Raw genomic sequence first — 138,378 nt, 5'->3', positions numbered from 1 at the left:
CTCTATAAAATCTGGCTGGAAGACATTTTTTAAATTAGTGATTGATGGGGGAGGGCCCAGCCCACTTTGAGTGGTACCTTCCCTGGGCTGATGGTCCTGGGTTCTATTAAGAAACAGGCTGAACAAGCATGGGAAGCAAGCCAGTAAGCAGCATCCCTCCATGTCCTCTGTATCAGCTCCTTCCTACAGGTCCCTTCCCTGTTTGACTTCCTGTTCTGACTTCCTGTGATGAGGAAGCATAAGCCAAATAAACCCTTTCTTCCTCAACGTGCTTGGTCATGGCGTTTTATCACAGCAATTGTAACCCTAACTAACACAGGGTCTTTCAGGAAAAGGAATCTGATCTGGCTGAGGTGGTGGCAACTGTAGACACACTAGCTGAGACTCTATTGGAAGTCAGGTGCACCGTAGAAAGAAGAAGAAAAGTAAAACTTGAAGTCAGGTGCAGGCAGAGATTTCCTGTCCCACAGATGCTCTTAAATAATCACTCAGATTCTTAATATTAATTATGAATTCTTGGCCAATAGCTCAGGCTTGTTACTAGCTAACTCTTTTTGTTTGTTTGTTTGTTTTTGTTTTTCAAGACAGGGTTTCTCTGTAGCTTTGGAGCCTGTCCTGGACTAGTTTTGTAGACCAGGCTGGCTTCGAACTCACAGAGATCTGCCTGCCTCTGCCTCCCGAGTGCTGGGATTACAGGCGTGCACCACCACCGCCCGGCACTAGCTAACTCTTATACTTAAATTAACCCATATTTCTATTTATGCTTTGCCAAGTGGCTCATGGCTTGTTACCTCATTTTCTATACATCCTACTTTCTTGGTGGCTGGCTAGCTGGCTGGCTGGTATCTCCCCTGACTCTGCCCTTATTCTTCCCAGCATCTTCTGTGTCTGGCTGTCTCGCCTATACTTCCTGCCTGGCTACTGGCCTGTCAGCTTTTTATTAACCAATGAGAGTAATACATATTCCCAGTGTACAGAAGCATTATTCCACAGCAGTCAGGCTCTGGAGAGAAACAGAGACTAAAAATGAAAAGAATCTACCAGAAAAATACAAGAAGATTAAAAAGAGTAGGCTTGTCACGTGGCTGTGGCACACACCTTTAATCTCAGCTCCTGGGAGGCAGAGGCAGGTGGATCTCTGAGTTTGAGGCCAGCCTGGTCTACAGAGCAAGTTCCAGGACAGCCAGGGTTACACAGGGAAACCCTAACTCAAATTTTAAAAAATGACTAGGCTTGCCACCACACCCACCAGGCCCCTGATTCTTCAGACCTACAGAGGTCCAGTACTGGCATCAAGATAGCCACAAGCATACTAGCTACAGAGTCACTTAGCAGAGACATGCCACCCAAAATGGAGGATGCTTACCAGCACAGAATGCCAGGAATGTAAAAATAGATCAAGGTTGAGGAGACACCTGGGCTGAAACCTGTGGTGACAGGAAAGAAGTGTTCCCCAAACACACAAATATTTAGGGACTTGCCTGAGGGCAGAAACTGCCTTGTTTATATTATCTGGGGTTTCTACCATTAGAGACCTTCAAAGGGAGGGCAAGGCCTTACTTACCTGGTTGATGTGCCTGGCTTTAAGGGCAGAAACACTTCCCTTGTCCTCCAAGGCTGTGGTGTAGTGTGTACCTATCTCCCTTTTCCTGTGAAACACGATCTCAAGACGACACTGATAGTGACTTCTTTGGAACAATTACTGTTTGAGAAAAATTGTTTCAGTGCTGAGATGGAACACAGGGCCTCCTGCGGAGTATACTCGGAGAGAGCTCAGCCCTGAGAATAACTATATTTTTTAAAAGATTTATTTCTACTATTATCTTTAGATTTATGTATTTACTTACTTACTTTTGTTTTGGAGACAGGGTTTGTGTGTGTGTGTGTGTGTGTGTGTGTGTGTGTGTGTGTGTGTGTGTGTGTAACAGCCCTGGCTGTCCTGGAACTTGCTTTGTAAACCAGGCTGGCCTTGAACTCACAGATTTCCACTTGCCTCTGCATCCCAAGTGCTGGAATTAAAGGCATGCACCACCACTGCCTGGTGGGTTTATTTTCACTTAATGTGTATGAGTGTTTTGCCTACATGTATGTATGTGTAACATGTGTGTGCCTAGCACCCAAAGAGGTCAGAAGGGGGCATTGGGCCTTATGGAACTGGAGTTATAGATTGTTGTGAGCTACCATATGGGTGCTGGAAACTAAACCCAGGTCCTCTGGAATAGCAGCAATGTAGATGTAACCGGCTTGTTAAATAAAAAAACACAGAACCAATTGAAGAGTTAAAAACCATGAGGTCAGAGCAAGAGCGGAAAACCTTACCCTTCACTGCTTCTGCTTGTTCTTCCTCTCCACAAAAGACCTACTTCTGTGTGTCCTGTCTATTTATACACTTTCTGTTCTGTTTTCTCATTGGTTGTAAACCCAGCCACATGACCTCCTAGTCACTGCCTGTTTGTACAGACCTCCAGGTCTTCTATGGTTGGTATTGAGATTAAAGGTGTGTGTCTGCCATGCTGGCTGTGTCCTTGAACACACAGAGATCTACCTAGCTCTGCCTCCCAAGAGCTGGGATTAAAGGCGTGCACCACTTCTGCTCTGGCTTGCTCTGACCTCAAAGAAACTTTATTAACATACAAATAAAATCACATTTCAATACAAATAAAATATCACTAGCTGAGATGTAGGCAAGTACCACCTAGCCACCCAAGCAACTAAACCAAGGCTGGTGCACACCTTTAGTCCCAGCACTTGGGAGGCAGAGGCAGGTGGATCTCAGTGAGTCTGAGGCCAGTGCCTGGTCTACAAAGCAAGTTCCAGGACAGCCAGGACTGTTACAAAGAGAAACCCTGTCTCAAAAACAAAAACAAAAAGGAAGGAAGGAAGGAAGGAAGGAAGGAAGGAAGGAAGGAAGGAAGGAAGGAAGGAAGAAAAAAAGAAAGAAAGAAAGAAAGAAAGAAAGAAAGAAAGAAAGAAAGAAAGAAAGAAAGAAAGAAGGAAAGAAGGAAAGAAAGAAAGAGAAAGAAACTAAACAAGGCTAGTAACCTACAAATTATAATGAAAAAGGTAAACATGAGGATGTAAAACTTCAACCACTTTGCTTTAAGATACTCACAGCTGAACATGGTGTCACACACCTGTAATCATTCAGGAAGCTGATCCAGAAAGATCAGTTGTTCAAGGCCTGCTAGTGCCTCACAGTGAGATCCAGGCCAGCATGGGTAACTTAGTGAGACTGTATCTCAAAAACAGAGATGCCTACAAAGCCAAATAACAAGCAATAGACTTTTAAAACTCATTTGGGCTGGAAAGATGGCTTCAAAGTTAAGAACCCATACTCTTCCAGAGGACCTAAGTTCAAATCCCCAGCCATGTCAGTGGTTCAACTACCTATAACTACACTCCAGAGAATCCAAAACTTTTGGACTCTGTGGGCTAACATTCATGTGCACATACCCACACAGTCTCATACACACACAAATTAAAATAGATATTAAAAAAGAACACATTTGTTACCATATAAGAGATAAGAGCTTAATGTCTATAATATAAAAAGAGTTCCTGGGGCTCAGAATATACATCAGTTAGTAGGAAAGGGGTAGGAAAGGACCCATCGTGAATGGTTTGCCCAGCATGCATGGAGTCCTGTGTTCCATTCCCAGCACCAAATCATAGAAGTGTGGTGGACACCCATAATCCCAGCATACAAGAAGACCAGAAGTCCAAGGTCATCCTCAGTTATATAGTGAGTTCTGGGACCCTGCCTCAAAACAAACAAAAATAATGGCTGCAAACTGATAACAGAAGAAAAACAAAAACAAACAAACAAATAAAAACTCCCCACTAAGAACATTTCCAGAATCAAATTGGAGGGTTAGGGATTTAGCTCAGTGGTAGAGCGATTGCTTAGCAAGTGCAAGGCCCTGGGTTCTATCCTCAGCTCAAAAAATAAAAATAAAAATAAAACAAACTGGAAACAGGCAAATGTACACACACCAGTGTAAATGGATTTTTCTTTGGGCCACCAGCTCACAAAACAAACAAACAAACAAACAAACAAACAAACATGACACAGAGACTTATTATTAACTATAAAAGCTCAGACAATAGTTTAGGCTTGTCCCACTAGCTCTTATAACTTACTTAAATTAACCCATATCTTTTAATCTATGACTTTTTATATGGCTCGGTTACCTTTACTCTGTATTGCCCATACTGCTTTCTCAACGCCTGGCTGGTGACTCCTCCTTTCTTCTTCCCAGAGCTTTCTCCATCCAGAGGTTCTGCTTATACCTCCTGCCTAGCTATTGACTGACTAGCTTTTTATGGAACCAATCATAGTGACACATCTTCACACAGTGTAAAGGCATATTCCACAACCTTCATGTGTGGGCTGTTAGTCACAATCAAATCAAACTCCGTGAGATTGGCATAGCATGAAAAGAGCCTCAACCCTTTGCTATTGGGTAAGAGCCAGAAGTAGTGCCTGAAGTTGCTGGTAGAAATGTGAATTGTGAAAGTCCCTGGGAAAAGTGATACATGGATCAGAAACATAATTACTTGTCCACCCACCTGTAATCTGCCTCCTTGTATTCAAGGAAGTGGTACTACATACAGAACACAGAGGTGATACATGCACTTTCCAGCACCATGTGTCTTTAAGGCAAATTGAGATTAGAGGCACAGTTGCAAGGCAATGTGGGATCCTTTGAGTCAGTGACAAAGACCCTGCATGCTCCTTAAGACTGAATGCATGCCAGTCAACTGTGAATGATGTGTGTGAAGAAGTGGCCAGAATCCAGGAAGTAATTTTAGGTGGTTGTGGGTAATGTTTAAATTCTATTTTGTTCACTTCCTTGTCCTATGAACCTGTATCACCTGGCCCCTACCATCCATGTCTCCTTGTTCTCTTGCTCTTTTTTTTCCTCCCAGATTTCTCCTATCAATTCTCTCTGCCTGCCAGCCCTGCCTATCCTTTCTTCCGTCTCACCATTGGCCATTCAGCTCTTTATTAGACCACCAGGTGTTTTAGACAGGCACAGTGACACAGCTTCACAGAGTTAAACAAATGCAACATAAAGGAATGTAACACATCTTTGCATCTTAAATAAACATTCCATAGCACAAACAAATATAATACACCTTAGAATAATATTCTACAACAATCACCCACACAATTAGAGCAGAAACAATACAATTTGGTTTGTTTTTCTTTTTTAAGACAGGGTTTTGCTATATGGTCCTGGATGGATACAAATCCTCTAGCCTCAGCCTCTTGAGAGCTAGGATTCCAAGCTTGAGTGCCACTATGCCCAGCCAAGAAAACGTTTCTTTCCACTAGGGAGAAAATATTCAGCAATAACACCTAAAAGCACTTTTCCAGGCAGAGATTGTTGGCCCCAATGGTAGACACCTGGCCTTTGGATAGTCTGATCTGTGTTTTTCAAGCCAAGTGGAAACACTCCAGTTTCAGTTTCTTATTCTGTGAAATAAGAAATTTTTGCAGATGTCTTCTGAGGTCTCTCCCTACTAGCTTAGGGACCTCTATACTGTTAGTTTAAAGATGGGAGAGGCTGTATCTGGCAACCAACCACTGGCTCCCCAGCTGTATAGGGGGCACACGGAACAGCAAGACTGAAATCAGTAGTCACAAGGACTCAGCAGCAGCCCCTTCCTACAGCAAAGATGAGCCTGGTGGAGATACTATGGATGGAGGGCTGAAGACAGACCAAGGGAGGCTTAGCCAGAAGCTCTCTTTCTCCAGCTCTTTGGGACCTACTGGTCCCAGGCCAGGGCTGACTGAGGCACTCTGAGGTCTCAGTTACAGGATGTGGAACAGGCCTACTGGCTTAGGAGGAATGAAGGAGGCATCAAGGCTAAAGCAGATCATACCTGGAAAAACTACAATCAAAATAGAGTGGGGATTCCAGGCCCTGGTCTACCAAAGCCCCTTCAGCCCTTCTGCTCAGTTTACATAGGCTATAGAGCTTATAGCTGTGTTTGAATTGGCTCACTATAGGGTTGTTAGCTTTAGCAAAAAGTAAAAATAAAAAAATACAGGAGAGCCCAGATGGGCACTGAAGAATTTTTCAATATGTTTCTTGTAATCCTTGAGATACATGATAAAATGTTACTCATCAACCCTATATATAACCTAGAAAACAGAGAGAGGAGAGGGGATGATTATCCCAAGACTTCTGACCTTTCCTCCTTTTGTGGCTATACACCCCTCAGGTTCCTAGAGTAGTTAAGGCCCCGTGTGGTTTCCATATGTGTATGTGTGTGTCTACCCAGTAGTTCTCTGTGAAACTGTATGCCTCGAGCCATCCAAATCTCAGCATGCCACCTGTTTCTGATGAGGACTCTGCCTGACACAGGAGCTAAATGAAAACTCAAAGGTGTGGAATGAATAAGGCCTCACAGTTCTCAGCAGACCCACCCCCTGACAGCTTCTGATTGGGGGCGTTCCTAGATCCTAGATGAAGAGCTTACTTAATTCACAAAGTCTTAGGTTCTCTTGCCCTGGGAACCTGTCTGTGAGCCACCAGGAAGGCACAACTTCACCTTCCCTAAGATCTGAGATGGGGTGATTTCCTGGGGGTGCCCACAAGCCTCCTTTTTCTAGGGCATGGCTTTTTTAAAACTGTGGGTCATGATTTCATATGGAGTTAATTAACTAAATGTGGAAGTCTCAAAAATTTGGCAACAGTAAAAGGTTTCTCAATATTATGTGACCAAGCACAGTGACATACATCCATAATCCCAGTACTTGGAAGGTGTGCTGTGGATATCACTCTGTATAAATAAAGTACTGATTGGCCAGTGGCCAGGCAGGAAGGATAGGATAGGCAGGACAAGGAGGAGGAGAAGGCTGGGAACAGGAAGGCTGGGAAGAGACACTGCCAGCCGCTGCCATGAGAAGCAACACGTAAAGACACAGGTAAGCCACAAGCCATGTGGTAAAGTATAGACTAACAGAAATGGGCTAAATATAAGAGTAAGAGCTAGACAATGGTAGGCCTGAGCTAATGGCCAAGCAGTTTAAATAATATAAGTGTCTGTATGATTGTTTTATACGTGGGTTGTGGGACCGCAGGGGCTTGGTGGATCCTGGAGAGAAGCTCTCCAACTACAAAAGTGGAAGAAGACGACCAGAAGTTTAATGTCATCCTCAGCTACATAGTACATTTGAGACCAGCCTGGGATACATGAGGCCCTGTCTCAAAAAATCAAAAGAAAAAGAAAGGAGGCTAGGGAGACAGCTCAGTCAGTAAAGTACTTACTGTGAGAGCATGAGGACCCGAGTAAAAGGCCAGGTGTGGTGCTGTGCACTTGTAATCCCAGAGCTGGGGAGGCAGAGACAGGAAGATTCCTCAATGGACAGCCAGCCTAGCCCAATCAGCTTGTCCCAGGCCAGTTTGAGACTCTGTCTCAAAAAACAAGGTAAGGGCTTGTGGGTAAATGAAATGAGAACATGACTGCTCCAAGATATGGTTGGGAGGGGGGTTGGGGGATGAGGATTGTTTGTTTTTTTTTTTTTTTAAAGATATGAGGGAAGAGTACAGCCAAAGATATCTGGAAGAGTCCAGAGCCAGGAGCGAAAGTAGCAGACTAAACATGATCAGTAGACTATAACATGAATCTTAATTGGTCTTAATAGTAAAACCCTGGAGCCAGATATCAGCGTAAACGCTGAAAGATCAGAGAAGCAGAGCAGCCAGACGCTAGTGAGACTTCTTCCCTCTAGGAATCCTCGGCCTGAAAGGGGGCTGAGCTCTGGTCTCTGCCAGCCTTATCACTTCCTTTTTCCTCCTCCCAAGTGCTGGGATTAAAGATGTGTGCCACCACTGCCTGACCTCTATGGCCAACTAGTGGCTTGCTCCATACTCTGATCTCCAGGCAAACTTTATTTGTTAGAGCACAAACAAAATATCACCACAATCATCTATGTGATTGGTTATGCATAATCTCTAACAACAAAGAGAATCACAACCGATGACACTTCCACTTTAACCAAGAGAAACAATTGGAGGAAGAGGAGTAAAACTCTCATCGATCTGGAATATTCTCTATGAATTCATGAATAAAACTTAGAAGTACGGCTGGGCAATGGTAGCGCACACCTTTAATCCCAGCACTCGGGAGGCAGAGGCAGGAAGATCTGTGAGTTTGAGGCCAGCCTGGTCTACAAAGCCAGTCCCAGGAAAGGTGCAAAGCTACAGAGAGAAACCCTGCCTCGAAAAACCAAAATAAAAAATAAATAAATAAAAATAAATAAAAAAAATTTAAAAAACAACTTAGAAGTAACCAATAGCAATAAAAATGCTGACACTTGCATACTCTAGGTCTCTCCAATGGTGACAGACTCATGACCCTTACATGACCTAAGCCTCTAAAGACATTAAACCACACCTGATGGTAGACCCACATGCAACTTTCCATTAAGAATATAACTTTTGAGCCTGGTGGTGGTGGTGCCTTTAATGCATCCCAAGTGCTGGGATTAAAGACATGTGCCACTACCACCCAGCAACGTGTTGCATTCTTTCATGCTGCATTTTTTAACTCTGTGTGTTACTTTGCCTATCTAAAACACCTGATAGTCTAATAAAGAACTGGGCAGATAAAGGATAGATGATAGACCAGGCAGAGCACTGACAAAGGTGGGTAAGGCCTACCAGGCCCAGGCAGCAGTCAAGGAGGGGGTCCAGAGTCTCTAGCAATGATACCACAGCAGCCTGTCTCTCCTGCCTGAAAGTAGTAGAACAAGATTCGTAAAGAGATTAGCAAGAGAAAGGTAGCAAAAGTGAACTCCCAGGCAAAAAGTTTGTAAGGAAAACAGGGAAGGAAACAATTGAGTTGGATGGGGTCATAAAAGCTGGACTTCTTGCTGGGCGTTGGTGGCACACACCTATAATCCCAGCACTTGGGAAGCAGAGGCAGGTGGATCTCTGTGAGTTCAAGGCCAGCCTAGTCTACAGAACTAGTCCAGAACATGCTCCAAAGCTACAGTGAAACCCTGTCTCAAAAAACCAAAAAAAAAAAAAAAAAAAAAAGCTGGACTTATTCAAATCTATCTTGTATTCTAGGTTTTCCTTTGGAACATCATCATCATCATCATCATTATTATTTTGGGTTTTTTTTGTTTGTTTTTTGAGACAGGGTTTCCCTGTATAGCTTTGTGCCATTCCTGGAACTCACTCGGTAGCCCAGGCTGGCCTCGAACTCACAGAGATCCACCTGGCTCTGCCTCCTGAATGCTGGGATTAAAGGTGTGCAGCACCACCACCCGGCTTTATTTTGGTTTTTTGAGACAGGATCTATAGAGCCCTGGATGGTGCTGTAACTTGCTACATAGACCTCGCTGGCCTCACACTCACAGAGATCCACTGTTGCACGAATTCTAAATGGTCTTATAATGAAAACCCGGAGCCAGATATCAGGGTGAAAGCTGAAAGATCAGAGAAGCAGAGCAAACCACAGCCACTTACCTCACCAACTCCTCAGCCTGAAAGTGCCATAGTTCCTGTCTCCTCCTACCTCATATTCCTTTCTCTGCCCAGCCATATCACTTCCTGTCTCAACCTTCCTAGTGCTGGGATTAAAATGGCTCTTTTCTCTTTTAGATTAGATTAATCTTGTGTAGCCCAATGTGGCCTTGAACTCGCAGAATTACAGACGGATCTCTGCCTCTGCCTCCTAAGTACTAGGATTAAAGGTGTGTGCTAGCACTGCCTGACTTCTATGGCTAACTCTGTGGTGAGCTCTGCCCTCTGATCTTCAGGTAAGTTTTATTACAAGCAATATATCACCACAGTCCTCCTGTCTCTGACTTCTGAGAGCTGGGATCAAAGGCATGAACCACCACACTCAGAAAAGGCATACTTTTTTAATTTAAAAAAATTAAATTTACATGTGTGTTTATATTATCAGGTATACACATACATTTAGAGCCAGAGAATCAACATACAAAAGTCAGTTTTCTCCTCCCATTGAGTGGGTCTCATAGAGCTATTTAATTCAGGTCATCAGGCTTGGTGGCAAGCGCTTGTTGTTAGTTTTTTTTTGGGGGGGGGTGTTGTTTTTGTTTTTTACTTTTTACACTTACTGTTTTGGCTCTTTGCTCTTTGATGGGGTGGGGGACTGCCTCCCAGCTCCCAAATAAACACATGGAGGCTTATGCTTTCTTATGAATGCCCTGCCTTGGCTTAGCTTATTTCTAGCCAGCTTTTCTTAAATTAAATCATCCCATCTATCTTTTGCCTTTGGGCTTTTATCTTTCTCTGTTCTATATTTCTTTCTTTCCTTCCTTCCTTCCTTCCTTCCTTCCTCCCTCCCTCCCTCCCTCCCTCCCTCCCTCCCTCCCTCCCTCCCTCCCTTCTTTCTTTCTTTCTTTCTTTCTTTCTTTCTTTCTTTCTTTCTTTCTTTCTTTCTCACTTTGTTGCTGACTCTGTAGCTGGGTGACTGGCCCCTAAGGTCCTCCTCTCCTCCCTTTCTTGTTCCTTAATCTTTTTTTCCTGATTTCTCCAACTATTTATTTTCTCTGCCTTCCAGCCCACCTATCCTTTCTCCTGCCTTGCTATTGGCTGTTCAGCCCTTTGTTAGACCAATCAGGTATTTTAGACAGGCAAAGTAACACAGCTTCACAGAGTTAAACAAAAGCAACATAAAGAAATGCAACATATCTTTGCATCATTAAACAAATGTTCCACAGCATAAACAAATGTAACATATCTTAAAATAATATTCTACAGCAAGCACTTTTACTTCCTAATCATAAATTATTTCATGAGTCATTTTATTTTATTTTATTTTATTTTTGCAACAAGATTTCACTGTGTATCCTTGATTGTCCTGAAACTAGCTATATAGACCAGACTGGCCTCAAAGTCACAGAAGTCTGCCTGCCTTTGCTTCAGAGAGCCAAGATTAAAGAGTTATACCATCACACCCTGTAGCAGGAATCTTTTTTTAAATGATGGCAAATATTTATTCTTTAAAAAAAAACAGACTTATTATATACTTATGTTGGTATTGAATCAAAAATATTGAATAATTTTGAACAAGCTTAAAATAGTGGTAAAATCTGATGACCACTGACTGATGAGTCCCTCATCCCATTTATCATCTAATGCACCAAATTACTTCTATTCTTTTTTTTCCTTTTTTAAAAATTTTATTATTATTATTGTATTTGTGTTTTAATTTTACACATCAGCCATGGGTTCCCCTGTCCTCCCCCCTCCCGTCCCTACCCTCTCCTTCCCCCCATCCCCTCCCCTCCATTCCCATCTCCTCCAGGGCCAAGACTCCCCTGGGGATTCATTTAAACCTGGTGGATTCAGTACAGGCAGGTCCAGTCCCCTCCTTCCAGGCTTAGCAAAGTGTCCCTGTGTAAGCCCCAGGTTCCAAACAGCCAGCTCATGCACTAAGGACAGCTCCCGGTCCCACAGCCTGGATGCCTCCCAAACAGTTCAAGCTATTCAATTGTCTCACTTATCCAGCAGGCCTGTTCCAACTGGGGGCTCCACAGCCTTTGGTTCATAATTCATGTGCTTCCATTTGTTTGCACTGTAGCAGGAATCTTAAATGGTCTTATTAATAAAATCAAACCTGAAGCCAGGTATTGGGGTGAATGCTGGAAGATCAGAGAGTCAGAACAAGCCACAGCTACCTCACCTCTCCAGTTCCTCAGCTGATCCTGTTTTCTCAGACTGGAAGCCTCTCAGTCCTTACCCAAATAAATCTCAGTTGAACTGCTGCTCTAAAGTCTAACAGCTTAACCAGCCAAACGCTGCTAGTTTCTGGTCCTCATGCCTTATATACCTTTCTGCTTTCTACCATCATTCCCTGGGATTAAAGGCGTGAGTCACCATGCCTGGCTGTTTCCAATGTGGCCTTGAGCTCACAGAGATCCAGAAGGATTTCTGCCTCTGGAATGCTAGGATTAAAGGCATGAGTGCCACCATTTTCTAGCCTCTGTATCTAGTGGCTGTTCTGTTCTCTGACCCCAGATAAGTTTATTACGGTACATAATATTTTGGGGAACACAATACCACCACAACACCCTGCTAGATCCTTGTTTGTAAACAGATGTTTCCTGTCCCGATTGTCTTGTCCCAAATTACCACAAAGAGGCTTAATATTACTTATAAATGCTTGGTAGATAGCTCAGGCTTGTTACTAGCTAAATCTTACACTTAAATTAACCCATATTTCTATTTATGCTTGCCACGTAGCTCGTGGCTTGTTACTACTTCTTCTTTTTTTTTTTTTTTTATACATCCTGCTTGCTCGGCACCTGACTGGCTGGCATCTCTCCTAACTCTGCCCTCCTTCTTCCCATCATTCTCAGTTTGGCTTTCCCACCTAACTTCCTGCCCAGCTACCTGCCTATCAGCTTTTTATTAACCAATGAGAGTAATATATATTCATAATGTAGAAAAGGATTGTTCCACAGCACTTGTTTTTTTTTAATCTTTTATTATTCTTTGATACTTTCAATACACATGTACAGTGTATCTCAATCAAATCCACAGGTCCTTGCTTTCTTTTGAGGGGGGCAGTAGGGGACAGTCTCACATTATAGCCCAGGCTGAGTTAATAAACTTACTCCTGCCTCTACCTGTCAAGTGTTGGGATTAGAGGCATGTCCCACCACTCCCAGGGAGAAATGTATTAGTTATCATTGAAGGGAGAATAGGCTCAGCTCAATGCTCTGAAATGACATACAGCCAATCACAGCCAACAGGTGGTAGAGATGAGGGAGAGAACACACGGAGAGCCCTCAAGCTCTCTGTACTCTAATGCCAACCTATGTGCCTCCCAGCCCTGGCTTTTTCTCAGCAGTGTGTGACCTTGGACCAGAACCAGTTTGCTTACCCATAAAATGTGGAAATTGGCAGGTCTTTCTTGAAGCCTGCACCCATGTCTCCCATGCATAGTATTCTCTTTTCCCCTTGAAATAGGGTTTCTCTCTGTAGTCCAGGCTGTTCTAGAACTCAATTTGTAATCCAGGCTGGCCTCAAGCAGGTGATAATCTGCCTGCTTCATCCTTGGGCCTCCTGAAATTACAGGCATAAGCCATCACACCCAGATATTTGATGTTTAAAAAAATTTATATTTAGCCGGCTGGGGGTAATGCACCCCTTTAATTCCAGCACTCAGGAGGCAGAGCCAGGCAGATCTCTGAGAGTTTGAGGACAGCCTTGTCTACTGAATGAGATCCAGGACAGGCACCAAAACTACACAGAGAAACCCTGTCTCTAAAACCCTTTATACTTATTTCCTTTGAGACAGAATCTCACTCCATAGCCCGGGTTGCTGGCTTCACATTTGCAGCAGTCCTCTCTCAGCTTCCTGAGTGCTGGAATACACTTATGCTCTACTCAGTTTAGTCCTGTCCTTTTCCTAACGGTTACAAGTGTAACTTCCTCTACCATGGCCCTCAACTCTACAATTTGGGGCTATCTCTTACCTATTTAACAAATTCTCAACTTAGGCTGGAGAGATACCTCAGCAGTTAAAGAGCACTGACTGCTCTTCCAGAGGACTGGAGTTTGAGTCTCAGCACCCACAAAGCAACTCACAACCAGCTATAACCGCAATGCCAGGGGATCCAATGCCCTCTTCTGGCCTGGCACTCCATGTATGCTATGCACAGGCATACATGCAGGTTCAACAGCCATACACATAAATTAAAAATACATATTTTAAAACAAACAAAAACTTTCAAAGAAAAAATGTTGTGAAATATTACTTTAACTATATAAAGATGTGTTCTATTTGTTAATGTTGTGGGATATTACTTTAACTGTGTAAAGGTATGTTGCATTTTTTTTTAACTATGTAGAGATGTGTTACATTTGTTTATGTTGTGGAATATTACTTTAAATATGTAAAGATCTGTTGCATTTGTTCAATTATGTAAAGATATGTTGCTGTTTTACCTTGCCTGCCTAAAGCATATTATTGGTCTAATAAAAAGCTGAATTGGCCCGGCGGTAGAGGCACACGCCTTTAATCCCAGCACTTGGGAGGCAGGGGCAGGTGGATCTCTGTGAGTTCAAGGCCAGCCTGGTCTACAAAGCGAGTTCCAGGACAGGCTCCAAAGCTTCAGAGAAACCCTGTCTCAAAAAACTAAAAAAAAAAAAAAAAAAAAAGCTGAATTGCCAATAGCTAGGCAGATGAGAGGCTAGGCAGAGCTGGTGGGCAGAGAGAATAAGTAAAAGGAGGACTATGGGGGAAGGGGGAAATGCCAGGGGCCAGCCATCCAGGCAGCCGCCAGACAGACACAGAGAAAATAGGAAAGTAGAACACACAGAATGAAAGAAAGGTAAAGGCCCGGAAGGCAAAACATAGATGAAGTGAAATGGCATAAATTAAAAAGCTGGCTAGAAACAAGCTAAGCTAAGGCTGAGCATTCATAACTAATAGTAAGTCTCCATGTCATGATTTGGGGGCTGGCAGTCTGAAAAAGCCTGCTACCAAAAAAAAAAAAAAAAAAAAAAGTGTGGCCTCATCTCTCATATCTGTAATCCTAGCTGATAGGGAGGCTGAGGCAGGAGGATTAAAAGTTTAAGGGAAGCCTGCTTAAATGAAACCCTGACTCAAAAAGTTAAAAATGTCTGAGGCTATAGCTTAGTAATAGGATACTTGCCTAGACTATATGAGGCCCTGGATAATATCCCCAGTGGTATAAAAATAAAAATAAACCATAAAACGTGGAAGCCACGGAATTATTTATATAGAACTGGTTCTGTTTCTGCTTCTTCTGCTGTTTTGGGTTTTTTGTTGTTGTTGTTGTTGTTTGTTTTTATTTGTTTTTTGTTTTTGTTTTTGTTTTGTACTACTGAGGATGGAACCCAGGGCCTTATGCATGCCTGCTAGGTAAGCAAGGGCTCTACAACAGAGCTTCACTTTCAGCCCAAGAATGGACTATTGTACACCAGACTACTTACCAACATTATATATTTTGTTGTTTATTTCTAAGACAGAATCTCCTACTGTAGTCCAGCCTGTCTTGTTTACCATTCCCATCCTCTTGCCTCAACCACCCAAGTCCTGGAATTACAGGCACCAGAAAGTATTGTTTAGTTTCAAGGCCAAATATCCATCTCCCTTCTTGAAGTTTAGTGTAGGGCGTCTACCCTCTCACCAGACCCATTTCCTCTTTGTCTTCTCAGATATGCCCTGGAGTTGCTGCTGGGCTTAATTTCCTTTTTTTTTTTTTTTTTTTTTTGGTTTTTCGAGACAGGATTTCTCTGTAGCATTGGAGTTTGTAGTCCTGGACTAGCTCTGTAGACCAGGCTGGCCTTGAACTCACAGAGATCCACCTGCCTCTGCCTCCTGAGAGCTGGATTACAATCGTGTGCCACCACTGCCCGCTGCTAGGCTTAATTATGAGACTTGCTTACCTTCAGTATCTGTTGCTAAGAAGGACCACCAGGTCTAGTATGTGAGTCCCACTGTTCTCCCAAACTCATTTGTCTCCATGTCTGGGGGCCACCTCTGCTCTGGGATTCTTACCTCCAAGCCAGGGTTAACATGGTCTGTATTCTAAGGCCCTGAATCTTCCTTAAGTATACTTGGATCTCATCATATTCCTTCTAGCCAACCTTTTAGCTGGACTCAAAGTGCTGTTCACATGTATCCCTGAAAAGGCTTCAGCTGGGACACAAGCTGAGGCCCTACCTGGTGTCTCTACATTCTCCCCTGTACCCATATGGAGCTCAATGACACCCATATTAGACTGACTCTTCTGTCTTCTAGCAAGCATAATGGTGAACTGGGGACATGAGTCAGATCCTATCAACTGAATAAAGGTCGACTGTTGTTTGGATCTTAAACAGTCTTATAATAAAAAACCCAGAGCCAGATATCAGGGTGAAAGCTGAAAGATCAGAGAAGCAGAACTGCCAGCCATTAGTTCTTACCTCTACAAAATCCTCAGTCTAAATAGAATGAGTCCCTGTTTCCTCACACCTTATATACCTTTAATTGCCCTATCATATTACTTCCTGGGATTAAAGGTGTGTGCCACCACTACCTGTCCTCTATGTCTAATGTAGTGGCTGGCTCCGTCCTCTGATCCTCAGGCAAATTGATTAGGTTACACAATATATCACCACAGTTGACATCCAGGAAAGGTATAGATAAAGCAACTTTTCCTGCAATGGGATCAAAGTCTACCTGGGTCCAATATGAAAGTCACATACAATGAAACCAATTGCCCAAGTTTTCCAGGAAAACCAAGCTGGTTACATTGTAGCTTAACTCCCCTGTACTCTTGAACTGCTATGACCCTTGTTCCCGGTTGAATAGATCTTCAGAGCTTCCCCCTAGCAACTGACAGGGAAGGCTCATAGCATTGGCTCTTAGGTCTTGGGTCTTTTGGAAACATCCTGCAAAGCATGACAATGTATTTTGCCTCTCCCTCCCTCTACTTTTCTACAGAACTAGCTATGTAGCAGGCATTGGTTTCATATTTCCACCACTATGTCCATCTAAGTGTAACAATTTCAGAGCTAAGGAGCTTCCTCCATAAAATTCGTGTTCTTACCCTTAAGGAGGAGGGGTGGGGGAGTGGGTGGGTGTGGTGATATATTGTGTACCCTAATAAAATTTGCCTGAAGATCAACGAAGCCAAGCAGGCCACAGCCACCACCTCTTACCTCACCAACTGCTCAGCCTGAAAATCCTCAGCCAATAGGCCTCTAGCTGAATGAGCTTCCTCAGCCAAAAATCCTTAGTTCCTGTCTCCTAACGCCTTATATACCTTTCTCCATCCAGACATCACTTCCTTCCTAGTGCTGGGATTAATGGAGCGTGTGCCTCCCAAATACTGGGATTAAAGGTATGAATCTCAAGTGATGGGATTAAAGGTGTGTTCCACCTCTGCCTGGCTCTGTTTCTCTCCTAGACTGAGTCAATCTCACGTAGTCCAGGATGGCTTTGAACTCACAGAGATACAGATGGATCTCTGCCTCCTGAGTGCTAGGATTAAAGGTGTGTGCCACCACTGCCTGACCTCTAAATTTAATCTAGTGGCTTGTTCTGTCCTTGATCTTCAGGCAAATTTTATTAGGGTAAGCAATATATCACCACAGGTTGGGGGCATGAGGGAACAGGAGGAGCGGTGAGAGGGCGATCTGTGGTTGGTATGTAAAATGAATTAAATTTTTTTAAATAAGAGAAAGAAAAAAACTTGTGTTCCTTACACTTGCTTTTTTCCTGTGGCTGTATGGATTTAAGCAGCAGCCACTGTCACCTCCAGACAGTGCAACAGAGGTAGTATTTTGGCCTGCAGCATTAATGAGAACATTCTGCTGGGCCCTTTCTGCAGATATGAACGCATAGCATGGGACACTTACCAAATATCTGAATGACCTTAGCTACTCATAAGCCCACAAACCCCAGAGAAACTAAATCGTTTCTGAATTTGAGAGCAAAACATGCTAAATTCTGTCAAGAACCTGTGAGACCAAGTCAGCTCCCTTATTTTACAGGGAGGGCCTGGGGCTATAAAAGAGATTGGTCAAGGTCACACGGCTATATACAGCCTTGTAAGCAGGGGCTCATCTCTGGCCTTTGCCAAATGAGTACTTGCAACTGAATAAACTAAAACCAAGAATTAATAAATAAATTTAATACATAAAAACAGGATTATTAGCCAGATGGTGGTGACACATGCCTTTAATCCCAGCACTCAGGAGGCAGAGCCAGGCAGAGCTCTGAGTTCAAGGCCAGCCTGGGCTACCAAGTGAGTTCCAGGAAAGGCACAAAGCTACAGAGAGAAACCCTGTCTCAAAAAACAAAACAAAAACAAAAACAAAAACAAAATAAGGAAAGAAAGAAAAAGAAAAAAACTGGATTATTACACACATTGTTCATAAAGTGACAAGGTAATTTGCATGCCTTATTGCTAACAAATTACAAGATCTGCTGGCAGGCTCAATACAGTAATATCAAAGTTAAAATTATTCATTGTGGTCATATGTTATGTCCTCCAATATATTGTGCATTCTAATACACTTATCTGGGGTCAGAGGACAGAACAGCCACTAGATAGACATAGAGGCCAGAAAATGGTGGCACACATGCCTTTAATCCTGTCACTTGGGAAGCAGAGATCCATCCAGATCTCCGTGAGTTCAAAGCCACACTGGAAATAGCCAGGCATGGTGACTCATGCCTTTAATCCCAGGAAGTGATGGCAGAAAGCAGAAAGGTATATGAGGCGTGAAAACCAGGAACTAGAGCCTGGTTAAGCTTTTAGGCTTCTAAGCAGCAGTTCAGCTGAGATCCATTTGGATGAGGACTCAGAAGCTTCCAGTCTGAGGAAACAGGATCAGCTGAGGAATTAGCAAAGTGAGCTGGCTGTGGCTTGTTCTGCCTCTCTGATCTTCCAGCATTCACCCCAGTACCTGGCTCCAGGTTTGTTTTTATTAATAAGACCCATTAAGATTCGTGCTACAATTCAGACTATCGGTATAGCTTGTAATTTAATTTTTAGATCAGTACAAAGCAGCTACAGGACCTGTAATGATCTGTACTTCTTTTGACGACAAAGTCACAGGTGTGTGATACTCTGTATTCTGCCTCCTATATTTGTAATTACTGGAAATGTCAAATTTCCACCAGAAGTTAGTTAAAATAAGGATGAGATGAGGAGAGATAACGTGGAGAAATGTGTTCTAGGTCTAGGCTCTGGGACATCAGCTTAGGACCATTGTGCTTGCCTATGATAATGATGACATTGCAATGCCTAACTGGCCTCCTGGGAGACTTAGAACGTAGAAATAAAGACGGTAACGCTCCCTTTTCAAAGTTGTTGTGTGAATTTACTATATTGGCGCGAAAAGTACAGCGCTCACATCCGGGTATTTTGCTTCTCTGGGTTTGCTAGGGAAAATTCAAATCTCGAAAAAGGGCGGATCCGTAAAGCTGCTATACGCTTGCGCAAGGGCGGGGTGAGGAGCCCTGGGAAGCAGGCGGGGCGGATGACGCGAGGTGACGCGAGTGGAGCGCTGCACCCGCGCCGGCTTGATTCCGGTGCTGGCTTGATTCCGGTGCTGTGCCGTTGGGCCGCTGTGGGAGGGTGGCCTGGCGCCTTGCGAATCGGACTGCACACCTTGGCTCGTTCCGCAGGCCCGGAGGAGGCGGCAACGCCCCGGGGTGGTGCTGGCGGGTCTGGGAGCGGGCAGTAGCTCCGCCCCTGTGCGCTCATGGCGTCACCTTCAGCTCTCGCCCCGCCTCCAGCTCCTCACCGTGGCGGGGCTCTGGCTGTCTGCTGAGTATTCGGGGCGGGAAAACAGCTGCTTCTCACCCAGGGGTTCCGATCGCAGTGTCTCCTCTCTACCACCCTTAACTACCATGTGCTCTATGCCCACAGTTAGTTTAAGGCTATTTCTCTGGTTTCAGTCCCTTCAGCGACCCGGGAGACCGTTTCCCAGGGGGGCGTGGCTAAGCGAATCTAGGGGAGTTACATTTTCATCCGGGCATTCCCACATGCTGCGGCCATCTTTGTTTTGTGCTGAAAGTCACTATTGACGCCTACAGACAGCCGGCGTGGGGAAGTGGCAAGATGGCGGCTCCCAGGGAGGAGGCGTGGAGGAGAGCTAAGGGGGGACGCAGGGCGGGGCGCTACTGCACCTGACCCGATTTCTGCTCTTTCTCTAGACTACTGTGCAGCAGCGCCAACTCGCCCACAACCAAGACAGCACATTGCACTTTTAAGATGCTCTAATTCTTTATGAGCCTTGGTCTTTTAAGAGGCTTGGGCCCAGAGATGAAGACGTGCGAGAGCGGTGGAGCGGTGACGTCTCCTGACTCCGCCCCCTCGCCCGACTGCCGCCATGTTTAGTTGTTACTTCTTCACACAAGATGGCGGCTCCCAGGGAGGAGGCATGAGCGCCCTGCCGTTACCGCTTCTTCTGCCGTACAGTTGTCACTTCAGGGCCTAACTCCTGCTCGAAAGCAGCTCCTGTGGGAAAGTCATAAGAAAGGAAGCGAGGACTGGACGCTGCCTTGCTTTTGGTTTGCTGTGGAAGAACTGTCCAGGAAGAAGAGAGTAGGGGGGAAGGGGAAGCTAGTCTCAAGATGGCGGCTCCCAGAGCGGCAGGCACAGCCTGAACAGCAGAGGCGGACTCAAGGGAGAGGTGCGAAACCTCACGAGCCGTACGGCGCGGGGCCCCCAACAGTTCGAGCCTGTTTTGCCAGCTTCTGACGCGCCTTTTTAAGGAACGTTGGGGTTGTCCTGAGATCGGCAGCTGTACTAAGTGCTGGGCGGTGAAGCTGGACAGTCTCAAGATGGCGGCTTCCACAATTGTGGTCTGACTGCCGACGGGGTTGAGACAACCGCGGCATTTGTGGCTCTTTTCCACCCGCCCCGGAAGCCAGCCAGTGCTGAGGACTGGGGGGTGTGGGAACCGGGCCGGGGCTCTGCCATTTCCGGCGGGGGAGGGCTACGACTGAGGAAGGGAGGAGAGAGAGGCGTCTCAAGATGGCGGCTCCCAGAGCCTCCTGCCCGAGGTTCTAAGCGGGAGCACCCGGGCAAATAGTTAGAGCGGCAGCGCTCAGTGGACTGCAGCTTCTCGGGAGTAAGTGCTCTACAGTTTTGAGAACCTTTAAAGGAGACGAGCCGAGTGAGAAGGGGGGAAGAGCCAAAGGGAAGGAGGATAGTTAAGATGGCGGCCTCCATGGAGTCGTCCACTGCTGTGTAAGGAGCCGCTTCTCAGTGAGAGCTGCCCTAGACGAAAGGGGGTGTGTGAAGAATTAAGGGTCTCCCTCCCGCTCAGTGACTTCTTCCCACTGCATCCTTAACCGGAACTATGGCTTCGGCTGTGTCCCCTGCCAACTTGCCGGCGGTGCTTCTGCAGCCCCGCTGGAAGCGAGTGGTGGGTTGGTCGGGTCCCGTGCCCCGACCCCGCCACGGCCACCGTGCCGTGGCTATCAAGGAGCTCATAGTGGTGTTTGGCGGCGGCAACGAAGGGATAGTGGACGAACTACACGTGTACAACACTGGTGAGTGTAAGCCCGCTGGGTTCTCAAAGCCTTCTCTTCATCTCCTCTCACTTTCCTTCACTCTTCACAATCTCCTCCCCTTTCCATCTCTCTCTCTTACTCCCCTGGTGTCCTTTCCTCTTTCCTTGCTCTGTTTGCCATCTTTGCTTTTTCCCTGGTTTTTCAACCCCCGTTCTACACCCCCGGACTCTCCTCTGTTTAAAGGTTGCATTTGGTACTTAGAGAAACCCTCTAGCCTGACTTGTGAGGGGGAGGGGATGTCGCCTGCGATGGTGACTTCAGACGTACACCGTTACCCGGCGGGCTGGGGCTGGCGCGGCAGCGGATGTGTTCTTTTGGCGCAGGCGGAATCATCCCCCATCCTGTGCTCATCCTCATCTCCAGCGCCCATGCCCGTTCAGGAGAAAAGACAATTTCTAGATCACAGATCCATTCTATGCACCCAGAAAGAAGAAAACACCCTTAAAGGGCAGACTTTTAACACTTTAATGCGACCCTGTGGCAAGTGCCGATGGCAGGATCTCTATGGTCTCTCCCCCTCACCCCCTCCCACACAGTTGGAGGTATTTACTTGTACGAGTTGTGGGTGTGTGTGTGTGTGTGTGTGTGTTCCTTCAAATTGTTTCTTTTTTTCAACACCCCCCCCTCCGCCATAGCAGGCCAGAGAGCTCAGTGCCTCTTTTCCTGTGAGGTTGAAGGGGTTAACCAGTCCCTTCTAGTGCCTCCCTCCCCAAAACCTTTGCAAATTGGGAGGAGCCTCTGTCTACAGGTATGGCTGATCTGCAGGCTGGCCTCTGCCCCCTCCCTTATGGAAGCCACATGTTGTTCCTTGCTTGGTTCCCTTGCTCTGCCTCTAGGGCAGAAAGCTTTGTCGAATCCTTCCCTTGTGGTAGCACTTTCTGCACATCTAGTACAGGGGATTGTCCTGAGTTGCCGGTTGACTGCCCAAAAGCCTCTAGGACCTTTGCCTTGCCTTAAGGGGGAGTACTGGGACTTGCTAAGGCCGGAAATATGTGCCAGTTGTGTCTAGGTGAGAGCCTGGAATACTAGTGTAGCCAGACAGCCAGCCCCCTTGCCTGTGGTAGACTGGAAGCCTCCCTCTTTTGCAGGAGGTGCAGCCTGCAATGCTTCCTCCCTTGTCAGACAGATCCTTAGCCTCTTCCATATACCTTCATCTTTTCTGGGCCCCTGCCATCCCAGGCACCTTCTCTTCATGTGAGGGTGGGACCAAGTGTGCAGCAAGGCCATTCTATTGACAACCCACCCCACCCCCTTGCCTCCTTGCCTGATAAGGTAGGAAGCAGGCAGGAGATCATGGTCTGGGGTAGTTCATGGAGTGGGGGTTGAAGCCAGACTCTTCTGGCAGCTCCCCAGCACCTCCCCCACCAGGCTGAGTGTGCAGGCCTGCCTCAGCACTCTGAATTATTCCCCCTTCCACGTTGATGGGTGGGTTGTGCATGATGTTCCTTGTCTCTCCACACCTGTTGCCTCTAGGGAGCAGGGCTTTTCTCAGGGCCCCCTCAGAAGGGGGGGATTGGTGATGCTTGTGCCAGCCCAGACAGCTGTGGTAGCAAGAATTAGCCCAGTAAGGTAAGGACAAGGGCAGAGATGCAACTTGTGGAGCTGTTTTTAGAGATGTCCTCTACAGGAGCAGCAGCACCTTCTCCCTACCCTGGAATGCCTTTCTTCTACTAAGGCCTGGAGCAGACTTTCTAGCAGGAAAATACAATTTTAGAAAGTAGGGCAGGGTCCTAATTACAGTCAGCACCAAAGTCCATTGTGGTCCTCTGTCATGGCTTCCTGGGATCTCTATGTATTCATTAGTTTATTGAAACCAATTGACTACTTTGGTATTAATTTGTTACCATTTTGTAAAGAGGTTGGGTGTTAGGAGGTAACTAGCCTTCTAAAAAGTCAGCTTACAGCAAAGGCCTGGAATCCTCCAAGAGTAACAGTTTTCAAATTGTCCTGATCATTTTTAGGTGACTTGAGAAAGCAACTAGTTAACTCCACTACCCTATTCACCTTAAAAGGTGTACCCCTTGTTTTGATGGGCTCTGGGTGTGTCATGTATTTGGCAAGCTCCCAAGTTCTAGCAGTCCTGATGCTTCCCTGGCTGCTCATCCTTCTCAACAGCTGCCTCTTGCCGTGGTTTTGTTTCCAAGGGGGTCTAAGTTCATAATGTGTTCATGCCTCTGCCTGTATCCCTTTGCTTTTGTGGGATTGGTCTTTACCCCTTTATAGAGTAGGCTGATCAGGAAACATTTCTCTTTTCCATGGTGTATGTATACTTAGCTGTCTTGTTCAACTCTTCAGTTTGCAGGGGATGGAGTATAATTGACCCAGGGGTTATCCAGTGGAATAATAGGGTTTGTGTGTTCTAGAGAGTGCACACATGCATGCGTTTCCCCATTTAGTGGCAGTCACCACAGGCTGAGAGACCCTTTACTGTCTTTTGATAGGTCTTATGGTTGCGATTGTCCATGGATGAATTTTATTTCCGTGAGGCAATTCAGATTACTCAAGAGGCCTCAAGCTCAAGGATCTAGAGTCTGGGGTGGATTGTGTTGTGCTGAAGCTGGGTGTGCATGATTGTTCCCTCTCCCAGGCTGCTCTTGCCTCAGTGGATATTGGGTGTCACCAACCTTCTCCCCAACCCCCAGGGTTGGGTGTGGAACATTGCCTTGAGCAAGTGCTATACCACTGAGCCACATCTCCAGTCCTACAATAGACTTAGAGTTGGTGGCAGAAAATATTTAAAGGGACTTCTACACATAAGGAAATTGGAATCCAAGAGGGGAAGTGACAAATCCAGGGGCACTGCACTAGCTAGCTAGTGGTAGAAGTGGGCCAGAGTGTGAACCTTTTTTAAGACAAGGTTTCTAGCTGTCCTGTGACTTGCTCTATAGACCAGGCTGGCCTGGAACTTACAGAGATAAAGCTGCTTCTGCCTCCTGAGTGCTGGGATTAAACATGTGCGCCACCACTACCCGGCTGTACCACTTATTTCTTAATTCAGTTCATAGGCTGAAAACCATCATCTTAGAAACACATCATCCCTTTTCCTCTGTCCCTATACCTAAATTTTACTAAGTCAGATGGGTATCATTTCTGTTCTCCCATCTTTTTCAGGCCCTCTTTACTTCTTAGCAGGCTCACTTCCTGATTGGCCTGTTATTTTTTCTGATTAGGAAATAGCCAGGGACATGCCAGGGCATATCAAGAATGAGGGACCCAGGGATTGGGTTACATGATACCCCACTGGGTGTTTGAGGGCAAGGGAGAACAGCTGTTAGATTTGTAAGGTGGAGAGAGGAATTCACATATTTGCACACTAAAACAGGGATCCATAGAAGAGATAAGGAGAGGCGATGTTAATCTTCATACCAGGAACTTTACTCCCTGACATACTCCTGGTGGGAATTGGGAAGGGCTTCTGCCTTGCCAGAAGAAACATTCTAGAACCAAATTAGTACCTCTTAGGTCTCATGGGAGAAGCTGGTGATCTGGGAGGCCAGGAACATCCTAGCTAACATCTGCCTGGCCAGCTGGGTCAGTGAATCAGCATGATGGGAAAGCTGTAGGTCAATCCTATTTGCCATTTAGCTTTCACCTAAGCCTTGTCTAATGCCTTACTACCTATATGCCTTTAACACAAGGGTTCTCAGCTAAATGAGAGACTGCCCATACATGAGACAGACACTGAATCAGATTCATGTCCCTGTTGAATTTTACTCTGACTTCAGGTGAGTTTCCTTTCCTGGGCTCCGGAGTCTTTTGTGTCTGTTTTTGTTTTGAAACAAGATCCCAGGCTAACCTGACTGATCCTTCTACTTCCATCTTTGAAGTGCTGGAATTACAGGCATGCTCTGGGCTCTTTTCTTTAACTGAGAACTGGATTGGTTCTTCCTCAGAGGTTCCTGTTGGCTTTACCTTTGTAACTTGGATGAAAAACTCCTTCCACGGATTGTTTAATACCATCTCACTCAACTTGTGTAAGGTTGATTTGCCTCGTTATTGAAAACTCCTACATTTCTTGGTTCGTGTTTGCACTAGGAATGAGAAATGAGGTCAAGAGCCAACATTTGGGTGTGTGGACACATGAATGCATGTGCCCAAGTGGTTCATCACTCCAGTAGGAAAATGGCAGAGAGAATGGGGGCTAGGCAACCTATTTCAGTGACTCATCTAAACCACTGAGGAGTCCAATATCTGTGCTGGGGACACCTGGGAAGACTTCCCTACCTAAGGCAAGGCAGGGTGCAGTTGTTGTTTATAGGGTCTTAGAATTGAGAAGACAGGAATTTATAAATGGGGGGTGGCTTTTTCCCAAATGCATCTGAATAAAGGTGGGGTGAGCAAAACAAGCATTTTCCCTTTTTTTCTCAGTACATTGGTCTCCAAATCAAACATCTATAGAGTATGCCTGCCTCCCTCTGTGAACAATATGGCTAAGAAGCAGATGAACAGCCTAGACTGGTCAACAAATGCCTCTTGTGTCACCTCTTCCAAAACATAACCTGGCCTCTCATCAGCTCTCAGGAGGGAGACTGGTCTTGACTCTTTGACTTCCCTATAGCAGCTACAGCCCTCTCAGATCTCACCTGACTGACATGTACATGTGGCATGTCTGCCTCTGGGCCCCAGTCTTGGAGATTTTTGAGAGAAAGTGGCTTATCCTTTAAATATATGAAATGGCAGAAAAACATACTTACTTGCCTGTAACATTCCCAGAACCCTTGCCACTGCTGATGTGAAGGACACAGGAGCCTAGGTGAAAGAGCAAACTGCCAGGCAAGCTAGGAAAGGCTCTGTCCCAGCTGAAGGTTTAACCATCATCTTGTATTGTCCTAAGGGAACAAGGAGGTGCCCTTTCTTGGTGACTTCCCCACCTCACCCCCTCTAGAAGTATGAGGGGCTCCTGAGAAGTTTCTGTCACAGAAGCTCTACAGCAGTTGCCACCTCAGGCTTGAGAATATTCTGGACTTATGTGGGCATGGGGGGTGGGGCACTGCCATGAAGCCTGTGGCCCATCACTTAGGAGACAAGCCAATAGGGAAGTCGAAGCAGAGATAGCTAGGCCTGGGAGGTCAGCAGAGACTGATTCTTGCCTCATGTTCTTCTGAGCCAGTAAGCTATGGCTTCTGTTCCCTATTAACTGCCTACATGGAGGGAAGGTATCAGCCCATAACATTTGATGTTTCTAGAACCACCTACAACTGCAGCTATGGGCTCCGAAGAGGAGAACATATACCCCTAGAGGGCATTTGGGGTATAGAAGTTTGTGATAATCATGTGAGCAGTAGGGTAAGGAAGTCAACGACTACTAGATTCCCAGAGGCTGATGAATTATCTTGGTTGGTGACTTAACTGTCTTCTCAGGTGACCTTGATGAGAAGCATACAGTGATGCAGCAGTTTGAAAGCCAGGGCTCTGCAGATGGCTTGGCTAGAGTAACTAGAGATTTGGGGTGATGGTGTTCTTAAGGGACAGTATTCCGGCTTAGCCTCTCCTCTTAGTTACATTTGAAGACTAGGAGTTGGAGAGTACAAGACTTAAAGAATAAGAAGAAGTGGGGAGGGGCTCAGGTTCTAGAAAGCTGGATGTTTTGACTACTGTTTTCTTTTGTTCTTCAGCGACCAACCAGTGGTTTATCCCAGCTGTGAGAGGGGATATCCCTCCAGGGTGTGCAGCCTATGGCTTTGTGTGTGATGGTACTCGCCTACTGGTGTTTGGTGGGATGGTAGAATATGGAAAATACAGCAACGACCTCTATGAACTCCAGGTAATAACATAGAGCCCCTTTGGGCCTGGGTTAATACACTGCCTCAGGCATCATGGGACTCTCCATAGTGTTCCTTATAGTGTTTGAGGGTTAAGAAAGGAGAGGCAGTAGAAGGGATCAGTTAAGAGTTTGCCAAACTGTTCTCATCTTGAACGGTATCAGGGGAGAGAACAGGACTAATTTCTTAGGACTTGCATGTTCCAGCAATATGTTCCCTCACTCAAGACCACCTTCTCCTTATGCCACAAATTGCCCTAGGCCCCCTACCAGTGGCCTTCTCATCTTGGGAGTCATTCTTTTTTGTTTGTTTGTTTATTTGTTTTTTCGAGACAGGGTTTCTCTGTAGCTTTGGAGGCTGTCCTGGGACTCGCTTTGTAGACCAGGCTGGCCTCGAACGCACAGAGAGATCCACCTGCCTCTGCCTCCCGGGTGATGGGATTATAGGCGTGTGCCACCACCGCCCGGCGGGAGTCATTCTCTTAAGTCTTGATTTTGCAGGCCAGTCGCTGGGAATGGAAGAGACTGAAAGCAAAGACGCCTAAAAATGGACCTCCTCCATGTCCTCGGCTTGGACACAGCTTCTCTCTTGTGGGCAACAAATGCTACCTATTTGGGGGTCTGGCCAATGATAGTGAGGACCCCAAGAACAACATTCCGAGGTGAGACTTTGTCCTTTTTCTGGAGAACACCACCAGGGTAGGTCTACAGGTACAGAGCCATGTTTCTCTCCTTTGCTGGGTTGTCAATGAGAGAATGCATTCAGTGCCCTTTCAAGAAGTTCCCAGCATTGAATCTGATGAACCCCTGGGTAGGTCTTGTAGGAGAAAGCTGGGCAAGAGGTAGAAGCCTGCTTTACCTTGGACTGGTCCTTCAGACCAAAATTAGACCTGGTTGCTTCCTTTGCAGCTTATGCTGCTTATACATTTCCTGTATGGACATTTTCTAAGGCTTTACTCTCTGGAGGTAGTTCAAAGCTTGACATCCTCTTGCTCTAGAGAGGCCCAGGTATAATATCTGACATTGTGTACATCCTGAAGGGACCTGCCACTGAGTCTGAATTTAAGGCTGCCATCATAGCTTCACACATACACCCCTTCCATTGCTCCAATTGTACTCACCTGGTAAGCTTCAGGCAGTCAGTCCCCTCTTTAGGAACAAAGGTTCTATGGTCTTTGCTCCATTTGTTTTGTTTTGTTTTTCAAGACAGGGTTTCTCTGTATAACAGCTCTGGCTGTTCTGGAACTTACTTTGTAAACCAGACTGGCCTCAAACTCAACAGAGTTCCACCTACCTCAGCCTCCCAAGTGTTGGGATTAAAGGCATGCACTACCACCATGCCTGGTCCTGGCCTTTGCTCTTACGTTCAAATGAATCTACTGCTTACTGAGATACCTGGTAGAGCCTGTGGTGCATATGCTCAAGGCTTGCTATAAATTATCTTCCTCAGGTACCTGAATGACTTATATATCCTCGAACTACGGCCAGGCTCTGGAGTGGTAGCTTGGGACATCCCCATCACTTACGGAGTTCTGCCTCCACCTCGGGAGTCACATACTGCTGTGGTCTACACTGAAAAAGATAACAAGAAATCCAAGCTGGTGATCTATGGAGGGATGAGTGGCTGCAGGCTAGGGGACCTTTGGACCCTAGACATCGGTAAAAAGCTGCTACTGTTCCAGTAGCTTCAGAACAAAGCTAGTTTTCTGGGTAGCTGGCCTTGAGTGATCAGGTGGGGCTTGTGGGGAGCTAGTGTCCTTCTTGACCTTGTCAGTGGATAGGAAACAGTAAGGCTCAGTTGGGCTTGTCTGGAGAATAGGGAGAGAATACAATCTTTTTAGAATAGAATTCTCTCAATTTGGGCAGAGTCCCTACTAACTCTTCAGTGGACGGTCTATTTGTAGATTGGTGTATTCTGATATGTCTAACACAGTAAAATTGGTTACCCATAGACCAATTAATTATACCTTTTACTTTGTCTATAAAGTGGGTGATGGATTGGGTGGGGGTAGATCTTGGTTATATTGCCCCATGGATCAGAGCACCCAAATATTTGAACATAAGCAAAACTTTAGTAGCAGTGTTTCCTAAAGTGTGGTCTATCTAGTGCTAAGATGGCATGGGAGGGTAAATGTGTTCTACAGGGAGTAGAAGTGTAAAAGAGAAGCTGGGGTGAGCTTGACAGCCCTGTGTCATCCCTGAGAGCTCTACTGCCTTATAGCAGGTGCCCAGTACATTTGGGAAGAAACCTTGTCCAGATCGTACAAATAGCTTTAGAAATGCTGAAACCTATCTGTTAGGGCAATAAATTGGAGGGCCTGCTGAGGGATTTAGGGCAACAGGAATGCAATTCTTACATTGGTTTAGGCTCCATTTGGCCCAAGTCCTGAACTATGGTGTTTGATCCAGCATAAGTAATCCCTTTCTCTCCATCTCTACAGAGACACTGACATGGAATAAACCGAGCCTTAGTGGGGTGGCACCCCTTCCTCGAAGCCTCCATTCTGCAACCACCATAGGAAACAAGTAAGTATCTGTTCTTTTCTTCCCTGACCTGAGCTGCCCCTGACTCCTGAAGAGTTCTCAAGTCAGTTTTGTCAACTGTCCCTCAATCCCAAGGAGACTTCTTTCTGGCAGACCTGGCATTCAGGTGCCCATACCCACCTTGTTATAACATAGAAAAGGCAGATTTAGGGTGGAAAGGACTGCATGTAACTCAACCTGAGACCCTTTCTTGGCCAGTAAGACTGCTGTACTTCCTCACACAAACAGCATTGTTTGTGAATGCCAAGGTCTAGGGTCCATAGAGATTCAGGTACACCTTAGATAAGCCAAACAATACTCTCCTGCCATATAAATGACAGTTCTTTGTAAGAGTTGAACCATCAAGTAGGAAGTGTAATATTAAACTGCTTCATGAATCTTCAGGGACTCCTGGGGCCTTCTAGAGAACTGAGCATATTCAGAACTTTCTGGGTAAAAGAGGTAGCCTCTAGCTTGGTACTTCCTCTTCAATCCTCTCTTGCTTTTCCTTCACCCTCCCAGAATGTATGTATTTGGTGGCTGGGTGCCTCTTGTCATGGATGATGTCAAAGTGGCCACACACGAGAAGGAGTGGAAGTGTACCAACACGCTGGCTTGTCTCAACCTGGGTATGGCCTCTGGCTTAGAGTAGCCAGGGGTGGTGTGGGGTGGTGTGGGAGTAGTCCTGGGAGATTTTTATGGTATACAGGAGCAAACCTGGGGTTCATGGATCTTTCTAGAATTCACCAGAAGTATCTGATAGGTAGAGAACTCTCAGGCAGCACTCCATTTAGTTTGGATAGGTTCTTCATATGTGCCTGGCATCCACAAGTGCAAAAGCACATACAGTAAAGAGGATATGTAATTCTTGTACCCCATTTCAGGGACTCTTCTATACAGGCAGTAGCTCTAGGACATTAGCCTGTCATGCACAGGGCCAAGTGGCCCTTTTCCCTTACTATATCTTGGAGATCATTTCATATCCCTGCACAATGAATATCACATTTTTTTTACTATGGCATAGGACTTTAATCCTAGCACTCATGAGGCAGAGGCAGGTGGATCTCTTGAGTTTGAGACTAGTCAGGTCTTCATAGTGAAACTCCCATATCAAAAACAAAAATTTTGAGTTGCTCTTATTTTGACTGAAGATGCATGCATTTTCTTAAGATCTTTACTTCATTGTTCCATATATTGTTTCTCTTAGGATTGTATTACTTTATGTGCAAGGAGTTAACTTTGGCTATATGTTCCAAATGCTTTCCAAGTTTATGGCTTAATTTTTTTCCTTCCTTCCTTTTTTTTTTTCTTCTCTCAATATAGGGTTTCTCTGTGTAGCCCTGGCTGTCTTGGGACTCACTCTGTAGACTAGGCTGGCCTTGAACTCAGAGATCCATCTGCCTCTGCCTCCTAATTTTCCCACCATAATTTTTATGTTGTTTTTGCCTTATTTTTGTTTACTTTTAATTTGGTACTCCAATAACTTTACCAACCCCAACAATGAAAGAATAGAGAAAAACTTGGGAATTAGGGTGGGGGCATTTGTATGGGGGTTTGGGGGGGTATTTGTTTGTTTGTTTTTGTCTTGTGTGACCTCCAACACTTGTGTACCTCTAGATACCATGGCCTGGGAAACCATCCTGATGGATACACTGGAAGACAACATTCCTCGAGCTCGAGCCGGTCACTGTGCTGTTGCCATCAATACTCGCTTGTATATTTGGAGTGGCCGTGATGGCTACCGCAAGGCCTGGAACAACCAGGTCTGCTGCAAGGACCTGTGGTATCTGGAGACAGGTAAGTGCTAGGCCACTGCTAGTCCCACATGCTGAAGCCTCTCCACTCCCTATCTTAACAGTTGTATTGTTGTATTACAGAAAAGCCACCACCCCCAGCCCGAGTACAACTAGTACGAGCCAACACCAATTCACTGGAGGTTAGCTGGGGTGCAGTGGCAACAGCCGACAGTTACCTTCTGCAGCTCCAGAAATATGACATTCCTGCCACGGCTGCTACGGCTACCTCCCCTACTCCCAATCCAGTCCCATCTGTGCCTGCCAACCCTCCCAAGAGCCCTGCGCCTGCAGCAGCTGCACCTGCTGTACAGCCACTGACCCAAGTAGGCATCACACTTGTGCCCCAGGCTGCCACTGCACCCCCAAGCACCACCACCATCCAGGTCTTGCCGACAGTGCCAGGCAGCTCCATTTCTGTGCCCACCGCAGCCAGGACTCAAGGTAAGCCACAATGGCTAAAGGCATTTGGAGTAGGGCCTAGTCACTGGAGACAAATCATTTCTTAAATCGTAGCTGCTGTTTTGCTGATTGGTAGATTTTTTTAGCTTCAGGCTTGTTGAGGATTAGAGGATAAGAGTGTGCTCTCTTGCTGGCAGAGACTGTGTTGAGGACATAGAAGAACCACACATAAAGAATAGGCAGGTCAAGGAGTAGCTCAAGTCTGTCTTAAACTTGGCAGCAGCGTGGCAGGATAACTGTGGAAGAGGAGGACCTCCTAATGATCAACCTTCTTTTCTTATCAGGTGTTCCTGCTGTTCTCAAAGTGACTGGTCCTCAGGCTACAACAGGAACCCCACTGGTCACCATGAGACCTGCCAGCCAGTCTGGAAAAGCCCCTGTCACTGTGACCTCCCTGCCTGCTAGTGTGCGAATGGTTGTACCCACACAGAGTGCCCAGGGGACGGTGAGGATCTGTTAGTGTGGTTTGTAGTAACCCAGTAGCATAAACAGGGTTCTTTTTTTTTTTTTTTCCCCAGAGCTGAGGACCGAACCCAGCTAGGCAAGTGCTCTACCACTGAGCTAATCCCCAACCCCTAAACAGAGTTCTTGTGTGATCTTTAAAAAATATATAACTGCTCTGGGATGTAACTTAGTTGAAAGAATGCATTGAAAATAATGCCTCAAGGGGGCCTAATGCTCCATGTATTCCTTGGGGTCATTTTCAGTGTGAACTTCCTGATTTGGAAGGCCAAGGGGAAAATCTGGTTAGCTGGGTTTGACCCAGGCCTATAAGAATGAACTGTATTGGCCAGGTGGTGGTGGCGCACGCTTGTAATCCCAGCACTCGGGAAGCAGAGGCAGGTGGATCTCTGTGAGTTCAAGGCCAGCCTGGCCTACAGAGCTAGTCCAGGACAGCCTCCAAAGCTACAGAGAAACCCTGTCTCGAAAAACCAAAAAGAAAAAAGAATGAGCTGTATCTAACTCAAGGGTTGTTTGTTTCATTTTTGGTTTTGACAGAGTAATTCTGTAGCCCAGGCTATCTACCACTTAGATTATCGTGCTTTAGCCTTCCAAGTGTTGGAGTTATAAGCATATGAACCATCACCCAGCAGCGGCAGTGGTAGTATTGATGGGTGTTGTATGTGAAACTCATTACTGCCTATGTGCTAAGCATGTGTTCTTATACTGAGATACATCTACAGTTTTGGCTGTGGTCTTTTTCTTTCAACGACTGACTACACTCTTATCTTTGAATCAGGGTCTCAAATTTTCTCTGGGGCTGTAAGGGTGTAGCTCAATTGGTGGAGTGCTTGCCTAGCATGCAGGAAGCTCTAGATTTAGTTCATCACACTGCATAAGCCAAGTGTGTGGTATTACATGTCAGTACTCCCAACATTTGAGAGGTGGAAGCAAGATCAGAAGTTGAAGGTCATCTTCATGAGTTTGAGAACAGTCTGAGCTACAATGAGACCCTTTCTCAAAAAAAAAGAAAGGCACTTGGTAAGCACCTGCCTACTTGTTTGTACTAGGAGAGAGGATCCAACATTAGGAAAAACCAAGGGATGCTACTGAGGCCCCTCTCCCCCACAGATTCTGAAAGGGTCATGGAGTTGAGAGGCAGGTAACAGATAAAACCATTGTAGCTCACATGCTTTGTGCCTACCACAGGTGATTGGCAGCAACCCACAGATGAGTGGAATGGCTGCATTGGCTGCTGCTGCCGCTGCCACACAGAAAATCCCTCCTTCCTCAGCACCCACAGTGCTGAGTGTCCCAGCAGGCACCACCATTGTCAAGACAGTGGCTGTGACACCTGGCACAACCACTCTTCCAGCCACTGTGAAGGTGGCCTCCTCCCCTGTCATGGTGAGCATTTATCTTCTGGGTCTGGTTCTGAGCCTGTAGCCTTGGGGCTGGTGACTTCTGGTCACTATGTTCGAACAAGCAGTGGCCATATGTTCCAGGCTTTGGACCAACCCTTCAGGCCGTTGGTTTATAATTGATACTGGCACGGGCTATGGAATATGCAGTTACTTTAATCGTGTACAGCTTTTGGTTAGACCTGTGGGGAGTTCAGGCTGCTCTTTTGCTGCTCAGCCAACCAAGTTAGGTGGACAGGTGGTCATTAGAGATATAGCCATTATGTTGCCACTATTCTCATCATTTATCTCTGCTTCTCCAGGTGAGCAACCCAGCCACTCGCATGCTAAAGACTGCAGCTGCCCAAGTGGGTACATCTGTGTCCTCTGCTGCCAACACGTCTACCCGCCCTATCATCACAGTACACAAATCAGGCACTGTGACAGTGGCCCAGCAAGCCCAGGTGGTGACCACAGTAGTAGGCGGAGTCACCAAAACCATCACCCTAGTGAAGAGCCCCATCTCTGTCCCAGGAGGCAGTGCTCTGGTGAGTGACAGGCACCATCTGGCTGTGTGTGACAGCTGCCAGGCTATGGTGAATGCTACTGGTGACTTACTGTCATGGGCTAAGTCCAGTAGAGTCCTAGCCTAGGCCATGCTCTTGTTTGGTTCCAGATCACTGCCTGCTCCATTCTTTCCTTTTTAGATTTCCAATCTGGGAAAAGTGATGTCAGTGGTCCAGACCAAACCAGTTCAGACTTCAGCAGTCACAGGCCAAGCCTCTACAGGCCCTGTGACTCAGATCATCCAGGTGAGCTCTCACTGTCTCCCCAGAAGTCCAGGGCCTACAGGGATGAATGGGCACTGAGAAATAAGGACAGAAGGTCCCATGAGCACAAGTAGCTCAAAGGCCTGCTGATACCATAGCACCCACAGTAATCAGAATATTCTGAGTTAGAGTAGCTACACTTACTGTTCCTTTTTGGCAGTAGTCCCTGTTCATTCACAGCTTTTCCCTTTCAGACCAAAGGGCCTCTGCCTGCGGGGACTATCCTGAAGCTGGTAACATCAGCAGATGGCAAGCCCACAACCATCATCACCACCACACAGGCTAGTGGAGCAGGGACCAAGCCTACGATCCTGGGCATCAGTAGTGTCTCTCCCAGCACCACCAAACCTGGCACGACTACCATTATCAAGACCATTCCCATGTCAGCCATTATCACCCAGGCAGGCGCCACAGGTAAACGTACAGCTTTCAAAAGGCCCATGCTGATGAGTGTAATTCAGGAAGAAGATTGGGTGCTTTCCACAGAGCTTATTTTCTCTGGACCCTCCCCCAATGCAGGTGTTACCAGCAGTCCTGGCATTAAGTCCCCCATCACAATTATCACCACCAAGGTGATGACTTCTGGAACAGGAGCACCTGCCAAAATCATCACTGCTGTCCCCAAGATTGCTACTGGCCACGGACAGCAAGGAGTGACCCAGGTGAGGCACAAGTGGCTCCTTTTCACCTCAGTCTAGTGCAGACCACATGCGTCCTCCTAACAGGCCTGAGAGGGGCATCATAGTCCAGTCAGCCTGAAAGTGACATTGGTGGCACTTTGCTCTGGTATTCCAGGTGGTGCTAAAGGGGGCCCCTGGACAGCCAGGCACCATCCTCCGCACTGTGCCCATGGGCGGCGTTCGCCTGGTCACCCCTGTCACCGTCTCCGCTGTCAAGCCAGCTGTCACCACATTGGTTGTGAAGGGCACCACAGGTGTGTAGCCCACAGGCCAGGTCCTTGGCAGTGACTGGGCTCTCCCTCTAGTCTTCTTCTGGACATAACCTCTAGTCTGGCTGGGGGAGGATGACAGGTGCTCTCTCCAGAGCCTTCTGTCTTTGGTGGCAAAGCTCCCATTCCCCAGCCCTTTCCAGAGACATGCTGCTATATAGAAAGTGGTAGCAATAAGCTTCATTCTACCTCTGCCTCTTCCTCCTGTTAGGTGTCACAACCCTAGGCACAGTGACAGGCACTGTCTCTACTAGCCTTGCAGGAGCTGGGGCCCATAGCACCAGTGCCTCCCTGGCCACACCTATTACCACCTTGGGCACCATTGCCACTCTCTCAAGCCAGGTGATCAACCCTACTGCCATCACAGTATCAGCTGCACAGACCACACTGACAGCTGCTGGTGGGCTTACTACACCCACAATCACAATGCAGGTAAGTGGGTTTCAAGGATGTACCACCATACAGCAGCACTCCCATATGAAAGTAGGGGGCATTTTGTCTTTTCACCCCTTTCCAGGTACTGTTCTGCAGCCCTGTGCAGCTGTGACAGTTTTTCCACATGTGGTGTGTGTGATCTCTGTTTTAGTCTTTTTAGTGACATATCTTATTTGAGCTATTTAGTTTGCAGACACTAGGATCTCATAATGTATTGTGTGTGCATATAGTATTTGTCCTCCTGACATTTTTTTTCTCTAAAACTAGACAAGAAGTGGTAAGAGATCTAATGCTGGCCTTTGTACCAGCAAATAGGCCAACCCCCCTCTCCTGTCCCAGCTCTGCCTCATAGCCCCTCCATCTTAGTCTCTGAATAAGTCATTGTTTTGAGATCATGGGGCAAGTGAGTCTTAGATTTGTCTGGGCTAGTTAGCAGAGTTGGTGGTCCCAGCCAGCAAGGACAAGCATAGACTAGTATGAGAGTCAAATGAGAAATCACAGAGTTCAGACACTAACTCCTCTGTTCTACTGTGTCCCCCAGCCTGTCTCCCAGCCTACCCAGGTTACTCTGATCACAGCACCCAGTGGGGTTGAGGCCCAGCCTGTACATGACCTTCCTGTGTCCATTTTGGCCTCACCTACTACAGAGCAGCCCACGGCAACAGTCACCATCGCTGACTCAGGCCAGGGTGATGTACAGCCTGGCACTGTGACACTGGTGTGCTCCAACCCACCCTGTGAAACCCATGAAACAGGCACCACCAACACGGCCACCACCACTGTTGTGGCTAACCTTGGGGGACATCCTCAGCCTACCCAGGTGCAGTTTGTTTGTGACAGACAGGAGGCAGCTGCTTCTCTTGTGTCCTCAGCTGTGGGACAACAGAATGGTAATGTGGTCCGTGTCTGTTCAAACCCCCCCTGTGAGACCCATGAGACAGGCACCACCAACACTGCCACAACAGCCACATCCAACATGGCTGGGCAGCATGGCTGCTCAAACCCTCCTTGTGAGACCCATGAGACAGGCACTACCAGCACTGCTACTACAGCCATGTCCAGCATAGGCACTGGGCAGCAGCGAGACACTCGCCATGCCTCTAGCACCCCCACTGTAGTGCGGATCACTGTGGCTCCTGGGGCATTGGAGAGAGCCCAGAGTACTATGAAGCCTCAGTGCCAAACGCAGCAGACCAACATGACCAGCACCACCATGACTGTGCAGGCCACCGGAGCTCCGTGCCCAGCTGGCCCACTGCTCAGACCAAGTGTGGCACTGGAGGCTGGGAGCCACAGCCCTGCCTTTGTGCAGCTAGCCCTTCCAAGTGTTAGAGTTGGGCTAAGTGGCCCTAGCAACAAGGACATGCCCACAGGGCACCAGCTGGAGACATATCATACTTATACAACCAATACCGCAACCACAGCCCTCTCTATCATGGGTGCTGAGGAGCTTGGTGCAGCTCAGGTGGTCCCCACATCTACATACGAGAGCTTCCAGGCAAGCTCTCCCAGCAGCACCATGACTATGACAGCCCTAGAGGCACTGTTGTGCCCTTCAGCTACCGTGAGCCAAGTCTGCTCCAACCCACCATGTGAGACCCATGAGACGGGCACCACCAACACTGCCACTACCTCCAATGCGGGCAGTGCCCAGCGGGTATGCTCCAACCCGCCTTGTGAGACTCATGAGACTGGAACCACACACACAGCCACTACTGCCACATCAAATGGAAGTGCAGGCCAGCCTGAGGGTGGACAACAGACTGCCGGCCGTCCCTGTGAGACACACCAGACCACTTCCACTGGCACCACTATGTCAGTCAGTGTGGATGCCCTGCTTCCTGATGCTACTCCTGCTCGTGAAACCCTGGAGTCTGGCTTAGAGGTGGTAGCAGTGCCCACTGTCACCTCCCAGGCTGGTACCACGTTGCTGGCTTCTTTCTCAACACAGAGGGTATGCTCCAACCCTCCTTGCGAGACCCATGAGACAGGCACCACACACACAGCTACCACTGTCACCTCTAACATGAGCTCAAACCAAGGTGAGTGAAAAGTGTACAATATAGTAGGGTACAGATAATCTGGCTATATTAGCTATAGTGGAGGGGGCAATTTCTAGGAAACCTGTGGTGGTAAAAGCAAGTGGAAGTCAACTGGTCCCCCCTTTGACACCCACAGACCCTCCACCAGCTGCCAGTGACCAGGGAGAGGTGGTGAGCACCCAAGGTGACAGTGCAAACATTACCAGTGCCAGTGGTATCACAACAGTGTCCTCCACACTGCCACGTGCAGTGACCACTGTGACACAGTCTACACCAGTCCCAGGTCCCTCTGTGCCGGTAAGCTTCCCAGAGAGTCCCTTCTGTGACTTTTTGCCCACTGTGCCTTTTATTTGTGCTGTTCCAGAGATGGACACCATATGTCGCTATTATACCAGACATGGCATTGCTCCTTGGTTCTTCCAGACCATAAAAGGGCAGTCTTGGTGTCTGGGTACTTTGTCTCTGATGCTGGTTTCCATCTTGGCTGTTTTCCATAATTTGTCTCTACAGTGAAGCCTCTCTAAGCATGAGTTGAAACTTGACATCCTTCATGCTGCTCTTTGACCTACCTTTCCCATCTACTTTTAGCATGGGGTTAAAGGTAGCCAACCTGTCATGGTTGATACCCTGTCATGGTTGATACCATAGGCCTACAGGAAAAAATAAAGGCCATCTTGTTTCTCATCCCACTGCCTAGTACTAGCCTCCGTCTCCTCCCCTCTCCCTCTGATGGGGGCTTCTCTCCCTTTCTAGAACATCTCATCACTGACTGAGACTACCCCAGGGGCTCTGACTTGCGAAGTCCCCATCCCAGCCACGATAACAGTGACCATAGCCAACACAGAAACTTCTGACATGCCCTTCTCTGCTGTTGACATCCTGCAGCCCCCAGAGGAACTCCAGGTCTCACCAGGGCCTCGCCAGCAGCTGCCACCACGGCAACTCCTTCAGACTGCCTCTACCCCTCTGATGGGGGAGTCCGCCGAGGTCCTGTCAGCCTCCCAGACCCCTGAGCTCCAGGCCGCCGTGGATCTGAGCAGCACTGGGGACCCATCTTCAGTCCAGGAGTCTGCCAGCTCTGCTGTCGTGGCCACTGTGGTGGTCCAGCCACCTCCACCTGCACAGTCTGAAGTAGACCAGTTATCACTTCCCCAAGAACTGATGGCTGAGGCCCAGGCAGGCACCACCACCCTTATGGTAACAGGGCTCACCCCAGAGGAGCTGGCTGTGACTGCTGCTGCTGAAGCAGCTGCCCAAGCTGCAGCCACTGAAGAAGCTCAAGCCTTGGCCATCCAGGCAGTGCTCCAGGCTGCACAGCAAGCTGTCATGGGTAAGTATCAACTGAGAGCTTTGAGGGATAGGCCCCTTGGGATGAGTGACAGCCTAATAGGGAGGGCTAAGGCACTATATAGGGACAACTTGAGATGAGAAGACATGCTTCCTATGAGGGTACATAGTGTGCCTCAAGGGAGGCCTGTGTAGGACAGGTGGTCCAAGAAAGGAGACACAGCCCAGTGGTGAGGGTATAGTAAGGTGTGAGCAGGATAAAAGCTAAGGAAAACAAGATCTCAGGAACACCATTGCTGCCTATTGGGCCAGGCACATTAGTATTCTTTTGAATAGTAGTTTTTTTTGGTCCTGGAGCAGGCACTGGGGAGCCCATGGATACATCTGAAGCAGCAGCAGCAGTGACACAAGCAGAGCTGGGTCACCTTTCAGCTGAGGGTCAAGAAGGTCAGGCCACCACCATACCCATTGTGCTGACACAGCAGGAGCTTGCAGCCCTGGTGCAGCAGCAGCAGCAGCTCCAGGAGGCTCAAGCTCAAGCCCAGCAGCAGCACCACCTCCCTACTGAGGCTCTGGCCCCGGCCGACAGTCTCAATGACCCATCCATCGAGAGCAACTGCCTCAACGAGCTAGCTAGTGCCGTCCCTAGCACTGTGGCCTTGCTACCCTCAACAGCCACTGAGAGTAAGCTGGGCTGCTTTTTGGCAGGGGTAAATTGTTGATAGAGTTGAACTGGTGGGAGATGGACACTGGCAAGGGTGGCATGGAGGTTCCAGGAGGTTCTGGCTCAACACAGATCTTCTCCCAACTGATACTTTGTTTCTTCCCAGGCCTGGCTCCATCCAACACATTTGTGGCTCCCCAGCCTGTTGTTGTAGCCAGCCCAGCAAAAATGCAGGCTGCAGCTACCCTAACTGAAGTGGCCAATGGCATCGAGTCCCTGGGTGTGGTGAGTCCAGTGCAGTGGGCCCCAGGGGATAGGAACAGCACTGCCTTTGGGCCCCAAGGACTTGATGTCATCTCATTTCTGTTCTTCAGAAACCAGACCTGCCACCCCCACCCAGCAAAGCCCCTGTGAAAAAGGAGAACCAGTGGTTTGATGTGGGGGTCATTAAGGGTACCAGTGTAATGGTGACACACTATTTTCTGCCACCAGATGATGCTGTTCAGTCAGATGTAAGTATACCCAGTAATTGGCACCTTTGGGTGGTGGGGTGGATCCTGCCCCGCCTGTGAGACAACTATCATAGAAATAAACTTAGCTTTACAACTTTGCAAGGGGGCTCACAGGAGAATCCCACCTTTGTGCCACTTTTGAACAATTAAGAAATGGGAGGACAGCCAGATGGAGACCTTCTTCCCAGAGAGTAAGAAAGTAAAAACTTGATTCTTTCCTGATAGCACCAAGCTAACCTCACCATGTCCCTAGGGCCTTGCTATAAGGACAACCATCACTGAACAGAAGTCTTGGTTCCATGGTCCCCCTAGGACATTGGCCATTCTAGACAAGCACTGTAACCCTGAACTGCCCCTAGTATCTATAGCATTCTTTTTGACTGCGGGCCTTGTGCCATTTTCTTCTTTCGTGGTATTCCACCTCTTGCCCTAGGATGACTCAGGCATGGTCCCAGACTATAACCAGCTGAAGAAGCAGGAGCTACAGCCAGGCACTGCCTATAAATTTCGTGTTGCTGGAATCAATGCTTGTGGCCGGGGGCCCTTTAGTGAGATCTCAGCCTTTAAGACCTGTTTGCCTGGTTTCCCAGGGGCTCCTTGTGCCATTAAAATCAGCAAGGTGAGTCTTTTCTATGGGCTGCCTTTCTATTCCCTATTGGTCTGCTATCTCTGCTCTAAGGAGGTACATATGAACAGAGCCAGGGGGTGGCTGGACCAAGAGTGTACCAGATGAGGGCAAAGTAGCCACACTCACCCTTAGTAGCCATAGGTCATGTGCCAGGCTCTTCAGTGATAAATCTTTTGTCTAATCCTGAAAATCCCAAGGAGGTCTGGGTTCTGTTAGTCCTATTCTCAAATGCAGAAACTGAAGCACCAAGAAGCTAAGTGACAAGCTATAGGTTACATGATGAGTTGGGGGTGTTAAAAGGCTCTTTTAAAGTCCTTTGAAATTTGATGTGAAATATCTGGATTGTTTTAGTTAATTTTTTATGTGTGTGTGTGTGTGTGTGTGTGTGTGTGTGTGTGTGTCTCATGTGAAGGTCAAAGGAGGTCATGTGGGTCGGGGAGATCAACTCAGTCATCAGGCTTGGCAGCAGGTACCTTTACCATACTGCTGAGCCATCTCACCCACTTCTGGATTATCTGTTGTGTTGGAGGAGATTGTTTATGCGGGTAATTAGCAGTTCTTAGAAACTTCTAGCCCTCTGGCTCTGGGCACAGGCAGGGTGGGCTGAATACACAGTGGCTGAAGAAGACAAGGCTTGACTTTATGTCCTGGATTCTAGAGCCCAGATGGTGCTCACCTCACCTGGGAGCCACCGTCTGTGACCTCCGGCAAGATCATCGAGTACTCTGTGTACCTGGCCATCCAGAGCTCACAGGCTGGTGGTGAGCCCAAGAGCTCCACCCCAGCCCAGCTAGCCTTCATGCGAGTGTACTGTGGGCCTAGCCCTTCCTGCCTCGTGCAGTCCTCCAGCCTCTCCAATGCCCACATTGACTACACCACCAAGCCTGCTATCATCTTCCGCATTGCTGCCCGCAATGAAAAGGGCTATGGCCCTGCTACACAAGTGAGGTGGTTGCAAGGTAAGTATTCATAAGCTTCTTGGGGCAATTTTTAGGGAAGGCATGGGAGAGCAGAGATACCTAACCTAGCTAGAGTAGGAGGGCTTCAGATTGGGATATAAGGGTATAGGATGCTATAGAGACAGGAGCCTCTCGTGCTCTTGGGTGCACAGAAGATACCCTGGGGTGTCTAAAAGTAAGAAAGGTTAGAGGGCTAGAGAAAGCAAAAGCTGTTAGGCCCAAGAACAGCATATCCCAGGGCCATTAAGATGGGTAGCCTAAGCTGAAGCCAACTTCTAGGAGGCATCTGTCTCAGGAAGGACATTTAGGGCAGGACCTGAGCCAAAAGGATTTCTGACTCCTGTCCTGCAAAGATCAGAGACCTGAAGGATGATATGGGCAATCAGGACCATGACAAGTAGGGTAAACCCAAGTGTTCCCTGCCTTTTGTTGGGTTGCTTACTATCTATCCCACTCCTTTCAGAAACCAGTAAAGACAACTCGGGCACCAAGCCGGCCAGCAAGAGGCCCATGTCGTCTCCAGAAATGTAAGCAGCAGGTCTCTTTCAGGAATCTTCTGGGGGGTACTTAGAGTAGAAATAGCCTTCACCTCTCATCAGCTGCTTGGAACTATATTTACATAGGGTCCTGAGTCAGTGCTTTTGTGATGCTCTTGGGACCCTCTATAACTGTTCCTCCTCTCTTTCTTACATAAGGAAATCTGCTCCAAAGAAGTCTAAGGCTGATGGTCAGTGAGGAAGCTGGCCAGCATCTGGATCCTCCAGACCCCTCTGCTTCAGGAACGCCCTATAGGGCCCACCCTCCCACCCTGCCTACCCAGCCTTTGCACTTCACCCTCACCAGCCACTGGCTACCATTCAGTCTCTCCCCTTTCCCTCTGTTTTTACAATAAAGAAAGCACACTTTACCGTTGCTGTTGGGAGGAAGCAGAAAGCAGATTGGAAAGAGCGGCTGGTAAACAAATGAGCACAAGTTGTGCTCCTTTCTTTTCCCCACCTGGTGACCTCCCTGAGCTGAGTACAACTGGACAGTTCAGAGATTTTGGGAAGAGAAATAAAAACTAAAAACAAAGGAGATAGCACCCATATTAAGCCTGCACTTGTTTGTAATTCATCACCCTTGGCCTGAGAGGCAGCCAAGGGCTGGAGCGGGGAGAGGTGTCCCCCAAGTTCCCACAGAGGCTTTCCCCAGCAGGTGCCCCAACCTGGGTGTCCGTCTGGTTCTATTTTTGTTTTGTTTTTCCAGCCACCTCCCATCCCTTCAGGCTTAGTAGGATCTGTCTTGTCCAGCAAACCCACCAGAAGCAGAACACATCTCAGAGGCCTTTGTGCTACCACTTAACACCTCTCCCTTCCTCTTTACAAAAAAGATAGGGAAAAGGAGCCTTGGGTGGTCTGAGCAGTGGCTGTGAAATCCTCCTATTGGGCACAGAGTGGCCCCCTAGTGATCCTGGCTTTGGCCCACCTTGCTTGAGCCTGGGGGACACATCATCAACTGCTGCGTTTGTTGTATTTTTTAAGTTGAAATTAATGAAGTATAACATTTTTATTGTAATTTTAGCCTTAGCGTGTGGGGGTTTATCCCTTTTTGTTAGCTGTGTACAGAATGTGTATCGTATTTTTTTTCTTCCATTTTCCCCCCTCTTGGCTAATCATTGGCAAGGATCTTTCTGGGGAAAAGCTGAGAGAGCAGCTAGGGCAGGAGAGAGAGTGTCCTGGGTAGGACCTGGTAGGCACTGCCTATCTCATTTCCTGTTGCTAGCCCCTGCCTGCTTTTGGAACAGTGTGAAACATTGAGCTTTATTCCCTGTGGGTTAGCACTTAACATGTAGAGGCTTGGCCTTCTACATCTTCATCAGCATCACTTGCAGAGGACTGACCCTGAACAACACAGCAGGGGCAGGGAACAGGTGGGACATGGACACCTTGAAGGCAGCCCCAAGTATGTGGGGTATGCCATGTATCCCACAGAGGCTGGGGTAGGTACATGACACAAACTGAGTAATTAATTTCATAGCATTGTTCCCAAGCTCTGGATTTTTCTCTCCGGGACCCAAGTTTTAGGCAGTAATACTTGCAAGAAAGTTACTGAAGGATTTAAAAATGGACAGCCAATGTGTTCAGCCACTCAGGCCCATACCCCCTGGAGCCTCTAGTGTATTGTATCATATTTCTCTGTGGAAAACCGTCATGTTTAGTCAAGTTGGAGCCCACTCTCCTGGTCCCTTTGTTTTCCCTATCCCTTCTCCCAAGCACCCTTTGATTTCTCTTCTGAGAACAGTACTACCCCGTTCATCTATTGTAGAGTAATCCTGTGACTCAATATTACCATAGTGCGATGTTGTTTTGTGCTATTTTGAACAATTAAAAGACTTTTTTTGAAATAACCATCTGGTGTCTACTCATGTCAAGAGTGTCTTGCGGGGCTGGAGAGATGGCTCAGAGGTTAAGAGCACTGACTGCTCTTCCAGAGGTCCTGAGTTCAATTCCCAGCAACCACATGGTGGCTCACAACCATCTGTAATAAGACCTGGTGCCCTCTTCTGGCCTGCAGTCATATATGCTGTATACATAATAAAAAAAAAAATCTTTAAAAAAAAAGAGTGTCTTGCAACCTTTGGAAAGGGGAAGCTGGGACCTGCCCAAGGTTCACTTGAGCCACTGGAGGCCCTTTGTTACCAGGAACCATAGGTGAGCAATTGTCAATTGCCCTTCTAAGAAGGCTTCAGAGCATGGTACACCCCTGGGGCCACTTGAGTACTTACTATTGGTTCTGCATTTGGAAGCCAGTTCTCCCACTAAGGAACAGACCAAAGTAAAAGCCTGGCTGGCCATTGGCAGACATGTGAGTAAACCACAGCCTCTATATTCTTCCCAACATAAGCTCAGGAGGCTCCAGGGTGTCAGCTTGAGCAGGACAGGTGTGTCTGATGTGATGGATACTCAATGTGGCAGGACCAAATCCTCTATATTTGTGCACAAGCCAAGCCTCCAAAGAGAGAGGCAGAATTACTGACCTTGGCAGTCTAACAGCCAGTTGAGTAGTACAGCTATGATTTGGTTGAGTAGTGCTATCTGGGCAGAAGGCTAAAGACAGCCTAGGTATAAGGCAGACCTGGTCTATAGCCAGAGCTCAGTGATGGCAGGTCTAGGTGCCAGCAGGCTGAGAGTAGCAAGCATATCACCTCCATACATCTCCAGGCCCCTGGTGCTTGAGCTAGAGAAAGAAGGGGTATGGGTATATGTTTCCTCAGCATCTCACTCCTTTCTGACATCTCTGCTGCTATTCCCTTTATTTAGATTTATTTTTTGAGATAGTCTCACTGTGTGTCTCTGGCACTCTGTAGACCAGGCAGGCCTCAAACTCAGAAATCTGCCTCTGTTTCCCAAGTGCTGGATTACAGGCTATCATACCCAACTTTTTATTTTTAATTATGTGGGGTGGGTGGGTGGGTGGATAAGTATGTGCAGGCTCCCTCAGACACCAAAGACATGGTCCTCTGGAGCTGGAGTTAAAGGCAGCTGTGAGCTGACCAACTTGGGTGCTGGGAATTGAACTTGGGTCATCTGTAAGAGCAGTATACACTCTTAACCACTGAGCGATCTCTCCAACTCCCTGTATTCCTCTCAGTCATTTTGGTACCAAAAGTGGCCTCCTATGAAGCCAGTGCTGATGTGCACCTAGATGTGTGCACTCAGTGCATGCTGATGCCTAAGTGCAGGCCCAGTGTAGAGGGCCTCTGAGAAGCCATTTTCTTGGTGCTCACACCACCATTCGGCTCCAAGCAGCACCTCCTAGCATGTGATATCCTTATGTCTTCCCACCCAGACTGTTCCCTGCCCCAGATGGAGCCCAGCCCAGGCCAGCTAAAGGATAACTTGGGACAGGGAGCACAGCCTCACAGGGTTCACAACCTCCAAGGCTTCTGGTTTGTTGAGGGTATCCTGTCACTAAAGAGAGCAAGTGAAAGTTCCACCAGCAGCTGGGCAATGGTGGCGCCCGTCTTTAATCCCAGCACTCAGGAGGCAGAAGCAGGCAGATCTCAGTGAGTTCAAGGCCAGCCTGGTCTACAAAGTGAGTTAATCCAGGGATAGGAAGACATGGATCAGCAGAGGTGAATTGTCCAGTGGAGAGGTCTGTGAAGATTTGTTAACATGTGGACACTTAGCCTGGCAGAAGTGCAAAGGTTTGATGGGTGGTGGTGGCACACGCCTTTAATCCCAGCACCCAGGGGGCAGAGCCAGGCGGTCTCTGTTAGTTTGAGGCCAGCCTGGTCTACAGAGCGAGATCCAGGAAAGGTGCAAAGCTACACAGAGAAACCCTGTCTTGAAAAAACAAAACAAAACAAACAAAAAAAGAAGTGCAAAGTTTCTTCCCACACTATTCTTATAGCCATTATGTTTGGGGGCTCCCCTCCTCCCCTGTGCTGAGCTTCTCATACCACTCTGGAACTCAACGAATATACAGGGCTAGAAAAATAGCTCAGTGGTTAAAAGTATACTGCTCTTAGAAAAGACCAGAGTTCAGTTTCTAGCATCTTTGTTGAGCAGACTTCCATGGTCACCTCACGCATACAGACAAACACATAATTAAAAATTAATCCTTAGCCGGGTGGTGGTGGTACACGCCTTTAATCCCAGCACTTGGGAGGCAGAGCCAGGTGGATCTCTGTGAGTTCGAGGCCAGCCTGGGCTACCAAGTGAGTTCCAGGAAAGGCGCAAAGCTATACAGAGAAACCTTGTCTTGAAAAACAAAAAACAAAAAAACAAAAACAAAAACAAAAAAAAAAACTTTTTTAAAGGATTTATACCAGAAGTGCTTTGACACGGATCTCAAAATATTGATCTTGAGCTGGATAGTGGTGGCTTGTGCCTTTAATCCCAGCGCTGGGGATGCAGAGGCAGGCAGATCTCTGTGAGTTCAAAGCCAGCCTGGTCTACAGAGTGAGTTCCAAGACAGTAAGGACTACACAGTGAAAACAAAAACAAACAAATACTGAGCTTGAAGCTGGGTGTAATGCAACACACCTGTAGTCGCAGTTCTTGAGAAGTGGAGGCAATAAGATCAGGAGTTCAAAACCATTCTTGGCTACTAGTGAGAGTACAAGGCTAGCCTGGGATACATAAGACCCTGTTGCAAACAAACAAGCAAACTGAGCTTGAGGGCAGAAAGAGGCATTACAGCCTTGCCTAACGCTCCTTCCATGAGATCCAGGGCCAGGGAATCACCTATAGTATCATACCAAGGCTTGTCCTTGGCTGAGCTTGAGGGAGATGGTATGTGTGCAAGGGAGTCAGGGGAGAAGATGGACATGGATAAATACAGTTTAAATAATGGCACACAAGCCTTCCTGGATACGGGTCCAGGGTTCTCTGGGTATGAGCTAAGCTGAGGGTAGATATGAACACAGAGCAGCTGCAGTAGACACCTACCTAACATACATGGGGACAAGGCTTACTCCAAGCACCACAAAGGTTAAGTGTTTCAGGCTAAAAGAACCGCTCCAACCTGCAGAGCTAGCCAGCAGCCATAGCCTGAAAGGTAGCAGTCATTGTGAAATCAAAGGTCAGAACACAGCTGGGGGATAGGGTGGCATAAGAACATCACCATGCCCAGGAACTGGATTCTTTTTACTAACCAACTCCCAGAGCAGCATTGATGAGGCAGAAGGTCTAGTTACTTTACACTCCTGGGTTGCCGTCTATCCTTAAGGACATGTTCAAAGAACTAGAGTGATGACTCAGCAGTTAAGCGCACTGTCTTTTCTTCCAGAGGGTGCAGGTTCAGTTTCCAGCACCCACATGGAGACTCACAACCATCTGTAACTCTAGCCCCAGAGGATCCCAGTGCCTTTTTCTGGCCTCTGAGGATACTAAATGGATGTGGTGTACAGACATACACAGAGGCAAAAAAACACCAATGCACATAAAACAAAATGGGGGAAAAGAAGATTCAGAACATATTCAAACTCCCCAAAGTACCTCAGAAATCCTGGCTGCAAATCTCCCTCCACAGAATTCTGCTGATCAATGAGGGTGCCCAGTGGGTAACAAGAATAGGGGGAACAGATCAACCAGCCTGTCCCAGAGCCAACCAATACTCGGTAGCTAGAAGGCAGGCCCAGAGATCTAGAGGATGCTCACTCTGCTTTGCATGGTTACCACCTGTTTTCCCAGAAGCAGCCTTGGGGTGAAGTATCCAGGAACTGGCAACCAAGGCCAATGGTTGTAAATTACTGGATACTGACAGCTTACAGAGCAAAGGACCAAATTGGCAGAGAAAACTTGCCCACTATATGGTCTCAGGATTCAGGCATTTCCAGGAGCACCCCAACCCCACACATCTGTTGGGATCACCAATCTCAGCTGCCAGGCACAATTCAGTCTCCTCCCTACTTCCCTTTCCATGGGACAAGACTGTCCTCACCCACTTCCCACCAGGAGAATCTAGAGCAAGAGTGCTCCCCCAGGGCCTTGATGGGCAGGAGGTGGGGTTTCAAACCCCGCCCTCTGTCCCGCCCCCACCTCCGGGCCCTTCAGAACTCTGAAGACGATCAGGTGGGTGGGGCACTACTCAGTCAGCTGAGTGACGGTCACGGGATTTGACCAACTCCGGTTTCCTGGAGGAGAGCTAATAAATGGACCGAGTGTTAAAAGTCAGTGGTCTCATTGGCAGGAGAGGTGCTGTTCTGGAGGGTTCCAGCAAATGGTGGGATCAGAAGCCCGTCGCAAAGGCAAGAGGGATCCTTGGATCAAGGCCCTATGGAGGTGGGGTGCGATCAAACAGCTCTGGGGCCCACTGGAGCTGGTTCAGGAAGTCCCTGCGAAGAGCTGTGCCTCCATGCATGCCCTGACCTGAATCACTTCACAGGACATGGAGAAGGAACGAGAGACACTGCAGGTCTGGAAGGAACGTGTGGGACAGGAGCTCGACAATGTGGTCGCTTTCTGGATGGAGCACTCCCATGACCAGGAACACGGGTTAGCTACCTCTCAATGATCCTCCCAGGGCTTTTGCCCCTCCCAAACCCCTACTTCACTCTGAGGCGACTCACAGATCTACTGGCTTCAGGAGAGTAGTGAAGCTATGGAGAAGGGTGCAAATCTCCTCTTTTTCTAACAATACAACATGTCTCACAGGGGCTTCCTCACATGCCTTGGCCGCAATGGGCAGGTCTATGATCACCTCAAATATGTCTGGCTGCAGGGGAGGCAGGTCAGTTTGCACACTTAAGGCTGTCACACAATTGGATATACTCCGGGATACTTAAGATTCCCCACCCCCACCCCAGCTGCTTCTCTTCAAACTCTTCCCTCACAGGTCTGGATGTATTGTCACTTGTACCGCAGTTTTGAGCGCTTCCGCCGTGCTGAACTTCTGGATGCAGCAAAAGCAGGTACCCTCTCCTACCCCCATCTCCTCAGGAGCTTCAGTAGGTCATTTATTCAGTGGATCTAAAGGGGTCTAGAAAAGAAAAGGGACTGGATATGTTCCAAGAGACAGTATATTCTGAGCCCTTACCTAAGATGTATACTCCCCAACCACCAGGTGGTGAGTTTTTGCTGCATCATGCCCGCGTGGCACTGCCTGCCAAGAAATGTGCCTTTGTGTTGACTCGGGATGGCCATCCAGTGAAGGTGCAGCGGACCATTTTCAGCGAATGTTTCTACGTCATGGCCATGAATGAGCTTTGGAAAGTAACAGGGGAAACACATTATCAGGTGTGTGGGAGGGATGGCCACAGGCTGTTGGGTATGAATTCACTCTGAAGAGAGACTAGAGAGCCTGCCACAACACCTATTCACTCCTGTCCTACCATTTTGTGACCACTTTCTCTCCTCAGCTCTCTCCCAATTCCTGTACCACCATAGGAACCCTGGGAAAACATGAATCTATCAGTCAGTGCCCTGTGTCCATGTAGAAGAGGTCCATTTTCCTCCCTGGGCCCTCCTGCCTGAATCCCAGAGCTTCCCCCTCACCCCATAAGCAATGTTGGGTGGATCCACTTGGCCTCTGGTACTTGGCTGTAGAGCTGGCCCTGGAGAGCTGCAGAAAGAGCAGGTATCCTTGGAGAACAAGCTGAATCCTAGGTCCTTCCTGGGGGAAAGAAATGGGACATGGCATGCAGCCTCTGCCTGGTCTCCCCACAGAATGAAGCTGTGGAGATGATGGATCAGATCGTCCACTGGGTACGGGTAGACTCATCTGAGCTAGGCCAGCCTAGGCTCTCAGGGACCCCTGCGGCAGAGGCCTTGGCAGTGCCCATGATGCTGCTCCACCTGGTAGAACAGCTTGGAGAGGAAGATGAGGCACTGACCAGCAAGTATGCAGAACTAGGGGACTGGTGTGCCCACAGGATTCTGCAGCACGTCCAGGTAGGCACAGAGAGAGGGACAGAGTGAACCCTATCCTCCCACTCTGCAAGGGCCCCTCTACCTGAAATATGTTCTTCAGCTTCTAGACAGGTAGATCTAAGGAAGCACATTCATTTGAAATATAGCCCAGGGCCCTCAGAAAGGTGGAGCCTGGCATGCTGGGACAGAGATGGGTGGGTCCTAAGGCAGAAAGAAGAGGCCAGAGCCCCAGGCACATCCTGAGACCTTCTCAGGCTCTGTGGACATCCTCCTCATTCAGTGTTTTATGCTCTCTGCTTGAGAGATCCAGATCTAAAGCAAGGATCAGAACCTATAGCCCCATGGAAGACAATCAGCCATTCCAAAAATGTCCTTCTATAATTCCAGAACTCCAGAGGTAGAAGCAGGAAAATCTAGAGTTCAAGGTCAGCCTTGCATGTATAGTAAATTTGAGACTAGCCTGGGCTACCCAAGACTGTTTCAAAACACACAACAATCAAAAATGCCCCCTTTGGGCCTACTGAGTAGGTGGATAGCTGGTACCAAGAGTGGAGGAAGGAATTTTTTTTTTTTAAGAAAGGGCTCTGTAACAGTCCAGGCTGTCCTGGAACTCACTATGTAGACCAGGCTGGCCTTGAACTCACAGAGATCTGCCTGCCTCTGCCTCCCTAGTACTGGGATTAAAGGAGTGGGCCACCAAGCCCCACAGGAGGGATTTTTGAAGTTAGATCTGATTGGATGAGAGGGGATGGAAACATCTGTCTTTTGTTTCTTTCCTGGCAGAGGGATGGGAAAACTGTGCTAGAGAATATATCAGAGGATGGCAAAGAACTTCCTGGTTGCCTTGGAAGACATCAGAACCCAGGTGTGCTGGGCCCATCAGGAAAAAGAACTCAGCTTTCAGTTTGGGGTCTCATATGGGAGGGCCTGCCCTCCTTCCTCCACCAAAGACCAGATAGAGAAAGAGGAAAGTCTGCCGAGGACTGGGCATTGGCTGAAGGATCTTAAGTGTCTGTTTGGGGGGCATTTTTTTTCAGGGAATGGAGTCCAGGCAGAAAGGCAGGGTATCCTGTGACAGAGTTCAAGCATCTTTCACCCTTGAGGAGGAAGGGAGGTTCCAGGAACTCAAGCCCTCAGATGCTTGGGAAGGGAATTGATTCCTGGCTTACTTTCTTTCAACCCTCACTAGGCCACACAATAGAAGCTGGCTGGTTCCTGCTCCAGTATGCCCGCAGGAAAGGTGACATCAAACTTCGAATGCACATCATTGACAAGTTTCTCTTGTTGCCTTTCTACTCTGGATGGGACCCTGAGCACAGAGGCCTCTTCTACTTCCAGGATGCTGATGGTTTCTGCCCCACCCAGGTGAGAATGCCCAGAGCAACTTGCTGGAAGCCTGGCATGTAATAGGGGAACTCAGAGCCAGGTGTAGTGGCACATGTCTTTCATCCCAGCACTTGGGGGCCATATCAGAAGGATCTCTGTGAGCTCAAGGCCAGCCTGGTCTATATAGTGAGGTTCAGGACAGCCAGGACAATGTAGAGAAATCCTGTCTCAAAATACAATAACAACAACAACATTTGAACCCAGAGTCCAGTTTCCCCATCATATATCCCATGAAAGCCAGTGGAGAAGAGAGTGTGCAAATGCTGATGCCAAGACACATGTCCCCTTCGTCTGGTGCCAGTGCCTTGAAGGGTTCTTGGGTGATTCTCACTTTCCCACTTGGTAGCAGACAGGAGGGGTTAGGGTTAGGGTTAGGGTATTGTTCTTCTGATCAGTTGTGTCCTGATCCTGCTGGAGATCTGCTGAGGGTACTCTACCAGCCATAGGGAGCAGCAGTGTCCAAGAGGCTTAAAGAGGTGACAAGACAGACAGCATTTCAACTTAAGGGACAAAGGGAATCTGCCCCAGTACTTGTCCTTTTAAGGAGCTGCTTGGGGGTACATTCAGATCAGAAAGCTAGCCCTACTCTTAAGGACTATTCAAACTCCGCCATGTCTCATGATTGAGAACCAAGAGTCATGAGTCAGACAGACTGAGTCCTAAGGTCAACAAGGACCTTAGCTGCCTCTCTCTGCTCTCTTCTCAGCTGGAGTGGGACATGAAGCTGTGGTGGCCACACTGTGAAGCCATGATTGCCTTCCTCATGGGTTACAGGGACAGTGGGGACCCTACCTTGCTAAAGATCTTCAATCAGGTGGCTGAGTACACCTTCTGCCATGTAAGTGCTGTCGACTTGTTTCCTGGAAGCACTGTTCAGGTTTGAAGGATATGACAGACAGCAGGAAAGGGAGAAATGGGCTATATAAGAGGGTCCAGTAGGCTTTCCCTCAGTCACTCCTGCCCATTCATCAGGTGTTACCCTCGGCTGCTCTGTGGGTACCAAGAATGCCTTTTGTTTGGTAAACCAAGAAGCCTTGCCACAAGGAATTCACCTTTCTAGGTGGTCAGATTCTAATCAAGTAAACAAGCAAATGTAGAGACCAATGAGCTGTGGGAAACAAAGCAGATGGCAAATGATACAGAAATTTCTTTTTTTCTCTTTGGTTTTTCAAGACAGGGTTTCTCTGTGTAAACAGTTCTGGCTGTCCTCTAACTCACTCTGTAGACCAGGTTGGCCTCAAACTCACAGAGATCCACCTGCCTCTGCCTCCCACGAGTGCTGGGATTAAAGGTGTGTGTCATCACACCCCCTCTCCCTGCATGAACTTTCTTATAGAGGGATCAGAGAAGACCTTGTGAGCAAGGATCCAAAGCAGTGGAGGGCAGGGTATGTCTGTTTGACAGAAGGGAAGCTAGGAGGGTCCAGCCAGGTGAGCTCCATGTAGCAGGAATAGCCTTAATCTGCCAGGTCCAGCAGCCTGAGCCTTGACAGGGAATCCAACAGCTAGTATGTCAGGCTGGTGAATCAGCAGTTGGAACCTCCCCCAAGTGTGTGTGTGTGTGTGTGTGTGTGTGTGTGTGTGTGTGTGTGTGTGTATGTATGAGAGAGAGAGAGTATAGGTAGGTCAGAGGACAACTTCAGGTGGTGTTTCTCAGGTACTACATACCTTTTGTTGAGACAGGGTCACTCACTAGCTATGTTAGCTAGCAGGCATACAATTGGGATCATCCTATCTCTGTTTCTCCAGTGGTGGGAATACAAGCATGCTATCCCTGTCTTTTTTTTCATATGGGTTCTGGGATGAAACTCAGGTTCTAATGTTTGCAAGGTACTTTTTGTTTGTTTGTTTTTCTTTTTTCTTTCTTTCTTTTTTTCTTTCTTTCTTTTTTTTTTTTTTTTTTGGTTTTTCAAGACAGGGTTTCTCTGTGTAGCTTTGTGCCTTTCCTGGATTTCTCTCTGTAGACCAGGCTGGCCTCGAACTCACAGAGATCCTCCTGGCTCTGTCTCCCGAGTGCTGGGATTAAAGGCGTGTGCCACCACCGCCCGGCTGTTTGCTTGTTTTTTCAAGACTGGGTTTCTCAGTGTAGCCATGGTTGGGCTGTCCTGAAACTCACTCTGTAGATAAGGCTGGCTTCCAACTCAGAGATAAGCCTGCCTCTGCCTCTCAAGAGCTGGGCTTAAAGGTGTTTATCACCACCACCAAACTAGTTTGTAAGGTATTTTACTGACTCTTGGCCCAGCAGATGAGTTTCTGAAGTTGGTTGTTTTCGCTCTTTGCTCTTTTGGGAGCCTGCCACCCAGCTCCTAAATAAATCACATAGACACTTATTTATTACACCTTTAATCCCAGCACTTGGGAAGCAGAGGGAAGTGAGTTCCAGGGCAGCCAAAGCTACACAGAGAAATCCTGTTTCAAAAAAAGAAAAAACTTAAAGAAAAAAAAGAACATGATCCAGCTTTGGTGCATGCCTTTAGTTCCAGCACTGGGAAGGCCGGAAGATTTCAATTGAGTTCCAAGCCAGCCTGAGCCACATAGCAAGTTCTAGGGCAGTCAGGAATACAAGGTGAGACTCCTTCTCAAATATAAATACATAATAAGGACAAGACAACTCAAAAGTTATAATGATTAGATACAGAACTGCTTATACCTCTCTTGAATACACCACCACCACTCTTTCTGAGACAGAATCTGGACTGGCTTTGAACTTGAGGCAATTCTCCTGCCTTAGCCTCCTGAGTGCTGGGATTACAGACATGAATCATTACACAGCTTAAAATTCACAACTCATATGTCACAATATTTTTTTGAGACAGGGTTTCTCAGTGTAGCCCTGGCTGTCCTAGAACTTGATATGTAGACCAGGCTGGCCTCGAACTCAGAGATCCACCTGTCTCTGCCTCCTGAGTGCTGGGATCAAAGGTGTGCACCACCATTGCCTGGCTTCATATGTCACAATTTAAAGGGAGCATTTTGATGGTAAACTTGAATGCCTTCTAAGAAGGGGTTCTACTTAACTATTTTATCATTGAGAACAAAATGGGAAGGGCCTTGGATAAGGACCTGGGCTACATTTTGGGGAACTGAAAAAGCCTCAGTAAGACAGGTATGGGATGGGGTGTACAAAGGGTCTATCCAGCAGCTCAGATGCTGTCCCCCATATCTAAAGCATCAGATCCACTGGACAGTGTCAGAACGCATGATGAAGGCAGGCAGAAGACCAGGTTGGCCTGAAACTTACAGAAATGTGTCAGCCTCTATATCCTAAGAGCTGGGGCTAAAAGCATGCCCCAGCACACAGGGTTAGAGGAAAGAGTGAGACCCTGTTATAAAAACTTCAGTATACAAGGACAGGAGTTATGTGTCTCTGCTTGACAATCCAAAGATCTTTTGGACCCAATGCCTGTGAAGTAGAGAACATGAACTCCAGGGAAGTCACTTGTTGCAAAGTTTGCTGACAAGATTTTCTTTCTTTCTTTCTTTCTTTCTTTCTCTTCCTTCCTTCCTTCCTTCCTTCCTTCCTTTCTTTCTGTCTTTCTTTCTTTCTTTCTTCCTTTTTTTTAACTTAAATGAGGTAAAATGTTTGTTTCTAAAGTATTCAGTTCAAAGTGTTAGATAACACACCCACAATCAAATATAGAGAGCCTGTTCTCTCAGCGTTTCAGCACACCACCTGCAGCCCCTTCCTCACTGGATTACAAGCTGAGAAGGCCTACCATCCTCAGCTTTCATCTTTTTCCAGGACGTAGTCTGTTAAAAGTACTGAAATCATGTCATTTGAACTCAGACCACTGGAAGCACTGCAAAGGCGAGCCCCTTCCTCAGCCGGTGACATTCGGGTGGGTCCTGCCAGATACTAGCTGTCATTGTCTCCTTATTCTAGTTTCGTGATCCTGAGTTCGGGGAATGGTTTGGCTATCTGAACCGAGAGGGAAAGGTGGCCCTCACCATCAAGGGAGGTCCTTTTAAAGGTGAGCGGGGAACGGGCGAGACTTGCAAGAGTGTGTGGCACCTGGCTCCCGGAACCCTCCCAACACCAGCATCCCTTCTCCTCACAGGCTGCTTCCATGTGCCGCGGTGCCTGGCCATGTGTGAGCAGATTCTGGAGGCCCTGCTCTGCCGCCTCGGGCCTGTCCCCGTCATGTGCTCGCCCTCTGTCCCCAGCCTCGGAGTCTCGAAATAAATCTGATCCTGCTCCACCTGCTTGTGTGTGCACTTCTGTGGGCCCTGTAGATGGGAATAGCTACTCTCCACGCTGCCCGGTTTGCGGGGCCTTCGTGGCGGCCTCGAAGGCACCACCTCACCACTGTTCCACCGCGCCCATTGGCTCTGGGAGAGCTCACTAACTGTGGTTTGGAGGCGGATCCTGTAGCCACGCACTTCCGCTGCGGACTAGTCGTAGCGGCTTGTCTCTTCCGCCACCACCTCCTGGGAGTTTGGCCCTTGTCCCAGCCCCTACCCCTAACGTCCGTGCGGTGCTTCTGAGTGGCCGCTGAGCGCGCGCGTTCACAACCTACGAGGACCCGCGAGCTCCGCCGCCGTGATGAACATCCGCAATGCTAGGGTGAGGTGATGGGGAGCCAGCCTGTCCGCATCGCGTGGGCTCCTTGCCAGGTGACCACGTGCACATGCTACCGAGGGACCTGGTGCTGTGGCCCCCGCACGTCTGCGGCCGCTGGACCTTAAGGTTGCTGCAACCTGCTTTAGACATTTTGGGATTATAGTATCCCGCGTTTGCCTGATGTCAGGGCTCCGCAACTTCCAGGCGCTGCTACTTGGTCCTGGAACTGGCGCATTTTGCACGGTGCATTGAAACCAGGCTTGTGCAAAGTCAGATAGTCACAACCCTGCCCTGCCTGGGGGAAGGGAAGGCCCAGAGAGAACAGAGAACAGGGGTCTTGCATGCGTGAGGCCCTCTTGGTCACTGAAGTCCTGAACTAACCGTGTCCCCACTGTCACGCAGCCCGAGGACCTGATGAACATGCAGCACTGCAACCTGCTCTGCCTGCCGGAAAACTACCAGATGAAGTACTACTTCTACCACGGCCTGTCGTGGCCCCAGGTAGGCAGCTTTTGTGTTTTGTAGGGCTATAAGGGACACGGCAGAGAAGCATGGATCTGAGTGGGCTAAAAGCAGTGGGCAGGGAGGTACAGTGCCTCGGGACAGTGAGGCCCTGGCTGATGGGGAAGCCTGGCAAATGAAAAGGTGTGTGTAGGGACTGTAAGCTACACACAGGTTGGAGATGGGATTCCCACCTGTGCCTGTACTCTTCCAAGAGGGAGCACAAGTGTGGAGAAACTGGGCCCCTTGCATTCCAGGTCACCAGTTGTCACAACTCAACAATTTTTGCAGCTTCCTACTATCTTACACAAAGCAGGAGGCTGGCAATGAGCTCTAGCCTGTTGCCTGCTCTGCCTGACTTCCTTTTCTTGTCTATTACCAGCTCTCTTACATTGCTGAGGATGAGAATGGGAAGATTGTGGGGTACGTCTTGGCCAAAATGTGAGTCACCAATTAGGAGCCTAATGCTAAGAGTGGGTGTTGAGGAGCTGGGGGAAAAGCTTTGGAGAAGGGAGTGGGAAACCGATACCTCCCATGTCTGATGAATACTGCTAAGGCCCAGATTGGCCTCAAATTTACAGCAGTCTTTGGGCTGAGCTTCCTGAATGCTGTGATTAATTATGCTCAGTTTGCTGTGGATATTTTTTTGTAAATAACAGGTTGTTTGTAGGGTAGCTCTAAGTTGACAGGAAAATTAAGCAGAAGGTACCGAGTATTTCCATACACCCCTCCTCCATGTTTGTTCTTTCACTATCAAATATGGTACACTTATTTGAAGTGAGAAACCAGCACAGATTTTGTTTAGATTCGTGTTTTCCTTGTTGTGCTTCTGTCTGTGTTGCACGCCCTCTGAGTCAGACAGTTGAAGAGTGTTTGTTCACCTTTAGGGTATTCCATACTTCCCACAACCTCCAACAACAAGGTCACTTTTTCAGAATGTTGGAGAGTTGGAATAGGAACTGAGCTCTTTCAAACTGGATCACTTCACTTAGTGCTTTGCATCATTCAGCACTACTCTTTGTGGCTTGGCAGCTGACTTTTTTTCTATTGGTCAATCATAGGGCAATGTTGTGTTGACACTGCACATATCTGGTGGGTGTAGCATGGAGCTTTGAGGAGGGTGTGATTGGTTATTCTGATTCAGAAGTTTCTAGTTCTCCTCTGCCTGGATTCGGGGTGCTATAGGGTCCACCACAAAGTCTACATAGTTGCTGTGCACAGGTGTCCCAGATAGACTGCACCTGTACCAGGTTCCTTTCTAGCTTTTTCCTTTAGGGAAGAGGATCCAGATGATGTACCCCATGGACATATCACCTCACTGGTGAGTAGAGCTACTGAGGGTTTGGCAGAGGTGAACTGGAGGTAATTGAAGGTAGCCTCCCAAGGTTCTACTCTACCCATTCTTTTTCTCTCAGGCTGTGAAACGTTCCCACCGGCGCCTTGGCCTTGCTCAGAAGCTGATGGACCAGGCCTCTCGAGCTATGATAGAGAACTTCAACGCCAAATATGTCTCCCTGCATGTCAGAAAGAGGTGGAAGCCAAGTTGGGGGAAAGGGCAATGCTGGGGAGTGGGGAGGAAGAGGTACCCTATTGATAGGGGCTCTGGGGTTTCCTACCTTCAGAAGAAGATGGGAAGTAGCATTAGTAGGAAAGGAGGACTGGGAAAGGTAGGACCTGGATATGGCCTGCCAACCTGTCTGGCCAAGTTTGTGAAGCTCAGAAGTGCCTTATTCCCCTGCAGTAACCGGGCTGCCCTGCATCTCTATTCCAACACTCTCAACTTTCAGTAAGTAGATCAAAATTTTTTTTAAGTGGCATGATCCATCCATTTGACTGAGGTGGGCTGAGAAAGGGGTGGAGGGACGCCAGACATTGCTAGGAGGCCTTCTGTGTATACTCAGTGGCTGTTCACTAGCAAGCTGACATGGAGAAGGCACCTGCTTTCTGTGTGTGTGGTAGAGCAGGGGCCCAACACATCTTACTGGGTGGAGGAAGGATGGCTTGGTACTAGTGAGGCTGGTGAAGAACACACAAGGCTTCTTAGTGCTGGTCTAGGAGTAAAGAAAGATAGGCTAGGGGGCATGAGCAAAGGTTGAGAAGTGACTAGCACCAGGAAGCATCAGGTGAGAGCAGAAGTAAGGGGATGGCAGAGGAAAGGAGCCTTGAATAAAAGCAATGAGGGACTTATAGCTCTGGATGTCCTGATGGCTGAGGGCAGGTCTACTCAAGACATGGGTGTCTCCATGAGACTAGCATTGAAGAGAGGACCTAGCAGTACCTACTGCCACATAAAAATGAACTGATTGGAGGATCCACTGAATCACACTAGGCTTTGAGGAGGTAAAGTGAATATGAGACCATTGGGACAGGGCAGTGGCTTTCAGGCTTTTCTGGATTCAATACCCAGATTCATGGAGGGATCTTTGACCTAGTTAAGGATGCCTCTAGTGGGAACTGCTTCATATGCTAAGTCAGCAATTCCCAACTAGGTGTGGTGGTATATGCCTCTCAGTCTTTGCACTCAGAAGATGTAGGACTGTGGTTTAGGAGCCTGGCATAAGGAGTTCTAGCTCAGTCTCAGCCACACAGCAAGACCCTGTCTCAAAAGGGGGGTGCCAAGGAGATAGCTTATTTGTGAGGACCTGAGTTTGATCCCTGGCACCCATGTATAAAAGTCACAGTGTCCTGCACCTGTTATCCTTATCCTAGTGCTGAGAAGGTTAAGACAAGAGAATCCCTGGGTACACTAACCAGCCAGCCCAGTTGAATGGGCAAGGTCCAGATTCAGTGAGAGATCGTATTTTGAAAAAAATAAGGTGGGAAGCAATTGAGGAAGATACCCATCATAAACCTCTGGCCTCCATATGCACACATGAGCATGTGTACACACACACCAATTCTCATCTTTAATGTCTTAGGCTGACAAAGACCTTTCTAGGCCATCAGATGGCTTCCCTTCAAGTGTCAAGGCTACTCGAGTGTGCACATACATCTTCCCTCAGCAGTAGCCAGGTTGCCTGTGATGGCCACCTACACACAGGTACCGTGTCCCTCTTTCCTAGCAGAGGAATTAGCTATATGTTCAGTAAATGACAGGGAGCAGGTCAGAGAGAGGAAGGAAGAAGAAGAATTAAGGGCTTCAATTCAAAAGACACAAGTCCTTGCTAGTCAGGCTACGGGCAGAGTGGTGGCAAGTCTAGGGACAGAAAGTATCCTGGATGCTACATGCTGCTTGGCTTCACTGGAGAGAGCAGAGAAAGCTGTCCTGGCTGTTGGAAGAGTCCACTCAAATGAAAAACAAAAAAGGAATCCATTCAGGCTGGCCTTTTGCCTCACCCCCTCCAGGGGGAGATGACACCCACCCCAATAGCCTAAGAACCTGGAGAATTTGCCCCCAGGCGTGTGTCTTCATCCTACCCCCAGGATCAGTGAAGTGGAGCCCAAATACTATGCAGATGGAGAAGATGCATATGCAATGAAGCGGGACCTTACACAGATGGCTGATGAGGTAAGAGTTCAGCCAGGTCAGGGCAGCAATTCCAGCAGTAGAGAGGATTCTTCATTTGGGAAAGGTGGCTACTTAAGAGCTACAAGTTGGGGCAGTGGTGGCTGGAAGCAAGACCAAGGTTGAATGTCAGCCCTTGTAGCTATAGAGCTAGGAGTCAGAGTCCCTCTTTCCCTCACTTCTAAGCTGACAAATATAGGCATGGCCTTGGTTGACTATAAAGGAGGCCATGGGATGTTCTCTGGGGAAGAAGCCTGGAGGTGAAATAGGAGAGACAGTAGGAAGAGATTTTTCTACAGAGGGATTGGGACTACTAGGGTTGAGGCAGTCATGGCCAGCCTGCTCTGATCTAGAACCAAACTGGGCTGGGGAGAAAGGGTTCCTGCCCAAGCTTCCTGGGGTAGGGCAATTTATGGGGCACTACTGTGTCTTTGGAGCTCCCCAGAAACCCATTTGAGTGCAGCAGGACCCTTGTCATTTTACAGATGAGGAAACAGGCTTAAGGGCAGAGCTAGGATTGAACTACATCTCTACCCAGTCCTATTTCCTGCCTTGGCCCTACCACTTCTCATTGTGTCCCTTCCCCCAGCCAGCCCCAGGGCCTGGCTCTTGTCTCCTGTCTGGAGACTTAGGCCCTGTCTCTTTCCACCCGCTTCCCTCTGGGCTCCCGGCGGCAGCTGAGACGGCACCTGGAGCTGAAGGAAAAGGGCAGGCACATGGTGCTGGCGGCCATGGAGAACAAGGCGGAGAGCAAAGGCAACAACATGCTTCTGAGCTCGGGAGAGGCCTGTCGTGAGAAGGGCCTGGCTGCTGAGGATAGTGGTGGGGACAGCAAGGACCTCAGCGAGGTCAGCGAGACCACAGAGAGCACAGATGTCAAAGACAGCTCAGAGGCCTCTGACTCTGCCTCCTAGACCCTGCCCTACCTGGTTCAAGCCTCACCCCATGTGCTTTTACAATAAATGTCACCCTGTGGCCTTGGGGAGTTTGTGAATGTGCATAGTGGGGATGTGCTTCTTTCCAGCTCCTTTATGGCAGGAATGTCATCTTCACAAACCAGAGCCTACTCAGCTCACAAGTCAAACAGATTTGGAGAATCTGGCCACCTTCAGCAACTGAGTTGGGGGCAGCAGATAAACTGACTTGGGTGCCCTATTCTGCTGTCACCTTCCTGGCCTGCAGGCCTCATTTACTTCCTTAATAATTTTCTAGGGCTGAACTAAATGATTTCTTGGTTCTAGTTAGCCTTGCATTTCAGAGGCAACTTTTCCATCATGATACTCTTTGCTGCACTGTTTCGCCCTCTTATGTCCCACTTTTAGCCCTTTTTCCTGGTCGTACTTGCTCTCATCTGCAGCAGCTCCAGTTCATACCTCCTGGACCCCAAATGCCTAAGTCCAACTTCTTATTTCACTTATCTGGAGATGTCTTAGCCAGATCATGGCCTATTTAGCTACCCAGTTGCTCAGGCTCTTCCTTCTTCATTATCCCTAATTCTTTCCTCCATACCATCCCAACAGTCATTGGGTCCTGTGGGTTCAATTACATTAATACATTTTTTTTAAAGCTAAGCTGGGTCTTTGTGCCACCACACTCAGTTCATACAGTGCTGGAGATCTAACTCGGGGCCTCTTGGATGTTAGACAAGCACTCTACCAACTGAACCACATTCCTAGCACTAATTGTTGGCCTCAAAGTCCTAATCCTCTAAGGTGTTCTTTGCATGCTGACATTCACCATTACCAGCTTCATTTCCTTTATTTTGTTTATTCATCTTTTAAGTCAGGATCTCCTTAGCCCAAACTGGCCTGGAACTTATTATGTAGCCCAGCTGGCCTCAAACTTGTGGTAATTCTCCTGCCTCGGGCTCCAAAGTACTGGGATTACAAGTGTGAGCCATCCCAGCCAGCTCCCCCATGAATATTCTGTATTTGTTGCTATGCTGAGACAGTTCTGGTAAGTGCATAAGACAGGGTTTCTCTGTGTAACAGTCTTTACTGTCCTAGAACTTGCTCTGTAGACCAGGCTGGCCTCGAACTCAGATCCCTGACTGTGCCTCCCCAGTGCTGGGATTAAAGGCATGCACCACTCTTCCCTTCTTTTACAGGGTCTCAAGTATTTCAGGGTGGTGTGAACTAATTTACTATGTAGCCAAGTCTGGCCGTGTTTTAGTCTTCCAAGTGCTGAGGTTTCAAGTGTGAGTCACCATTTCCAGCTTTTTTTTTTTTTGTTTTTAAAGCAAAAAAGGGGAAAATGAGTCCACCCCACTCTTGAACGCTTTGTCACAACCCCACCCTTACTTTAACATTCTCTCCTAAATGTGCTTTCTGGCTTCTAAACTATAATTGGTGACCCCAGAACATAGGTGAGCTGTCACTATGCTAACAACTTCCCTGCTCTTGCAAGTGACAGTGATCTGTCGCTAGGTTGAATAATTTGCCCTGGAGCTTAGTTCTTTAGTATAAATGATCCTTCAGAAACCGAGAAAGCTGGAGGGCAGAGCCAGGGAAGAAAAGTTGCGCTTGCGCATGGCTGTTCTCCACCCCCCTCCCCCCCCCCCTTCTCTAGTTAAAGCGAAACTGCGTTCTGATTGTACTTCCTTTGTACAGTCTGAGTCTGAGGCTGTTCCGCCTAGCGTGCTGGTGTCGCTCCCTTCCGGTTCATAAACCGGTGACGGTCTTAGTTCCCAGGCTCTAATTGGTTTTACAACGCTAAAATAAACGCCCCGTTGAAGAACTTGTAGACATGCGCACGGGCTCGGCGGCACCCCAGAGTTGGTGGGAGGGAGCGCGCGAATTTTCCTAAGGCCCTTGCGGAGGCCCACCCTCTTCCCTGGGTGTTATTGGCGGCCTGTTGAAGTTCTGCTGTCTGCTCCGCCCCTAGTCGGTTAGGTTTCCTGGGCGGAGGTAGGAGCGGTGGAGGGGGAAACCGCAGGCCTGCTAGGCCTTTGGGGGCCCCAGCACTTCCTTTGTTTCAGTGGCATCCTTTTCTAGGAAGCGCCGGCTTAGGTGCCTTTGTGAGCTGAGGCTGGAAGGCAGAGGGTAGGGTGGCTGGGATTGACTCTAAGTACTCTGCTCCAGAATATGCCCTCACTGCCTAATCATTTTTTTCTCTCCGGAGCCCCACTGTCCTTAGGGTTCGTGTCATCTCCCTCCGTCCGCAGTAGCCAAGCAGTCTGATTACATCAGCCCGTCGTGTGGTCACATCCCTCAGGACCAAGTGTACATTCTCCCACATATGTAAAAAGGTCTTTTTTGTTTTAAGGTCTTGCGGAGCTGGAGAGATGGCTCAGTGGTTAAGAACACTTGTTGCTCTTCTGAATGACCTAGGTGTGATTCCCAGCACCCACATAGCTCCTCACAACTGTCTGTAACTCCAGTTCCAGGGGATCTGACACTGTCAGTCAGTCACACAGACACATATATACAGGCAAAATATCAATGCACATAAGATTAAAACAAACAAGCAAACAAAACAAAACAAAAAACAGAAAGTCTCCCAGCACTCTGGGAGACAGAGGCAGGCAGCTCTGAGTTGTTTGTGTTTTGGGGTTTCTTTGTGATTTTGTTGTTTTGTTTTTTGAGGTAGAGTGACGTTCCTCCCCTCCCCCCCTTTCTCTCAGCTACCGCCTGGCAGCCCTGAGTATTTTATTTTTTCTATAGGTTCTGATAAGTGCATAAAATCAAATATGTTGACCATTACGGTTTCATGTTAAATATAAACAGTTGGATTTCTGACTGGCATGCATAGTGAGACCCTGCCAGAAATAATCCTGTAGATCTAGCTTTAAAAAAAAATACTTAAGAACTCTCTTTTTAAATATTTATTTTTATTTTTGTGGCCATATGTGTATTTGTGTGGGGGCTCCCTCGGAGTACAGAAGAGGGCATTAGATCCCCTAGAAGTGAAGTATTACATAGTTGTGAGCTGCCTTTGGAATCTAAGAACTCTGTCCTCTGGAAGTGTTCTTAACTACTCTGGAACCATCTCCATTGCCTATCTTTTTGGGTTTTATTTTTGTTTGTTTGTTTTGACAGAGTCTCCATATATAGCCCTGATCTCTGCCTCTAGGTGAGCATCACTTCACCCAGCTTATATGATTCTTCTTTTTTTTTTTTTTTTTTTTGGTTTTTTGAGACAGGGTTTCTCTGTATAACTTTATGCCTTTACTGGATCTCATCTCACTTTGGAGACCAGGCTGGCCTTGAACTCACAAAGAGGCTTGCAGCCACCACCGCCCAGCTAAACCCTATTTTTTTTTAAAGATTTTATTTATTTATGTATCTTATGCATATGAGTGTTCTATTTGCATGTATGTTTGCATGACAGTAGAGGGCACCAGATCTCATTACAGGTGGTTGTGAGCCACCATGTGGTTGCTGGGAATTGAACTCAGGACCTCTGGAAGAGCAGTCAGTGCTCTTAACCACTGAGCCATCTCTCCAGCTCCACTTATCTGATTTTTGAGATAGCGTCTCACTCTGTAGCTTATAAGGGTTGGTCTGGAAGTCACCCTGTAGCCCTGGCTTGCCTCTGAACCACCACTCACCCACTCTCACCCTGCCCTGCAGGTTTTGGATTCTTAAAACAGGAGCTAGCCAGGTGAGGTGGTGGTGCATGCCTTTAGTCTCAGCACTGGGAGGCAGAAGCAAGCAGATCTCTATGAATTCAAGGCCAGCCTGGTCTACATAGCAAGTTCCAGTCTGACCAGAGCTACTGAATGAGACCCTGTCTCAAAAAGCCAAAAAGAAGGGAGCTGAGGAGAAGGTTCAGTGGTTAAGAGCACTTGTTCTTTCAGAGGATCAATTCCCAGCACCCACTTGGAGATTCACAATCATCTGTAATTCTGGTATCTAGTATCTGAGACCTTCTGGTCTCCATGGGCACCAAGCACACACACACACACACACACACACACACACACACAAATTGCACATATAAAAGCAAAACATAAAATTAAGTGAATATAAATCTAATAAAAATTTTTAAAGCCAAAAAGGAATAGGCCAGGTGTGCTGGCACATGCCTTTAATCCCAGCACTCAGGAGCCAGAGGCAGGCTAATTCCTGTGAGTTCGAAGCCAGCCTCGTCTACATGGTGAGTTCCAGGACAGCCAGGACTACAGAGTGAGACCATGTCAAAAAAAAAAAGGAACATGAGCTAAAGATACAAAAAGCAGTTTCACTCATGGCTTCAGATGCCAAACAAGTTTTCTAAGAGCTAGGGCAATCAATCACTCAACTTTTCTGTTTTGCCTTTCATTCAGTTTCATGCCAAGGGACTGAATGGGGCACCATTCAGATTCCTGGAGTAAGGACTGAGAACATTTGAAGGCCAGTTCAGTGGCCATTTCTTGTGTGCCTAATTCTTGAATCCTGCCCTGGCTGGGCTCTGCTGGGTGGATGAAGGACTTCTGAGGATTAGTCAAAACTCACAGAATGGAAGGCAGGTAGGGTGGGTTGCTTTGACTGATAAGAGGACTTAGTGTGAGGCACTGTTGGGATGTGTCTTCTGACAAAGCAGCTCACATGGATGCATGCCCATTCATGTGTTGTGAAAAGACGTACAAGCTTGCTTGACTTGATGGAGGATTCCAACATTACTACTTCTAATATCAGCTTCTGGAAGTCCAGGACTTGGGCCTGTCAACTTCTAGCTAGCTTTCAGGCCTTTTCTTCAAGGCTCTGTGAGCACCTGGCAGCATCTTAGAGAAAGACTTCGGTACTAAGAGCAAGTAGAGACCAAGAACTAAGGGAGTAAGTATTCTTTCTGGCCAAGAAAGTTGATTGCACACAATTGAAGAGCCAGAATAGTCTCCCCCTACTGCCAGAACTCCAGGTCAGTGTCATATGTGTTCATATGCACTTTGATATCCATGTGTGCATGTACAGGTCTGGACTCCTTTTGTATTTTAGTACCTAAGTTCCTTGCCATTCTCTTACTATCTGTATACCCCAGGGCCTTCTCTCTATCAAACTGAAGACAGGTGGATTGTCATCTGCCTCCTGCCTTCCCAACTGAGTAGAAAAGCCTAGTGTGGCTGGGCAGTGGTGGCACATGCCTTTAATCCCAGCACTTGGGAGGCAGAGGCAGGCAGATCTCTGTGAGTTCGAGGCCACCCTAGTTTACAGAGTGATTTCCAGGACAGGCTCCAAAGCTACACAGAGAAACCCTGTCTGGGGGGGAAAAAAAAGCCTAGTGTGGTTATACATACCTGTAATTGTACTTGGCAGAGGCAGAAAGATTGCCTCAAGTTTGAAGCCAGCCTGGATTGTGTAAGGAATGAAGCCCTATGAATGAGACCCTATCTCAAAACTTGTAATACAAAACATCACAAATTGACCGATGAGAAGGTCTTGCCCTCTGGCTTAGAGTTGGTGGGGGTGGAGCAAATCCCCTTTATCCCTAGATAAAAGAGGCAATAGGAGTTGCTCCCAAGCTGTCTCAGAGTATAGGTCCCTACAGGTGCAAGATGCAAGGGAAAAGTGACAAAAAGAGTCTCTTCCGGCAGCAGGAAGTGGTAACTACCTATGGGGAAATGAGGCTAGTTCTTTCCTTTGGTGCTGAGTAGAAAGAGAACAGTAGCTGAACACCCTCCTCCCCCCTCGGGGCCCAGAAGGAACACAGGCCTGCAGTTCTCTGGGGGAACTTCCCATCAGCTGTTGAGGCTCCCTTAGGCCTCAGGGCTGTGACTCTGAGAAGGAGGGTGGCATCTGATGTCCAGGGAGGCTGGGGGGAGGGAGGCCGTCTAGGGGCAGTCTTGGGCCTGGAGCAGCTATGGCGCCAATGTCCACTAGTATTGAGGGCCAGTGGGCACAGGGGTGTGGTCTGACTTTGGGGACCACAGATAGCTTTCTGCAGATGGTGAGGAACAGCAGCAGGTGGTCCCAGGCATGTTGGGGCTCTCTTGCATTGGCTGCTTGATGCTGAATCTTAGGGTTCAAGGTGAGCTAAGTAGAGGAGCAGAACAAGACAGCCTGCCTCAAGAGCTGTGTGCTGGGAAGGGGCGCCGTAAGAGACCCACCCAAGCAGCAAGCAGCGCTTGGTCCTGGCCGCCCCGCCCCTCCGGGGGACCGTGCTGGGGGCGGGGCGAGGCGAGGCGGGGCAGGGCGGAGCTGTCGTACTGTGCTGGCCTTGGCGCCCCTGGTCCCTGTGCTCCGCGGTCTCGCCTTGGCCGCCGCGTGGGAGCATCGGGACTCGAAGGCGGGATCAGCCCTCGACCATGGCGGCGCACGGGAAGCTGCGGAGGGAGCGGGTTGAGTATGAGTCACAAGTCAAAGGTGAGAGGGCGCTTCAGGCCTGGTTTACTGAGTGTCCACTGCTGAACCTCTGATATCCCCGGAACGGGGTGGAGGAGGGAGCCCAGGCCCAGCTTCTTGGAGCCTTTTGGCCTCAACTGTCTGCCCATGCCCTCCCTCCAGCCTCTGTACTTAACTTGGCTTGCCTGCTGCTCACTCAGGCAGCAATGACTCTGGTAGCCTGAGGGAAGGGCAGACTGAGAGGGTGGCTTTCTAGCTGGATGTAATGGGCCACCTTGACTTTGCTGGTGGCCTGACACCTCACTCTTAACACCACTAGAATCCATGAAGCCTTAGCACCTTCGCCTCCCTTTGGCACTTAAATAGCTTGCGGATTAGGGTTGTTGGCCCTGGGTCAGGTTGAAAGACTGAATGTGGGTTAGAGAAATTCAACTGGACTGACTTTACAGCCTTAGGATATTAGACCTCTGGATTCTGGCAAACAGGTCAATGCAAATCACATGCAAATAAGCTGTGTAAGTTCTTAGCTGACAGCTTCATCTCTTCAGGGTGTGGTAGGTAACTCTTGCACAGGAAAGGAGCAGCAATCTAACTGCCCCTCCCCCAGTTTCTTGTTGCCTCCAGATTTCTTGACTCCCATTACCACTCTCACTGGCTCTATTTTTTTACCTATTGTGGATACAAGCTCAGAGAAGCAGTGTCACACAGCACAACAGCTCCCAAGAAGAGGAATAAAATGACCTTTGGAGTTTTCCGATCTGTAGATGAAATTCCAATGTTCTTATTTGGTGCAAGCAACTTATACCAAAGTGTGTCTTAGTCATGTGTTGCTGCTATAGTGGTGAGCATAGCTGCCTTTGAAAGTTTGACCCAGTCCTCATCTTGGTGTCCAGAGCCAATGTGAGTGACTGCAGAGGGTGAGCCAGCAGGTGGAGACAAAGATCCCATCCTACTTCCTCAAAATATTGAGAAGCAGCTGGGAGGTTATGGGGGCATGCCTTATAATCCCGGCACTCTGGGAGACAAAGGCAAGCAGATCTCTGAGTTCAGGGCTAGCCTGGTCTAAAGAGTGAGTTCCAGGACAGCCAGGGCTACAGAGAAACCCTGTATCACAAAAACAACAAACAGGGGGCTAGAGAGATGGCTCAGAGGTTAAACTTTTCCAGAGGTCCTGAGTTCAATTCCCAGCAACAACATGGTGAACCATCTGTAATGAGATCTGGCGCCCTCTTCTGTATACATAATAAATAAATAAATCTTTAAGTAAAAACAACAAACAATTGTTGTGAAGCCCAAGGACCTTAAAAAGTCTTCAATCACTTCAATCAGCAAACACAGGCCAGTTAGTTCTCACCAAGAAACTGGAGTTTGGCACAAGACTGTCTTTAAGATAGCCCTTGCTCATTCAGGGTGTCTAGCTTTTGTGGCTTTTATTTCTCATGGCCCTCCCTCAAAAAAAAGGTCTTCCGACTATGCTGGAACAGGGGCACTGTCTTCACACTTTAAATTCTGAAAGGTCAGCATAGTCGTGGTTTGGAGGCCATCTATTCTACTCCACTGGTCAGCAGAAGTGAGAGTGAATGCCTGGCTCACAGGAAGTGCTGGAGGGGCCTGGATCCCAGTTTTGCAATGCAAATATGCAGGATTTCTCACTCCTTTTTGTCAGAAGTTCTTTTGTTTGTTTGTTTGGGTAGGTGGGACTGGAGCTTGGTTTGTAGCTCAGGTTAGTCTTGAACTCATTATTTTACTCAAGCTGGTCTGTAACTTGCAGCATCCTCTGCCTCAACCTTCCAGGGCTGGGATGACAAGCCTGTGCCACCACACCCAGCTGCCAGATCTTTTTTTTTTAATACATCTGTTTTGCTCTGGGAATACTTTATTGTTTAAAAGAGAAGCAGTCCTTGGTGGTTCATAGGCCTGAGGAGAGAAAGATTGCACACAGTTGTTTTCATGTATGATGATAACTACTGCAAAGGACAGCCAAGGTGCCAAGAGCACATCGGGGCTAGACAAGGGCCAGAGCTAGTTTGGCAGAGATCTCTTTGAGCTAAGATCTGAAAGCTCTGCCATGGCACAACCTGGAGACTTGGGGCAGCAGTTTCCTGCCTTCTGTGGACCTCAGATGCAACTGGCATGCAATCTATAGCTTTGTGACACTGGCTGGTGTGCATGTTCAGACCAGAAATGCTATTGCTACTGGTGGAAAGCCCATACAATACTGTGGTCTGCTGGTGCACTTAGCATTGTGCAGCTATAATAGGTCCCTCCTTGGTAGCACATCCTTTTTGGAGGGCAGGGCAACCTACAAGGAAGGGCATGCTGGGGACTTTTGAGACCCTGCTTGGAATGATCTTAAATTGCCATTCTTCAAAACCTATTAGTCTCATTTAATGGAGACTCCCCTAATTGAAGTCAGCAGCATTAACAGTTATCCTAATGAGTGGCTGGCTGGCATACACCACTTCAGCCACAGGAGGCTGGTGACAGTGACACTTGGTATTGTGGGCTTTGCTTTGGCTTCAGTGTTGGGGTTTTGCGTGCGCACACGTGCACACACACACACACACACACACACACACACACACACGCGCACACACACGCGCGCGCGCGCTTCCTTCTGCCTGACTTGTCCCCATGGTGGAAATTTAGCAATTCCAGTGACCAGGTTAAGAAGCCCGCCCCAAGAGAGTCCAGTGTGTAGGGTAGAAGGCTGATGAGTAGGCTGTGCAGGCAGTTGAATCTGGAGTACCTGGACTCAGGAAAAGAAGTAAGTCCCACCATAGAGTGGAGTCTGAGAGCAGGCAGGGGACATACTGAGAAAGGAAATTAGAAGGGGAGATGGGGAGGTCTGGGTAGGAGATACCTAAGGAGGCCTTTTATCTCATAGCCCTAGGAAAGTCACTGTCAAGACAAAAGTCCACCCATTCTGATCTCTTCACAGTGGATTTCTATTGAACAGCTATCTCTGGAGCTTGCCTTTCAGACTGGCTCCCAGTACCCACTATCTTTTCCTTAGACAAGTGTAGTAGCTGCCCCTTGGGCTCTACACAGTAGCCAGGGGGACCCTGAAAATGAAATGAGTCCACAGGGCTCTACCCCCTGGCTTGCCTTTCCCTGGGCATTCAGTTTGAATCCTGGACCCCAAGCTTTTGGTCATCTGCTCCCCTCCCCTCCTTCCAGATTCCTCCCCCTTGCTTTCTGTTTGTTTGTTTGAGACAGGGTTTCTCTGTTGTAACAGCTCTGGCTGTCCTAGAACTAGCTCTGTAGATAAGGCTGGTCTCAAACTCATAAAGATCTGCCTGGCTCTGGCTCCCCCTTGCTTTTTGTATACTCTTTTAAGGCAGTGTCTCCTTTAGCCCAGGTAAGCCTCAAAGATGTAGCCAAAGATGATCTTGAATTTTGGATATTCTTGCTTGTACTTTTTGAGTATTGGTATTACAGATGTGCACCACCACACTTGGCCTGTGTATACGTCTTATAAGTACCAATCATTGCTCCTGATCATTCTACCATGGCTCTTTTCCCAATCTACCATGGCTCTTTTCCCATGCTATCTGTCCCCCACTATGGTTCCAGCTTCAGCAGAGCAGGCACTGTGTCTAGAATATGCCTAGAATGAAATAGATGCGAAGTCACCATTCTACTAAATGAAGAAATCAATTAATGTTCTGCTCTGAGGATATGGCTGAAGACCTATCTGTGGACATCCTGCTTTCTAGAAGCCAAGACAGTGTGTCTTTGTGCTTGATACATGGGTTGTGGTGCTCATCTGGGTCTTTGGTCTGGGGATGTGAGGCATAATGTTGCTAGCAGCTTGCAAGACAGGCAGCTTTTGCTTGAGATATGGGTGAGGGAAGAAGTATTGCTAAATCAAGCCAGAGATAAGATGTCAAAAGGCCTGTGGTGGTGTGGGGCCCTCAGCTATGACTCCCCTGTAGGATAGAGGGAAAAACTCTGGGGTGGGTAACTGCCAGTAGAACACAACAAATAGAAAACTTAGGCCAGCTCCTCTGTCCCTTCACATATCAAACTTGGCCATGACCCTTACTATGGGACCAGTTTAATCTGGCCTGAAGTCCTTAAAGGCTTGACAGAGTGCCACAGCAGTCCCACCCCTGAACAGCTTCTTGTGTCTGTTTAGAAGCCAGAGCACTGAGTTTTCTGCCTCAGGACCCTTCCCAAGTGCACAGGGGCTGCTGAGCCTGGGTACCTTGCTTCAGGACACACTTCTTCTGCACTTAGTTCCAGTTTTTAGCTCAGTCAGGTGTCAAGGAACCTTTGGTGTGGACAGGATGGTTGTCTGTCTGTCTGTATGTCTGTCTGTCTGTCTGTCTTTGCCTCCCTTACCTCTTACTGGCCTGGTTGGCTCAAGCCGTACATGTCGGCCAGACCTGAACCGAGGTCCCCTTACAGAGATGCGCTCACAGTTGAGTGAGCAGCTCCGTTGCCTGGAGCTTCAGGGAGAGCTGCGGCGAGATTTGCTGCAGGAGCTAGCTGAGTTCATGCGGCGCCGGGCAGAGGTGGAGCTGGAGTACTCTCGGGGCCTGGACAAGTTGGCTGAACGCTTTGCCAGCCGCAGTGGTCGCCTGGGGGGCAGCAGCCGGGAGCAGCAAAGCTTCCGGTAGGTATCACACTGGCAGCAGTGCCTTGCAGGGCCTAAGACCTAGGCTCCCTGGTCTGAGTATTCCTCTGCTACAGGAAGGAGCCGACTCTCCTGTCACCCTTGCACTGCTGGTCTGTGTTGCTGGAGCACACAAGGCAGCAGAGTCGAGAAAGTGCCGCCCTCAGCGAGGTGCTGGCTGGGCCCCTGGCTCAGCGCCTGAGTCATATTGCTGAGGATGTGGGACGCATAGTCAAAAAGGTAGGGTCACACAAGTTGTGGAGGGCCTCAGGATCTAACATAGCCCATGGGGATCTATCTGGAGGTACTATGGTTAAGAGGCATGGGGGACCAGGTGGAAGTTGCAGCTCAAGGTTGGCTTGTACCAATCTCAGGTGGGATGGGTTGTCACAGGATGGTGGGAGGCTATGGTCACACATACCTCTTCATCTCTAGAGTAAGGACCTGGTGCAGCAGCTGCAGGATGAGCTCCTGGAGGTGGTCTCAGAACTCCAGACAGTAAGCAGGACCCACTGTGTGCTAATCAGGGGGAAGCAGGAACAGTCCCATGCCATCACATCTCCCATTGAGGCTCAAGAGAATGGGTGCTCAGGGATGACCTGAGTCTGGGGTGGGGTGGGGGCAGGAACAGCAGGCATGAACCTCTATGCTCTGGGGACAGAGTGGTTAGATGACAACATACTTAGGTGAAATGGCCCAACACTAAGATCTAAATCCCAGGGGCACTGAGGGGTACTGTTCCTGGTCATGACCTTCAGCAGGGCTGCCTTTCCTGGACTTTCCTGCAGACCAAGAAGACATATCATGTGTACTACTTGGAGAGCATGAATGCTGAGACCAAACTCCGGGAAGCTGAGCGGCAGGAGGAGAAGCGGTCAGGCCGGAATGCCCTGCCCGCCAGCACTGCTGCCTCTGCCAGCACCACTGCTGTTACCACCACTGAGACAGGCCCCCTCCGAAAGAGCTCTCTCAAGAAAGGAGGGCGGCTAGTGGAGAAGGTGGGCCTAGAAAGCTATGGGCCCCCTCTCTGTCCAGCTCTGATGGCTCTGGCCTTTGTCCAGGGGGCATTTCTTTCTATAAGCTCTTGGCTGTCCCTGTGGCAAAAGTGTGGGGGAAGAACCATAGGCCTCAAGCAAGATTTTTTTTCTTCCTGGTCAGACCTGATAGCAGCTCTGGGATGTAGAAAGACAATGCTACAGAGATTTCAACAGACTTGAAAGATAGGGAAAGACACAGTGTCGTGAAAGATTGATTCTATCACATTATGCTCCGAGCATGTTGTCCCACAGCCGTGCTAGAGTGCAGAGCTGTAGTACGCTAAGCCTGGATGACTTTTTCCTAGCTAGCTTTTAGGAGTTTTTAGGAGCACAAGAACTCAGGATGAGTGAGACTGGATGCCATTTCGGAAGAAGCATTCGAGGGGACCCCATGGAAAGAATGGAGAGGCTCCAAGCTAAATGGGGCTGAGAGCAATGGCTTTTGTTTTGTGCCAACCCCATGTGGAGCCTAAGTGGCTTTCTCATAATTTTCCTAGTTCATACCTCTGTCACAGGGTCTGAATATGAATGCCTTTTATTTAGCCATCTGTTTCTATGTGACCTACTTCCACTTCTTTGGAGAATGACAGTGAGGCATGTTGGGGACTCAAACCAAGGCAAGGACGGGGTTAAGGGGGTCAGCCCTTGCTAAGAGATCAAAAGTATCCAGTTAAGAGCTAGGGAGTCAAGACAGGTTCTGGGAGCTGAGAGGAGACTCTGTTCACAGTAGCACTGAGCACTGAGGATGCACCAAGGGTTGGTGTGTGGCAGCATAAAGAAGTTCATGTCAAGTTAAGTATGAGGGACTGTGGCACATTGGCATGCTTGTTGGTAGAGGGAATGTGATCTCCACATGGGTGACCCTGGTGTGCTTTGGTGTCTTGAGCAGCGTCAGGCCAAGTTCTTGGAGCATAAACTTAAGTGCACTAAGGCCCGAAACGAGTACCTGCTCAGCCTGGCCAGTGTCAATGCTGCCGTCAGCAACTACTACTTGCATGATATCTTGGACCTCATGGATGTAAGTCCTGTGTGGGCAGGCAAGTGGACCATGGTATTGGAGCTTAAATGCTTGGAACCGTTGGCTTTAGCTCCAGACCCACAACAGTGTCTGCTTGCTTCTTCCCAGTGCTGTGACACAGGTTTCCACTTGGCCCTGGGACAGACCCTCCGGAGCTACACAGCTGCTGAGAACCGCACCCAAGCCTCCCAGATGCAGGGATTGGGCAGCCTGGAAGAGGCTCTGGAGGCCCTAGATCCTCCAGGGGACAAGGCCAAGGTGCTTGAGGTTCATGCCAGGGCCTTCTGTCCCGATATACACGATCTACACTTTGACTACCAGCCCCATGAAGGTGATGAGGTGAGGGTTAGTTTATTCCTGCTACCCTTAAAGCCCAAGCATGATTTCAAAGGGCTTCACATTCTATGGACTTCATGCTAATGTGGGTCAGTCACATAATTTACACTTTGCTAAAACAAAACAAACAAGAAATTCCAGGATGCTGAAGGTCCTTATTTCTCAGCTCTTTAATCCATGGCCTCTGGCCCATTAGAACAGTTTGCTGTGGCAGTTCACTTAGGGGGCTGCCTTCAAACACAGTGCAACCACAGTAGTCCAGATGGCTGTCCATACACTATACGTTGAAAACTCTTTGTAGCCATATATGGTAGTGCATGCCAGTCATCCTAGCACTGGGGAAATGAAGGCAAAAGGATTACCCTAAATTTAAGGCTAGCCTGGGCTACATAATGAAGCCCACAGCTTGGGCTTCAGTGTAAAAACCTGTCAACAAACAGACAACCAGACAACACCACCAACAGATTTCATAATAGCATGCAGAATAATTTCTTCTTTCCTTCCTTCGTTGTTTTTTTTAAAGATGTATTTATTTATTATGTATGCATGTTATATGTATACAGTGTTCTGTCTGTCAGTATGCCTTCAGGCCAGAGAGGGCACCAGATCTCATTACAGGTGGTTGTGAGCCACCATGTGGTTGCTGGGAATTGAACTCAGGACCTCTGGAAGAACAGTCAAGCGCTCTTAACCTCTGAGCTATCCCTCCAGCTCCCTGTTTTGTTTTGTTTTGTTTTGTTTTAAAGATTTATTTATTATGTATACAGTGTTCTTTCTGCAGGCCAGAAGAGGGCACCAGATCTCATTATAGATGGTTGTGAGCCACCATGTGGTTGCTGGGAATTGAACTCAGGACCTCAGGAAGAACAGACAGTGCTCTTAACTGCTGAGCCATCTCTCCAGCCCCCAAGACAGGGTTTCTTTATGTAACAGCCCTGGCTGTCCTGGAACTTGCTTTGTAGACCAGGCTGGCCTCGAACTCAAAGATCCGCCTGCCTCTGCTTCCCCAGCACTGGGGTTAAAGGCATGCACCACCACCACCTGGCATATGGCATCATTTCTTTCTTTCTTTCTTTCTTTCTTTCTTTCTTTCTTTCTTTCTTTCTTTCTTTCTTTCCCTTTCTTTCTTTCTTTCTTTCTTTCTTTCTTTCTTTCCCTTTCTTTCTTTCTTTCTTTCTTTCTTTCTTTCTTTCTTTCCCTTTCTTTCTTTCTTTCTTTCTTTCTTTCTTTCTTTCTTTCTTTCTCTTTCCTTCCTTCCTTCCTTCCTTCCTTCCCCCCCTCTCTTTCTCTCTCTCTTTCTTTCTTTCTGTTTTTGGTTTTTCAAGACAGGGTTTCTCTGTCTATCCCTGGCTGTCCTGGAACTTGCTCTGTAGACCAGGCTGGCCTTGAACTCGCAGAGATCTGCCTGCCTCTGCCTCCTGACTACTGAGATTAAAGGTGTGCGCCACCACATCAGGCATACAGCATCATTTCTAACTAGACATCTGTCCTCATCTCATAAACTTTCAAGGTAGTCTTTCTCTTCTGACATAAAATTCTATAATGCTCTGCTTTGAGGATCCATTTTCCTTCTTGGTATTAGACAATAAGTGTGCCTGTCTGCTTGAGTTTTTTGGATTCTTTGGATATTCTCTTCCTCCTCCTCCTCTCTTTCTCTATCCCTTCTTCTCTCCCCTCCTCCTGCCTTGTACTTGGATCTCACAAGTTGATCGATTCTCTAATTTCCTCTGTTTTCTCTTTCCTCTTTCCCATCTCAATTAAAAGAGATTTCTTTGGAATCTCTTCCATCTCTTTGCTGAATTAAAAACAAATTTACTGCCAGTGCAGTGGTGGCCCACGCCTTTAATCCCAGCACTGGGAGGCGGAGGCAGGCAGATCTTTGAGTGTGAGGCCAGCATAGTCTACTGAGTGAGTTCTAGAGCAGCCAGAGCTGTTACACAGAGAAACCCTGTCCTGAAGACCCAAAATAAATAAATAAATAAGCAAGTAAATAAATAAATAAATAGGTGTGTGTGTGTGTGTGTGTGTGTGTGTGTGTGTGTGTGTGTGTGTGCATCTGCATACAGGTACCTACAGAAGTCAGAAGAGAGCATTGGATCTCTTGGAGCTGGAGTTACAAGTGGTTATGAGCTGCCTGATATGTGTACTGGGAACCAAACTCTGTTCCTCTGCAAAAGGAATAAGCACTTTTAACCACTGAGCCATCTCTTCAGCTCCCACTATGTCTACTTTTAAATAGATAATTATTTTTTTAAAGATTTCTTTAATTATGTGTAAGTATGTGTGTGAATATATATACCACCTGTGTGTGGGTGCCTGTGGAGGCCAGAGAGAGTTTTGGATAACCTGAGCTAGAGTTACAGATGGTTGTGACCCACCTAACATGGGTGCTGGAACTCAGGTCCTTGGGGTGAACAGCAAGTGCTCTTAACTGCTGAGCCATCTTTCCAACCTAATAGATCACATTTTTTAATTGATAAAAGATAAAATTTATTATTTCTGATATTTTCAAGTTCAAAGTTCAGTGATGTTAAGTGCATTTACATTGCCATGTGACTATCACCCTATTTCTAGACTTCTTATTTTCTTACACAGAATTTGTCACCGTTAAATATTTAGGTCTCCATTGCTCTCCTTCCAGCTTCTAGAACCCACTATTCTGCTGTCTCTGTGAACTTGGCTACAGCACTGACACATAAAGGTCTCTCACAGTAGTATGCTTACATAGTATTTGTCTTGTAGAGACTGGTTCATTCCATTCCTCAAGATTTATCTATCTTGCAGCCTATGTCCTTTTTTTTATGTGACTTAAATTTTTTTTTTTTTCAAGACAAGAGTTTCTCTGTATAGCTTTCCTAGAACTCACTTCGTAGCCCAGACTGGCATCGAACTCACAGAGATCCGCCTACCTCTGCTTCCCGAGTGCTGGGATTAAAGGTGTGTGTCACTACCACCTGGTGTGACTTAAATTTTATGTGTTCCTTTGTATTGGTATTTGAAATTTACTGAAGATAAAAGTTATATCCTTAACTGAGATTGTAGCTCAGTTGGCAGAGTGCTTACCTAGCATGCATGAAAAAGCCCTTGGTTTTATCCCCAGCACCCCATAAACCTGGCATGGTGGTGAATGCCTGTCATCCTAGCACTCAGGAATTGGAGGCAAGCAACAGAGATGTACCATGTTTCCTCAGGCCTATCCTTAATGCCTCGTCTGAGTTCTGTGCCCTGGCCTAGTCCCTGGTACTACCCTCTGCAGGTGGCTGAGATCCAGGTTGAGATGGAACTTCGGAATGAGATTTTGCCCAGAGCCCAAAACATCCAGAGTCGCCTGGACCAAAAGACCATCGAGACAGAAGAGGCATGGATGGCCAAGCCTGGGGTGGGGACAGGCCTTGGAGCTTTCTTCAGCTTCAGCTGCCCAGACAGTTCCTTCCTAGTTGGCAGTAGCTTTCCTTTCCTCTTCCTAAAGATGTAGGCTTCTTTCCTCCCACACTGTCCTCTACTCACTGCCCTGGCACTGTCCCCTCAGGTGAATAAGACACTGAAGGCAACACTTCAGGCTCTTCTAGAGGTGGTGGCATCAGAGGATGGGGACATACTAGACTCTTTGCAGGCCAGCCCCTCCACTGAGTCCCTCAAATCCACAAACTCAGACCCGGGCACTCGACAGACAGGCCGAAGACGGAGCCAGCAGCAGGAGACAGAGACCTTCTACATTACGGTGGGGCTGGACAGGCGGGACAAGGCCATAAAGGGCAGCAGAGGGAAAGGAGGCTAAGTTGAGGTTCAAACTAGGGACTCTTCTCTGGATTTTCCAGAAGCTGCAGGAGTATCTGAGTGGCCGGAGCATTCTTGCTAAGCTGCAGGCCAAGCATGAAAAGCTGCAGGAGGCCATACAACGAGGTGGGTCCTGCTCCAGGTACACCCTCTCTAGGGCCCAAAGCTGCCCCTGTCCTCCTCCCTCTGATCTGACCCATGCCCTCCCTGACCAGAGAGGTTGTTTGGCATGCAGGGACTAACCCAGCGTAGGTACTGACTTCTCTTCTACCCCTTGATCCTTCTACTATCCTGAGCTTTCAGTCCAAGCCTCCTCTCTCTGGGGTTAATTGAAGATCCCTAGCCTGAGAGACAGATCAATATTTTCTCCTTTCCAGGTAACAAGGAAGAGCGAAAAACATCTTGGTGAGTCCTTGATGAGGTACTGGCATATTTTAAGGGTCCCCATCTCCCTATTCTTACTGCCTTGCTCTAGCTCTACTGCCAGCACCCTCTGGCCTGGCTGGCTTAGGGATGGGAAGGCTTCTCCATGGCTTGTTCTCCTAAGAGGAAGTTCCCATTCTTTTCAGGACTCAGTGCACAGAGAGAAAATTCCACAAGAGCCACCAACCCCAACCTAGCTCCCAGTGTAACCAGAGACTCTTTGGAGGTGACCTGGAGAAGTTTATCCGGGTATTTGCTTTGCCCTACACTCCAACTCATTGGAAGCCATCCATCCCTGTCCCTTTTGGTCTTTCTCCAGCTTTGGTGGTCCAAGCAACTGCCTAATCCCAGTGCTGTCTAGTCCCAACCTTCCTGGGTGGACCTCAACTGCCTCTTCCTATGCAGGCCATTTGCCAATGCCACTGAGGTCTCCCTGGGCTTCCCAGTGTCCTGTACACAATTAAAGGGAACTATTTTTTTTGTTACTGTTGTTTGCTTTTTGGTTTTTGAGACAAATTCTCACTCTGTAGACCAGGCTGGCCCCAAAGTCACAGAGACCTACCTGCCTCTGCCTCCCAAGTGCTGCGACTAAAGACATGTGCCACCACCACCCAGCTTTAAAGGGAACTCTTAAACTCAGAAAACCTGGGGCTCCAAGAGCTGGGTTCAATTCCCAGTTCTCACATGGCAGCTCATAACTGTCTGTACCTCCAGTTCCAGGGGATCCGACACCTTCACACAGCCATGAATGCAGACAAAACACCAATGCACATAAAATCTTTAAAAATTAAATATATACTTGAAGAGAAAAAAAAAGAAAACCTGGGGCTGCAACATTTTTAGGGATAAGGTGGTCAGAGTTCCCCCATGATTAGGATCAGCACAAGATGCTTATAGGCCATACTTCTAGCCTGTATGGCCTTGACAATTCTAAATAGCAAAAAAAGGAACGCAGTGGAGATCTGAAAGAGCCAGGTGTGGCAGTGCAGCCTGTAATCCTAGCACTTAATGGTTGGAGGCAGGAGGATCAGGAGATCAAGGCTAGCCTCAGCTACATAGCAAGTTTTAGGTCAACCTGGGATTAATGAGGTGCTGTCTCAGACAGAAGGGGGAAACTAAAAGTATCATTTGCGCTTGTGCCATTATGTACCGAGAGTATTCCTAAGAAGCAGATCGAAGTTTTGCAGTGTGTTGACTGGAAGTCAACATCTGGATTTTGATTGCCTTATTACAGTTGCAAATAAAAGGTAAAGTTATAGCACTAGCCAATAAGTTTCTTCATAGAGATTCCAATAAACTACACTATAACACTATTAGGAGAAAAATGATAGAATGACCAGAGGACTTGCTGTGTCCTAGTGAAATAAATGTGTTCTTTGTCCCCAGAGCTCAGGCCAACCTGTGCCCGCTGTGGTGAAGAGCTGTATCCATTTCATTAACCTCAATGGTAAGTGTAGCCTATTTTCTGCCACCTGGCACTGGGTATTTGTGAGAGAAGGGATTCTGCCTGTCAGCTCCTTGTCTTCCATAGGCCTGCAGCATGAAGGCATCTTCCGGGTATCAGGTGCCCAGGCCCGGATTTCTGAGATCCGAGATGCCTTTGAAAGAGGTGAGGATCAATGGATAAATGTGGCAGTGGCTTCAGTAGGCACAGGTAACCTCGTTTTACCATGTTACCCTCCACAGGGGAGGATCCTCTGGTGGAAGGTTGTACTGCTCATGACCTAGACTCTGTGGCTGGGGTACTGAAGCTGTACTTCCGGAGCCTGGAGCCCCCACTCTTCCCCTTGGACATGTTTAACGAGCTGCTGGCTTCAGCAGGTGAGGCCCAAGGCCAGCTGGGTAGGAGGACCACCCACTAATACTAGTGGCTACAACTTTACTCAGTCTGCTATCTTGGGCTGCCTTGACCACAGAACTGGAGGCTGTGGGTGAGCGGGTGGAGCCTGTGAGCCATCTGCTGTCCAGACTGCCCAGACCTGTGCTAGTAGTCCTGCGATATCTTTTCACCTTCCTCAACCAGTGAGTACTTCTGGGGAGCCAGTTGGCTGTTGGGGGTTGAGGGGTCACTAGTGCTGTAGCTCCCTGCCTATGACCTGCGTATTTCTCCAGCCTGACCCAGTACAGCGATGAGAACATGATGGACTCCTACAACCTGGCTGTATGCTTCGGGCCTACACTGTTGCCTGTGCCTGCTGGGCAGGATCCTGTAGCCTTGCAGGGCAGGGTGAACCAGCTGGTGCAGACTCTTATCCTTCAACCAGCTCGAGTTTTCCCTCCCCTGGCTATGTTGCCAGGCCCTGTCTATGAGAAGTGCATGGCACCACCTTCTGCCAGCTGCCTGGGGTATGCTTTGGGGGCTTCTTGGGGGAAAGGGAATTTAGTGGAGGAAAGCCTGCCTTACTCTACTTGAAACATCAGGGATGGCCAGTTGGAGAACCTTGTTGGGGAGCTGGAGTTGGAAGCTGGGACCACAGCTCAGGAGGATGGTGAGGAGGGATTAAGCAGGGAAGCTCTACCCCATCCTTTACCTGTGTACCTACTCTACCCTCAGCCTGACCCTCTTTTCCTGACAGACCAGGAAGGAGTTGTGGAGGCTGTGGCCTGCTTTGCCTATACTGGCCGGACAGCCCAGGAGCTGACATTCCAGCGAGGGGATGTGCTACGGCTGTATGCTCGGGCATCAAGTGACTGGTGGCGAGGGGAGCATGCTGGTGTGCAGGGACTCATTCCCCATAAGTACATCACACTGCCTGAGGGGTGAGTGAGCTGTAGCCCTGGGGAGGGTCCCATTGTATCTGCCTTGGATCTTCTGGCCTGTGATGTTCATGGTTGCTTTTTAGCCCATTCTGAGCATAAAGTCTCCAGGCCTTCTTTCTGGAAGTAGCCACTGTCATTCTGACATGCTTAAATAGGACTTGTTCTAACCAAGGTTGCTGCCCTCCCCAACCCTAAAACAGAGTCTGTAGGCCTGGGTTGTACCCAAGAACAACTATTCCCAACTCCTTTGATCGAGGAGGGGACATTGACCTCCAAGCTCCAGCCAGGAAGGAGTCCAAAGCAAACCAGTCTTTTCCCTTCCCAGGGATGAGAAGCAGACAACTGGTCTGCAGGCCACGGCAGAATCTGTGAGCCATCCAGAGGGCTTCCTGACCTTGGAGTTTACCAATCGGTGAGCTAGGAGAAGACAGGCCTTTGGAAAGACCCCTCAGCCCATGTGTGCTGTTAGAAATATCAAACACTATGGGTCAAGAGGCTACTTGCACTGTTAAGCTTGAGGATGTGGACTCAGGCTTTGGCCACATGTGATTGGGGGAGTTGTTGCATAAAGGACACTAAGTGTGGACAGAACAGAGTCATCCTTATTTGTGGCAGGGAGAGGTTCCAGAGGAATTTGGGGACCATGGAGGCTTACCTCTTTCCTTGGTCATACCTAAAAGATGGGCACTGCCAGCTTAGGTCAAAGATTTCCCAGGGCCATTGCCAATCTTCCTATCTATGCCTTGTAGGATGGAAATAGGCACCCCACCTGAGGCTGTGAGCCCCTCTGGGCACAGACGACACTGTTTGGTCCCCACCTCCCCTGAGCAACATGTGGAGATGGATAAGGTAAGAGCCAAGACTGACTATGGGACCAGGAAGGGGTGCCTCTTCTACATGGTCTCTGACCTCCCCAAGGTGAGGCTCATTATTATTGTCCTTGGTCCCCGTCCAGGGGCACCAGGTGCCAGCAAGTCAACTCACAATCTAGGGAGGGGCATAGGGACAAGGGGGAAGAGATGGGGTGGGTGGACAGGGATAGGAGCACAGAAGCAGAGATGAGCTAGAGAAAGGCCAGATTGTGTAGGTTGGTGTGGGCTCCAGGCTCCAGGATGGACTTCGCAGCTTAGTTGCTTAGCAAGCCAGGGAGAGGGAAAGGACAGATGGAAATGGAAGCGACAGCTGACGGGAAGCAAAATAGTCTCAGAACAAGACTCTGAGGAGTGCCATAACTTGGGGAGTCCCCTTTATACAGTGGATCCTTTGAGCCCCTATGAACTAAGCAGGGAATCCTTGAAGACAGTTGCTAAGTCTTAGGAAGAGTATCCCCGCTCCTAGGCCTAGGGAGCCTAGGAAAGGCTGGTAAACACACAGGAACTAAAGCCTGGCAGCTGGGAGACCCAGGGGAAGACACTGACCCAGGAATCCCCAGCATGTTGACAGCCCCAGAGACCATGGATGGAAGCTGTGATGTCAGCCAGAGAAAGAGTAGGGGTGAGAACAGGGGGGACCCAGGCTTCAGAGGGGACTCCTCTTCAGAGCCAGACCAAGAAGTTACTGTCTCACAAGGAACACTGAAAGTGATTGGAAGAAGATAGCTGGAATGGAGTCGGGGAGGTGGCCTGGAGGCTCAAGCAGTCTCTCCCATGTCCCCTGGAGAAGAGAGCCTGGCTGCGGCTGCAATGTGGTAACCAAGGCCTCAGTTTGGGGAAACTCACTGTGCCCTCCATTTTTCCTTTCTGCTAGGCTGTGGCCCAGAACATGGACTCTGTGTTTAAGGAGCTCCTGGGAAAAGCTGCTGTCCGCCAGGGACATGGGCTATTATCTACAGCCCCCCGCAGTCTAGGAACCCGAAATCTGAAGCCCCTGGCCTGCAGCAGCTTCGGCAAAAACAAAGTTTTCTCCCGGGGACCTGGGGCTCCAGTTTCCCCCTCAGTCTCCCATCCCCAGGGTCCAGACTCAACTCGCAAGCCACTCTGAGGCAGCTTACCTCCAGCAGTCACCAGACCACCATTCCTCCTAGGTCTGTTGTCTCTCCACAACCCTGCTCTAGGCCACTTTGAAGGCTAGAGATAAGCCCCTCTGTGTTTTGGCTGGGAAATCTTGGGCTGTGGCTGTGGAAGGTGGAAGTTGCAGCAATTCATAAAGACCCATGCACTAGTTGTTGTTGTAATAACCTACACTCTGCTTTGGGGGACTGAACAGGTCAGGTGCAGTACAGCTCTCAGAGCCTACATTGCTAGAGGCCAGATGCCAAGATAGAAGGTTGAACAGCTTTAGCAGCTTCTCTTGGGAAAGAGGGTCTTCTGACATGGAGCTGCCTGTTGTCATTTAGGGACCTGCTCACAAAAGTGCAATTTGGGTTGCTCATATCACAGGTTTCCGACCATGTGTATATCTATAGTTGTGGGGGTCCTTGTCTTTATTCCAGCCTCTGTACCCACTATTTACCTGGTCTGAGGAAACCTTTTCCATGTGGAAAGTGAAGTACAACTTTTATTAGGAAGATAGGCAGAAGGAAGGAATGACAGGAAGTTCTACTAGCCCCATCCTGGTCCTTCCTTCAGCTCCTTGGGACTCCTCTTCACCCGCAGGGTACTTGCCAGGGTAAGAAGCACAAGCACCTCTGTTACCTGTTCCCCTCCCAGATCTTGAGGCCTCTGCTCCAGTTGCTTCCCATGTCTGGCACAAAGGAGCCAACTTAAGGGTTTCCTTGCAGTCCTGGAACATTCCTTCTTGCATACCTGGGGACAATGAGACCTAGGGAGGACCAAGAATGGCCAAGGTACCGCTCTCTTGGTGCCCCCAGGGCCAACTCCAGACAGTCAGGTGAGCTACAGGGAGCCTTTGGATGGAAAGAGCCCAGTGGATGCTCAGAAGGGTGTATCCTTGGTCAGAGAGGAGCTGGCTGTGGCACAAGACTCATCTTGAGGTCCCAGGCTGGGTGTGATATGCCTCTGAGCACAGCAAAGCAGGCTACGTAGCTCTGAGGAGACGCTGCTACTGAAGGAAGCATAGATCCAGGGGTTGGTACAGCTGTTAAGGCTAGCCAGCAGCATGAGCAGCACAAAGGGAGGTCCTACAAAGGAGACAAGAGTCCAGGTTGGAGCTCAGGGTGTCCCTTGCTCACAATAGCAAGCCATGGGGGCACCACATGTGAACCCACTAGTAGGGTATAAAGGTAGCAAGTGGAGTACTTGAATGTGTATGGCCAAGCCCTTACCTCCCTCACCCCCAGCCTTAGCCACACCCACACCCACTTTCCAGTGGAGCCTCTGGGTCCCACGCTGCCCACAGCTGCACAAGGAAGAAGGGTGCCCAGCACAGCACGTAGACAATCACAATCACCAGTGTCATCCTCACAGTCTTGGCCATGGCTGCTGAAACATGGGCTCCCTCGGTGGGACTGCCTGTCCGGTGCCCTCTGCGGCGCCTCCCTGCTCTCTCAGATGGCCCTGGCACCAGACTGGCATGAATCTCTCGGAAGATAAGAACCTGGCAGGCAGCAATGCCCAGGGCAGGTGCTATAAACACCATCAAGGCAATCCAGGTGACATAGGCACGAAGGCCCCAGGGCTCTGCAAATCGGGCCCAGCAATCAAACACTCCACTGCCATTTCCCACATCTCGTTGAGCAAAAATGAAGAGCTGAGGCAGGCTGAGAAGGAGTGAGAAGGTCCAGGCCACCAGCACTGGCCGGTTCCAGCGAGCCCCACCTCCATGGCGATATGCCAGCATAGGGCGGCAGATGGCACGGTGGCGGTCTAGCGTCATGGCCAGGATCATATAAGAGGAGGCATACATGCCCACCATCTGCAGGTACTTGACAGCCCGACACAGGGCATCAGGACCATGGAAGCGGTCAGTGGCATCCCAGGCCAGCTGGGGCAGCACTTGAAACAGAGCCACAGCCAGGTCAGCTAGGCACAAATGACTGATGAAGACATGCATGGGTGCCCAGCGTCCACGCCGGCCCCGTCGTATTAGGGCTCCCAGCACCAAGCCATTGCTCAAGGCCACAGCCACAAAGACGGTAGAAAGGAGGGCCAGTTCAGCCCGGACTAGCAGTGGGTCTCGGTCATCCAGTAGCTCCTCCTGGCTGCTGTTGCTGGGAGAGCTAGGGGGCGAAAGAGGCCCAGGCACAGCTAGGCAAGGGTGAGAGGAACAAGGGACAAATTAGTGAGGTGCTGTGTATGCTCCCTAGAATGAGGAAGTTCCAATGCTAGGGATGGTGGCCTGTGCATCTGGTATCTTGAACCCCTTGTTGGTCTTACTGCCCATTTCCTGGCTCCCAGCAGAAGGGACTTCTAAGGAAGTGTGTGGTTTGGAAGGCAGGTAGTGCCTGCCCTTCAAACCCTCCTGACAGCCTACCCACTCACAAGAAGGGAAAGAGGTTTTAGAAAAAGGGCCTTCTTGGCTTCATCAGACCCACCTAGCCCACCTGGCTCATCCAAGCAAGGGGTAGCAGAAACCCAGTGGCTGTAACCTTACCAGATATGGTGGACACGAGGAGCATGGTGGGGTTGGCTGCACACCTGTCACAGGGGCCAACTCAGCCTCCACTCCAGGTGCCAGCCCCACTGTCCAGGGTCACTGTACAGGACAGAGGTGCCAGGAGGCAGGTACCTCTCTGAAGGTGCGTTCACAGGATGGAGGTCCAGGCTGTATTTAGGCCTGGGCAGGAAATATAAAGAACAGTCAGACAGAACAACACACAAAACCCAGGTTCCATCCAGGCAGTTCACAAGAGCCTGTGGTGATTAGGCATCAGAGGTAAACACTAAGATCCCCCTGCCCAAATAGCAGCTTGGGTAGAACCATCATTGGAGGGCTAAGGACTGGACAAGAGAAACCAAGTGTGCTTCTCAGAGCCCTTTTACAGCCCCCTTACCTGCTTCAGCTCCTGGGCTTCTGGGCAGCTGAGCAGCAGCGTGAAGGTGGCCCAGTGCTCAGACTGCTCTCCATTGTCGGCCCCGCCCCAACCCAGCCTCATGCAATGACCTGAACAGGAGACTTCCCCCTCCTCTCCCTCACCCGCCTCCCCTAGCCTCCCGCCTCCCCTGGCCTCCTTCCTCCATCTACCAGGAAGTAAGTTCCTGGCCTCCAATTTCCCTTTCTGCCCCAGGCTTCTTAGGTCAGTTCCCAGGACCACCCCTCTCAAGCCCAGTCCCCATCTTGGTTCAGCAGCAACCTCCATCCTGCCTGCCCCTACCCCACAGGTCCATCTTTCTAGAACATCTGGTATGGCAGTGCCGTGAGAAACTATTTAGTGCAGTACCTTATCTACTAAGTGGGAAACTGAGGCTGGAGATGGCTGGAGCTGACCCAGAATCACTACTTTTTCATGGCAAATCCTTCCCTTCCCTACCCAAGCCAGGTGCCGCCTTTTGTTTCATCTCCTGGTGCCTAAGGGCTAAAAGCCTGGGGATAGGAGAACCTCTAAGGATCGTTCAAGCCCTCCTCCTCAGCTGAGTTAGCTGCCCAGAGCTGAGGGACAGAAAAGGGTAAGCCAGGGCTAAATGTGCCCGTGTGTGATCCAGCTTCCTCCCCAGGGGCCTGAAGGAGCACCCATCCTCTTCCTCATGCCCCACCTGCAACCACCTGTCCCAGGAGGAAGGCCTTTCAGACTGATCTCCAGTATACTTACCCATTTCTCTCTCTCTTCATACACACACCCTCAAATACATGCTTCACACAGCATGAAGACTCATACATTTGCGCACAAACAGCAGGCTCAGGGATCCAAGTTCCCATGTCAAAGAACCCAAGGAGAGAACTTAGGGACACAGATGGTTAGGGACTTCTCTCACCCACATACCCGACACCTGTAACTCACCAGCTCCCCCTCCTTCTATGGCTTCCTGTCTGTTCAAGTTAGCTTGGTTTAGTCCCAGGCTGTTGCCTGCTCATCCACCCAAGGCCAAGCTTTTTTTTGCCTGTTTCTGGGTTTTCTTCCCTTGACCTACAAGGCTGGCAACCAAAACAGCACTAGCGTGAACCAGGTCCAGGCCCAGGGACCTTGCCAATGGTCAAGGTTTCCTCCAGTCTGGTGGGGCTCTAGCACCTCCTTGCCCCTTGAGGTAGAGGAGACATGGGGTGGATGCATTCCTAAGAGACAGAGATGCACACCCCACCCCCATTCCTTGTTCGTACATGCTATGCAGTTCAGACCTCCACATTCCACACATACTACACAGAGACACACATCATCCAATACACACATATATACACTATCACACACATATATATTGAATGTTTATCATGCTTTTGGGATCCTTTGGGTTTTGCTGTTTTGAGACAGGATCTTCTGGTAAGCCTGGAGTTCCCTAAGTAAATTAGGTGGGCCTGAAACTTGCATGGAGCCTCTGTCCTCTGATTCCTAGGTGCAGATTATAGACATACAGTACCATGCTTTGCTTGTTTGTTCCTTTGTTTTTTGAGACAGGGTTGCTCTAGGTAGATCAGGCTGTCCTGGAACTTACTATGTAGACCAGACTGACTTCAAACTCACAGAGATCCACCTGCCTCTGTCTCCCAAGTGCTGGGATTACAGGCATGTGCCACCATGCTTTACATATTTTTGTTGTTCATTTGTTTGCTTTTTATTTTTTGAGATAGAGTCTCTCTACATAGATCTGGCTGTCTTGAACTCAGAGATCCATCTGTGTTTGTCTTCTGAGTGTGGGAATTAAAGATGTGCACTACCATGCCATGCTTCACTGTAGATTTCTTTTAAAATTTATTTTATTACATTTATTTATGTGAGGGTGGGGGTGTATACCACAGTGTGTATAGGTCAGAGGAAAATTTGTGGGAGTCATTTTTCTCCTTCCACCATATGAGTCCTGGGAATCAAACTCAGGTTACAAGGTTTGGTGATAGGCATCTTTACCCACTAAGCCATCTTGCCAGCCCATCATTATTACTCTTTAATTCACGTTAATGTTAAATTAAGTTGAATTCTTTAATTCAACTTCACAGTGGAGAGATATCCACGTCCTTTGTGCTTTATTGGTGTTTGTTGATGTTGCTGAATTTTTCATTTGCACTAAAGAAAAGTGGTTTATCCTGCTTGGAGATGTAGTGCCCTCTAAATATCAGATTAATTTGCTTGGTAATACTGTTCAAATCTATATTCTAACATTTTTTCTTTCTTATTTGATCAGTTCCTGAAAAACACATGTTATAGTGTCAAACTGTGTTGGGAGATTTATTTCTAGAGCCCTTTAGAGGAACATTTTTTGCTTCATGTATTTGAGAGATTTGGTATTGCCTTATTATTTGTCCCTTTTCAGTGTCCCTTTTACTTCTGGTAACACTCTTTATGCTGAATTCTACTTTATCTGGTGTTTGCAAAGCCACACCAGCTTTCTTGTGCTCCATGCTTGCTTGGTATATCTTTTTCCATACTTTGACTTTCAGCATGTATTTATGCTTAAAAGTGCTTCTTGGAAATACCATATAGCTACTTTGTTTAAGGTTGACACTCTCTGCCTTTTAACTGGTGTGTGGCAGATTGTGGCTTTCCAAGGTAGCCCCAACAATATCTCCATCCCACATGTTCTCCTGGAGCCTTGCCACCTCCCATCAAGAGGTGAAATTTAACACTCCCCGTACAATCCAAGTAGGGTTGCATGTTGCATGTGATTAAGATAATCAGCTAAAAGTGCCCCTTGCTTTCTGAGGCTGGGTCAGAAAATTCGAGGCATGTGGCTTCTGCCTTATTAGCTGGTGTACTCACCCATCACAACCATGTTAGCTGCCTAACTTCCCTACCACCCCATGAGAAGACCTGAGCAGTCATCATGGAGAGAGTACAGAGAAGGGCTCACAGAGAGCATAAAGGAGACAGGCCCAGGCAGCTTTAGCTTGTTCCATCTGCAGCCCTGGTTGGACAGCAAGCTTGTGAAAAACCCAGAACTAGAATGACTTGGGTGAACCCCTCCCAAATTCTTTTTTAAAATATTATGGTTTGCTGGGCAATGGTGGCTCATGCCTTTATTCCCAGCATTTAGGAGGCAGAGGCAGGCAGATCTCTGTGAGTTCAAGGCCAGCCTAGTCTACAGAGTGAGATCCAGGACAGCCAGGGCTACAGAGAAACCCTGTCTTGAAAAACTAGAAAAAATTATGGTTTATCTATTTATTTAGCTGGTATTATGTGGGTAATTACAGATATAGTTTGACATTTCAACTATTTAAAATGTTCAGTTCTGCAGTATTAATTGTATTTTAATTGTATTTATAATGTCTTTGGCTTTGGTGTGTGTGTGTGTGTGTGTGTGTGTGTGTGTGTGTGTGTAAATGTTTTGCCTGCATGCCTGCTTTTGCAGCACATTCATATCTAGTTCCTACAGAAGTCAGAAGAGGGCATCTGATCCCCCTGAAACTGGAGGTACATATGGTTGTGAGCCACTGTGTGGGCGCTAGGAACTGAACCTGGGTCCTCTGCAAGAGAGTACTTTTAACTGCTGAACCATTTTTCTATCCTGCATTCATAGTGCTTACAGCCATCACTACTGTCATACTAGACAGAAGCTGATGACCCCAACTTCTAATCCTCCTGCCTCTACCTGAGATTATAGGAGTGCACTATCACACAGGGTTTGTGCAGTACTGTGAATGGAACTCAGGACTTTGTACATGGTAGGCAAGTACTCCACTAACTGAGCTCCATCCCCAGCTGGCATTTTTATAGCTGAGTACTATTTTGTTGGATTTATCTGCTTGGCTGCTGATAGCGGCTTAGTTGCTTCCACTTTTTGGCTGTTGCCATTTGCTCTCAGGTGAGCTCTACCCTAGCACCTGATGCTGACTGTATAGCAAGTTCCTCTGAATCGAAACATTCCTTCTGGAGGAGGGATGCTCATAAGACAAACTAAACTTAGGAGGTTTAGAGCTTAGACAGTGACAAGATTCACAAGACCCATCTCCAGAATAATGGAAACTGTAATCAAGTGATGGGGACATTTTTTTTTTCTTTTCTGAAGCTCCCTTGGAATGTGCAGGAAGCCTCAGGGTTGCAGCTTCCCTTAATCTCATCCATGTTGGAATGGGCTTTTCAGATGCCTTCAAGATACCCAAGGTCTCATAAATAAACAATTAAACTCATTGGTTCATCATGCTAGACTTGAATGAACTCATTGCTTTGGTTTGTCATTGGCACCCTATCTGTGGTGAATAAATGTTTGCTTACATCCCCCAGCAAAAGTCAAACAGTCTGATTTCTGTTTGCTCCATTTTTATTTCTCTTTTTATCCTTTTTTGGCTTCTGGGGGGACACTTTGAGTCTTTGAGTGTTTTCTGTTTATTGAATTTCTGTTTATTTATTCATTTATTTATCTTGCAGTGCTGAGGATTGAACCCAGGTCTTTATGCACAGTATGCTCTATCTCTGAGCAACAGCCTCAGCTCCTATTAACATTTTAGTTATTATTTGAATTTGTGTATGCTATGCAAATGTCCTATCACTAAGTCATAGTACTCCCCACCCAAGAACATTTTTTTCTTTTCTTTTCTTTTTGAAACAGTCTCATGTAGCACTGGTGTGGTGGTTTGAATAAGATTGGCTCCCATAGGCTCATATATTTGAATGCTTGGTCCCTAGTAGGTGGAATTGTTTGGGAAGGATTAGAAGGTGTGGCCTTGTTGGAAAGGGTATGTCACTGAAAGTAGGCTTTGAGGCTTCAAAAGCTGGTGCCATTTCCTAGTTAGCATCTCTCTCTGCCTCTCTTTCTCTGTCTTGTGCTTGTGGATCAGATGTAAGTTCTCAGATACTGCTTCAGGGCTATGCCTGTCTGTCTGCCTATTGCCATCCTCCCCGCCATGATGGCCATGAGCCCACCCTCTTAAACTGTAAGCCCCAATTAAACACTTTCTTCTATAAGTTGCCTTGGTCAAGCCACACTAGTGGAAGCCCATGAACTGTGGACTGGTGGCTGTGGAGCCCCCATAGGACTGGACTAGGCCCTCTGGATATGGAAGATGGTTGTTTGGATCGAACTGTTTGTGGGGCACCCAGGCAGGGGGATCAGGATCTGTCCCTGGTCTATGGGCAGGCTTCTGGAACCCGGTGCCTGTGGTGTGACACCTTGCTCAGCCTTGGTGCAGTGGGAAGGGGCTTGGACCTGCCTAGGCTCAGTGTGCTGGGCTCTGCTGACTCCCCATGGGAGACCTCAGTTTGGGGGATGTGGGGTTTGGGGTGGCTTGGGAAAGAGGGCTGGGGGATGGAGGAGGGGGGAATATGTGGATAGTAGTATGTGGAGTAGAAAATTTCTTAAGAGAAATGAAAATAGACTAACCTTAAACACCTTATCTGCTTGCCTTCATCTCTTACTTTTCTATTGCTGTGATAAAATGCTGTGACTATGGGAATTTTTAAAAGAAAGAGTATAATTGGGTTTATGGTTCCAGAGGGATAGAATTTATGATGTCAGAGCAAGGATACATAGGTATGTGGCTGGAGCAACAGCTAAGAGCTCACATCATGATCTGCAAGCAGGAGTCAGAGAGTATACTGGAAATCCCAGGAGTCTTTTGGAACCTCAAAGCCTGCCCCTCTTAATCTTCACAGACAGTCTCCAACTGGCAACCAAACATTCAAATCTATGAGCCTATGAAGGCCATTCTCATTCCAACCGCACACTTCAAATGCTAAGATTATAGACGTGCCACCACACTGGGACTCTTTTCCATGTTTTTGTTTTGTTTTGTGTTTGTTTGTTTTCGAGACAAGGTTTCTCTGTGTAGCTTTGGAGCCTGTCCTGGATCTTGCTCTGTAGCCCAGGCTGGCCTTGAACTCACAGAGATCCACCTGCCCCTGCCTCCCGAGTGCTGGGATTAAAGATGTGCACCACCACACCTGGTGAGAATTTTATTTAAAAGTGACATCTTAAACTGCAAGGATGTCCGTTAAACATCATAATCAAACATGCCAAAGGAGAAGCCATGTTGTCACAATGCCCTCTTACCAGATACCTCAACCCACCCTTGCTGACCTTCTATACCCCCCTTTTTTTCTTTTTCTTTTTCTTTTATTAAAGGAGAGAAAATAGACAGATACATGTTGGTAAATGCTAACTGACTGTATTTACATAGAGACACAGTGTAATCTCTGAGTCCAATATACAGAGAAAGGAAAAAAGCTAGAATTCTATGCATTACTACATTACTACATGGGGGTGGGGGGTTTCTTTTTTCCCCATAGAGCACAGTGGTGGGGTTGAACCCACAGTTTGAGACAACAAAGGATAAAAATGAATTTAGAACAGAATACTGGAGATTATTTTCCTGTTGTATTTTGTTCAAGGTATTTCCCCCAAAATAGGTTGAGAACCACGGTATTGAGAAGAGACCTCAGAAAACAGGGCTACTGAGCACAGGAGGGGGGGGGTGGGGGAGGGGAATGACTGCAACCTGCTCCCAGAGACTGGAGAAAATAAAATTTGTTTTGAAGCAGGGTTTCTCTGTGTAGCGCTGCCTGTCCTGGAACTCGCTTTTTAGACCAGGCTGGCCTCAAACTCACAGAGATCCACCTGCCTCTGCCTCCTGCCTCCCGAGTGCTGGGATTAAAGACATGCACCACCACTGCCCAGCTGTAGGGCATTTTTAAAATTAGTGATTGATGGGGGTGTAGAGGGAAACCAAGCATGTTAAACTCGAAGGCTTTTCTCTTTAATGGAAAGGATTTACACCTATTTTCTGCCTGGAAAACTTGGACTGGATGTAGTTAATAATCTGGTGATCTTTTGGATCTGTAGAGCCAGTCCTCATCCAAATCCCCCAGACTACTATGTTTATCCCAGACTCCTGAACATTGTTTCTCAGTCAATAGAACCTGTTCTTTTTTTTTTTTTTTTAAGATTTATTTATTTGTTATGTACACAGTATTCTGCCTGCATGTGTCCCTACAGGCCAGAAGAGGGCACCAGATCTCATTACAAGTGGTTGTGAGCCACCATGTGGGTGCTGGGAATTGAACTCAGGACCTCTGGAAGAGCAGCTAGTGCTCTTAACCTCTGAGTCATCTCTCCAGCCCTAGAACCTGTTCTTAAGAAAAAGATCCCATATACTTTCTACTATTATGCTTATTCCAGACTCTTCCTCTCTCTCTCTTTTTTTTTAAATTTATTTATTCTTATTTTATGTACATTGGAGTTTTTGTTATGGGTGTTGGGTTCCCTGGAACTGGAGTTACAGACAGTTGTGAGCTGCCATGTAGGTGCTGGTTCCAGGTCCTCTGGAACAGCAGTCAGTGTTCTTAACTACTGAGCCAACTCTCCAGCCCCCAGACCCTTCCTCTCTTGACCCCTTATCCTGAGCATTGCTTCTCAGTCAATAGAACCCATCCTTATGGAAGGTCACCAGTACTTTACAAAAGATAGGTACTTTGCAAAGAAGTTTCGATGTAGTCATTCATGCCTTAAGCTTTTTTGTGATAATTGTCACTAGAAAACTTTTTTCCAAACTTGTACTGTGTTTAAATATGTCAAAAATATACTGCTCAGGGTTAGACTCTAGATGTTTTTGTTTGTTTGTTTGTTTCAAGACAAGGTTTCTCTGTGTAACAGTCCTAGCTGTAGCATGAATCTTAAAGGTACTTGTTAATAAAATCAAACATGAGGCCAGTTATTGGGGTGAATGCTGGAAGATCAGAGCAGCAGAACAAGCCACAGCTACCTCACCTTGCTAGTTCCTCAGGTGATCCTGTTTCCTCAGGCTGGAAGCTTCTGAGTCCTCTTCCACATGAATCTCTGCTGAACTGTGTTGCTCCAAAGCCTGAACGCTTAACCAACCAAATGCTTAACTAACTACATGCTTTACTCACTTAGTTCCTGGTCCTCACGCCTTATATACCTTTCTCTTTCTGCCCCCACTCCCTGGGATTAAAGGTTGGGTTTCTGGGATTAAAGACGTGGGTCACCATGCTTAGCTGTTTCTAAAGTGGCCTTGAACTCAGAGATCCACCTGGCTCTGCCTCCCAAGTGCTGAGATTAAAGGTGTGCACCACCACTGCCCAACTTCTGTTATGGCTTACTCTTCCCATTTTCTAGCTACCATTTTTGGCTTTGTTCTAGTGGCTGTCTGTTCTCTGACCCCAGATATGTTTATTTCGGGGAACACACAATATTTCAGGGAACACAGTACTCACCACACCTAGCTGTCCTGGAACTCACTTGGTAGCCCAGGCTGGCCTTGAACTCACAGAGATCCGCCTGCTTCTGCCCCCCCAAAGTGCTGGGATTAAAGATGTGCACCACCAGACCAACCCAAATAACTAAGTCACATTGAACAAGATTTCCTTCTTGCCTCATGCAGATCATTCCTCTGCCTGCCATGGCATTTGCTGGGAGCCCTACAATGAGGGAAGGCACAGTCCAATTGGGTTGGGCCACCCCTAGGCTGGTGGTCCTGGATCTAATAACAAAGCAGGCTGAGCAAGCCAGTAAGTAGCACTTTCTATTGTCTCTGCATCAGCACCTGCTTCCAGGCTCTCTCAGATTTGAGTTTCTGTCTTGGTTTCTCTCAGTGAACTGTGACTCTGGATAAATAAGCCAAACAAACCCTTTCTTTTCTAAGTTGCTTTTGGTCATGGTATTTTATCACTACAATAGTAACCCTAACTAAGATGGAAATCAGAGTTTATGTTTTGTTTTCTTTTGGTTTGCTTGCTTTTGAGGATCTTGTTGTATGACTCTGGCTAGCCTGATATTCAATATATAATTGTGGTATGCAATCTATAAAATATAGGTGGCCTCAAATGGACAGTAATGCACCTGCCTGAGCTTCCAAGCAGCTAGGATTAGAGATGTGAGCTATCATGCTTGTCTCAGAAAAGAATATGTATCTTTATAATTGTATTTCTCTTCCATGCTGTCAGGATAGAGGCTTTCCTCAGAAGTCTGGTGATCTTTGGCTATTTTCTCATGCTAGCCATGGTAGCCCAGGCTTATTTACCTAGCTCCACAAGAGGCTGAGACAAAAAGATATTAAGTTCAAGGCCAACCTGGCAACTTAGTGAGAGAGCCCCTGTCTCAAAATAAAATAGTAAGAAGAGGCTGGGCATGATAGTGAATGGCTTTAATCCAAACACTCTGGAGGCAGGGGCAAGAGAATCTCTGGGAGTTTGGTTTTGTTTTGGTTTTTGGTTTCTCGAGACAGGGTTTCTGTGTGTAGTTTTGGTACTGTCCTGGGTCTCACTCTGTACACCATGCTGTCCTCGTCCGCAGAGATCCACCTAGCTCTGCCTCCCAAGTGCTGCGATTAAAGGCATGCGCCACCACTGCCCGGCTATAAAGGTTTTTGTTTTGTTTTTTTGTTTGTTTGTTTTTTTTCTTTTTTTTTTTTTTTTTGGTTTTTCTCTGGGAGTTTGGAACCAGCCTGGATAGCCAGGGTGACACAGGGAAACTCTGTCTCAAAAACAAAAACAAGCAGACAGACAGACAAAACCAAACACATAGTAAAAAACAGTGGGGCGAGTGCAGCAAGGGTCTAATGATCTGAGTTTGAGCCCCAGAACCCAGGTAAAGGTGGAAGGAGAGAACTGACTCCACGAAGTTGTCCTTTGACCTCTATAGGTATGCTATGGCATGTGTGCTGCCCTGAATCATGCACATATAATAAGTAAAAATGTTTTAGATGATGGCTGGGGATGTAGCTCAGTGGTAAAGCACTTGCCTAGAATGTGTTAGGCCTTGGGTTTAGTGCTGAGTACCAAAAATGAAAGAAAAGAAAACCAAAAAGAATCACTAAAGAGCTTTCTAGGAAGAAGGGGCTTGCAGAGCCTGAGCTGCACTGCAGCAGGACTGTTTCCTTGGAATTCTGTTGCTCAGCTTTCCATCATTGTAACAAATACTTGATATTGAATTTAGAAAAAACAAAAGGGTTATCTAGGTCCACTGTTTCAGAGCTTTTGATCCTTCATTGGTTGGCCCATTGCTTTGTGGCCTGTGGCAAGACAGCAGGAGCATGTGGTGGGACAAAACCAGCGACCATACAGTTGGTTGCAAAACAGAGGAGGGTCTGGGACTTCTTTCTCTCCCTTTTAAAAAGTAATTTTTAAAATTTAAAATGTATTTATTGTTTATTCATTTATTTATTTATAGTCATGTATATAGATGTTTTGCCTGCATGTATATCTGTGTGCTATGTGTATGCAAAGCCCATGAAGACCAGGTCCCTAGGACTGGAGTTAAAGATGGTTGTGAGCCACCATGTGGTCCCTTGGAATCAAACTCCAGTCCTCTGGAAGAACAGCTAGTGATCTTAACTCTGAGCCATCTCTCCAGCCACTCTCTCCCTTTTGAGTGTGTGCTTTCAATGTATGGAACACTTCTCACTGGGTACCACTATTTCCCAGAATCCCATGTTGGAAACTAATCTAAGCTTTTAATACAGGGACCTTTGCAGGAGTGATCTATAGCAACCTTCATCAGTGCTATCTTCAGGTCCTGTGTCCTGGGATTAGTCCCAAGGAAGATCTTTAGGCTAATGCCTGAGGCTGGTTGCTAGCACTCAAGGAACTAAATGGGCCAACACTCAGTAGAGCATCTGTTTAGCCCTTAGATTGTGCTTGAAGGACTGGTCTAGACTCAGGAGTAGAAGGAATGGAAAGGAACAGCATGAGGCTAAGGACAGAGGGTAAGCATTTGAGATGAGTCGGTTAGAGCAATTGAGGCAGAAGGAGGAGGAAGCTGAGGTGAGGTTAGCATAGTTTGGGGATGCTGGGCATGATGCCACATCTGTAATCCCTATACTTGTGAGGCTGAGTCAGAAGAATAATGAGTTCAAGGCTAGTCTGGGCTACACAAGACCCTGCCTTAAAACTAAACAACAACAAAGGAAAGATTGTGCCAGACAGACAGACAAGGGGAGTGGGGGAGCTAGGCACAAATCTCTGGGAGTTTGAGCTCAGCCTAGTCTACATAGTAAGTTTCAAGCTAGCCAGGGCTATGTAGTGAAACCCTGTCTCAAAAACAAAACAAAACAAAAGCCAAAGAAAGGGACTAGAGAAATTGCTTAGGGGTTAAGAGCATTGGCTGCTCTTGCAGAGGACCCAGGTTCAATTCTCAGCATCCACAACCATCCTAATTCCAGTTCTAGGGGATTTGATATCCTTTTCTGACTTCTTCAGGAACTGCACACTACCACCTGGCTTGACTTATTCTTACTTATGAATGCCTTGCCTTAGCTTGGCTTGTTTCTAGCTAGCTTTTCTAACTTAAATTATCCTGTTTCTCTTTAACTACATTTTGCCTCTGGACTTTTTACCTTTCCTTATTCTATATATCTTTCTTTCCTTACTCCATGGCTGGCTGTGTGGCTTGGTGGCTGGCCCCTGGATCCTCCCTCTCTTCCCTAGGTTTCTCCTCCTATTTATTCAGTCTGCCTGCCAGCCCAGCCTATCCTTTCTCCTGCCTTGCTATTGGCTGTTCAGCTCTTTATTAGACCATCAGGTGTTTTAGACAGGCACAGTAACACAGCTTCACAGAGTTTAACAAATGCAACATAAAGGAATGTAACACATCTTTGCATCATTAAACAAACATTCCACAACAATCCCTGGCCCTGGAGAAGTGTTCAGGATAGTGGCTTCAGGCTTCACTTGACATTCCAAGGAGAGGTTGGATTTGTCTGATGAACTTTGTGCAGAAGTTTGCAATGGTTGAAGCGGTAGTATTTAAGACCAAGGGCAGGAAAAGCTAGCACAGTGTGAAGGCAGGACACAGACTATGTGGAGGGCAATAACCAGGAACAGCTCTGAGGAGAGGTCAGGAAAGGGAGATTCTAAGATAGCAGAAGGGTTGACCAGCACTTTCTGACTGTGTAGCAAATTAGAAACCTAGAAAGCCTTCTTCACACATCTATACAAAACAAGTCTCTAGAGATGCATATTATGTATGTACACATGTACAAATGCATACATGCACACACATACACATTAATGCATGCACCTGCACACACACACACACACACACACACACACACACACACACACACACACCTCTTTCTTTGGTCTCTTTTGTCTTTTGAAAGAGTCTCATATCCAGTTGGCCTTGAACTTAACCTAGAACTTCTGATCCTTTCGTCTTCATACCCTGAGTTCTAGGATTATAAGCATGCCCCCACAATACCAGGTTCATGAAGTACTGGGGCTTGAACCTAGGGCTTTGTGTAGAATAGGCAAGCACTCTACTAACTAAGCCACATCACCACTTCTCTTTGTTTTTCCAGACAGAGTCTCCTTATGCAGCCTAGGCTGGCCTCAAATTTGTAATTGATCTGTCCCAGCCTACAGAGTGCTGGATTTACAGGCATATGCTGCCACACTTGAGGTGCCACCTTGTGAGAGAAAAGTAACAGGGAATTTGTAGACCTACATTATAACCACCAGAGCTGAGATATTGATTAACTTTACACTTTGTTAAGAGTGCATGCTACAGGCTGGAGAGCTGGCTCAGCAGTTTAGAGCACTGGCTGCTCTTCCAAAGCACCCAGATTCTACCCCCAGGACCCACATGACAGCTCACAACTGTCTGTAACTCCAAGATCTGACACCTTCACACAGACATACATGCACGCAAAACACCAATGCACATAAAATAAAAATAAATAAATAAATAAGACTGCATATTTGTAACAAGTCTTTCTCTGTCCCACCAGCCAGCTCCCAAATAATGACACAGAGACTTATTATTATTAATTATGGAAGCTCAGCCTCAGCTTAGGCTTGTCTCACTCACTTTTATAACTTAAATTAACCCATATTTTTATTAATCTATGTTCTTTTTTTTTTTTTTTTGGTTTTTTGAGACAGGGTTTCTCTGTGTAGCTTTGCACCTTTCCTGGAACTCACTCTGTAGCCCAGGCTGGCCTTCAATTCACAGAGATCCGCCTGGCTCTGCCTCCCAAGTGCTGGGATTAAAGGCATGCGCCACCACCGCCCGGCTTAATCTATGTTCTACCACGTGGTTTTTAGCTCTTTCCCATTCTGTTTGTCCAACTTGTTCTGTGTCTCCATGGCATCTCATGCACCTAGATTTATCTCCTACTTCCTCTCTCTGTGTCTGAAAATCCCACTGATATCTCCTGCATAGCTGTTGGCCATTCAGCTCTTTATTAAACCAAGCACAGCAATATATCTTCACACAGTGTTCAAATATCTCATAATATATGTTATAAGCTGGGTGTTGGTGGTGCATACCTCTAATGTTAGCACTTGGGAGCCAGAGGTATGTGGATCTCTGTGAGTTCAAGGTCAGCACATAATTAAAAATATTAAAAATAGCTGGTGTTGGTTATACACACTGTTGTGGAATGTTCCTTTACACTGTGTAAAGATGTGTCACTGTGATTGGTTCAATAAAAAGCTAAATGGCCAATAGCTAGGCAGGGGATATAGCAGGGACTTCTGGACAGAGAGAGCTCTAGGAAGAAGAAAGGCAGAGTCACAAGCCTTTTATGCAAGGGAAGAGGTAAAAGCCACAAGTCACAATGGCAATACACAGATGAATAGAAATGGGCTAATTTAAGTTATAAAAGCTAGTGAGACAAGCCTAAGCTATCGGCTGAGCTTTCATAGTTAATAATAAGCTTCCATGTCATTTTTATGAGCTGGTGGCCCAAAGAAAAATCTGTTTACAGCACACCTTTAATCTCAGCACTTAGGAGGCAGGCAGATCTCCTTGTTTTAGAAGCCAACCTGGTCTACAAAGCAAGTTCCAGGACAGCCAGAACTGTTACACAGACAAACCCTGTCTTGAAAAACCATGAATAAACAAACAAACAAATAAATAAAAAGAGTGCATGGTACTAACTTCAGTAATAACTATAAAATTCATACAGTGCTTCAAAGCAAGGAGATAACAAATTTAATCCAAGACGACCAAGAAGGTGTACTTGGGTCTACTCTTGGTCTTCATTCTCACCTCTTTATTTACTTATTTATTTAAAGATTTTATTTAAAATTTTAATTACATGTGTGTGTGTGTGTGTGTGTGTGTGTGTGTGTGTGTGTGTGTGTATGATGTCAGTGCACATGTCAGCAGAGAGCAGAAGAAGTTATATGGTCTCTTAGAGCTGATGTTACAGGCAGTTGTAAGCTGCCTGATGTGTGGTTCACAAAACTGAACTCAGGTCCTCTGCAAGAGCAGTAAGTGCTCTTAACTGCTGAGCCATCCCTCTCTCATCTTTGGCTTTAGACAAGGTCTCATGTAGGCCAGGCTGGGCTCAATCATTTTATGTACCTGAGATTGCCCTTGAATTCCTGAGTGCTGAGATTAAAGGTTAAAAATCTTTTGTAAAAGGTTAAAAATCCCACGTGCTGGGATTAAAGGTTAAACTTTTTAAAAAAAGAAATCAGAAAACAAACAATCCCTCAAAAAAAAAGCCAGTCATGGTGGCGAATGCCTTTAAACCCAGCACTTAGGAAGCAGAGGTAAGCAGGTATCTGTGAGTTCAAGAACAGCTAAAGCTGTTATACAAAGAAACCCTGTCTCAGACAAAACAAAACAAAACAAGCTGGGCAGTGGTGGCACATGCCTTTAATCCCAGCACTCGGGAGGCAGAGGCAGGTGAATCTCTGTGAGTTTGAGGCCAGCCTGGTCTACAAAGCGAGTTCCAGGAAAGGTGCAAAGCTACACAGAGAAACCCTGTCTCAAAAAACCAAAAAAAAAAAAAAAAAGTCGTGTGTCACCACCAACCAGCTAGATTTTTAGTTTTTAATTGAGTATTTTTTGAGATAGGCTCTCACCATATAAACCCATAAGATATCTGCCTGCGTCTGCCTCCCAAGTGCTGATATTTAAATGACAAAGAGTTTTTGAGAGGTGAAACAAAACCTGTGTCTAGGTTTTGCATGCAACACTGGGTGTGGTGAACCACCATCTGTAATCCCAGCAGGCTGAGGCAGGGGGATGTAGGTTTAAAATGAACCTGGACTATAGAGTGAGCTCCAGGACAGCATCAACCCTAGATTAGGTTGAGCTGGGGCTTGGGTGCAGGCTGGTAGTAGGGCAGAGGAGGAAGCAGCTGGAGAGGAGAGGCCAATTTTGTGGCCTATCGCTCTTATATCAGTGTAGTCAGGAAGCTGATCTCAGCTCAGTGCCTCATGGAAAATACCCTTCTCTGCCCAGCTCAAGAGGCCTCTGGCTTCCTGACCCAGGCAGGCTCAGACTCTTCTGCTGTCTCCTGAAGACTTGAACCAAACCATTAGTATTTCGTGAGTACACTGGCAGCTTCCTTGTGAATCTGTCTGAGCCAAGTGGCAGGCCTGTAGAAGGGGTGGTGCCCTCTGCCTAGGCATCCACCTTCACTCAGCTGCTTCTTCCTAAAGACTCCATCGAACATGGCAACCAGACCTTCACAGAGGGCTGGTGGGCACCCCCAAGTTTTTCTTTCATGAGAAAGGAAGCTGACAGGAGGTGGTCCTATGAAGAGGGAGACCAGGCCAGAGTGCCAAAAGTGATTTCAGGGGAACAGGGCACTGCACCACTAGGGAAGTGTTGGCAGGCTGAGCAGAGGACCTACGGAATGCTTCACTGAGTAACAGGCATGCCCATAAAAATACCATAGCTACCAGGGCTGCTGCAATCTGCCATCTGGGCCGTAGGCCTTCCTTGCCCTGAGGCTTCAGCTAGCTGGACTTAGTTTGGAATTCCAGCCCCCTCCACTTCGTCTCGTCTCGCTTGGGAGGTCACAGCCGTGAGCCTGGGAGGGGGCACCACTGGCAAGAGCTCCTTCTTTCCAGAAGCTTTCCCCAAAGGGTTGTAAGTGGGAGTGGGGAGGGCAGGAAAGGTCAGGAAACGGCTAATCCCGAGGACAAAGAAATTAGGCACTGATCAGGCTGGAAGTGGGAGTAGGGGATTGCAGGTCTAAGAATGCCCTCTCTGCGACCTTTTGCTTCTGAGCTAGGTTGGGTAGCGACTGTGGGGTGTGCAGGAGCCCATGTCCCGCCACACCTCCTTCACCGGCTGGGGACTCAGGTTCATGCGCACATCTTTGAAGGACCCTGGCCTAGCGTCCTGGATGGGCAGAGGTTCAAAGAGAAGCCCGAGGATATGGAGGGGGTTCTTCCCTGAGGGCATGGATACGTTCAAATACATGATAATGGCGCAGTACGGACCTAATTGTGTATGAGTACCCATCACTGGCCAGCGCCCTCGAAGGCCAAGTGGAGGTGGGGCAATCTGGTTCACAGCCTGGATCCTTTCCCCACTGCCCAGCCGCGGGATCCTAAGAATACTCCTGCCAACAATTCCCAATCCAAGTCTTCAAGGCGGCGGGGATTCCCGATGTTGAGGCTGGGGTCACTCTGGACTTGGGGGTTCCAGGACTGCAGAGCTCCTGGAGAGGGCTTCCCGGAGGGGTCCCTATCATGCGCAGGGCTCTGCGGCTGGGTTCCAATGAAACAAGGAGAGAGGGTGTGGCGAGGCGGGGCCTGCTGCGGGGGAGGTGATCTCACTCCCTCTCCTCCTCCCCCCCCCCCACGCGCTCCTCTTTTCCAACCCTCCCCTCCACGCACGCCGCCCCGCCCGCCGCTGTCTCCGCAGCAGCAGCGGCAGCAGCAGCGGCAGCAGCAGCAATCCGCAGCGGCATCACGGAGGCACTGGGTGTCGGGTCCGAGGCCGGCGTACCTAGAGGCTAGGCTGGCAACCTGAGCGGCTAAGGTAAGGCGAGCTGGTTTGTCCCCTTGGCCAAAGCAGCGACCATTCTGTGTTCCAGACCCAGCCCTGCCTGCAGAGGGATGAGCAGCAGCTTTCGTGCTGGCCTCGGTAGAGGGCAGGGAGACTGGAGCCCCACCCATACTAGGCACTTGACTCTGAGCACTGCTGTCTGGAGTAGGATATAGGGGAAAGTGGTTAGGTCCTAGAGACCGACAGGTGAGGGGTAACTGGGCGGCACCCGAAAAGCACACTTAGGGAGGGGCACAGGGGTGGTCAGACAGGTTCTGTGTGGGCAGGTGGGGCTGAAGTTGGCATATCCCTGTGTGTGTGTGTGTGTGTGTGTGTGTGTGTGTGTGTGTGTGTGTGTGTGTGTGAGAGAGAGAGAGAGAGAGAGAGAGAGAGAGAGAGAGAGAGAAGAAATGTGAACCCAGAAGAATGTCCCTCTAACCTAGTCGACCATCGTGGGGTGTGGCTCTGGGCGTGGCTGCTCCTCATCCCCATTCTAAGGTCCTAGTTGCTGGAAAAACCCAGTATCTAGAATGGTGTGGGAGAGATTGAGCAAAGCTCCTCCTGCAGTGGGGGAAGGATAGGGAACAGGGCTAGGCGCTGCCTGCCCCTCTGCCCCAAAGTGGGGAGGGGGCTTTGTTCTTCACCTCCTCCTTTCCAAATTCCTGCCAGGAATCCTCTCAAACGATCTGCAAAGCCAGTCTCCTCTCAGGCGCAGCAGGAAACCTCTTCCCTTAGGTTCTTTGGCCAATAAAGACTAGGAGAGACATGCCTCTGGGTACACATGGGTGTTGACCATGGGTCCATCAGGTAGGAATAAGGGAAGAAGGGCTTCATTGGCTCAGGATCAGGGACTTCTAGAAGCAAGGTGCCTGGGACCCTTTCTGTAGAGACTGCAGCAATTTTGGCCGTTGCCATATCTTACAGTCTCTGTTAAATTATAGAAGGGGAAGGCTTTCCATACCCTATTCTTTTCTGTCTGGTTCAGAGTTTTAGGGTATCCGTTGACAGGGATTGCAAAGAACAGTAAGTATAACCCACTACCCCTGACTATGTAGAACCCCTGCCCATCACTGGTCTGTCTCAGGGAAGCAGGACCACCATCTGTCTGAGGGCCTGACACCCCTTTAAGGTAAATGCCTTGAGCCTTGATCCTGGTTAGTGTAACTTCAGTGGTATGGTTTGCTGGCAGCCCAATGTTATCTCTGCTGACTCACATGGCCCTTATGGTGAATAAGATCCAACAGCCTTTCTTCCCTCCTTTATGGTCCTTTAGTAGGGTGGCTAGGGTGGGGCCTGCCCAGGGCCTCTCACCTCTGGTGGGTTCCTTGCTGCAGGTGGTGGGACTTGCCTTTCACCTGGCTCACCATCTATGCAGCACAGCACTGTATACATGCTTACTGTCAGGCACCGAGCCTTCAGTCACCCTCAAGTATCTGTCACCTAGCACATGGCGAGTTGATGCTAAGGCTGCAACTGGGAACTCCTCACCTCTCTGCTTCCTTGCCATATCTCAATGTCTCCCATTCTCTATTTATTTGTTTGTGTATATGATCCTCAAAGCAATACATCTTGTTACAGTATATTTGAAATATACAGGAACAACTTATTGAAATACATTTGAAATAGACAGAAGAACAAAAGAAATTAGACTTGCTGGTGATCTGAGGAGAGGGAAACATTCAGTATTCAGCACAACTCAGCCCTCCTGGATTGCTACCACCTACTCCCAGATGCTCCTCCTCCAGTGCCCAGCCCCTGCCCTTCTGCAGAGTACGATGGCACAAGGTAGCCAGGCATGGGATTTATTTACAGAATGACTGCCCAGGAACTGAGCAACCATGGGTGGGTAGCCATTTGCTAGACAGATTCTCACTGCTGGGTGCCTGCTTGGGCTAGACTGAACATGTAAGTAACCAGCTACCAATACCGTCCTGGTCCCTATGAAATACAGATTGACTTTCTTTGCTTTCCTTCTCTTCTATTTTCTTTTCTTTTCTTTTTGTTCCATGATAATTTGAAGAGAAAAAGGAAGACAATGTGAAGGAAGGCTAGCAGACAGGGGAGCCCTGCTATGCTCCCCATTTGGCCTCCCCCAAGTCTGTACTCTTTCTATCACTTTCCATGAAAAGCACTTGACCATGATTGGCTAGGAATGGTGACGGGGACAGATGAGTGTGCCATGTTGACTGTTGCCCAGATCAACAACTTGAGACAATCAGGCCTTACCTATTTTGAGCTTCAGCCCTCACCCCTTTCATTCTTTTAAATTGTTATTTGTGTTTTGGGTTTTTGTTTGTTTGTTTTGATTTGGTTTTTTGTTTTTTGAGACAGGGTTTCTCTGTATAGCCCTGGCTGTCCTGAAACTCTCTCTGTAGCCAAGGCTGGCCTCGAACTCAGAGATCTTCTTGCCACTGTCACCTGATTTCTTTCTGATTTTTGAGACAGAATTTCACTCTGTAATTCTGGCTGATCTAGTACTCAGTATGTAGCTAAGGCTGATCTCAAGATCAAAGCAATCCTCCTACCTCAGCCTTCCTGAATGCTGGGATTATAGGCCTGTGCTACCACACTGAACTTGAGCTTCAGCTTTGCTGGCTATCACATGGAGGTGGTGGTTTACTGATATATTCAAGGTCTCTTTCAAGGCAAATGGTCCCTAGTACCACCCAAAATGGCAACAACTAGGTGTTCCTCTGGACTGTGAGGATGGCATGACCTTGCAAAATGACCTAGTCTAATGATCCTATCACTGCCAGTCATTCCAAGACCACATGTGTCCAGGCTGTGAAGTAGAATTGAGGTCCCATGCAGAGATCTGCCAGGCCTCCCTTTGTGGACAAGGTGTGAGGGGGTACCCTGTAGTTCGGACACTGGGAGTGGGTCTGAATTCCAGGACATGTCCCAAGCTGGCAGCATCTTTGCCCTGTCACCTGCTCTCATGATGGGGGAAGGCAGGGCTTGGGTCCCTGTGTGAGGTCAACTAGAATAGGCCCTCAGTGGCCCATCCCTTAGATCCTATAACCTTTCCATCTGTCACTTGCTCTAACCTGGTCTTTTCTGCTCTCCCAGGCTCCTTGCTGCCGCCTTGTCATCCTCTCACTAGGCCATTCTCTTTCATCCTCGTTTGCCCATGGAGGGTGGAGATGCAGTCCTCTCCTCCCCTCTACTCTGTCTTCCTTCCTCCCTGCTTCTGCCTGCCCACTTCCTCTTCCAGTTGCTTCCCCTTGTTCTATCTGATTGCCATTTTACTGATCTTGTATTTCTTTGCTTCACCTCCTACTTCCCCTAAAGTGTTGCCCTCTCTCAGGAGCTCCTGATAGCTGTGAGCTTGGCTTGGAGTTGCCAGTCCCAGTATTAGGGGTGACCCTTAGTGTGCCTTAACTGTCTCCATGCCCCCGAATTGGGCCTAGACACCCCCATATGACCTTGTCTGAACCGGAGGGTAGAGAGGAGCATCTGGTGGCCACCCTGCCTGCTTCCCGAATATCAACAGGGTCTTTGTGGCTTCCTAAAGACTGTGGTTGGAGGGAGAAGGAGGAGTCAGAGGAGGGCGGGGGAGTTCTTTCACCAGGAGAAGGATCTGCTCTGCTGGCCTTTCTGGAAGCTTTTCTTTGTCCACTACCCCCCATCTAAGACCCCAGGAGCTTGCCACAGCTTTTCCAGATTGAAAAGCTGCAAGGCTACTCAGTCTCCATTCAGCAGCTTGTGCTAGTCCCTGGCCCCTAAACCCAGCAGGGGCAGCTGCGTAAGCTAGGAATTGGGTGGGGCAGGAAGGCAGCAGAATATACACTTGTCCATAGGGAACTTTGGAGCCTGTCCATCTCAATTTTGGTCTGAAGATGGGGTTTGAAGGATAAGGACTGTCTCTTTAGCAGCCCCCTCCCTCTTCAGAACTCCAGTCTAAAGCATCCAGTGCCAGACAGAAATGGGATGGAGGAAGGGTAGCCCTAGTGTGGAGGTTTGCATGGGAGAGTTTGGTTGCTGGGAAGCTTTGGGCCTGTGTGTACGTGTTCTAGTATTTTTATTTGCATGTGTGAAACTCATGTATCTGGTAACATGTGTGTATTTCTTGTTTGCCTACATTGGGCTCCTATTTGGCTGTCTGTGCACATTTGTTTATTTGTATGTATGCTCTTCAGAGATAGTGTGCACACATACACATCCTCCTGTGTCTACGTGGGCCCCTTCAGTGTCCCTAACAAGGCCTACACTGGGAGGGTGAAATGGGGTGGTGGCTGACAGATGCAACACTGGTTCTTGTTTGGGGGCAAAGCCTCTGTCCAGGCCAGGCTTTGGTCTCAGTGGAAGGGGCTATTCCCTTGGGACCTTCCCCAGATGGCTTTGTTCATGCCTTAGGAATGCTCAGGCAATAGGGAGCACAGAAGCACCATTGTCCACTCTCAGGCTTCCTGTGCCTCTTCTGCCCTTTAACCCTTTGGGAATAGAAGCCCCAAGGGTCTGCTGGGGCCTGGCAATGTCTGAGCCATTTCCAGGAGTCATTTTGGAACTGGAGATAAGTCAGCTGTTGCTCTGTTCACATTTACTCACAACCTCCTCTACCTCACATGGATTGCCTACTTCTTTGGTGGCCCCTCACCCAAGGAATGGATCCATATTGTTTCCTCTGGCCTAGCCCCTGAAGCCCCTCAGTGTGTCTCATCCTATCTGACCCATGAAACCCAGGGTCAGGAGAGCCTTGATACCCCCTGTTGCTTCATAGCTCTGCCTTCAGTGCTCTGGAAGGCTGGATCTTGGTCTTTATCACCCCTCAGTACAGAAACAGAGCCATTGCTATCTCTGAGCTCTGACTGGAGAGAGGGACCTTTGTGAGCCTTTGGTTGCAAGACATGTAACAACAGGCTGAGATTCTGGAAATTTGGGAGAGGATAAGGAAACCCAGCCTGCCCTTGAGTCCAACAAGAAAAGCAGTTGGTCTTCTCTTAAATGGAGTACTTGGATGAAGAGTATCATATGAGTTCTATGGGGCTTCAGGCTGAGGGGAACCCAAGTAGAGGGACAGGTAGGTTGTTTGGGGGTCAGGCCTGCTCTATGAAGACATACTGTTGCTTTCATGGCACTTCCTCATGTTCACCCTCCCAAGACTCCACTCTCCACCTCTTACATTTGCCTAGCAAATAGGCCCTTCCCCATGAGACAGAATGTCTGGGAGGCCATCCTTGACTAGGTCTCTGGTTCTCTAGGATTCAAGCATAAATAAATTAGGATGCTAGAAGAGCTTTTGACATCTTCAGGAGCCCCTACACTGTTTAAAACTCCACCCTTCCTGAGTACCTATGGCAGTTCTGCACACAGTTCAGCTCTGGGTCTGTTTTGTTGCATGTCAAATGGAGCTAATGAGGATGAAATAAGTCTGTAGAAAAGTGCTTAGAAGAATCCCTGACAGGTGGTAAGTGTTATGAGTTTACTTCAAATGGAGCTGATAGAGATCATGGTTGAGGGAATGTAGAGTGGGACCAGTCAATGATGATGACCCTCCCTCCCTTCCTCACAAAGGGTTAACCTCCATCTGCTCCCTTCCCATCATTTAAGGAGAATGGTCTTAACAGGTGAGCCTTAGTTGCCTTGGAGACAGGAGCCTCAGGCAGGATGAGGGGGCTGGGATTAGGGAGGCTGAAGCTGGATGGGATGTACTCTCTCCAGTATCCCCCTAGGGAGGATATAGGGAAGAGTCTAAGACTTCTGGGCTTCTAGGTACCTGTGGGGGCTCCCTCAAGCAGCCCTCTTTATGTATTATCTAAATAACCCAAAAGGCTACAACAAGGCTTCCCCCATCTTTGCTGTCAGGCTCCATCACCATAGAAACCCACAGCCACAGCCTACAGGGTGGGGGAACTTAAAGGGGCATAGTGCATAGGGTTTAGGTGACACCTATACCCTCATGTCCATATTGACGAGGTACCAAAAGTCTTCTACTTCTTTCTAGGACTGAGGGACAGGGACTTGCCACCCATTCTGACTGTCATAATACCCAGAGCACTGAGCCCCCAGTACTGCTCCCATTCTGGCTTGCTGCTATTCCTCTAGAAACTCAATAGGAAGCTTGGAGATTATTTGCTCCACCTTTGAAGGATCCTCTTATTTCTTCTCCTGTGGGAAAGACTGGCAATGGCAGTCCAAGAGTGGTTAGGCATGTATTTCAAGTGCATTGCAGGGCATCCTTGGTGTGTGTGTGTGGGGGGGACGGACATCCTTGGAGTGTGTGTGTGTGTGTGTGTGTGTGTGTGTGTGTGTGTGTGTGTGTGTTCAGGATTGAAGCAATGACCCCAGGTTTCAGCCAGGTTCCATGACCTCACAGGTCCCTCCCTGGCAACTGGCTTTGCCAGCAATACAATACTGATAATAATGACATGGTGTGATGTAGACAAGTGGACTCCCCAGGGAACTCAGGGCACAGAGTGGCCAAGGTGAGGTTCCTCAGGAGCTGTGACTGGGCCCTGCCCTGTACACCTGTGGTCTTGACTCTCACCTCCTGGGCTTGCCTCTCCCAATGCTTGCCACACCCTTTCTCCTCCTTGCTCATATGAGATTTGCCACAAGGTGGATAGGATGATTCAGGGCTGGATTCACTTAGGAGCATACTCACCTTTGTCTTACACTCCACAACATGGTGATAAGTATACACGGTGTTAGATATATATGATTGGTACACACACATACACACACACACACACACACACACACACACACACACACACACACACACTGTTGTGCCTATGATTTTATGTGCACCTTTCCCAGCCAGGTGGCTACCTATTCTGAACTAGTGTGCACCCAGCGGCAATCTTGGAAAAATCTGCTGAGCTCCTCTAGGGGCTTCTCATACCCCTCCTCCCTGTTGGAACCTCCACCTGTTCTCCGGCACATGTGCATTAGCTAACAGTGACTCATTTATCTTGTCTTACAACTGTCCTCCTGCCCCAGTGCCACAAGTGGGCAGGAGCTTACCATTGTCACTGTGGTGCTTTATTGTTTCTCTGGCCTCAGTGCTCAGCATCTCTACTCTCCCAGCCCTCCTCCTACATTCAGCTTGACCTCTAAGCAGAGAAGACCCCCTCCACTGACCCAGACTCATTGTCATTCCTTCCCTGGCCCTTGACTGCCCCCCCCCCCGCCAGGGACTGGGACTGCTGTAGGGGGGGCAGCAGTGGCTTGCACACACCTATCCCTCTCCTCTCTCTGCCATTTCTCAGCAGTGATTTTTGCACCTGTCTGATACCCTTTGTATTCCTTTTTCCTCTTTTTTTCCTGTCCTCACTGCCCAGATCTGTTTCTACATTTCTCCATCTTCGTGTATCTTTTGGCTATCTAATCTTCTAACAGCTGTCTTTGTCATCTGTTCCCAGCCCCCTAACCCTGTTTCTCAGACTCTCCTGCTCCCTCCTGCCTCTTTCTCACTCTGTCTGTCACCCTTGGAAGACTGGGCCTTAGCTCCATCTGTGGAACACTTACCATTCCCTTTGCCCTCCATTGTGCTGATGGGGGATCAGGGCCTGCTGAACTAACAACCTTAGCTCTCTGTAATTGCCTGAGAAATGGTGAGAGATCAGAGAGCCAGCAGTAGTAGGAAGCGAGACAGGAGAGCCCCCTCCCATCTGTCAAGGGTTTCTCAACCTTCTGGCCTGTCTCTGAGTGCTCAGCACAGTGGCAAGAGAGATGGCAAATGCTAGGAGACGTAAAATAAATCGAATGTGCGGTTATTAAGATGAATCCAGGACGAGACACATCAAGGGTAACACAACATTCCCACCCCTGCTTCTCACTTTGCATGTATACCAAACCCCATTCTAGGATTGTAGGTTTGGAAGAAAAATGAGGAAATGGCTTGGTAGAAACCACCAGTTCAACACACAGAGCATCAAAGCATCCTCCCAGACAGGACAATCCTTCTTTGAGCTTCCCTTGCTCCAGTCCCCATGCCCCCCTCCCCAGACCAAGGCTTATAGCTTCCAAAGATGTTGTTTGATCCCTTGCTCTCTGATCTGAGTCTCCTACTGCTTCCTACAGGCCTTGAAGTAAACACTAAGGCTGCCTGGGGCTGCCTATTTCTGCTAGCACTGGCTTTGTTGGGGGAGGTGTTGGTAAAACAAAACCACTGTTCTCTTCCATTCTGGGCCCCAGCTCAGCTCTTGTAGGTTGGACTGATAATCCATTTTCCACTTCCTAGTATTTAAGTCATTCCCTTGGCCTCCATGACAGTCATGTTAACCCACTCTGGTGCTCTGCCACCCTCACTAGCTTTGGAGAGCAAAAGCTACATAAGCTGACTGCTACTCTCAGATCACCCCCTTGTGTGAAATTGATTTGTGACTACTGCCTGTCCTGATGTTGTTCAGATGCCTTAACATGGCATTCCAGAACTCTTGACCTATCTTCTGGGTGTTCTAAATTTTCTTTTATGTTTATTAATTTATGTGTGTTTATGCCATGATGCTTACTTGAAAATCAGAAAACAGTTTGTTGGAATCAATTCTCTCCTTCCACTATATGGGTTCTAGGGATCAAACTGATGTTATCAGGCTTTACCTGACAAGCATCTTTACTCACAGAACCATCTTAGCAGCCCCACTTACTTGCTTTTTATATTTGGGTGTTCTAGATGAGGCCCTCTACTTTGATAAGATCCTGGTAAGATGGATTTATTGAAGGCATCCAGATTGGGGTTCAGGGCCTCTAGCTCAGTCACCCAACACCAGCTCTTCCTTTGTCTGAATGTTCATTTTTTCAACACCCTTGCCTCTTTCATGCCTTTTATTATGTCAGTCAAAGTGGCCTGTTTTCTTGGAAGTTTATTTCCTCTCCTGATCCTTGTCTTGGACTCCCAGTCTCTGGGTCCCACTGCATCTAGGGAAACACACTTGGAATGACTATCTTGAAGTGGATGTGGCTAGCAGTTGAACTCTGAAGACTCAAAAAAAAAAAAAAACCAAACCACCAACAACAAAACAAACAAACAAACCAAAAGAACCAGATGCTGAGACTACCAGACATGAGAGATGTCAGAAACACTGTCTTAGAAATGTCCCAAAGCTTTCCATGACCCTGCCTTGACCCTAGCCTGGAACATGTAGCAGTAGGGAGGCCATAGTTGCCATTATTGCCCTTTGGGGCTGAAGAGTTGCAAGGTAGTGTTTTCTTCTCTTTCTCCAAGTTTTTGAAAGCGGGCTTCATCCCTCATTCTCTCTTCTTTTTTTTTGAGCCTGTTCTATGAAATACAGCTATCTTGGGCCCATTTTCTGTTCTCCAAGCCTCCAGCTTGTAGGTGCAAATAGCTCTTAGGGGTCAGTCAGCTCTTTTGTTTTTCTATTAAATGACACCAATAGGATAATGTATGCACATCATCCTTTATAATGTTTTTTACCCTGAGGAGTTGACTTTATTATTATTTTGTTTGTTTTGGTTCATTGGTTGGTTTTTCGAGACAGGGTTTCTCTGTGTAGCCCTGGCTGTCCTGGAACGCACTTTGTAGACCAGGCTGGCCTCAAACTCACAGAGATCCACCTGCCTCTGCCTCCCAAGGGCTGGAATTAAAGGTATGTGCTACCATTGGCCAGCTTAGTCAGCTCTTGGAAAGATAATGAAACTACAAGCAAAGTTCTTTATACACATGTGTGTGAGCTAGGTAGTCATAGGGATTCATCCTCCAAAGGCACTTTCAGACACACAAAAAGCTAGTAGCTACACATGGATTCATCCAGACACACACCAACAATATATGCTTGTGTATGCATATGCATAGCCACATAAATACTCCCCACATGCAGATCTGCATCCACACACATGCCCTTGGACACCTGTTCACAAGTATATTAAGACACACATGGCTGTGGTACCCACAGGGGAGTTAATTGGGGCAACAAGTTGGTGCTGGAGAGGCAGCTGGCAGGAAAGCACAGACCAAGAGAAAGAATGAGAGGGAATCTGGAGTCCCAACCGAGGTGGTTTCTTACAGGTTTTTCCTTCCAAGGTGGAATTGCTTGTGTAAAGAGGGGAGAGGAGGAAAAGTGGGGGAAGGTTGCCAGCTGGGGGCAGAACTGAGGATGGGGCCAAAATCTGGGCCTTGCCTAGATGTTAGTCACTAATGGTTGTTCCATGCACTCTCTTCCTCTCTCCTCTCCCTCCTTCCCTCCTCCCTTCTCTCACTGCCCCCCACTGTCAGCAGCTATCGCTGTAAGCCAACTACTAGCCCCTTTCCCTCCAGCGGGAGGGTGAGTGGAATCCGACCAGTTGTGCCGCACTGAGCCATTGCCCTACCAGGAAGATGGTCGTGGTGCTGCGGTATGTGTGGCCTCTCCTCTTCTGCAGCCCCTGCCTGCTCATACAGATTCCTGACGAATGTGAGTAGCTGGAGGGAATTTCAGCACCTCCTACCACTGCTGTGCTGAGCCCTTCTTTATCTTCTGCCTGTTCACTTTCTCTCCATTTTTATCCTTCACTCCTTTAGCACAAGGTGCTTTAGAATGACCAGGAAGAAAGCATGGGGCGTGTCAGTACCGTGGACAGGGATGTGCATGCTTCTAGCACCACGGACAGCAGACAGTGCAAAAGACCTCTTTCTATAACTTTAACCCTGCTGTCCTCTACCATGCACACCCCTTCCTAGCCTACTCTCTTCTCTCCTTCCGTTCTCTCCAAACACACCCCAGGGATGTGGCAGCCAAGAGAATGGGAGGTCCTAAGATCTCATCTCTTTTCCATCTTGAGCCCTGGGTAACCTTATCTCTTAACTGAGACAAGAAAAGACACCTTGAAAACACCAGGTCCCAACTCAACTGCCTTCTGGATTCTTTTTGGTGTGTAATTGTTTGGAGGCAATGGGCAAGGGCTGGAACATGTGTCTGTGATGCTTGGGGTACATCACAGGTAAGTGTGTGGCTGTTATGGAGTGTAACTGTAGAGTGGGGCTAAGCTTTGGAATTGGGTTGTGCATTTGTGTGTGTATAATGGGTGTATTTTGACTGACTAGATGACTGTTACTGAATATGATTTTAATTTCCCATTTGAGTCAATTTGTGAGTCACTCTAACTTATTTAGACATCAAGTTTGTGGAAATGTGAAGCTATTTGCCTATAACATTTCATTGTAGTGGGCTGGATATACGGGTGTATGGGTGAGTAGAATATGTTTGCATATGAGGAGTATTTGCATATGTGATGGGATTTCCTCTAAAGTTTCAGCAAGAGTTGGGGGCACACTGCTCTAAGTGGTTGTCATCCTGTAGGAAAGAACATTTCAGAGAGTACCATATATGGTGGTGTTTATACATATTGAGTTGCCAGGCTTTGATCCCTTCCACTTTGCCATCTTTGTCTCTGAGTCTGGACATAGAGACAAGCTCCGGAGCAGGGGTAGAGAAGCCTGTGCCAAGAATGGGATAGGAGCGAAGAGAGGTGAGCTTTGGAGGAAATGAGAGACTGGTGACACAGAGATTGAGGCTACTCCCTTAGACACTCACCTAGAGGTCCTTACACTCATTCCTTATCCACCAGAGTTGCTTAAGGACTTACAAGTGTAGTTGGAAATATGAGCGAGACACTTGTTCCAACTAGGTACAGAGATGTGAATGGAATGGGACACACCAACAAAGACACACACACAGGTAAAGATTTACATTTAAGGGAGCAGTTATCTACACAGACATAAAGGAACAGTCATGTACACAGACATGGGGGCTATATACACAACACTATGAACTGAGATGTAAGCACACCAGACAAGTCTGCAAGTGTGCTCTGTTAAGGCCTTAATACATACACCAGCAGACACTGGACATGCACATTCCAGAGCACCCATATATGTGCCAGACCCTAACTTCTGCACATTCACATACATGTAGTGGTCCTTCTTCCCTCTTTGCCTTTCACTTGCTTTTCAAGGTCTGCCTCCTAATCTGAAATGCCAAGTCTTTATGCTGGATATCAACCTTCCCTGCTGCCAGATGGGCTGGTCCTTCTTGCCTGGGTGTGTCTCTGTGTGGTGGGGGCAGGGAGAATTTAGAAAAAAAGGGAGGCAGCGAGGACAGATAACTAGGCTAGAGACCACAGCAGCTCTAGGCTGTCCTGGGCAGTGACAAGCCCTTGGCACTAACTCTGATATGACACGGCAGGCAGCCATATTGCCTCCCTATTGAGACCTGACCTCCATCTCTCCTTCCCCAGCCTCTTCAGCCCCTTTGTCTCTCTTTTTGTTTCTTCCACTTAGTTGATTCCCCTCATCCTGTCACTGCTGTCATTCTCTTCCTCTCAAATTGGCTCCTCCCCAGCTCATAGACCTCTGTGGTGTTCCTAGGGAGATCCTTTTTCTCTTCTGGGAGCCTTACGCTAAAGCTGAAGTCTTTTGCAGAGACAAAGCTTTCAGAGACAACCCAGCGTTCCTATTCCCTCCTCTCCTCTCCCACCATCACTCTTGTGCTTGGTTGAATCCTGGGGTTGGGGAAGTTCCTCTGCCCCAGGGAGCTTGGTGGCCTCTTGGGAGGAAGGAAGGAGAGAAAGAGAATTGGCACAGGTCCTGTGGGCTATGGAGACTCAGATGCTGGCAGGGCCTTTGGGGAGGGCTTGAGGAGGAGGGGCGTCATGTTCTAAAGGCTGGGCCTTCCTAATTGAAAATACCCAGCTGCACTAATTGGATTAGGAGGGAAGTGGGCTGGAGTTGGGGAGGGTGCTAGTTGCCAGGCCGTCTGCCTCCAAACCTTCCAAGGCATCTTGGGAGAAGAGGTTAGTTGTGTGGGTCTTACCCAACCTTGCCACAGACTATAATATCACTCTTGTTTGTTTGTTTGGTTGGTTGGTTGGTGAGTGGGTGGGTGGATTTTTTGAGACAGGGTTTGTCTGTGTAACAGTCCTGGCTGTCCTGGAACTCATTCTGTAGACCAGGCTGGCCTCAAACTCACAGAGATCCGCCTGGCTCTGCCTCCCAAGTGCCAGGATTAAAGGCGTGTGCCACCACTGCCTGAGCACTCTTTACTAAAAGCAAAAGTTCTATATTTCTGGACCTACAAATACTGGGGCTCTATCCAGTGGACTTTTTCTTCTTAGACATTGTGTCATTCAGAGATTCTGTCCAGTGCCCCCTGAGTTTGAGCTGCCATTGCTCAGTCCAGCATGTGCCCTCTTATTACCACCACCAACCATGTGACTGTTGCACTTCTCTCTCCATGGGAGTCTGCTCCAGCTTGCTTCTCCTCCTGCTAGCAGGCCCTATTGGGACTGCTCTCAGCATTTCTCTCTTCTCTCCCTTGCTGTCTGGATTTTCAGATAAAGGACACCATGGTAAGTTGGAGGAGTGGGAACATATGCTTGAAGGCCACAAACAGGGAGGAGGAGGGGCCTTGGGCTGAGCCAGCATACCTCTGTTCTACATATTGGAGGACACTTAGCTTTCTTTTAGTGCTGTAAGTGGGTGTGGTTGGGGGCTTTTTCTACCTTGCCCCTTAACTCAATCCAGAGGCTCCTCTTGGCTTCTTCTCTCACCTGAGTTTAGCATCTTTGCTCTGTCTCTGCTTTTGCTGGAATATCTGCCATTCTCACACTGCTTCTGTTTATTGCTATCTCTCTGGTGCCATGTCTTCCAACTAGGAATTGCTGTTTTTGTTTGTTTGTTTGTTGTGTGTGTGTGTGTGTGTGTGTGTGTGTGTTGGGAAGGTTAAAGACAGGGTTTCTCTGTGTAGCTTTGGCTGTCCTGGAATTCTCTCTGTAGCCCAGGCTGGCCTCAAACTCAGTGATCTGCCTGCCTCTGCCTCCCGAGTGCTGGGGTTATTTGCACCACTACAGCTGGACTGGAGTTGTCCTTAGTTGCTTGTTTGCTTTCTCTCTCCCTCTCTCTCTCTCCCTCCCCCCTCCCTTCCCCTCCTCTCCCTCCCCCCTCTCCCTCCATCCCTCTCTCCCTCCCTCCCTTCCTCCCTTAACTTTTTGTTCTGTCTCTCTCATCTAAGTACTAACCAGGCCTACTTAGCTTCCGAGAGCAGATGCATTTAGGGTGACATGGTCATAGACTATTCTCTCTGTCTCTTTTTGTCTTTGTGTCTTTGTGTCTGTCTGTCTGTCTTTGTCTCTTAGTCTCTTCTTTCGCCTTTCTCTAACTTCTATTGCTATCTGTTCTCTGTCCCTCATGTGTGTATTTCTGACTCCTTGTATCTCTTAGCTTCTCATTATCCCCATATCCTCACTGGTCATGGGGTTTTTAAGGGACCTGCTATCCTCAGAATGAGACAGATTGAGTCCATAGTACCAACCAGACATAAATTTCCCCATTTTTCTTATTTTGTTTCCAGTGATGGAGCCACCTGTCATCACAGAACAGTCTCCACGGCGCCTGGTTGTCTTCCCAACAGATGACATAAGCCTCAAATGTGAGGCCAGAGGCAGACCCCAAGTGGAGTAAGTGACCCTCACCCTCTGAGCCTCTGTTGCTGACTGCTGACATCAGCCTCTAGCCCACAGGCCTCCCTAACTTCCAAGTCTAGAAGCCTCAGATTTGGATTGTAACCCTGAGTCCCTACCCACTCTGACCCCACCCCCTGGGGCTCCCTGGCTTCATGAACCTTCAGCCCTATCCCATTGCAGCATGTTGTGGGTGCCAGGACCTCTCATCCATGCTCTGCCCACAGGTTCCGCTGGACGAAAGATGGCATCCACTTCAAACCCAAGGAAGAACTGGGTGTGGTGGTGCATGAGGCACCCTATTCTGGCTCATTCACCATCGAAGGAAACAACAGCTTTGCCCAGAGGTTTCAGGGCATCTATCGCTGCTATGCCAGCAATAAGCTAGGAACTGCCATGTCCCATGAGATCCAGCTCGTGGCTGAGGGTGCGAGGCACTGCAGGGCCAGGGAGGGCTTGGGGTACCTGAGAGGAAGGCCCTTAGATCCTGGAGGCTGGGTGGGGGCCTAGCTGGCAACCACTGTCATCTCAGCTGGTTGTGTGGTGATTAAAGTTCCTGGTACCCTGATAGCCCTCATCCCACCCCAGCTGTCCCTATTGCCCCTTCCTCTTTTCTCTAGTAGTCTACTCCATCTTCTCACCCTCTCTTTTTCCACGGAACTTTTGGTCACCTCACTGCCCCTCCCTTCTCTCAGTCTTTCTCAGTGCCTACCTTGTGATTGATGCTGGTGAGTTGGGGGCTGTGGACTAGTTGAATGGGTGTGTGGCTGCCTCAGGGTCTAGTTTGACCTTCCGTCTGCCCACCTGTCTCTGTCTGAGTCACTCCTTGGCTTGGGTTTTGTGGCTGTTGTTTCTGCCTAGGTTTCCCTTCCACTTCTTAGCTCATCTCTCTTCATCTCTGCCATTCATCTTCCCTTGGCTTTCCCACTTTGGTCTCTGCTGCCATCCACTCCTTCTCTTCCATTGCATCTCTGACTCGGCTTCTCCATCCCTCTCGTTCCTGATTCCTGCTCTAGGGCTCTGTCTTTATCTGTGTTGCCCTTTCCCTGGGGTTTTCCCTCTACATTTCAACCTCCTTGAGCTTTCTGCCTCCTGAGCACTTTCCTCTCCCTTCCCTGCCCCTTCAGTTACCTTGGGAACCGTTGCCATGGTTTCCCGTGTCAAGATGATGGAAGGGTCTGTGACTCCCGCATCCCTTCACAGCTCCCCTCCCCCACTGCTGCACCTCAGCCTTTCCTACCATTCTTGTCCTTTCTCAGGATGGGTGAGAGAGCTGAGAATTGTGGATTAACCCTTCTTGGCCACTTGGCCTCCTGCTCACCATCTCTTTGCTATGGGGTTCCTATCTCCACTGTGAGCCTCGGGGCATTCAGAATTTTTGCTTCCCTTTATGTGAACTTCAACCTGGCCTGTTTACACCCTATGAATCACCAAGACAGTTCTCCCTCCTTATTCCTGTCTTCAACTGTTTTAACAAGGATGAGAGTGCCAGCCTCTGTCCTTTCTAGGTGCCCCCAAGTGGCCGAAGGAGACTGTAAAACCTGTGGAAGTGGAGGAAGGGGAGTCAGTAGTTCTGCCTTGCAACCCTCCACCCAGTGCAGCCCCACTTAGGATCTACTGGATGAACAGCAGTGCGTGCCAGAAGGAGCTGCTACCTGGGACATGGGGGCTGGGGGCTGGGGAGTCTTCTCTGACAGATTCTCACCTCTATGTCCTTATACCTTCTTCTGCAGAGATTTTGCACATCAAACAAGATGAGCGGGTGTCCATGGGCCAGAACGGAGACCTATATTTTGCCAATGTGCTTACCTCAGACAATCACTCAGACTACATCTGCAATGCCCACTTCCCTGGGACCCGGACCATCATTCAGAAGGAACCTATTGACCTCCGGGTCAAGCCCAGTGAGTCCCAGAAGCTTTGACAACCCTACCCCACTCTTTTCTTGACTTCCAGCCTGGCCCCAAGAAAAGGGTCACTCAACCCCAAATATCATCAAAGACAGCATGGCTCTCAACTTTATGTAGTGAGACTCCCCTTCCTAGGTGGTGAAGGCAGGGATGGACATGCTAGCCTGGAACTTGCTATGTAGATCAGAATGGCCTCATGGAAACCTGCCTGTTTCTGCTTCCCAGGTGCTGGGATTGCAGTCATGTGTTACCATATGCTGCTAAGACACACTTTAAAAAAAAAAATAGTTTCACTCTATAGCCAAAGCTGGCCTTCAACTCATGATTCCTCTGCCTCAAATTCATGAATGATGTTGGTATTACAGGTATGGCAACCACATGCATTGGGCATCACCCTTTTTTTTCCTGGAACCTAGGGCCTCTTGAACATTAGGCAAACCTTTTTACCACTGAGCCATATTGCAGCCATTCTCTTTAACATAGGAGCAAGCAATGGCCTAGGGGCCCATTGAGATGTCCGAGTTCTCCAAGTCTGGTGACTCACTCCCTTTCTCCTATTAGCCAACAGCATGATTGACCGGAAGCCACGCCTGCTATTCCCCACAAACTCCAGCAGCCACCTAGTAGCCTTGCAGGGGCAATCATTGATCCTGGAGTGCATTGCTGAGGGATTGTGAGTGTGGGCTTCTAGGGTGGAGGTCTGGGGCTGGGTGGCCCCAGCAGGCCTAGGCCTCAGGACTGAGTGGCTTTGTTGTCTTTCCTTTCTCTTCTCCTTTGGTGTTGTGACCCTGGGCAGCCCTACACCCACCATCAAGTGGCTGCACCCTAGTGACCCTATGCCAATACATCGTGTTATCTACCAAAACCACAACAAGACCCTACAGCTACTCAATGTGGGTGAGGAGGATGATGGCGAGTATACCTGCCTTGCTGAGAACTCACTTGGCAGTGCACGACATGCCTACTATGTCACTGTGGAAGGTACGGGCCTGGTATACCCTTTCCCAGCCACCACAGGCTCCTCAGCATGGCTTTCAGATGGCCTGCAATGTCCATTGTCACAGGAGAGGGCAGAGCCTTCACTTAGAGCCAGAGCAGGCTTCAGGCTCAGGCGGCTCTCTCCTTTCACTCAGCTGCCCCATACTGGCTGCAGAAGCCCCAGAGCCATTTGTATGGGCCAGGAGAGACTGCCCGCCTAGACTGCCAAGTCCAGGGCAGGCCCCAGCCAGAGGTCACCTGGAGTATCAACGGAATGTCTATGGAGAGTAAGCAGGGTCTCAGCAGTGGTTGGGTGTGTGGGGAGTACAGGAAAACATCAAGGGGAGGAAGAGGAGGGTGACAAGGGGGTCTCAGCACAGCTCAATGTTCTGACCTGGGCCTGTGGGCCCTGCCTGTTGCATATAGAGGTGAACAAGGACCAGAAGTACCGGATTGAGCAGGGGTCCCTGATCCTGAGTAACGTGCAACCAAGTGACACAATGGTGACCCAGTGTGAGGCCCGCAACCAGCACGGGCTCCTGCTAGCCAATGCCTACATCTATGTTGTCCGTGAGTGCAGTGCCAAGAGGCTGTATAACCTGTCTTCTGCCTGCCTTTCCTCCCTCTGTCCCTTCTTCCCTCCCACCCACCTATCTTTGTCTCATAGCTCCCAGTCTGTCCCTTCAGTCCACCAAAACTACTCAGCTAGCAGCTGGTGGGGGCATCACTTCTTGGGGCTGCCTTGTTCCTTGATAACTTTTCCTCCATCCTCACAATAGTTGGGAGTGGGAGTTGTAGTATGGACAGGGTCTTGTCATCATGTCTGAGCAGAGATGTACCCTGGACAAGATGTAACCCAGGATAGTCTGATGACTTCTGTCACAGAGACTCAGAGAGATTGTGGGCTGATTAGGGACGCTTTGGACAAGACACTGACTTCTTTATAAGCCTCTAATCATTGGTAGAATACTAGTGGCAGGAGTGCATGCAAGGATAAAGAGACCATGTACCCAAGGCTAAGAAGGACAGCCTGGAATGGGGAAGCCAATGAGCATGGTTCCCAAGGGTCTGGGTGTGCCATCTGGGGAGTCACTGGCTTCTCCAATACTTGGGACCTCTAGACCTACCCTGACTCCTGAGACTATTCTTCTCCTAGAGCTGCCAGCCAGGATCCTCACGAAAGACAATCAGACATACATGGCAGTTGAGGGCAGCACTGCTTACTTGTTGTGCAAGGCCTTTGGAGCCCCTGTCCCCAGTGTCCAATGGTGAGTACCTATCCTATGGAGGCTTCTAAGCTATCTTCTCATCTAAGGATCCCAGGAGGCCATGGAGGCCAGGCTGGCTAGTTCAAGACAGGCCCTCTGCTTGTTCTAGGCTGGATGAGGAAGGAACCACAGTGCTTCAGGACGAACGGTTTTTCCCCTATGCCAATGGAACCCTGGGTATCAGAGACCTCCAGGCCAATGACACTGGACGCTATTTCTGCCAGGCTGCCAATGACCAGAACAATGTGACCATTTTAGCTAACCTTCAGGTTAAAGGTTAGATGATGCCCACACATGACTGTTAGACCTTCTGAGAGGTAAGGTCAAAACAAAGTCTGTGGAGAACATCAAAGTGACCTCCCCTCACTTTTGTTCCCCTCAGAAGCAACCCAGATCACACAGGGGCCCAGGAGTGCAATTGAGAAGAAAGGTGCAAGGGTGACGTTCACGTGTCAGGCCTCCTTTGACCCCTCTTTGCAGGCCAGCATCACTTGGCGTGGAGATGGGAGAGACCTCCAGGAACGTGGGGACAGTGACAAGTGAGGGCCCCAGCCCCAAACTGGGCTAGGTAGAAGGGAGCAGAGTGAGAAAAACTGGGAGTCGGACCTCCTGGCCTTGTCCAGGCAGGAGGCACTCCTGCTCAGAGGGAGAACGTGGTGGGACATGGTGGGACAGGAAAAGGGTCAGGAATAACAGGAAAAGTGGTGCATCTGCCACTAGCCAAGGGGCATGTGTGCCCCCTCTGCAGGTATTTCATAGAAGATGGGCAACTGGTCATCCAGAGCCTGGACTACAGTGACCAGGGAAACTATAGCTGTGTGGTCAGCACCGAACTGGACGAGGTAGAGAGCAGGGCACAGCTCTTAGTGGTGGGTAAGTCCTAATATAGTGTTAGGTACAAAGGGTACCTACCTTCTGTCCTACCATAGCCAGGCTCCTGTTGCTGGACATTCTGAGTTGGGGGTGGGGGCATGTGGATGGTTCTTGAGGAGGCCAGAGAATCCACCCTCCATGAAAATCCACCTTGTGTGGCCCTCAGGGAGCCCTGGGCCAGTGCCTCACCTGGAGCTGTCTGAGCGCCACCTGCTGAAGCAGAGTCAGGTGCACTTGTCTTGGAGCCCTGCTGAAGACCACAACTCTCCCATTGAGAGTAAGAGACCTGAGTGTGGCATCCCCTGAACTGTCCCTGACAACTCTCCCTCTTCCTGGGACCCTCCTCTCTTCTAGAACCATAGCCACAGGATGGCCTGCCTCACTGAGGCATATGCTTGTTTTCCAGGGGGTTTGTGTTCCTTTACAGCACCTACCTCCCTATTCCCCTCCTCACTAAGCTACATTATATGCTCATTACTCCACTGTGGATTTGTTTCTTGGCAGAGTATGACATTGAATTTGAGGACAAGGAAATGGCTCCTGAGAAATGGTACAGTCTGGGCAAAGTGCCAGGAAATCAAACCTCTACCATCCTCAAGCTGTCACCCTATGTCCACTATACCTTTCGGGTCACTGCCATCAACAAATACGGCCCCGGAGAACCCAGCCCTGTCTCTGAGACCGTGGTCACACCTGAAGCAGGTAAGCAAGGAAGCACCCTCTTCCAGATCACCTGGAAGGGGTACCAGTCACTGGGCTTCAGGTTCTGTGGTGGAAGGCCTAGAGAGGTGCTGTGCCCATGCCCTCTTCTCCCAGAGTTTCAGGGGCAACAGGGAGGGCTGTGCTGCACTCTTGGGGTTGCTGTCTTGAAGCTTATTGCTTCAGGGGCCACAGTGGACCATTTGTTTCTTGTTCTTACTGCAGCACTGATAGGTTAACACATTACTTTCCAGCCCCAGAGAAGAACCCTGTGGATGTGAAAGGGGAAGGGAATGAGACCAACAATATGGTCATCACATGGAAGGTGAGGGTCCCTACCCTGATTTACATTATGGACATGAAGCCAGGACCCAGCTCTTTGCTGCCCCTTGACTATGCTAAAGAGGAAGCCAATGCCTGGGGAATATCTGGCCTGGAGGACAAGGCACAGAAGTTGGGAGCTCTTGGCCAATGGACTTCTTTTCTGCTGGCCTTCTCCAGCCCCTCTGGTGGATGGATTGGAATGCTCCCCAGATTCAGTACCGTGTGCAGTGGCGCCCACAGGGCAAGCAGGAGACCTGGAAGGAACAGACTGTGAGCGACCCCTTCCTGGTGGTGTCTAACACTTCCACCTTTGTGCCTTATGAGATCAAAGTCCAGGCAGTGAACAACCAGGGCAAGGGCCCTGAGCCCCAGGTCACCATTGGCTACTCAGGGGAAGACTGTGAGTACTAGAGTGGGCCTGGCCCCCATTCTGGTGGCCAGAATCCTCATGCATGTCAGCCTGTGCACATGTGTGTTTCACTCCCCGCTTGCCATTGCCAGCCCCCACCTCTCAGTGCTTCAGTGTACAATTCCTACCAGCAAGGGCATACATTCCCAAAGCCATTGCAATGTTATAAAATTCTGCACAGCTCACATTGTTGCATTTATGCCATTAGCAGAAATAGCAGCCACTATTCCAGCTAAGTGAACCAGCACTGTCTTTGATAGCACATCCTCTCTCTGGTCCAGGGAGTATTTGGTATAAGCTGAGTATCCCTCATCAGAAAATTCCAACTCTGAGATTAGAGCTGAAATATGGCACCCTAAGTAGGAAATTCCACACTTGACTTTTTGTGTTGGATCAGTGAGAACACAGGCTTGCTAAAAAATAGTGTAGTATATATACAGCTGGGATACAGTTCATTTGGTAGAGTGCTTGCCTAGCTTACATGAAGGCTGGATTAGATCCCCAACACCATATAAAACAAGCATAGAGGTGCACACCTGTAATCCTTAGCTACATATAGAATTTGAGGCCAGCCTGGGCTCCAGGACACTGTCTCGTGTGTGTGTGTGTGTAAAGTTAAAAGTGTCATCCCAGAATTTGGAAAGCTGAGGCAGGAATTAGATGATACTCTGGGATACATAGTAAGTTCCAGGACAGCCCTAATTACAGAGAGAAACCTTGTGGATTTGGACTTAGAACCTACCCTCAAGACATCTCATTATGTATATGCAAATATTCCAAAATATAAAAGAATCCAACTCACTTCAGTTCCAGCATGTCAGCTATGAGCTAGTTACCAGAACAAGTTCTCATGGCTTGTGGGTTTCCTTGAGTCTGGAGCATCACTAAACAGTAATTTTGAGCACCCACTTAGGTCTTTTTGTGTGATTTCTCTGTGTAAGTTACTGCTTTCTTCTTGAAGAGCTCCATTCCTCACTGAATAGTCCCTTGTGTAGCATGCAGCCCACTTTCCTGTGAGAAGGTGTCTTGCCTGCTGGCTCAGGTGAGGGCCTGTGTCTCTCCAAATAATTGGCTGTTTTCAGACCCCCAGGTGAGCCCTGAGCTGGAAGACATCGCAATCTTCAACTCAAGCACTGTACTGGTCAGGTGGAGGCCTGTGGACTTGGCCCAGGTTAAGGGCCACCTCAGGGGATATAATGTAAGGACTCCAGATATGGGGAAAGCTAAAGAGGGATATGATAGGATTGAGGGTGGGGAGTCTGTTATCTGTGAGCAGCTCTCCTGAAAGTTCTTGGGTTGGGGGAAAAGGGTCTAGGACACAATTGGTAAGGAACATGTGTTGGAGGTTCTATTGGATGACTTCTGTCCTTATGAGGTCTGTGGGCCATCTGTACAGGTAACATACTGGTGGAAAGGCAGTCAAAGAAAGCACAGCAAGAGGCATATCCATAAAAGCCATATGGTGGTACCTGCCAACACCACCAGTGCCATCCTCAGTGGCTTGCGTCCTTACAGCTCTTACCATGTGGAGGTGCAGGCCTTTAATGGGCGGGGCTTGGGACCTGCAAGTGAATGGACCTTCAGCACCCCAGAGGGAGGTGAGTCTGACACCTCACCCTATACCTACATCTCCTGCCCCTTCTCCTTGGACTCAGGTGAGAACTTGCTACCCTTCTGTGCTTCCACAGTGCCCGGCCACCCTGAGGCATTACACCTGGAGTGCCAGTCAGACACTAGCCTGCTACTGCACTGGCAGCCACCACTCAGCCACAATGGAGTGCTCACTGGCTACCTGCTCTCTTATCACCCCTGTACGTGTACTGTACCTGGTGTGGAGGCTGAGAGACTCAGAAAGGCTCTTGAGCTGGTAAGACAGCCCCTTGCTTCTTTCCACAGTGGATGGGGAAACCAAGGAGCAGTTGTTCTTCAACCTTTCGGACCCAGAGCTCCGGACTCATAATCTCACCAACCTTAACCCTGATCTGCAGTACCGCTTCCAGCTTCAGGCCACCACCCAGCAGGGCCCTGGTGAGGCCATTGTGCGTGAAGGAGGCACCATGGCACTGTTTGGTGAGCTGGAACAAGGGTTTGAGGGATGTTAGTCTTGAGGGTTTCCCTGTGCTTGACCCAGGGAGGAGGTTGACTGGGAGGCTAAGCTCAGGAGAGTGGGACTTTGAAAGGCCTTGTGGTCTCTCTCTGCTCCTACAATCTCCAGGCAAGCCAGATTTTGGCAACATCTCAGCCACAGCAGGTGAAAACTACAGTGTGGTCTCCTGGGTCCCTCGGGAGGGCCAGTGCAATTTCAAGTTCCACATCTGGTTCAAAGCCTTGCCAGGTGAGTGTAGAGAGATATCCCTGGGGCAGGGAGCCAAGGCTCTTTTCCTGAGCTCAAGGTGTCCCCAATCTTCCTACTAAGCCCCCTGCCACTGTATCTGATCTTTGCAGAAGGAAAAGTGAGCCCTGATCGCCAACCTCAGCCTCAGTATGTAAGCTACAATCAGAGTTCCTACACACAGTGGGATCTACAGCCTGACACCAAGTATGAGATACACCTGATGAAGGAAAAGGTGGTCCTGCACCATCTGGATGTGAAGACTAATGGCACTGGTGAGACACGGGGGCTGCCATCTAATGCCAAGAAGCCTTGGGCACCACTGCCCAGTTTGTTGCATGCAGCCATTAGCAGCCATGACCCATTGTACAGTTCTTGCCTCCCTCAAATCTGGGTGTTCTTGGCCAGCGTGCCTTTCCCTACACCATCTATAAGATGTTCTATAAGAGGTTCTCTTCCCTCTCTCCTTCTGATCTGTTACTGTGGCACCTTCTGGTCCCAGAGGGCCCCCTATAGCTTCAAGTGAGTCTTGAGTACCAGGCCCTAACTCAGAGGCTGCTGCTCAGGCTTAGGAACATAGTATGCCCCTTGGCAGCATAGCTCATCCCAGGGTCTGGGTTTGTCTCCTTCCCGCACTTCCTTCAGGCCCCGTGCGAGTTTCTACTGCAGGTAGCTTTGCCTCTGAGGGCTGGTTCATCGCTTTTGTCAGTGCTATCATTCTCTTGCTCCTCATCCTGCTCATCTTCTGCTTCATCAAGCGCAGCAAGGGCGGCAAGTACTCAGGTAACTCTGGAAAATGTACAGGCTTGGGTAGGGTGCTACAGCTGAGGGTAGAGAAAAACCACCTTGCCCCAAGGGCCCAAGCTTGGGAGTGGCGGGACAAGCATAGTCATAGAGGTGGGGTTCAGGCCAGAGGCCAAGGCTGCCTTCTTCCCTGGCTGGGGCCACAGAAGCCTATGCCAGTGGCAGCTGGACCCACATGGGTTGGGTAGGTCACTCTGAAGGCTTCTAAGTGTTGTCAAGACAATGCTAGGGGCTCTCAGCACAAAGGGACCCAGAAACTGATAGTGTGGGCAGGAGAAGTTGACTCCTGTTATGTCTGTAGTGAAAGACAAGGAGGACACTCAGGTGGATTCTGAGGCACGGCCCATGAAAGACGAGACCTTTGGCGAGTACAGGTGAGCAGGGGAAGGAGCAGGGGTTGGCCCAGCTCTGCTTGACCTTTGCTTCTTACCCAACTCTTCTCTCTTTTCTGTGCTTCGGGGTGACTTCAGGTCCCTGGAGAGGTAAGGTGGGGCAGTGGGGATGTCCAGTTAGAGCCCAGAGACTGGGAGGGACCCCCATTTTTACCCTTTTGGGGAGAAGCCAATATGCCTAGCTATTCTCATGCTAAGATCCTACTTGCTGGTCTGACTGTCACCATCCTGGCTGCCTTTAACCTCAAGAGAAGCCCCAGGAGTAGGCACAAGCCCTGTGGCATCATGCATGCATCCTGATTTCCCAGAAGTGTGTCAAGATGAGTCTCCGAATTTCCTGTGGGGTCAGGCAAATAAAAGAGGGCAAGAACCTACAGGGTGCTGGGGTCTCCTGTCAGAGCCCTGCAACACATCTGCTTACACCCCACCCTCTATCCCTGCAGTGACAACGAAGAGAAGGCCTTTGGCAGTAGCCAGCCATCTCTCAATGGAGACATCAAACCCCTAGGCAGTGATGACAGCCTGGCTGATTATGGGGGCAGTGTGGATGTCCAGTTCAACGAGGATGGTTCCTTCATTGGCCAGTACAGTGGAAAGAAAGAGAAGGAGGCAGCAGGAGGCAATGACAGCTCAGAGGCCACCTCTCCTATCAACCCTGCAGTATCCCTAGAATAGTGAGGTCCAGCCAGGTGAGGCAGGCCAAGCTGGGCCTAGGGCCAGAGGTGCAGGAGAGCCCAGGGGCCAAGATACCTGGCCAATGTACCATGCCACTGACCTGCTGACCTTGGGATCAAGGCCCCTTCCTCTTTCTACAGCCCGTGGAAGACTTGACTGGAGCAGAGGAGAGGAACTGTGGCTTCAAGTCTCCTTATCACCCACTACCCTCTTTATTGCCAAAACCCAGCTGCACCCTTTCCTGGGCATACGCTGCTTTGCCCCAGCTTGGGGCAGTTCACTCCCATATCAGGGATCTTCAGGTGCTGCCTTGCCAACCCATTTAGGCAGAGAGGCCACAGTTTGGGGAAGAGGACAAAAGCGTGTCCTCTGAAGCATCTCTGAGATGCTGTCCTTCTCACTCTCTGACTGGGAACAGGCATGGTGGGGTCTCCTCAGGACTAGATTGGCACCTCTTCTTTCTCCAGCCACTCCCTGGCTAGCCTGACTGGGGACAGAACTCTGTCTCCACCATCTGCTCCCTTTTCTTTGCCATTTTTGCTCCAATCAGGATAGGGACCTGGGTAAGCTGGCCACCTGCATAGAAGAGGCCATCTGGAAAGTGCAGAGTCCCTCCCACACCTTAGCACACTGGGTTTACATCCTCCTCCCGTTGCTGTTCCACCTTTCAGGCCACACACACACACACACACACACACACACACACACACACACTCACACACACACTCACACACACTCACACACTCACATTGCCTTCAGTACCCACCAGACAACATAAAAGTGGCCTCTGTCACTGCCAGAGATAGGCACACCTCTTCCTACTGGAACTGGCTGCCACCACCATACCCCAGAACCCCTTTGCAGCCCTGCCTGCCCCCAGTTCTTGTCCTCAGCCCTTTCCCCTGTCCCCAACGTTGGGAATGTAAATACACCATGACTTTGAAAGTTTGTGCCCTTGCCCTTTCCCCATATGCCGCTAGTGTGTAGGCAGATGTCTGAGTCTCTAGGTGGTTTCTCTGTTTTATAGCAGTTAGCTTTGATGATCCCACTCCAGGAAAAATAAAAACAGACAAAAAAGGGGGAAAAAAGCAAAGATTGGTTCTCCCAGCACTGCTGTGCTCCTGCCCAGCAGCTGTGGCCTCCCTGTATGCCTTTGCTTGGTCTGTTGATGAACCCTCTACAAAAAACAAAAGTATATATATATATGTACATAATATCAGAATTATAGCAGGCAAATAAAAACCTGGAAATGAAGAAGCTCTTTCATCATTTTATGGAGTGACCACTTACTCCCCTATACTTGTCCCATGCTGTGAAAGCTCCATCCCTGGGCAGGGGATGCCCTGAGGTCTGTCCCACAGCCCCGATTCCTTCCCTATTTCTTCCCAGAGTTTGGGCATTCCACTCCACTGCGAGGCCTTGTTATCTGCCCCCTTGGGTGTTACTGTTACACTGTGGGCCTTAGAATCCCCCCTTTCTGCTGATGTCTTCTTAATATCAAGTTTTATCTCTAATTGTTAGGAGTACCCCCATTCCTAAAGGAGGTAAACACAGGGGCAGAGTGTGGCTGAGGGTCTGAAGTCTTGGAACCCTCAGTCTGCAACCTCCTGGCTCATACCCGGGAGCCTCTTTCTTACCCAATAGGACACAGCCAAGAAAGCTACTGGGAAGTGTCCACTTGGCACCTGGGATTCAGGCAAACAAGCATGTTGTACCTGGTGTAGTCATCCCATCCTTGGAGTGTCCAGCCACTTAAACTAATGGGAAGCCAACAAAAAGCTCACCCCCAACACACAGGATTTTATTTAGTGCAGACTGGCCTGGAACTCACTATGTAACCAAGGCTGCCCTTGAATTCCTGATCTTGACTTTACCTCCTAAGTGTTGGGATTACAGGCATTCACTTTTTCCCCAGTACTGATTATTAGAGCATCGCTACATGTCTTAGTTAGGGTTTCTATTGCTGTGAGGAGACACCATGACCACGGCAACTCTTATAAAGAAAACATTTAGCTGGGCAGTGGTGGCGCACACCTTTAATCGAAGCACTGGGGAGGCAGAGGCAGGCAGATCTCTGTGAGTTCGAGGCCAGCCTGGTCTACAGAGTGAGATCCAGGACAGCCAGGACCACACAGAGAAACCCTGTCTCAAAATAACCAAAAGAGAAAAAAAAAGACAAGAAAACATTTAATTTGGGTGGTGGCTTACAGTTTCAGAGGTTCAGTCCATTGTCATCATGATGGGGAGCATGGCAGTGTGCAGGCAGACATGCTGCTGGAGCTGAGAGTGCTATATCTTGCAGGGACCAGAAAGTCGACTGACAGTCACAGTGAGGGAAGTTTGAGCAAAAGAGACCCCAAATCCTACCCCCATAGTGACACACTTACTTCACCAAGGCCACACCTCCTAATAGTGCCACTCCCTTTAGGGGCCATTTTCTTTCAAACCACCGCACTAGACAAACAATACTCTGCCACTAAGTTACCTTCCCAGGTGTCTTTTCACTTTTTATTTGATATAAGGGCTCACTAAATTACCCAGACTGGTCCTGAGGTCACTTTGTAATCCAGGCAGCCTTGAATTTGTTAATCTTCTACTTTGGCCTTTCTAGTAGCTGGGATTAGAGGCCTGTGCTAACAAGGTTCTCTCTGTGTGTCTTTGTCTCTGTCTCTCTCTGAAACAGAATTTTACTCTATAGTCCAAGCAGCCTTGGTGCAATCCTCCCATCTTTGTGAGTTCAAGGCCAGCCTGGTCTACAGAGTGAGTTCCAGGACAGCCAGGGCTACACAGAGGAACCCTGTCTAGAACCTCTCCTCAAAAAAAGAAAAAGAAAAGAAAAGAAAAAAAAGAAAGAAAAGAAAAACAATGTCTTCCTTATGGTTCCCACCACCAGCCCAGCCCCTGGTTCTCCCACTGAGGCATCAAGTCCTCTCCATACCCTGATTCACTACAAAGTCTTGCCTTTGCTTTTCTGTAGCTCTTGTTTTTCTGTCTCCGTTGCATCAGTCCTGTGAGCAGACAAACCCTACTATAACATCCTCTATTGTCAAAAGCCCCACTCCTAATGCTGTGTGCTTCCCAGCTCTTGGCTCCTATTCACAGAGAACTCCCTCAGATTTGCCTGTCCTCCTTGTTCCTACTATCTCCACCTGTAATAGCATCATCAGCCTGCTGTGTACCACTCCCAATCTGTTTTCTGGCTCTCCCATGATAATAGTCTTTTGGCTCAGGCACAAGGCAGCTCAGCTAAAGATACATTCCCCAACCTCTGTACTTGCCAGGTAGATGGGAAGGAGGCAGAGGTGAGTTGTGGCATGGGAAAGTGGACGCAGCCACTGGCTGCTTATAGAAGCAGAACACAGATGTGACAGATCAGAAGGAACTTCAGGGAGTGCCAAATAGAAGTCACATGTTCAGGATAACAAACCTATACCTCTATTCAGAGAGATTCTAGGTCTGGCTACCTCTCAGGCTAGTTTTTAAAAAATGACACATTTTTTATGTGTATATGTTCATGCATGTGAAAATGCACATGTATGGAGACCAGAGATCTGTCTGTGCCAAGTATAGAATAGTAATCTTCCTCAAATACACTCCACCTTAAAATTTATCTGTCTATCTATCTATCTATCTATCTATCTATCTATCTATCTATCTATTGTTATTTAGTGTAAATGTGTGACATACACCAGTGTGTGTATGACGTTACAAGAGCTTATGTGTACAGGCAGAGGCTAGAAGAAGAGATCTGGTATCCTGCTCTTTCACTGTCCCCCTTATTCCCTTGAGACAGTGTCTCTCACTGAATCTAGACTGGCAACCAGCAATCCTCAACAATTTCACAGTACTAGGATTATAGGAGTGTGTAACCGTGGTCAGCATTTTTATGTAGATGCTAGAGATTTGAACTCGGGTCCTCATGTTTTTGCAGCAAGTGTCTTACCCACACAGTCATCTCTCTCTGTCCACCTTACTGTTTAAGACAGTCAGTCTCTCACTGAATCAAGAATTTACCAATTCAGCTAGATTGGCTGACTGACAAGCTCCAGGGATCCAACTGTCTCTAATTCCTCAACACTGAGACATCAGATGTTACAGACATGTTACATTTAACATTTTTTTATTTTTGGTTTTTTAATACAAGGTTTCTCTGTAACATCCCTGGCCATCCTAAAACTTGCTCTGTAGATCAGGCTGCTTTCAAACTCAGAAATTTGCCTGCCTCTGTCTCCCCAACAACAAAAATGTATAAAAGCCAAAGGTGTATTTAAGATTCAAATTCAGGCCAGGTGGTGGTGGCGCATGCCTTTAATCCCAGCACTCAGGAGGCAGAGGCAGGCGGATCTCTGTGAGTTTGAGGCCAACCTGGTATCCAAAGTGAGTTCCAGGAAAGGTGCAAAGCTACAAAGAGAAACCCTGTCTCGAAAAACAAAACAAAACAAAACAAAACAAAACAAAAGATTCAAATTCAGGTTCTCATGCTTTGTGCAGCCAACACTTTACATACTGAACCATCTCCCCATCCCCATATCTCCCCCATGCTAGAGATCAAACCTTGTACTTGCTAAACAGGCACTCTGCCACTGATCCTCAACTCCCACATCCCACACTTCGTGTGTATGTTTATGATTTTATCATCATCATCATTTTGGGGGTTTTGAGACCAAGGTCTCACTATATAGCCCTAGCTGGTCGGAAACCCACAGAGCTCCACCTGCCTCAGCCTCTTGAGTGCTGGGATTTACTTTATTTTTGAAGTACTAGATATGGAACCCAGATCCTTGTGCATATTCACTTAGTGATGTCTCCAAACAGGTGACTTTTAGAGCAATTTTAGCTTTACAGAAAATTTGAGGGGAATGTGGAGAGTGCCTATTTGCCCCTTACTCCATCTTCAAAAATTTCCCTATCATCTTGCATCTGTCACAGTTGATGAGCTCACAATGAGATTCTCTTGCTAAAGTCCATACTTGATATTAATTAGGGTTCATGACCCTAATGGTGCATGACCAATAATGACATCCAGTCACCACTCCAGGATTATATAGAAGAGATAATCTGAACACTCACTGACCACATTTTTGGTTTCTTCTGAAACAGGGTCTCAAATAGTCTAGATTGGCCTTGAACTTTCTGTATCTGAGGATGACATTGAACTTCAGATCCTTCTACATTTCACTTGAGTGCTAACATTACCAGTGTGTCCCATCATCATGCCTGTCCACTGAACACATCCTTCTTGAGGGTTAGAGCAAATAAAATATACACTTGAGGTTTTGTTTTGTTTTTTGTTTTCCCAAGACAGGGTTTCTCTGTGTAGCTTTGCACCTTTCCTGGAACTCACTTGGTATCCCAGGCTGGCCTTGAACTCACAGAGATCCACCTGGCTCTGCCTCCCGAGTGCTGGGATTAAAGGCATGCACCACCACTGCCTGGCACACTTGAGGTTTTTAACTTGTGTATATCCATTCATGAAACCATCATGATTAAACATTTGAAAACATTTTGTGGGGCCACCTTCAGTACAGAACTTGACCCCTTAAGTTGTAGGTGTGTTTCACTGACTGTTGGCATGTTTACCAATAAAATTATGCATCTTTCATTCTTGTCATGTCTGTGAGGCTCATCCATGTTACTGACTGTATCTCTTCTCTCCTCTGCATTGTTGAGCAGCAGCCATTGTTTGGACACACTGTAATTTACTCAGCCGTGGTCCCATCAGTAGACATGAGTTGTTCCTTGTCTCCACCATTATGAATATAGCGGATACATGTGAGTCTTTCTCTGGGATCTATTCATATATCCTAGGAGGGGAATTGCTGACTTGTGGCCATGCCAAACCAGTTTGTGTCTCTGGCCAGAGATGTATATGCTTTGCCATTTAGACCTCTCTCAGTCTCTTGTAGTAGGGAGTGTTCCAAAGAAACCACAAGGCTAGAGGGAGAAGGTGCTTGCTCCAGCACTTGACAACCTGGCTACATTGCATGAACCTCTGAGACACCTGGAAGAGGTGTTGACAGTGCTGCCCAGAGCTCTGAGTTCCTTGGAGCTCAGACATGACAGTCAACCATCACCTAACCTTTCCTCTCACAGTCCCAAGGATACCACCCACTTCTTTGATTTGAGACAAGGTGTTATGTAACCTAGGCTAGCCTCAAATTCATTAATCACCTAACCAAAGATGTTCTCATGTCTGACCTTTTTGTCTGTTTGTTTGTTTGTTTGTTTTTTGTTTTTTGTTTTTCGAGACAGGGTTTCTCTATGTAATTTTAGAGCCTGTCCTGGATCTCACTCTGTAGCTCAGGCTGGCCTCCAACTCACAGAGGTCTGCCTGCCTCTGCCTCCTGACTGCTGGGATTAAAGGTGTGTGCCACGACTGCCCAGCCTGACCTTTTCTTTTTGAGGCAGGATCTCATTCTGCAGCCCAGGCTTACCACTAACTCATTATGCAGTTTAGGCAGAATTCAAACTTATGGCCATCCTTCTGCCTTAGCCTCCTGAATGCTGAGATTACTGGTCCATACTACCATGCTTAGCCAGGGGTTCCACTTCAAGCTCAGTGACCCCAGCACTAGTTAGGCACTACCTGTTGTGGAATATTTGTACATTGTATGAATATGTGTTGCTGTGATTGGTGTAATAAAAGGCTGAATGTCCAATAGCTAGGCAGGAGAGATAGGCAGAACTTCTGGGCAGAGAAAGATAATTGAGGTCTGTATCAGATGCCAATGAGACATGGAGGGAGTCGGACATACAGAGCGAAAGAAAAGTAAAAAGCCATGAGGCAAAATGTAGATTAATATAAATGGGTTAATTTATATTAAAAGAGCTAGTGGAACAAACTTAAGCTAAGGCCGAGCTTTCATGATTAATAAGAAGTCTCTGTGTCATTATTTGGGAGCTTGACAGCCAACAACAAAGCTTGCTACAACTACCACTACTTCAGACACCAAGATATAGATCTGGGGGCCCCCACACTTAGTTTTTTCTTTGTTTGTTTTTGGAGACAGGTTCTCTCTGTGTAGCTCTAGTTGTCCTGGAATTTGTTATATAGACCACAATGGCCTTAAACTCACACAGAGATCTGCCTACTTCTGCATCCCAAGTGCTAGGAATAAAGGCATGCTCCATCATGCCTGGCCCCACACTCTGTTTCTGAATTTGAGGAGTTGCAGAAAAATCAGAAAGCTCAGCAGGTAAAGGCACTTGCTGCCAGATGATACAAGCCCGATGACCTGAATTTGGTCCCCAGGCCCCACATAAAGGTTGAAGGAGGTAACTGACTCCATAAAGTTGTCTTCTGACCTCAACACATGCATTGTGACACCTGTACACCTTACTGCATTATACACACATAATGAGTAGTAATAATGATAATAATAATAATAATAAGGAAGAAGAAGAAGAAGAAGAAGAAGAAGAAGAAGGAGGAGGAGGAGGAGGAGGAGGAGGAGGAGGAGAAAGAAAGGAAGAAAAGATGGGGGAGAAAGAGAGGAGGAGAAGAAAGAAAGAAAGAAAGAAAGAGAAAGAAAAAGAAAACAAAATACAAATATATCTTTGAGGAATGCTACCTCTTTCCCTCTGAATGCCAGTCCTAAAGGCAAGATTCTTGTCCTAGATCACCATAAGAACTGCCACTAATACCTTTGACAACAGAACTGGATTCTTTCTCAGTTCTAGAGGCCAGAAGTCTGAGATGGAAGCATCATCAGGAGGCATCCTCAGGTGCTACTCAGTGTTGGAGTACATGCTTAGCATACATGGGGAATGGGTTATATCCTTAGCACACACATACACACAAAGTCCTCAGGGGTCCACATCTCCTGTACACCTCTCTGTAGGAAAAATTGACAGTTTTTTGTCAAGAAAAGATGGGACTTGGGGATTTTTTTTTTATCCCGTTGAATTTGATGGCAGTTGTAAATTTAACTTCTATTCCTCTGTGATAGTCAGTTCTGTGTTTGGTTTTTTGTTTGTTTGTTTTTGTTTTTGAGACAAGGTTGCTCTTTGTAGCTCTGGCTGTCCCAGAACTTGCTCTGTAGACCAGGCTGGCCTTGAACTCAGCAATCAGCCTGCCATTGCCTCTCTAATGCTAGGATTAAAGGCATGTGCCACTATGCTCAGCTTCCAGTTTTTTTTAAGCTATTTTCTACATTTGATGTGTGTGTGTGTGTGTGTGTGTGTGTGTGTGTGTGTGAATGCCATAACACATGTGTGGAAGTCCAAGGACAACTTGCAGGAGTTGATTCTCTTCTTCCATGTGGACCTTAGAGGTTAAACTCAAGTCTTTAGGGTTGACAATAAGTCCCCTTTACCCAATGAGCCATCTTGCAGGGCCATGATAGTTTTCATTGTTAACTTGACACAGTCTAGAATTAGAAGAGTGTCAAAGAAGGATTGTCTAGTTAATGTTGGCCTGTGGGATGTCTTGGGGGAGGGATTTTCATTCTTAAGATTTATTTATTTATTATGTATACAGTATTTTGTTTGTATGTATGTCTGCACACCAGAAGAGGGCACCAGATCTCATTATTATAGATGGTTGTGAGCCAACATGTGGTTGCTGGGAATTGAACTTGGGACCTCTGGAAGAACAACCAGTGTTCTTAACCTCTGAGCCATCTCTCCAGCCTGGGATTTTCAATCTTTGTTTTTGTTTCTGTTTCTTTGTTTTGTTTTTCCTTTTTGTTTTTCCTTTTGTTTTGTTTTGTTTGAGACAGAGTCTTACTATGTAGCTCTGGCTGTCCTGGAACTTACGTTGTAGACCAGGCTGGCCTCAAGCTCACGGAGACCCACCTGCTTCTGCCTACCAAGTATAGGGGCCGGCATGGAAGGGATTATCTTGATTATGTTAATTGAGATGGGAAGACCAGTTCATTATGGGTAGCACTATTCCCTAGGTTAGGGTCCTGGACTTCATATATGTAGAGAGCAAGCTGTTCACTAGGAATGCATATATTCATTATGTCTCTGCTTTTTACTTCAAGTTTTTGTGTTGACTTCTCTAAAATAATGGACTGTAACCTGAAAACTGTGATCTGGACAAACCCTCTTTCCCTTAAGTTGTTTTTCTGTCAGGGTATTCTATCACAGAAATGGAAGAGAAAGATACCCCCCATCCATTGCCTGGTTCAACTGATACTGTGATTCATCGACCAGAATGACTAAATTTTGTGTTTGATTTAGCACTGTCAGCCTTGAAAGTTCAAAGAGTCAGAAAATATTGGAGGCTAGCCTATAAGCCCTTTATAAATAAAAGTAGTGAAGGCCCACAGGAGGTGCTTTTAGTGGCTGTAGCTGAGGTATATCCTGTCAGGACCCTAAGGGCAGGCCAGTACAGATGCCTGAATGCCAACATTCCTCCTTTCTGTTTATTTTAAAAGGTGAGGAATTAGAAAGGGGTAGCTGGTGAGGCAGGGATGAGAGCACCGTGTTCTTAAGACTGCTTCCTGCTGGCCTGGGGGGCGCTGACTATCTTTAGAAGACCTGAGAAAATTAGGGTACTGGCCACTTCCTGGGGTAGCTAGCTGTTTCACTTCGCTGTCCAGGCTCTGTGGAACCGTCTGGTGCCACTTGGACCTGGCAAGATGCTGTTTGGATGGATCCAAGTCAACTCCCTGGAGCTCACAAGAAATCATGATGAGGTCATCATCCAAGATGGAGGAGAACCACGTGGTTGCTGTTAATAGTTACATGCACATACACACAGAATTAAACAGGAGTTGAGTAAATAGAAAGGGAAAACCAGTGTGGGCTGAGCAAGACGAAGCTGGCTTCTCCATCTCTGATAAACAGGTTGCAGCAAACAGAACATTTAGAGAGGAAGAGCAGACAGACACAGGCATACCTTGGAGCAAAAAAATGGGAAGAAAGTAGAGAATTTTTTTTCCATTCTCCAACTGTCTGGTCCAAAGAATGGTCAGTGGGTCTCCAAAAGACATCCAATGGAGGGAGGAGGTGTATGACACAGTTCCCAAGGATGAGGCAGAGAGAAGAAGATCCAAAGGCCTGAATGTTCTGACATCCCAGGGATCCAGGGAAGGTTAGATTAAGTGGGCACAAGCTGTTCAGTATGTTGTCATGCAAGAATAGGGTCTGAGGGCTAAGAGCCCAAGAGAGGCACAGTCGCCTGGTACCAGGACTTCAAGAAAAGCCGGAAGGTGAGGAGAGGACTGTGCTCGAGAAATGAAGCCTCACATCTAGGGGAATGGTCAGAGGTGGTGGCCCCACCAGAGACCCAATTGTTGGTATTGAATGGAAGGTAAAGCTGTTGGTGAATGAGAAAACAGATTTATTGTAGGTGGAAGAGAACAGATCAGAAAAAAGATCTGCTGCAGGTGGAGCAGGTGGGTAAGGTCCTAGCGTGAAGTGGGTACCTTTGGTG

The 138,378-nt window shown here is 48.0% G+C and overlaps 6 protein-coding genes across 24 annotated transcripts; 5 read left to right on the top strand and 1 right to left on the bottom strand.

Moving 5' to 3' along the window:
• The first annotated feature begins 19,400 nt into the window (after positions 1–19,400).
• Hcfc1 (host cell factor C1) lies at positions 19,401–44,114 on the top strand. Of its 4 annotated transcripts, none has more exons than XM_036174139.1 (26): positions 19,401–21,021; positions 26,658–26,806; positions 27,305–27,465; positions 28,254–28,462; positions 29,245–29,329; positions 29,849–29,955; positions 30,944–31,123; positions 31,204–31,563; positions 31,866–32,026; positions 33,232–33,429; positions 33,746–33,970; positions 34,130–34,234; positions 34,447–34,666; positions 34,772–34,914; positions 35,048–35,186; positions 35,413–35,633; positions 36,178–37,678; positions 37,815–37,975; positions 38,432–39,008; positions 39,326–39,649; positions 39,796–39,914; positions 40,004–40,141; positions 40,575–40,760; positions 41,428–41,728; positions 42,192–42,255; positions 42,424–44,114. In XM_036174139.1, the coding sequence occupies exons 1-26, from the start codon at positions 20,829–20,831 to the stop codon at positions 42,461–42,463; spliced, it is 6,267 nt and encodes a 2,088-aa protein (XP_036030032.1). In that variant the 5' UTR covers positions 19,401–20,828; the 3' UTR covers positions 42,464–44,114. The 4 variants fall into 4 exon arrangements, with proteins under 4 accessions (XP_036030032.1, XP_036030031.1, XP_036030034.1 ...); XM_036174138.1 differs by having other exon boundaries at positions 39,323–39,649; XM_036174141.1 differs by having other exon boundaries at positions 19,404–21,021; positions 38,564–39,008.
• A 4,139-nt stretch (positions 44,115–48,253) lies between these two features.
• On the top strand, positions 48,254–55,657 carry LOC118574158 (renin binding protein). 3 transcript variants are annotated; one of them, XM_036174878.1, is made up of 12 exons: positions 48,254–48,285; positions 48,404–48,461; positions 48,599–48,708; positions 48,868–48,943; positions 49,049–49,124; positions 49,277–49,449; positions 49,879–50,103; positions 50,866–50,947; positions 51,272–51,447; positions 52,175–52,306; positions 55,351–55,438; positions 55,526–55,657. In XM_036174878.1, exons 3-12 carry the CDS (start codon positions 48,602–48,604, stop codon positions 55,648–55,650), a joined length of 1,260 nt encoding a protein of 419 aa, XP_036030771.1. In that variant the 5' UTR covers positions 48,254–48,285; positions 48,404–48,461; positions 48,599–48,601; the 3' UTR covers positions 55,651–55,657. The 3 variants fall into 3 exon arrangements, with proteins under 3 accessions (XP_036030771.1, XP_036030769.1, XP_036030770.1); XM_036174876.1 differs by lacking the exon at positions 48,254–48,285 and having other exon boundaries at positions 48,323–48,461; XM_036174877.1 differs by lacking the exon at positions 48,254–48,285 and having other exon boundaries at positions 48,394–48,495.
• A 188-nt stretch (positions 55,658–55,845) lies between these two features.
• Naa10 (N-alpha-acetyltransferase 10, NatA catalytic subunit) lies at positions 55,846–61,032 on the top strand. Of its 7 annotated transcripts, none has more exons than XM_036175356.1 (8): positions 55,846–56,031; positions 56,431–56,529; positions 56,912–56,970; positions 57,805–57,850; positions 57,945–58,060; positions 58,271–58,315; positions 59,953–60,037; positions 60,712–61,032. In XM_036175356.1, the coding sequence occupies exons 1-8, from the start codon at positions 56,011–56,013 to the stop codon at positions 60,946–60,948; spliced, it is 708 nt and encodes a 235-aa protein (XP_036031249.1). In that variant the 5' UTR covers positions 55,846–56,010; the 3' UTR covers positions 60,949–61,032. The 7 variants fall into 7 exon arrangements, with proteins under 7 accessions (XP_036031249.1, XP_036031252.1, XP_036031251.1 ...); XM_036175359.1 differs by having other exon boundaries at positions 60,624–61,032; XM_036175358.1 differs by having other exon boundaries at positions 55,861–56,031; positions 56,912–56,952.
• A 6,112-nt stretch (positions 61,033–67,144) lies between these two features.
• Arhgap4 (Rho GTPase activating protein 4) lies at positions 67,145–83,425 on the top strand. 6 transcript variants are annotated; one of them, XM_036175135.1, is made up of 22 exons: positions 67,145–67,314; positions 71,707–71,914; positions 71,992–72,154; positions 72,350–72,412; positions 72,703–72,912; positions 73,841–73,969; positions 74,078–74,308; positions 77,562–77,684; positions 77,835–78,026; positions 78,124–78,208; positions 78,460–78,487; positions 78,652–78,754; positions 79,892–79,952; positions 80,037–80,114; positions 80,192–80,326; positions 80,422–80,527; positions 80,618–80,851; positions 80,927–80,994; positions 81,082–81,265; positions 81,591–81,677; positions 82,015–82,114; positions 83,012–83,425. In XM_036175135.1, exons 1-22 carry the CDS (start codon positions 67,257–67,259, stop codon positions 83,243–83,245), a joined length of 2,880 nt encoding a protein of 959 aa, XP_036031028.1. In that variant the 5' UTR covers positions 67,145–67,256; the 3' UTR covers positions 83,246–83,425. The 6 variants fall into 6 exon arrangements, with proteins under 6 accessions (XP_036031028.1, XP_036031029.1, XP_036031026.1 ...); XM_036175136.1 differs by having other exon boundaries at positions 67,146–67,314; positions 77,562–77,663; XM_036175133.1 differs by lacking the exon at positions 67,145–67,314 and having other exon boundaries at positions 70,572–71,914; positions 77,562–77,663.
• Positions 83,426–83,578: 153 nt separating this feature from the next.
• Avpr2 (arginine vasopressin receptor 2) lies at positions 83,579–86,258 on the bottom strand. Its single transcript, XM_036175578.1, has 5 exons — positions 86,157–86,258; positions 85,892–86,016; positions 85,757–85,800; positions 84,526–85,410; positions 83,579–84,344 (listed from the first exon to the last, which is right to left on the bottom strand). The coding sequence occupies exons 1-5, from the start codon at positions 86,256–86,258 to the stop codon at positions 84,139–84,141; spliced, it is 1,362 nt and encodes a 453-aa protein (XP_036031471.1). The 3' UTR covers positions 83,579–84,138.
• Positions 86,259–102,781: 16,523 nt separating this feature from the next.
• On the top strand, positions 102,782–129,260 carry L1cam (L1 cell adhesion molecule). Of its 3 annotated transcripts, XM_036174347.1 has the most exons (30): positions 102,782–102,927; positions 113,114–113,288; positions 116,206–116,220; positions 117,222–117,327; positions 117,558–117,757; positions 118,839–118,961; positions 119,064–119,234; positions 119,802–119,913; positions 120,037–120,221; positions 120,374–120,505; positions 120,645–120,788; positions 121,375–121,486; positions 121,596–121,762; positions 121,869–122,025; positions 122,235–122,359; positions 122,526–122,636; positions 122,864–123,061; positions 123,313–123,383; positions 123,560–123,782; positions 124,874–124,989; positions 125,188–125,389; positions 125,480–125,602; positions 125,688–125,861; positions 126,007–126,126; positions 126,237–126,398; positions 126,769–126,906; positions 127,229–127,301; positions 127,398–127,409; positions 127,763–128,008; positions 128,135–129,260. In XM_036174347.1, exons 2-29 carry the CDS (start codon positions 113,213–113,215, stop codon positions 127,992–127,994), a joined length of 3,780 nt encoding a protein of 1,259 aa, XP_036030240.1. In that variant the 5' UTR covers positions 102,782–102,927; positions 113,114–113,212; the 3' UTR covers positions 127,995–128,008; positions 128,135–129,260. The 3 variants fall into 3 exon arrangements, with proteins under 3 accessions (XP_036030240.1, XP_036030238.1, XP_036030239.1); XM_036174345.1 differs by having other exon boundaries at positions 127,763–129,260; XM_036174346.1 differs by having other exon boundaries at positions 113,111–113,288; positions 127,763–129,260.
• The last annotated feature ends 9,118 nt before the right edge of the window (positions 129,261–138,378 follow it).

This window comes from Onychomys torridus, chromosome X, assembly GCF_903995425.1.
Source record: "Onychomys torridus chromosome X, mOncTor1.1, whole genome shotgun sequence".
NCBI lineage: Eukaryota > Metazoa > Chordata > Mammalia > Rodentia > Cricetidae > Onychomys > Onychomys torridus.
This window is presented reverse-complemented; position numbering and strand designations above follow the sequence as displayed.

What these genes read in the sequence shown, in the direction of transcription:
- Avpr2 (XM_036175578.1), bottom strand. Translation starts at nt 86,258, where the DNA reads ATGAGGCTGGGTTGGGGCGGGGCCGACAATGGAGAGCAGTCTGAGCAC. An exon ending in GTGAACGCACCTTCAGAGAG is followed by an intron (nt 85,801 to 85,891) that starts GTACCTGCCTCC and finishes CCCCTGTGACAG; the next exon opens with GTGTGCAGCCAACCCCACCA. An exon ending in CCTCGTGTCCACCATATCTG is followed by an intron (nt 85,411 to 85,756) that starts GTAAGGTTACAG and finishes ACCCTTGCCTAG; the next exon opens with CTGTGCCTGGGCCTCTTTCG.
- Naa10 (XM_036175354.1), top strand. Translation starts at nt 56,040, where the DNA reads ATGGGGAGCCAGCCTGTCCGCATCGCGTGGGCTCCTTGCCAG. An exon ending in TCGCGTGGGCTCCTTGCCAG is followed by an intron (nt 56,082 to 56,430) that starts GTGACCACGTGC and finishes ACTGTCACGCAG; the next exon opens with CCCGAGGACCTGATGAACAT. An exon ending in TTACACAGATGGCTGATGAG is followed by an intron (nt 60,038 to 60,711) that starts GTAAGAGTTCAG and finishes TCCCGGCGGCAG; the next exon opens with CTGAGACGGCACCTGGAGCT.
- L1cam (XM_036174347.1), top strand. Translation starts at nt 113,213, where the DNA reads ATGGTCGTGGTGCTGCGGTATGTGTGGCCTCTCCTCTTCTGCAGCCCC. An exon ending in CAACGGAATGTCTATGGAGA is followed by an intron (nt 120,506 to 120,644) that starts GTAAGCAGGGTC and finishes TGTTGCATATAG; the next exon opens with AGGTGAACAAGGACCAGAAG. An exon ending in TGGCTACTCAGGGGAAGACT is followed by an intron (nt 123,783 to 124,873) that starts GTGAGTACTAGA and finishes GGCTGTTTTCAG; the next exon opens with ACCCCCAGGTGAGCCCTGAG.
- Hcfc1 (XM_036174138.1), top strand. Translation starts at nt 20,829, where the DNA reads ATGGCTTCGGCTGTGTCCCCTGCCAACTTGCCGGCGGTGCTTCTGCAG. An exon ending in GACAGCAAGGAGTGACCCAG is followed by an intron (nt 34,915 to 35,047) that starts GTGAGGCACAAG and finishes CTGGTATTCCAG; the next exon opens with GTGGTGCTAAAGGGGGCCCC. An exon ending in GTGCCATTAAAATCAGCAAG is followed by an intron (nt 40,761 to 41,427) that starts GTGAGTCTTTTC and finishes CCTGGATTCTAG; the next exon opens with AGCCCAGATGGTGCTCACCT.
- Arhgap4 (XM_036175132.1), top strand. Translation starts at nt 71,586, where the DNA reads ATGGTTGTCTGTCTGTCTGTATGTCTGTCTGTCTGTCTGTCTTTGCCT. An exon ending in TGGTCTCAGAACTCCAGACA is followed by an intron (nt 72,413 to 72,702) that starts GTAAGCAGGACC and finishes ACTTTCCTGCAG; the next exon opens with ACCAAGAAGACATATCATGT. An exon ending in CCGAGATGCCTTTGAAAGAG is followed by an intron (nt 80,115 to 80,191) that starts GTGAGGATCAAT and finishes TACCCTCCACAG; the next exon opens with GGGAGGATCCTCTGGTGGAA.
- LOC118574158 (XM_036174876.1), top strand. Translation starts at nt 48,366, where the DNA reads ATGGACCGAGTGTTAAAAGTCAGTGGTCTCATTGGCAGGAGAGGTGCT. An exon ending in TCTGGCTGCAGGGGAGGCAG is followed by an intron (nt 48,944 to 49,048) that starts GTCAGTTTGCAC and finishes CTTCCCTCACAG; the next exon opens with GTCTGGATGTATTGTCACTT. An exon ending in CAAGGGAGGTCCTTTTAAAG is followed by an intron (nt 55,439 to 55,525) that starts GTGAGCGGGGAA and finishes TTCTCCTCACAG; the next exon opens with GCTGCTTCCATGTGCCGCGG.